Source organism: Balaenoptera musculus, chromosome 19 (genome assembly GCF_009873245.2).
Source record: "Balaenoptera musculus isolate JJ_BM4_2016_0621 chromosome 19, mBalMus1.pri.v3, whole genome shotgun sequence".
Lineage (NCBI taxonomy): Eukaryota > Metazoa > Chordata > Mammalia > Artiodactyla > Balaenopteridae > Balaenoptera > Balaenoptera musculus.
In genome coordinates, this window is record NC_045803.1 from 10318467 (window position 1) to 10454427 (window position 135961).

General features: G+C 53.5%; 8 protein-coding genes, 1 long non-coding RNA gene, 1 other non-coding gene and 1 pseudogene across 25 annotated transcripts in view; 7 read left to right on the top strand and 4 right to left on the bottom strand.

The window, feature by feature from the left end:
* Positions 1–400: 400 nt before the first annotated feature.
* ERCC1 (ERCC excision repair 1, endonuclease non-catalytic subunit) lies at positions 401–16003 on the top strand. Of its 2 annotated transcripts, none has more exons than XM_036835036.1 (10): positions 401–930; positions 1390–1501; positions 2506–2721; positions 6178–6281; positions 7136–7235; positions 8228–8304; positions 13711–13810; positions 15203–15274; positions 15505–15573; positions 15895–16003. In XM_036835036.1, exons 2-10 carry the CDS (start codon positions 1409–1411, stop codon positions 15946–15948), a joined length of 885 nt encoding a protein of 294 aa, XP_036690931.1. In that variant the 5' UTR covers positions 401–930; positions 1390–1408; the 3' UTR covers positions 15949–16003. The 2 variants fall into 2 exon arrangements, with proteins under 2 accessions (XP_036690931.1, XP_036690930.1); XM_036835035.1 differs by lacking the exon at positions 401–930 and adding an exon at positions 1111–1200.
* POLR1G (RNA polymerase I subunit G) lies at positions 15831–18738 on the bottom strand. The gene is made up of 3 exons (XM_036835034.1): positions 18234–18738; positions 17703–17844; positions 15831–17532 (listed from the first exon to the last, which is right to left on the bottom strand). The coding sequence occupies exons 1-3, from the start codon at positions 18265–18267 to the stop codon at positions 16119–16121; spliced, it is 1590 nt and encodes a 529-aa protein (XP_036690929.1). The 5' UTR covers positions 18268–18738; the 3' UTR covers positions 15831–16118.
* Positions 18739–19265: 527 nt separating this feature from the next.
* On the top strand, positions 19266–34604 carry PPP1R13L (protein phosphatase 1 regulatory subunit 13 like). 6 transcript variants are annotated; one of them, XM_036835029.1, is made up of 15 exons: positions 19266–19743; positions 20011–20062; positions 23297–23474; positions 24393–24473; positions 24583–24728; positions 24945–25449; positions 25556–25654; positions 25729–25820; positions 26122–26542; positions 27981–28435; positions 30668–30799; positions 30896–31029; positions 31118–31284; positions 32955–33154; positions 34009–34604. In XM_036835029.1, exons 4-15 carry the CDS (start codon positions 24419–24421, stop codon positions 34045–34047), a joined length of 2445 nt encoding a protein of 814 aa, XP_036690924.1. In that variant the 5' UTR covers positions 19266–19743; positions 20011–20062; positions 23297–23474; positions 24393–24418; the 3' UTR covers positions 34048–34604. The 6 variants fall into 6 exon arrangements, with proteins under 6 accessions (XP_036690924.1, XP_036690922.1, XP_036690927.1 ...); XM_036835027.1 differs by lacking the exon at positions 23297–23474; XM_036835032.1 differs by lacking the exon at positions 20011–20062.
* Positions 30686–32839, bottom strand: LOC118885871. The gene is made up of 3 exons (XR_005017572.1): positions 32259–32839; positions 31278–31601; positions 30686–30806 (listed from the first exon to the last, which is right to left on the bottom strand). It is a non-coding gene; the product is annotated as an uncharacterized LOC118885871 (long non-coding RNA).
* Positions 34605–41882: 7278 nt separating the features above from the next.
* ERCC2 (ERCC excision repair 2, TFIIH core complex helicase subunit) lies at positions 41883–59645 on the top strand. Its single transcript, XM_036833660.1, has 23 exons — positions 41883–41921; positions 42249–42348; positions 43344–43421; positions 43505–43567; positions 43729–43842; positions 47917–48033; positions 48122–48238; positions 48593–48716; positions 48813–48909; positions 48995–49128; positions 49213–49381; positions 51729–51847; positions 54014–54083; positions 54174–54243; positions 54335–54436; positions 55623–55686; positions 56208–56329; positions 57751–57843; positions 57943–58015; positions 58238–58308; positions 58414–58557; positions 58686–58829; positions 59262–59645. Exons 1-23 carry the CDS (start codon positions 41917–41919, stop codon positions 59352–59354), a joined length of 2283 nt encoding a protein of 760 aa, XP_036689555.1. The 5' UTR covers positions 41883–41916; the 3' UTR covers positions 59355–59645.
* On the top strand, positions 45494–45632 carry LOC118886025. Its single transcript, XR_005017653.1, has one exon. It is a non-coding gene; the product is annotated as a small nucleolar RNA SNORA46 (small nucleolar RNA).
* On the bottom strand, positions 59483–68018 carry KLC3 (kinesin light chain 3). 8 transcript variants are annotated; one of them, XM_036833669.1, is made up of 13 exons: positions 67901–68018; positions 64477–64742; positions 63759–63989; positions 63364–63430; positions 62736–62955; positions 62238–62325; positions 62063–62164; positions 61348–61521; positions 60611–60701; positions 60496–60536; positions 60298–60404; positions 60042–60105; positions 59483–59736 (listed from the first exon to the last, which is right to left on the bottom strand). In XM_036833669.1, the coding sequence occupies exons 2-13, from the start codon at positions 64732–64734 to the stop codon at positions 59665–59667; spliced, it is 1515 nt and encodes a 504-aa protein (XP_036689564.1). In that variant the 5' UTR covers positions 64735–64742; positions 67901–68018; the 3' UTR covers positions 59483–59664. The 8 variants fall into 8 exon arrangements, with proteins under 8 accessions (XP_036689564.1, XP_036689562.1, XP_036689563.1 ...); XM_036833667.1 differs by having other exon boundaries at positions 63364–63433; XM_036833668.1 differs by lacking the exon at positions 67901–68018 and adding an exon at positions 67581–67596 and having other exon boundaries at positions 59487–59736; positions 63364–63433.
* A 2881-nt stretch (positions 68019–70899) lies between these two features.
* Positions 70900–71291, top strand: LOC118885666 (annotated as a pseudogene).
* A 7094-nt stretch (positions 71292–78385) lies between these two features.
* Positions 78386–87525, top strand: CKM (creatine kinase, M-type). The gene is made up of 8 exons (XM_036834279.1): positions 78386–78483; positions 80538–80746; positions 81640–81794; positions 82309–82441; positions 84617–84788; positions 85736–85859; positions 86276–86465; positions 86987–87525. Exons 2-8 carry the CDS (start codon positions 80554–80556, stop codon positions 87163–87165), a joined length of 1146 nt encoding a protein of 381 aa, XP_036690174.1. The 5' UTR covers positions 78386–78483; positions 80538–80553; the 3' UTR covers positions 87166–87525.
* A 3352-nt stretch (positions 87526–90877) lies between these two features.
* Positions 90878–119893, bottom strand: MARK4 (microtubule affinity regulating kinase 4). Of its 3 annotated transcripts, none has more exons than XM_036834501.1 (18): positions 119563–119887; positions 114816–115016; positions 112811–112864; positions 112665–112713; positions 111880–111945; positions 111728–111798; positions 110552–110608; positions 108010–108246; positions 104275–104394; positions 103707–103806; positions 102222–102331; positions 101956–102115; positions 98885–99102; positions 96372–96475; positions 93903–94181; positions 93680–93759; positions 92660–92704; positions 91677–91873 (listed from the first exon to the last, which is right to left on the bottom strand). In XM_036834501.1, exons 1-18 carry the CDS (start codon positions 119611–119613, stop codon positions 91809–91811), a joined length of 2067 nt encoding a protein of 688 aa, XP_036690396.1. In that variant the 5' UTR covers positions 119614–119887; the 3' UTR covers positions 91677–91808. The 3 variants fall into 3 exon arrangements, 2 of the variants coding, with proteins under 2 accessions (XP_036690394.1, XP_036690396.1); XR_005017526.1 differs by lacking the exon at positions 93680–93759 and adding an exon at positions 96031–96074 and having other exon boundaries at positions 91779–91873; XM_036834499.1 differs by lacking the exon at positions 93680–93759 and having other exon boundaries at positions 90878–91873; positions 119563–119893.
* A 4237-nt stretch (positions 119894–124130) lies between these two features.
* Positions 124131–135961, top strand: part of EXOC3L2 (exocyst complex component 3 like 2) — a 21406-nt gene continuing 9575 nt past the window's right edge. The window contains exons 1-7 of the mRNA XM_036832178.1: positions 124131–124191; positions 128045–128583; positions 131117–131750; positions 132988–133099; positions 134107–134208; positions 134309–134409; positions 134629–134739. Coding sequence (XP_036688073.1) covers positions 128061–128583; positions 131117–131750; positions 132988–133099; positions 134107–134208; positions 134309–134409; positions 134629–134739 — 1583 coding nt within the window. The 5' untranslated portion in view covers positions 124131–124191; positions 128045–128060. The remainder of the gene's footprint in view (positions 124192–128044; positions 128584–131116; positions 131751–132987; positions 133100–134106; positions 134209–134308; positions 134410–134628; positions 134740–135961) is intronic.

A 135961-nucleotide genomic window follows, 5' to 3' on the forward strand; every position in this document is an offset into this window, starting at 1 on the left:
AGTACTCTGACACATTAACAGTAATAAAAAAGGCATACAACCCCATTGAAAAAATGGGCAAAGGATATGGGCAAGCAACTCACAGAAAACAAACTATTAAAGACCAATAAACTCACAGAAAGACGTTCTCTCCTTAGTAATCAGAGAGTTGCAAGTTAGAACAGTGTGATACTATCCTTTCAGGAAATGACTAATACTTACTCATCAACCAGGTCTCTGCTCCGATGTCCCTTCCTCTAGGAAGCTCTTTCCTGGCCCTCGGGCTGGATTAGGTGTCCCCTGCCCCACCCCACCTCCCGGGCTCTCTGGGGTCTCCTAGCCAGCCCTGTCCACTCTGGATCGTCAACTGTTTGGGAAAGGGTTTGTCTCTCCCAATGCGATGTGAGCTCCAGAAGGGCGGAGCGGGGCTATCGTTATCCTTGGTCATCGCTGTGTCACTAGCAGTGCCTGGCACAGAGCCGGGAACAGAGGAGGCGCTGGGGGAATGTATGTGGAATAAGAGAATGAGTGAATGGGGAAACTGAGGCCAAGTCAATGGCAGAGCTGGAATTCAAACTCAAGTCTGTACTGAGAGAAGGAACCTAGTTTGATTATCCGCCATCTCTTCTCCACTAAGCCCTGCCCAGAGCCCAGGCACACAAGAGGCGCTCAATAAGGGCACTGAAATCAAACTACTTGGCAACCGGAGACGCTCAGGACCAGAGGCGGACAGCTGTCTCCAAACCCAAACCTCCGCAGTCCTCCAGAACCATAGAGAGCTGCGTGAGGAACCGCCCCTCTCGATGCTCTACGCCTTTGGGGAACGTCGGGAGCGGGCTGGAGGGCTAGAGAGGCCGGAAGTGCGACCAGCCTGGGGCTCCGCTGGCCGCGCCGGCGGTGGGACGCCTCGATCTCTCTCCTGTCTTTCCTTCGCGGCCCGGGGGCGAGGAGGTGAGTTCTCGGGGCTGGGTTGAGAGGGGCGTGGGGTTGAGACCGCCGGTGGCGATTGGCAGATGCAGAAGCCAATCAATCGTTACAATGTCTGAGCGTTTGAGAAGGTGGAGCGAGGGGAAGGCATACAGGTGCGAGCCTTGGGGGCGGGGTGGACGGAGGGTTGGGGACAGTGGTCTGGCCTGGCAAACGGAAGGCGGGGAACAGTGAGGGCGGGGAGAATAGAAAGTTGGGACCCTGAAGGGCGTGGCGAATGGAAAGTGTGTCCCGGTAAGGGGCGGGGCGAGCCGCAGGTGGAGGCTCGATGGGGCGGGGCCTTATAGAACCTGGGGCCATGGGTGTCTGGACCTGGACGCGATGGAGCCCTGGAATTTTTGGGGGGGTACGGCTGTGTCTGGGGGTTCCTTCTGGGGAATGTCGATGCTTCGCTCGCTCCCGACGCCACGGCTTCATTTTCAGGCCCCAGAAGGACCTTGCGATGGACGAAGAGGGAGTGCAGAAGCACGCTGGCCCACCCACAAGGAAGAAATTCCTCATTCCAGTGGACGAGGATGAGGTCCCTCCTCCCGCGGTAGGACTAAGAGATGGGGGGACTGCTGGGAGGCTTGGGGGGTGGTTGGGAGGAAGGGGGACAAGAAGGGGCCTGTGGGACCACAGTGTGGGTTAGGAAATGTTGGGGCCTGGGTCACTTTGAGAAGACAGCCTTTTGCCTTCTGCAAGTCTCAGTTTCCTGTAAAAAGTAAAATGTCATGGGCAGGAGGGCTAAGGCAGAGGCTGCAAACTGGCAGCCAGGAAGTAGTCCTGAGATACGTTTTATGTGGCCAGAACCCTGGTTCTGCAAGGAATGAATTTATTGCTGATAGTTGAGAATTGGAAGGTTTGGCAATTTTTTAAAAATCTGCACTTTTGACATCTTTTGGTAAATAAAGGATCTGACAACACAGAGATCTCAATCCTACAGGAACATAATTGCCTGGTGCTAAGTAGTGGCTGCCACCTGTGTGCTATGAAGAAAAAGAAAGTAGGCTAAGGATAGAGGGTGTGATGGGGAGAAGAGCTACCTTAGATAGAACAGTCAAGGGAGGGCCTCTTGGAGGAGATGATGCCTTTGCCAAAATGTGAAAGAAGTGAGTGAGCGAGCTGTGCAACATCAGGGGGGAAGGGAACAGCCAGTGCAAAGGCCCTGAGGTCAGAGAGAATCTGATAAGTTTTAGGGCAGCAGGAAGGCCAGTGGGGCTGGAGTAGAGAAAGCCAGGCGGAAGATGTAGAAGGTGAGGTCCTTGAGGCAAGGGGGCAGGGGCAGATCTTTATGAGGCTCGAGGACTGAGGTGACAGCTTTGGCTTTTACTCTGAGTAGGAACCACCTAAGGGCTCTGAGCAGAAGAGGAGCATGATATGACTCAGTGTGGGGAGCAGACTGTGGAAGGTAAGGGCAGAGGCAGGGAACTGGTGAGGAGGTGACTGCAGTGGCCCAAGGGAGAGAAGATGGTGGTTGGGACCAGGGTAGAGGCCGAGGAGGTGGGGAGAAGTGGCTAGATTCAGATTTTGTATACCCTCTCACATCTGTCCCCACAGGCCAAGCCCTTATTCAAATCCACACGGAGCCTGCCGACTGTGGAGACCTCACCCCAGCCGGCTCCTCAGACCTATGGCGAGTACGCCATCTCAGGACCTCCAGGAGGGTCTGGAGCCACACGCCCCATAGGGCCAGAACCCCTGGCAGGAGAGACCCCCAACCAGGCCCCCAAACCGGGAGCAAAATCCAACAGCATCATTGTGAGCCCCCGGCAGGTGAGGAGGGGGCTGGAGAAGTGGGGCTTTGGGGTTTCTGGTGGGAAACGTGGTTACAGGGAGGGCTTTCTAGTGGACAAGGAAGGAGGTCTGAGTTCTAGCCATTATGCCCTCAACAGCACCATTCATCCATTCAACTAGCGTGTGTGGGTTGAGGATGCCCCATGTCTTAGTCTGTTCAGGCTTCTATAACAAAAATACCATAGACTGGTGGTCTGAACAACAAACATTTATTTCTCACAGTTCTGGAGGCTGAGAAGTCCAAGATCAAGGCGCTGGCAGATTCGGTGTCTAGTGAGGACCTGCTTCCTGATTCATAGACAGCCATCTTCTCACTGTGTCCTCACAGCGTAGGAAAGGGTGAGGGAGCTCTCTGGGGTCTCTTTTATAAGAGCGCTAATCCCATTCATGAGGGTTCCACCTTCATGACCTGATCACCTCCCTTCACCTCCTAATATCATCACATTGGGGGGTAGTATTTCAACCTATGAATTTTGGGGAGACACAGACATTCAGTCCATAGCACCCCAACTCTTATGGTTGGGGGCATGATTGTGTTCATGAAGCTACATTTCCTGTCCCCAGGTTTGTCCATTTATTCAAAAACAGTTGAACACAGGCCCAAGTTTGAATTCCGCTCTGCCACACAGTAGCTTTGTCATCTTGGGCATCATCTTGGGTGACTTAACCCCTCTGAGCCTTTAAAATGGGGGTTCACCCACTTATAATCCATAAATATCTTCAGAGGTTACCTGGTGCAGTTCTAAGCTCTGGAGATAGCAGATAAAGTCTCTGCCATTGACGGGGCTGGCATTCTGGAAGGAGAGAGCAGCAGTATACAAAGATAATAATGGGACTCAAGAACATGAAATATGCTCAAAATTGTTAGCCATCAGGGAAATGCAAACCAAAACCACAATGAGATACCACTTCACACCCTAGAATCAAAAGGATAGACAATAACAAGGGTGGGGAGAGTGTGGAGGAGTTGGAACCCTCATACACTGCTGGTGGGAATGTAAAATGGTGCAGCCAGTTTGGAAAACCGCCTGGCAGTTCCTCAGACATTTAAACATAGAGTTATCATATGACCTTGCAGTTCCACCTCTAGGTATATATGCAAGAGAAATGAAAATACGGTCAACCTTCTGCAACCACGGATACAAAACCCGCAGACACGGAGGGCCAACTGTACTACGTCATCTGTGGATTTTGATATCCAGGGGGTCCTGGGACCAATCCTCTGTGGATACTGAGCGACCACTGTCTTCTGTCCACACAAAAATCTAGTACACAAATGTTCACAACAGCGTTATTCACAATAGCCAAAAAGTGGAAACAACCCAAATATCTAGCAAATGATGACTAGTTTTTTTCACTTAGCATAATGCTCTCAGGGTTCATCCATGTTGTAGCATGAATTACTACTTCATTCCCTTTTGTTGCTAAATAGTATTCCATTGTATGGATATGCCACTTTTTGTTTGTCCATCCATCATCCATTGATGGACATTTGGGTTGTTCATATTTTTCAATTATTATGAAAATGCTGCTGTGAACATTTGTGTACTGCTGTTAACATATGTTTCCATTTCTCTTGGGTATTTATCTAGGAGTGGATTTGCTGGGTCGTATGGTAACTGTATGTTTAACTTTCTCAGGCACCTCCAAACTGTCTTCTAAAAGGCTGCATCATTTTACATTCCCACCAGCAGTAGATGAAGGTTCCATTCTCACCATATCCTCACCACTTGTCATTGTCTGTCTTTTGGATTTCGGCCATTCTAATGGGTGTGAAGTGGACAAAATACTTCTTTAAAAATTAAAATTGGGATAAACAACAAGGTCCTACTGTATAGCACAGGAAATTATATACAATATCCTGTGATAAACTGTGATGGAAAAGAATATTTAAAAATGTATATATATATATATATGTATAACTGAATCACTTTGCTGTACAGCAGAAATTAACATGACATTGTAAATCAACTGTGCTTCAGTTTAAAAAAATAAATTAAATAAAATTAGATCCCACCCCTCCCTTGCCCAAAGCCCTTCCATGGCTCCCAGTGCCTCAGGTCCAGATGGCCCAGAGCCTGTGGGACTTGGGACCCCTGTAGACCCTTCCCACCCCAGCTGCTCTGACCACTCCACAGTCCACCCCGAGAGCAGATACCACACCCTTATTAGAGCTGAATTCCACCTCACTTGGTAATTACATGTTCGTCCCTGAGATGCTTTTGTTTAATGTCTGTGTCCCCCACAAGGGCAGGGATCTCTGTCCTCTTGGTCACGGCTGTATCCCCAGCACTTAGACACACAGTAGGCACTCAGATACCTGAATAGATTAGAGCTTGACTTGCTCAAAGTATTTTGGTCTTGGGCTACAGGGTAGAGCTTGAGGCGGGGGTTTATTTATTTCTTTTGGCTGTGTTGGGTCTTCATTGCTGCGCGTGGGCTTTTCTCTAGTTGTGGCAAGCGGGGGCTACTCTTCGTCATGGTGTGCGGGCTTCTCATTGCGGTGGCATCTCTTGTTGCAGAGCACGGGCTCTAGGCGCATGGGCTTCAGTAGTTGTGGCACATGGGCTTCAGTAGTTGTGGCACATGGGCTCAGTAGTTGTGGCTCACGGGCTTAGTTGCACCGCGGCATGTGGGATCTTCCCGGACCAGGGATCCAGCCCGTGTCCCCTGTACTGGTAGGTGGATTCTTAACCACCGCACCACCAGGAAAGTCTGTGAGGGGTGTTTAGAGAGAGGAGTCTGCTGGGCACATGCCAGGCTTTCGGGGCTCTGACCCTGTGGAGGGTCACAGGCCACGGTGAGGAGCTTCCTCCTGAGGGCACTGGGAAGCCGTGGCAGGGCTTAGAGCTGGAGAGGGGCAGCTTTGTGCTTTAGGAAGAGCCGTCTGGCTCCTGTTTGGAGGGTGGCCAGGAGGGGACACCACTGGGGCAGGAGACCAGGAGGAGGTGGGGTGGGGGCATGGCAGTGGAGGGGGAGGAATTCATGGGGAATGCTTAGAAGGTAGATGTCCCACCTGGTGGGTGAGGGGGAGAGGGAAGCGTGTAGGACAAGGCCTGGGATGGTGGGGCCGTCCCTGAGTTGGGGCTGGGAGGGGGAGCAGGTGTGGAGGCCAGTGCTGAGTGCAGTGAGGTAGATACCCGGGGACACGTGTCCTGTGGACCACAGGACACACGGGCTGGGGCTGGGGGGAGGGCTGGGCTGAGAGAGACCTGGGGACCCTTTAGTTAAGGCCTAGGGCCAGGGAGGAGGGGCCTAGGTCAGAGCCCCAGTACCAAGAACATTCCAGGCTGAGGAGGAGGAAGAGTCTGGGGAGAGGAGGAGAGCAGAGCTGGAGAAGCCCCAGGTGCAAAGCAGGAGGTGGGGGGAGGGGCCCTGGGGTGGCGGTGGTCCCAGGGTCACTCTGCTAATGGCTTCGGTTCTCCCTCCCCCCAGAGGGGCAACCCTGTGCTGAGGTTTGTGCGCAACGTGCCCTGGGAGTTTGGCGATGTGCTTCCCGATTACGTGCTGGGCCAGAGCACCTGTGCCCTCTTCCTCAGGTGAGCTCTGGGGGCCACCCACCCTCAAGGTGGCCTGGGAGGGGTGTGCTCTGGGTGTTCTGGGCCGTTGTATGGGAGACCTCTGGGCACGGCCCGGGCCTAGGTGTGACCCTGGGTGGGAGGCAGAGATCTTGGCTTAGAGGTGTCCGAAGCAAGAGCTGGGCCCCGGACTCTGGGTCTGAGGGACGAGGGGCCGGGGCCTGGATCCTGGGGCTGAGGGGGGAGGGCCTGGGGGCCTGGATCCTGGGTCTGAGGGAGGAGGGGTCGGGGGCCTGGACTCTGGGGTGAGGGAGGAGGGGGCCTCATGTCCTGGACACCAGGACTGGAGCCAGGATTTCTGTAACCCTCACCACAGTTAGATAAGTTTCCCTCCACTCCTGGGGGCCCCTCCCTCCCTGCAGGGTATGAGAGCTAGTGGCTGCTGAGCAGAGATGTCCCTTTGTTCCTGGGTGGCAAAGCCACCCCACCGCATCCGTGCCAGCGCCCTCTGAGGTCAAAGCAGGCAGTCCCGGGGATGGGCCCTGCTTCCCAAGACCAGCTGTACAGCACCACCCCCTGACCCCGGTACACACTCTCTAGGGTTTCCTGGTCTCTGCCTGAAACCTAAAGTCCTTCTCTTCCTCGGTGAAGAATCCGGGGGTCCACCCTTCCAGGGAGTCAGAGCCGGGCACCCCTCACTGCCAGTCCCCCTGTGCCCCTTTCTTGAAGGGTGACCTTGGGCAAGTCACTTAACCTCTCTGAGCCTCAGATCTGCCTGTGCTCCCCAAGCCCTCTGCCTTCCAGCAAGAGGGGAGAAGGGCTTCTGGGGTCTCTTAGCCGGAGACCTCCCAACCCCTCCCTCTCCTGCCCCCCAGCCTCCGTTACCACAGCCTCCACCCAGACTACATCCATCAGCGGCTGCAGAGCCTGGGGAAGAGCTTCGCCCTGCGGGTCCTGCTCGTCCAGGTGGATGTGGTAAGCAGGGGTCACTCCTCCATGGGCCTCACTGTCCCCATCTGTGAAATGGGGAGCCTTGGGCCTCCCGGTTGCCTGGCGGACTGTTGAATCTCTTCCAAGGAGAAATGCAAGTTGGAACCCCAGTGGGGACTTTCTCACATCTGAGATGGACAGCCGTGTTGGCGAGGAGGTGGAGGGTCAGATTACCCGTCTCCTCCTTCCCCACACCCCCTTCAACCAGGCCCTGCCCTCTGCCACTTCAATACTTCTTGAACCTGTTTCATTCTATCCTCACAGCCGGGCCCTGATCCAGGCCCTTTCCTCTCTCGCCTGGGTCCCTGCCCCAGCCTCTTCTCTTGTCTTGTGGCCTCCAACTTCGACCCTGCAGTAGTCAGAGGGGTCTTCTGACACACAGATCTGATGTCCCAACCCCTCTGTGGTCCCCCAGTGCCCTCCATGGCCCGTGAGGCCCAGTGTCACCCGATCCCTGCCCAGCTCTCCCGGTTCATCTCTAAGCCTCCACGTGATCACCCTTTCATTTCACAGCCTCCGTCCCATAGTGGTGAATTGTATTTCCTCAAGCCTTCCTTCCCCTCCCTTCCTTTGCACACGCTGTTCCCTATGCCTGGAATTCCCTTTTCTGCTCTTTGTTGCCCTCACTCCTCATCCTCCTTCAGGTCCCAGCTCAGATATCCCCTCCTCTAGGAAGCTCTCCCTAATCCCCCAGGTAGGACAGACGCTCCTCTGGCTCTCCCACCCCAGCCCTGGCCACTCTTGAGTCATCACTGACTGGGGACTGTCTGTCCCCTTCATCAGACTGTGAGTCCCAGGAAGGCACAGCCAGGGCTGTCCCGGTCACTGCTGGGTCCTGCACAGGCTGGGCACCCAGTTGGAGATTAGGGAGTGTCAGTTGAGTGAAAGGCTCTTGGCATCCTAAGCTGCTCTGCTTCCAAGACTATAATTCTTTGCTTTCTGCCAGATCCCTCATTCTAATTTCCTTCTCCACTCAGAAAGATCCTCAGCAGGCCCTCAAGGAACTGGCTAAGATGTGCATCCTGGCCGACTGCACCCTGATCCTTGCCTGGAGGTGAGATGGAGGCTCCCCTCCCAGGTCAGGCTCTATCCTGAGAGTTATTGCCCCTTCTGCCCCCAGATCTTCCCAGCCCTTCTTCCTCCCATAAACTCCCTGTGTGAGTCTGGTCCAGGCACTGCCTCTCTGGGCTTCAATTTCTTTATCTGTAAAGTAGGGTCTTAATATCTTTCTTATAGGGTTGTAGGCACAAAAGCAGGTGACGTACATCAAATCCCAGGACCACACTAGGCGCTTATGAGTTAGACATAAAATCTGGCTGAATAATTAATTTCAAGTCTAGGTTTCTAAAGACCATTTTGATTGGCTCTCCATAGGGAAAAGAAGACTTCCCTTCCTCACACCATAATCAGAACAAAATCTTGATAATTATAGACACAAAAAGCAAAACTACAGTAAAAGTATTCAAAGAAATCTTATAAAATATATATATATTTATTATGATCCTGTGGTAGGGAAAGTCTTCCAAAACAAGACCCAAAACCTAGACACCATAAAGGAAAAGGTTACTCAATTTGAGTAAATTAAAATTTAAAAACTTCCAGATGGTAAGAGATACTGTAAACAAAGGTAAAAGACAAGTGACAAACTAAGAGAAAATACTTGTTATATATAAAACAAACACTTACAATCCCTAATTTATATATGTATATATAAATTTTATATTTATACAGTTCAAATATATATAAATGTTTATATTCATAGGAATGTATTTAAACATTTATTATATATTTACGTGTTATGTGTATATATATATACATATATATGTGTGTGTATATATATATATATACACACATATATATATATAAAGAGCCTCTTGCAATTCAGTAAGAAAAAGATAGCCCGATTTTTAAAAGTCTAACACAGGTTGCCAAGAACACATGAAAAAACTATCAACCACACAGCTTATCAGGAAAAGTAAATTTTCAAAAAATGAGGTGTTATTTTTCACCCATTAATTTGGTGAAAACGTCAGGTGGATAATATGAAAGGGGCACCTGCATGTTTGGTTGGCAGGAGACTTGATTGGCTATTAAAACAGAAAGTAGACATACTCTTCAACGCAGAAATTCCCCCACTAGGAATATCTCCCCTTCGATCATCCCTCCTTGGGTGTGCAAATCCACAGTGGCGTGGGCCTTCCTGGCACCATCCGTGCAGTAAGCTGCAGGACCAAACAGCATGATATTTTAATTTACTTATAAAAGGAAGGAAAATGAGCCATGCTTATGAACAGATACAGATGTGAATAAACTGAAGGGGCTCCAAGGGGTCCAAGCTGTGAACAGTGTTGAACCTTGGGAATGGCACAAGGGGAGGTCCTGAGGGGAGGGAGACTTCTATCCTCTGCCCTTCTCTTTTCTTCTGAATATGTAATGGTTAGTTTCTTTTGTTAAAGAATAGGTAGCATATTCATGTAGTTCAAAACTCAGAGGTGATTATATATATACTATATATATAAGTATTTGTAAGTATTGTAAAATGTAAATATATAAATATTGTAAGTGGATATAAGTATATATGAGCATATAAGTAATATATAAGTATAATATATACATTTATATAAGTATATATATTTTATAAGTATATATAATATATACCTATATCATATGTGTATATATTAAGATATACAATCACTTGATTTTTGAACTACATATGTAATATATATATATATACCGTTTTTATATTGCTTTCAGATACTGTATATGTGTATACAGTATATATATAAATGGTAGTATATGCCCTTAAAAGTCTCTCTCTTCTGCCCCTTCCCTCCCACTCTACTCCCCTCACCTTTACAGGTCACCATTATTGTTGGTTTCTTTATTTCCTTCCAACGTTTCTATAAAACGCAAACACGTGTGAAAACATCTTAATTTTCTTTCTTAGACAGAAGTAAGCCTAGTATATATACAGTTCTGTGCCCTGTGTGGTCATGTCATTATCTGGAGGTCTTTTCTATATCAGTGTAGAGAGCAGCCTCATTATTTTTTACAGCCGTGTAGTATTCTAATATAGTGTCCACATAAAAAAATTAATAGACTTTTTTTAGAGAAATTTTAAGTTTATAGAAAAATTGATTGGAAAGTACAGAGAGTTCCCACATACCCCCCCTCCCCCTGCACACAGTTTCTGCAATTATTTATATCTTGTATTAATTAGTGCGGTACATTTGTTACAACTGATGAACTAATATTGCGATACCATTATTATTAACTAAAGTCCACAGTTTACATTAGGGTTCTCTCTTTGTGTTTACATGCTATGGGTCTTGACACAGGTGTGATGTGTCCATAATTACTGTATTTTACAGAATAATTTCACTGCCCTGAAAGGTCCTCTGTGCTCCCCCTTTTCATCCCTTTCTTCCCCCAGCCCCTGGCAACCTCTGACCTTTTTACTGTCTCCGTAGTTTTGCCTTTTCTAGAATGTCATATAGTTGGAATCATACTGTATGTAGCAGAAATAGAAAAATCCACAGTTCTCCTCGTGTGTTTGGAAAACCCATTTCTTCATCCTGTGCGTCTCCTTTACTCCTCACACAAAGCCCTTCACTGCTGGCCACCAAATATGTGGAGGATTTCCCCCACACCAAGCAGTTCTCTGCCAGCTGGGTGTCCTACAGTTTAGCTCAGTTCTGACACTGTCTACCTGGAGATAACGTCAGATCCCACAGGTTAAGGGCTCGCAGCGCTGCCCCATCACACACACACTGCAGGCGCCAGCCGCAAGCCCAGGTAATCCCCTGTGCTCTGACCAGCCGGCTATAGGTCAGGACCTCCAATGACCCCTTCCTCAGGTTTGATTATTTTGCTAGCGCAGCTCACAGAACTCAGGGAAACACTTACTTCTGCTTACCAGTTCATCAAAGGATATGATAAAGGACACGGATGAAGAGGTACATAGGGCGAGGTCTGGGAGGGTCCCGAGCGCAGGAGCTTCTGTCCCTGTGGAGCCGGGGTGCGTCACCCTCCCGGCGTGGATGTGTTCGCCAGCCTGGAAGCTCCCCAAACCCCGGTACTAGTGTTGGGATTTTATGGAGGCTTCTCACGTAGGCATGATCACTTATTAACTCCATTTCCAGCCCCTCTCCCCTCTGGAGGATCGGGGGTGGGGCTGAAAATTCCAAGCTTCTAATCCTGGCTTGGACTTTCTGGCTACCAGCCCCCGTCCAGGAGCCATCCAGGGTCACCTCGGTGGAACAAAAGATGTTCCTGGTGCTCTTATCGCTTAGGAATTTACAAGGGTTCGGAGCTCTGTGCCAGGAACAGAGGCCAACATACATTTTCTGTTAGCTCACAGTAGCCTTTTCAGATCGGCTTCTTTCACTTAGCAACAGGCTTTTTTTTTTTTTTTTTTTTTCTGGCTTCGTTGGGTCTTCGTTGCTGTGCGCGGGCTTTCTCTAGTTGCGGCGAGTGGGGGCTACTCTTTGTTGCGGTGCGTGGGCTTCTCATTGCAGTGGCTTCTCTTGTTGCGGAGCATGGGCTTCAGTAGTTGTGGCACGTGGGCTCAGTAGTTGTGGCTTGCGGGCTCTAGAGCGCAGGCTCAGTAGTTGTGGCGCACGGGCTTAGTTGCTCCGAGGCATGTGGGATCTTCCCGGACCAGGGCTCAAACCCGCGTCCCCTGCATTGGCAGGCGGGTTCTTAACCACTGTGCCACCAGGGAAGTCCTAGCAATAGGCTTTTAAGGTTCCTCCGTGTCTTTTCATATCTTGGTAATTCATTTGCTGTTTCACCTATATAGTATTTTCATTTTCAGCTGTATAGTATTCTACCGTGTAGATGGACCAGCTCTGTAGCCCCCTAACGGTGGACGCTTGGGTGGATTTCCAAGCTTTTGCTGGTACCAGCAACACTCCCACTACTGCCCTGAACCCCAGGAATGGGTATTTAGGCCAAAGGGTAAATGGATTTGTAATTCTGTGCCCTCCCTGGGGGTGTGTTACCTCTATACTGTTTGACTATTTGGAAAAATGTATTTATGTATTAATTGTATATTAAAACAAAAGCAAGTATAAAAATTGTTCTTTTTGCTGTGGGAAGTAGCACAGTGGAGTATAGAGAGCCCAGCCAGGTGAGACAGACCCACTGAAGGAGCTGTCTCTCCTCCTTGCCAGCCGTGTGATCTTGGGCAACGCTGGTCTCAGTTTCCCGCTCTGTGTAATGGATTGAAAATAACTGCCTTACAGGATCTCTCAGGAGAGCTTCTGAACATAAAGGGCTTTGGACAGTGCCTGGAATGCAGCTGGGACCCCACACAGGGAATATTTCCCATGTCTTTACATCCAAACTGGGGAATGTTTTGGACCCATTAAGTAAATGAGATCGGCTCCGTCTGCGGATGTGGAAGGACGTCCTGATTGTACTGTGGAGCAAAAGTGAAAGCAAGGAAGCGGATACAGCATGCTAACTTGTGTGTCCTGAACAAATGATTAATAACAATAACAATAATAATCCCCGCTGCAGTGAGAGGAAAGCAACAAAGCCCATGGAAAAAACACAGAATTAGAAAAATGAGTGTTTCTTTCAAAAATATAAATCAACGTTTAATCAACAAACATTGCTCACTAGCTAGACTTTGAAGGCTAAGAAAATGCCTCAAGACAAATACTTTATTTCCACTCAACTCAATATCCTCAAGTTCCAAAGAGAAAAAAGACTAGCTTTTTCCTGTTCCTTTATTCCACACACAGTCCCTTTTAGTGATTTAGTTGTTTCAACTACCTTTGAAACAGTTAATTACGTGTCAAAAAAACCCCAGTGCCTAATAGGAAAATGAATGGCGATTGTGAAGTCGGGTTAGTTGTGGTAAAAGATTCAGCAGTCAGGGTCCGGAGCTTTTTCCTTTTGAAGGTGCGCTACATGAAAAACCTTCAAAGCTCCATTTTTCTTGGTAGTGGGAGCTGACTGCTTCGTGAGGTTGTCTTCCTGTGGTTGGGAAAAGAAATGGTATTTTTGGTTTTTCTCTCTCTCAAACCTGGCCAAACTCTCTGTGTCCCGACCTCCCTCCCAGAAGAGCTAACATTTCTTAAATAGACTTCTAAGCGCCACGCATGGCACTTAGCGTGGACTTGTTTAATTGTCAGCTTAATTGTCAATTGTCCCCCACTTTACAGATGAGGAAACCGAGGCCCAGAGAGATGAAAACCATTGGCCCAGGGTAACTCAGGTGGGAAGCGGGGCCTGAACCTAACTGGTCAGGCTCCCAACCTCTGGCCCTTAGCCAGAAAAGATGTGTTAAGATGCACCCACCAAGCAAGGGTTACCGCCAGGGGACATTTTGGGGGAGGTTGAGAACATTCATTTCTCTATACATTAGAGTTTGGAATTCTTGGAGTCAGCAAATGAAATTAATCTAAAACATGACCCTCCCTTCCCCTGACCCGAATGTCTCTCACCCCAGCCCCGAGGAGGCCGGGCGGTACCTGGAGACATACAAGGCTTACGAGCAGAAGCCGGCGGACCTCCTGATGGAAAAGCTGGAGCAGGACTTCGTCTCCCGGGTGAGGCCACCTCACCTCCCTGCCTGGGCCTCCCCCCAGCCTCTCCTTGGGGGTCTGAGCTGCAGTTCTGATCTCGAGTCATACCTCTCCCTCCCCGACCCCACCCTCAGCTTCCAGTCCCTTCTCCTGCCCAGACAGCAGCTAGAGGGGTCTTCCTAAGCACAAACCTGATCCTGCCCTCTCCTGCTCAAAACACCCCCGTGGCTCCCCAGTGCCTTCACCATGCTCTCCAAGGCCTTGCCTATTTGACCCGGCAGCCCCGTCTGCCCCCTGCCCCCGCATTCTGTCGCTTCTCTGTGCCTGTTCCCTCTGCCTTGATTAGCTGCCTAATCCCATCTTTGCCCCATCTCAGCTCCAATGCTTCCTTCTCCAGGAAGTCCTCCCGGATCCCCAGGCCAGGTCAAGGGCCCCCCGCTGGGCTCCCTCAGTCCCAGCCCTATCTGGGTCACCATGTCTGGAATTGATTTGTCTCCCGAACTGGACTGGGAGCCCCAGGAGGGCAGGGCTGGGCTGTCTCGATCCCTGCTGTGTCCCCAGCACCACTGAACACTCAGTGAGTGCTCAGGGAATATTTGCTGAATGAATTGTTGAATCTGGGCTCCAATGATAGAGTAATGGAGGATGTCCACAGCCACCCCTGAGGTGGGTACTATGAGGACCCCCATTTGCCTGCAAACAAGAGGCCCAGAGAGGTCAGTTCCCTTGCCCACGGTGTCACAGGGAGTAAGCAGCGGGGCCTGGTTTTGAACTGGGGTCCAACTTCAGAGCCTACGGTCTGCCCCCGGGGCAGAACCAACTCAAGATAAATGGCGTTTACCTTCGAATCACATGGCCAACACCCTCTCAGCTAGTTGGGAATCACTCTGAGATGACCTTTATTTTTTTTTTTTTTTAATTAATTAATTATTTATTTTTGGCTGTGTTGAGTCTTTGTTGCTGCGCACGGGCTTTCTCTAGTTGCGGCGAGCAGGGGCTACTCTTTGTTGTGGTGTGTGGGCTTCTCATTGCGGTGGCTTCTCTTATTGCAGAGCACGGGCTCTAGGTGAGCAGGCTCAGTAGTTGTGGCTCGCAGGCTCTAGAGCACAGGCTCAGTAGTTGTGGCGCACGGGCTTAGTTGCTCCATGGCATGTGGGATCTTCCCGGACCAGGGCTCAAACCCATGTCCCCTGCCTTGGCAGGCAGATTCTTAACCTCTGTGCCACCAGGGAAGTCCCTGAGATGACCTTTTAATCATCAGAACACATAATCAAAGAACATGCCCCAAAAGCATTTACTGAGCTCCTCCCGCATGCAGGGCAGTCTGGGGACACAGCAGTGACCCAGTGCCGCCCTCACAGACTCAGTCTTGTTCTCCTTTCTTCCAATCCACCTCTGCCCCCTCTTCCCTTCCAGGTGACTGAATGTCTGACCACTGTGAAGTCAGTCAACAAAACGGACAGTCAGACCCTCCTGACTACTTTTGGGGTAAGGAACAATTCCCTTGTGCCGACTGGCATTTCTATCCCCTTTGCTTTTTGAGGAAGCCCCCTGCGTACTCCCTTCTACCTCCCTGTCCCCTCCCCCATCCTTCCTGCCTCCCCTGCCCTCCTGCAGGATATCAGTTCCTTCCAGGAATATTTTACACCTCTGATCAGCTGGGGCAGGGGAGAGTTTTGTGTTCACCTCCCCTGATCATTCGCTCCTACCTTCCTCAGTCTCTGGAACAGCTTATAGCTGCATCGCGGGAAGATCTGGCCTTGTGCCCAGGCCTGGGGCCCCAGAAGGTAAGAGCCCTGGGAATGGGCTTGAGGGGTTGGGGGCAGGAGGGAGCCCCAAATAAATGGGACCTCAGACCCCAAAGTTCTGAGGTTTCAGAAGGCCCATAGTGCCTCTCCTACAGATGGGGAAAACCGAGGCCCAGAGAGGGTGTGGACCAGCCCAACCTCACACAGCCAGTCTGCAATAGAATCCAGATCAGGCTACTTCTCTCCTAGCCCCCCGAGTCCCCTCCAAGCTAGGAGAAAAAGAACCAAAATCCCACTCTGATGTATCAAACAAATGGCTCATTTAATGACCGCTTCCTTTTCTTTTTCCCTCCCCTTCAGGCTCGAAGGTTGTTTGATGTCTTACACGAGCCCTTCTTGAAAGTGCCCCGATGACCTCTGCTGCCAAGGAGGCCCTTGGTGTAACAATAAAGCACTTTCCTGGTCCAGGCTCAGGCTGGTGTGGTCAGTGGGAGTGGGGGTCTTCTCTGCTCTCGCCTTCTGATGGCCCAGGTGGCCACCTTCAGCTTGTCTGAGTTGCAGTCATCAGTTTCCCTGGCGGAGACTTACACGGGATCCTGCTGAGGCTTCTTCTTCCTCTTCCTCTCCTGTCTCGTGGGAGCCACCTCCCCAGACTCGGGATTCAGCAGCAGCTCTGGCATCTCCTCCTGGGATGCTGTCTCTGGCACCTGGCTTTCCTGGCCCCGCTTTTTCTTCTTCTTGGTGGATGCCGGATCGGCCCCGGCCTCAGACTGCCCCTCATCTGGCAGCTCGGGCTCCGTCATCTCACCTTGTGGGTTAATCATTTCAGTCCCTGGCTCTGTCGCTTTGTGCCCTCTTTCTTTCTTCTTCTTCTTCTTGGTGGATGCTAGAGCTGCCTGAGGCTCGGGCTCCATCACCTCTTCCTGTGGCTCCACCACCTCTGTCCCTGGCTCCATCATCGCATTTTGTCGTTTTTCTTTCTTCCTTCTCTTTTTGGGGGATGCCAGAACTGCCTCAGCCTGCGGCTCCACTTCATGTGGCAGCTCAGGCTCCATCATCTCCCCTGGGAGCTCCAGAGGTTTCATCTCTGGCTCTATAACCTCAGTCCCTGGCTCCGTCATCACTTTGTACCCCTTTTCTTTTTTCTTCTTCTTCGAGGACAGCAGTGGGATGGCTTCCTCCTGTGGCTCCATCTTCACCTGCAGCTGAGGCTCAACTATCGTCCCCTCTACCAGCTCCATCCCATCTGTCCCCTTCTGCTTCTTCCTCTTCTTGCTGGGGGATAGGACTGTCTCTTCCAGAGGCTCACTTTTAACCATGAGTTCCAGCTCCACTGTCTTTTCTTCTGACTCCAGCACCCCCATTTCTGGCTTGACCATTTCTACCTCTTTGGGCTTCTTTTTCCTCTTCTTGGTGGTGGCTGGGGACAGCGCTCCCAGAGGCTCCAACATCTCAGCAGCAGGCTCTGTTGCCAGTGGCTCTGTCACCTCCAGGTCTTTCAGCTGCTGCTTTTTTTTCTTCTTCCCCACATCCACCTCTGAGGACCCCAAAGCTGTGCCCACCTCCGGGGCCCCAGGCTCATTCACTGCCTCCTGAGGAACTGAGGCCTCTGGCACATGCCTCTTCTTTTTCCTCTTCCCGGAGGCCAGTGACTTCAACGCCAAGACTGACCCAGGCCCTGTGACTGGTGGGCTGCCTCCAAAGGCACAGAACCGAGGCTTCAGGCCAGGGGGGATCTGTGGCGGGGGATTTGCTGGAATGGGCTGCAGCAGGGTCCCTGTTAGGGATTCCTGGGGACCCTCCAAGATCCTCAGGCTGCCCTGTAGCGCTGGGGCACAGGTGAGTCCCCCTCCCGCCTCCGCTGAGGGGGCCAGCAGGGTTGCTCCTCCTCCAGCCTGAGGGCCACTGCTGCTGAGGACCCGGTAGCGGTGCCGCTTGCCTGCCAACTTGCCCTTCAAGATCTGGGAGCCAGAAAGAGGCACGAGTCGCCCATTGAGGCTGAATGGAGAAAGGGGGAGGGCAGAAACTTGGTCAGATTCTTTTGGTGAGACGGGACAGCAGCTGAGAAGCAGCATTTCTGGGTTCCCCAGGAAAGCCCCTCCAAATTTCCCCCAGGTTCAGCCACGGGGGTGAGGAGTATTCCTGCTAAGTGGCATGGGACCACTCACCAGTCTGGGGCGAAGTCTACAGGGGCCTGGATAAGCCACAGTTCTGTGTCTGGGCCGGTCAACGCCTCCAAAGAGAAACGAGTGTGCTCTGAGGCTGGGGGAGTCGCAGTAAAGTTGGGGGGACAAGAAAACCGAGCAGCACCTGCAGAAGGGGAAACGGGAGTCTGCTGACACTTAACTGCTGGTCCAATCCTCCAGGGAGCCTATTGGTCCATTGGTCCCAACTTCCTGAGGGTCCCAATCCTCTTACCGCGACTTTCCTCTCTCCCCGTCTGTCCACCAGAGGCGCACCTATATCCGCCGACCCAACCCTTGTTCTCTCCACGGCTGTTCCCGCCACCCCCCACCAAGATATCCTCTCTCTATCTTAATTCCCCGCCCCCCCGCCCGCCATCCCCCGGGGGATACACTCTAGGCTGATCCTGCCTCCGAGGATGTCCCTTTTTCCGTCCGAACGCTCCAGGGTACCCCTTTTTCTCCTCCCGCCAGACAACTCTCTGCACCCTGTCGGCCCGCCGTGAAGCAACTCACCGCCGGACTGGGTCCCCGCCATCCCGGGACCCATGCCTCAGACCTAGCAGCCAGAGCCACTCAGGCCCCGCCGCCGACCACGTGGAACCAAAGGGGTGGGGCCTCATCTGGGAGCGTCCATGTGGCACCAGGGCGCGGGAGGTGTCGCTCGGAGCCCCCTCGCTGTGTGAGCACAAGTGGGGGAAATTTCCACTTGTGCACAGCAGACAACCGAGAAAGCCATCTTTTACGCAAAGTCTACTCCCAAAAGAAGCCGACTCGCCTGTTTGGCGGGAGTTAGAGCCTCACCAGGTTCCGGCGGGTATCCCCACAGTCTCAGACATGATTTGCTCCAACGTTGCCTTAAAGGGGCAGCCACATTCACAGGACCTACCCTTAAAGAGACAGGAAGATCGATTGGACTGAAATTCTTAAAGAGGCAGGTAAGAGTCTAGGTCGGCAGGACTGTGCTTTCAGTGTTACAATCCCTTCTAGGGAGGCCCAGATGCCTCAGAAGTTCAGAACTTGAGTGAGAGAGGTGGGAAAATGGAGGAATGGGGGTAATTCCTCCCGAGGGCGTTAACTACCAGCCAGGGGCGGGGCTCTGGGCTCCAGGGGAGCGGGAAATATAGGGGGAGGAGCCTGTGGATCCCGAGGCGGAGCCTCTGGACTCCCGAGCTGGACACGCGTGGGACGGTGCGGACTAAGGGGCGGGGCTGTGGCCCAAAAGACGGGTAGATGCCCTCGAGGATTTAGTCTCGTGCGTTAGGGGGACATTTCCAAAGGCTCTGAGGAAAGGAGAGAGAGTAGAAGTCCTGACCAGCGCCCCTTCCCTGCCCCGGGGTGCGTGTAAGCAGCGGCACGTGAACGCAGATTTGGGGGACACGCCCACGCCCCTTCGCACGGGGACCGCACAGCGTAGGGCGACGGGCGGAGCCGCGGGATGGTGGCTAGACAGGGTGATCCGACTGCATTCCTGACCGGTGTGTCAGCGCTGATTCCCGCCCCCTTGCCGAGATTTCGGATCCTACTTTAGAACTGGGGCGCCCACCTTCTCAGTGAGCCAGCGGCTGCTCAGAGAGGAGGAGGGTCAGGGGAAGAGGACGTGTTGCCTCCTCCGGGGATCGCCAGACAGTTCCCGCGCGTGGGCGAGACACCCGGGCCCTGCCCCTGCGGGCTCCGGGACTACAATTCCCAGAGGACGCGAGGCTGGGAGGTGCCCGACGTCGGTCGTGGAAGCTGCTGGGAATCGTAGTCCCAGCCTCCAACTTTGGGAGCCGTTGGTGGGAAATTCTGTAAAGATCCCAACCACCCTTTTTAACCGACGGAGAGATTGAGGCTCAGAGACCCGAGGGGATACTGATTTTAGCGAGGCCCTCTTCTCGCCTTGGGGGCGGGATTTGTGAGTCTCCCCCAGCCTCTATATCCTTCTACCTCTTTGGTGGCGTCCAAATCTTCTTTCAAGAAGGGGGAAACAGCCTGGAGGAGTGGGGCAGGGACCCAGGAGTTCGTCTCCTGCACCCACAGCGAGGTAAGAGTCTGGATTCTATTTTCGGTTTACGTAGCCAGGTCACCCTTGGCCTTTCGACCTCGCCCTTCCTGTCTGTGAAATGGACTTTGGGTCAATCCAAATGGGAACATACCCGTCTACGTCCTGCCCCTCCGGGACTACAAGTCCCAAGGTGCTCGAGGCGACCCCGGCTCCCCCTCCCCTCCGGGACCCGCCTCCCTCCGGTACGAGTCACGTCGTCTAACCTGTTCCCGGCGCCTGCCCCGCCCCGTCCTCCGCTCCCCGCAGCCGGAGCCGGAGCCGGAGGAGGACCCCCGGTGCCAAGATCTGCCCCGGATCCGTGAGTTACAACCCCCGCCCCGGGGTTCAGCGGCCCCGGTGGAGCCCGACACTCGCGTTCCTCGGAGGGTCGGGAGGAGACTCGGACGCCAGGTCCCAGGGTGGAATTGGGGGACTCCAGGAACGTTAGAAAGCTAGAACTTGGATGCCTGATTTACTGGGCAGAAGGAAAAGGGGCTCGGATGCCTGAGTTCTTGGAATGGAGGGCTCGGACGCCTTGGTCCTGGGGAGACGTTCGGAGACGTTCGGAAACGTCGGGACGTTTCAGTCACTAGAAATGGGGGCTCTCGGAAGCCTGAGTCCTTGAGTAGAACTCTTGGGGAGAAATGGGAGACTCGGACTGCTGGGGCTCTGGAATGGGCGGCCATCCCTACCACCCTTCAACTGCCTTCTCGACCGAGCCTTTAGGTCTCCGAGCAGAATTAGGGGTGGGGTGGGGATAGTGGAACCCGGGTTCCTGAAATGAAGCAGAACAAACACCCAGGGTCCCTCTGGAGGCTGTGTCCCGCCGTTCCCCCCACTTTCTGGCTCTGGGGTGGGGGCCAACGTGGCAGGAGGGAAGTAGGACAGGTCTCCAACCTTGCCTGTGCCGCTGCGCAATCCCCAACATGTCATTAACCGGGGCGTCAGACCTGCCTAAGCAGAGGAGGGACCTCCGCCCCAGGGCGCCCCCTGGCGGGGGCGGGGAACCTCCTATTGTCCCATAAAGGTGGGAGATATCTGGGATTTGCAAAGGGCATTCTAGAATCCAGGGCAGAATTCCAGAAGGTGTGGTTGGATTCTGGGGGGCTTGCATGGCGGGCACAATACAGCCATTACACAGAGAGGACGGAGGTAAACTGAGGCTTAGAGGTCACACTGGCAAAAGAGTTGGGGGTCAGGATTTGCCCTCCCCCTTCCTCAGCCGCTCTCTGGGCGTCGGGATACCATCCACTCCCACCGGATTTTCTGACTCACTTCTCTCCTAGGGCTCCTGGCCCTGATCCTGAGGTGAAAAATGTCACCTCCACTCCCATCTGTCTGACCTGAGGTAGTGTGGGAGATAAGGGAGGATAGAGGCTAATTCTGGAGGTGTGTGTCTGCCCTTGAAGCTGGGGGAGGGCAGGGCTTGGCACCTCCCTCCGCCCGACTCCCCCTTCTCTCCATCCCCATGAGTCACGTGAATGGATTAAACAAGGGGTGGGGCAGGGGGTTCTGATGAAAGAGGGAAGAACTTCCTAATGTCTGGGCTTGAAGGGCATTTGGTGATAGCCTGAGATGAAATAAAAAATAATAACCGTGGCTGCCAAGACAGAGCTCACAGAGTGCCAGGCTCAGGGCTGGCAGGTAATGGATGGTTCCCATTGTCTACAGAAGTCTCCGGCAACTGCCCAAAGGTCTCACTTCCATTGAGGTTTGCTGAGCCCAGCCCAGGGAATGACTTCTTTCTATGGGAAAACTGAGGCTGGAGTGCGGGCACAACGCACACCCTAGGCTTTTGCCACCTTCTGTCTGGAATCTTCCAGGGATTCCTATGCCCTGGAATGGGCCAGAACTGGAGATGGCTAGAACTCAGGAAAGCAGGGGAGAATTTAGCATTCTGAGATCCAAGGGCTGAAGTCAAGATTCCAGGGGTTAAAGCTCGGGGCTTTTAGAATCTCAGAAAGATTTGAAAGGGCTGTTTTGGAGGAAAAAAATTACTTTGGTTTTGAGCCCTCAGTCTGTTCCAGGCCTGGGAATTAGGAATCTTATACTTGTGAACTTTATTTTGTACCCTTCCCTGTTCTAAACTCTATACATAAATTATGTCGTTCAAACCTCACACTTCTTTGAGGTGAAGGTATTAATTCCCCCATTATACACACAAGGAAACTGAGGCACAGAGACGCTAAATAACTAGCCGAAGGTAGAGATTTAAAGAGGGGGAAGGCCCTAGCTCATTCCACAGACGTCCACAGAGGGGGGAAACCAAGTCCCAGACAGGGTGGGGCCTCTCCCAACGTCTGTCTATGCGGACGGAGCTGGAGGATTCCAATCTGGGTATTCCCAAACCAGCCTGGCGCTCTGACCCGGTTCCTAGTCAGGATGATTCCTCCAGGAACCCCCCACCCCTGATTTTTAACCCCAAAGAACCGGGCTGGGGTGCAGAAGATGCCGGGGAAGGAGACCTAAGGGCGGAGGAGAGGGGAGCCCGGCGGAGAGGACGTGGAGGTGGAGGACAGGGGCCTGGAGGAGAGGCGGGGCCCTCGCCACCCTTGCCCCCCGCCGGGCCCCCGCTCCCCTGCCGCGGGAGATGCGGCACCTGCCCGGGCCCGCCGCGCATTCCCCTGCTCTGAGCTCAGGAGCTGTCTGTCCGCCCGGCTGCGGTCGGGCCGTGACCTGGAGCGTCCCCTGGCGGCCCTGACGCCCTTTTCGCCCGCCTCAGACCCGGGACGGGCCCACGCCCAGCCTTGGCATTTCCTTAGACCCAGAGGTTGTAAGGGTCTTAGAATTTGGGGATCATGAAATCCCCCAAAGAACCATTCGCTACCAGAATGCTGGCCCTGGCGGTAGCATAGATTGTTCATTTTTATATTTTAATGAACACAGAGGGTTTCCTGTGTATCTCTGAGATTCTAAAAGGCGCAAGTTTTGATTCCTATAGTCTCTCCTTCCCCTGCCCCGCGCCCGGCATGCGGGGTCTTACCTGGACCAGGGATCGAACCCTGTGCCCCCTGCAGTGAGAGCTCAGAGTCTTAACCACTGCACCACCAGGGAAGTCCCCTATAGTCTCTACTTTTTGAGGCCTCAATTCTCAGAGCCTTAATTCCTCTTGCACCTTCTGGCCAGTTGGAGCCTCACAACTGTCCTCTGAGGTAGACTGCTATTTATCCTCATTTTACAGATCAGGAAACTGAGGCAGTCTTGTCAGGTGGGACAATGGTGCCACCAGATTTGAACCCTCCTTAATTGTACTTTTAGCAACTCCGCTCTACCAGACATTCACCTAGACTTTTAGGACTTCGGAATCCTGGGATAGATAGAACTCAGTGCAGGAAGACAGAGAAATCTAGGCTAGCCAAAGTGGAGAATTCTAGAATGTTCCAAAGATAGAATCTTGGACTGAGAACTTTCAAACAATAGACTCTCAAGCTGAGGGTTTTAGCCTCTATAGAAATTTAATTACAACCTCAAGGTCCTTATAATTTCAGAATCTAGGCCTCTGAGAGATTGAGGAGGCCTCTCAGAATAGCTGATTTGCCTCCTCCTTTCACAGTTGGGGAAACTGAGGCTCAAGGAGTGGAGGGGACTCTTAGCCCACACAATCCTACCACACCCAAATGAGCCACCAGCCCCAACAGGTTCTGTTCCGAGGCTTCCCAGACTGAGGCCAGAATCAGCATGCCCCAGCCTGCCCTGCTGCCCACGCCTGCACCCCAAGTCAAAGCTAAGTGGTCGGTTGGTGTAGTGGGGAGGTGGCAGAGCTGGCGGGCGTGGCGGCTACCATGGAGATGGGGATGGTGCTGGCCTGACTAGTTCCTGGTGGCCTGGCTCCTTCCCACTGGGTTGGCGACCACAGTGGCCCAGCCACCCCTGGCCAACTCCCTGTTCTTCCTGTTGACGCTGGGTTCGTGTGAACATGCTGAGTCTCCTCTGGGTGGGGACTCTGGGGAGAGAGAGCTGAGTGGTTCCCGTCCTCTGGAGCCCCTCCAGACTGACGGAGATGCCCCAGAATAATAAGTTAGGTCCAGGTGTGAAATCTAGTATGCTGACTTCTTGCAGGGTGACCTGGAACAAATGTTTCTGAGCCCCACTTTCTTTTTTGCTATGGATGTTTTGATCATGGGATAAGGTATTAGCTGTAAAGCACTTGGCACAATTCTAGGGGGCAGTGTTCTCTCAATAAATGGTTGTTTTATTTCATTATACCCTCGAGTAACTAGCAAAGGTCCTGGCACATAGTAGGCAGCACCATCATTATTTTTAAAAAGATCCCCAGCATCTAGCACAGTGTCTCTTGGTCCCTAGTAGGCATTCAGTAATTGATAGTTATTATTATTGCATCCTCTGTTCACTATAATGTCTGTCACATAGTAGGTGGTTAATGGATAATTGTTGAAGGAATGATCACGTCTTATTAGGGCTGAGGTAGAGAGATGGACCAGGAGCCACGGAAAGAGAGTGAATTATCCTGAGCCTTCCTGGAGGGCTTTGCAGGAGTTGGCATTTCCCAGCAGGGAAAGTGGTGGGTCATAGCGCTTCCAGTGGAAGGAAGTAGGAGAGTAAAGGCACCGTCCCGCTCCTCAAGGCCCCAGGTTCCCTGTGGGTGGGCTCTGAGCAGGCTCTCCCCCGCCCCGCCTCCCCAAACGCAGGCGCCCCGCTGCGGCCAGCCGGCACCATGGACAGCGAGGCGTTCCAGAGCTCGCAGAACCTTCTGGACCTGAACTTACAGTGTGAGCTGGGGTAGGGGGCGGGGCGGGGCGGGGCCCTCGGGGCGGGGCGGGGATAAGGCGGGGCCCTGCCCAGAAATCCGGGTCCTCACTACTACTCCCGGCCGCCCAGCTCTAGCCACGAAGCACATGGACCTGAAGCAGGTGGAGCTGGACATGGCGGCGGCCAAGGTGGACGAACTGACCAAGCAGTTGGAGTCGCTGTGGTCAGACTCGCCGGCGGCGCCTCTTGGCTCGCAGGCTAGAGCGCCGGCTAGGGTGAGCCTGCTTGCCCTGGTCCCCACCCGGGCCCCCAAAGTCAGGTTCTTTCCTCCAGTAGTTCAGGCAAGCCTGTCCCATGGGGCTGTGCAGGCTGTGGGCTATTTAAAGGCACTTGTGGGATTAGTGGAAGTGGGGATCAGTGAAAGTGGACGTGACCTACCAACCCTCTACTATTGTCTCCTTTGACCCCTCAATGTCCCGACCTCCCTACAGCTGTCCCGGTACAGCCTCAGCCCTGTCCCCGAGCCCTTGGGCAGCCGCGGGTCCCCCTGGAAGGCAACCACCGACGGCGCAGACACCTCGTTCAAACGCTCCGAGAGCGCCCCGGCTCAGCTCCCCTACAGCTCGCTGTCCCCTAAGGGCCGGCCGTCGTCACCGCGCACCCAGCTCTACCTGCAGCCGGATGCCTACGGCAGCCCGGACCGCGCGCCCTCGCCCCGGCCCCGCGCCTTCGATGGAGCAGGCAGCCCCCTCGGCCGTGCGCCTTCCCCTCGCCCCGGCCCGCTCCGACAGCAGGGTCCCCCCACGCCCTTTGACTTCTTGGGCCGTGTCCGCTCTCCCCGTGTCAGCCCCCTGGCCGAAGGGCCCCAGGCCTTCTTTCCCGAGCGCGGGCCCTCGCCTCGCGCCCCGACCGCAGCCTACGATGCGCCGACTGCCTTTGGGAGCCCCCTGCTGGGCCCTGGCGTCAGCGCCTTCGCCCCACCTCTGCGCGCGCAAGGTGAACCAGGGGGCCGAACTTGGCGGGTGGGAGTGGCGCAAGGTCCGGGACCAGCTTCGGCCCCCCCGCCCCCCCCGCCACATCCTCATGGGCAACCTCTCTCCAGAAGACCTAACGCTTCGGCGGCGGTCCCCCAAAGCCTGGAACGAGTCTGACCTGGACGTGGCGTACGAGAAGAAGTCCTCGCAGACAGCGAGCTATGAACGTGAGTGGTGCGAGGCCAAAGGAGTGGGGCACCCGGAGAGGCCTCCCCAGACCCTAATGATTCCCGCCTCACAGGACCCGATGTCTTCGCGCGGCCTGCTTCACCAGGCCTGCAGCTGTTACCCTGGAGAGAGAGCAGCCTGGATGGGCTGGGGGCCACCAGGAAGGTGAGGGGCCGGAGGGGGCTGGTGGGCAAAGGTGGAGTCAGGGCTAGTCTTCCCCTCCTGGCTGCTCCCGCAGTTTCCGTAACCTTCCCCAGGGTCTTCCTTTATCCTGGATTTCCATCCCCTCCCTGACCCTCTTTCCTTTCCCTTCCTCTGTCTTCCCTCCCCTCCTTCTCTCCCTTCTCACCTTTTGCCTTTACCTCCCTCCTCCTTTCCTCCACTCCCTTATCATTCACTCCCTTATGCCTATCTTCCTCCCACCTGAGCCCCTTCTATCTTCCTTCCTTCCCTCTTTCTCCCCCAGGACAACTTCACCAGCGCCACTCTGCCCCGCAATTACAAGGTCTTCCCTCTGGCCAACGACAGGCGTTCTGATGTGGACAGCTACCGCCGATCGCTGGGCTCCGCGGGGTCATCAGGCACTTTGCCCCGAAGCTGGCAGCCTGTCAGCCGCATCCCCATGCCTCCTTCCAGCCCCCAGCCCCGAAGTGCCCCCCGCCAGCGCCCCATCCCCCTCAGCATGATATTCAAGCTGCAGAATGCCTTTTGGGAGCACGGAGCCAGCAGGGCCATGCTCCCTGGCTCCCCCATCTTCTCTCGAGCTCCCCCGCCTAAGCTGCTTCTCCAGCCCCAGCTGCCTCCACAGTCCCAGCCACAACTACAGCTTCAAGCCCTTGCCCCAGTCCCCCAACCCCCTCAAGAGACTTGGTCCCCTGTGAGTGAAGGTGAGTCAGCAATGGGGGTTCTGGAGGGATGGGTGAAGGGAGGACAGATGGCTGGGACCAAACCAGCTTGGGGTCCCATCACAACCAAACACCTGTTTCCAGACATTGTCCCTGCAGAGAGCAAGGCCAGATGAGCTTGGGGATTTGCTCAGGAACTAAGGATAGCACAGTGCTTAAGCATGGACCCTGGAGTCAGACTGGCTGGCTCCACGCTGTGTGACCTTTGGCAAGTCAGTTAACCTCTCTGGACCTCAGTTTCCTTGAGTGTAAAAGGTGAATAGTGATAGAACCTACCTTATTGGGGTATGGTACTAGATTATTTAATCCATATAAAGTCCTTAAAATAGGGCCTGATGTATAGTAAGCCCTCAGTAGCTATCATATTAATTTTATAATTATTAGTAGTTTTTGGTGTGAGACCAGCGCAGGGCCTGGATTTAAGCAGAGTGGGTTTTGATCCCCTCTCTACCATTGACATGCTGTGTAACTGAGGATAAATTAATTAACCCATCTGAGCTTACATTTTCTCATCTGTGAAGAGAGATTAATAACATTTACTTCATAGATTACGATGGACAGTCAATGAAATCATGTATAAAATGATCATTGTATATTTCTACCTGCTTTAGAAGCTCTGATAGAGAGCCAAGAAACAGAGAGAAGAGACCAACAAGTACCAAGATTCTAGTCCCAGCAATTTTCTTTCTTTCTTTCTATATTTATTTTTGGCTGCCTCGGGTCTTCCTTGCTGCACGCGGGCTTTCTCTAATGACAGCAAGCAGGGGCGATGTGCGGGCTTCTCATTGCGGTGGCTTCTCTTATTCTGAGCCCGGGCTCCAGTAGTTGTGGCGCATGGGCTCAGTAGTTGCGGCGGACAGGCTTAGTTGCTCCGCGGCATGTGGGATCTTCTCGGACCAGGGATTGAACCCGTGTCCCCTGCATTGGCAGGCATATTCTTAACCACTGTGCCACCAGGGACGTCCTCAGCAACTTTCTGCCTGAGATGTTAGGAGAGGAAATTCTTACAATCTTAGAAAGTCAAGTTTATCATAATGGTAGGAGCAGAGATTCTGGAGTCAGATAGGACTGAGTTCAAATCCCAGCTGTGTGGCTTTAGGCAACTGACTTGCCTTCTCTGAGACTCAGTTTCCCTTTCTGTAATAATGAGATGTTAGCCATATCAACGTCACAAGGTAGTGGTGAGAATTCAACGATAGGCATGTAAAGCACGAGGCACATGCTAAGTGCTTGTTAAATGGGGGATGTCATAATTGTCTATTATTCACAACCCAGGGAAAGTGTAGCCCAGAGAAAGCAAGGAACTGCCCTGAGGTCACACAGCAAATCAGGCATTTGTTGCAAGTCCTGGAAGTTGTGGGGAGGGAGTCTCTCGGGTCTCTTGGGACCACTCCTTTGATGGGGCTCTTGCTCCTTGTAGGCCTCCCCAAACCTCCCACTGAGCTGGAGCCTGAGCCGGAGCTGGAGGGGCTGCTGACGTCAGGGCTGGAGGCTGGTGATGCAGATGAAGACGCTGTAACTCGGCCCCTTAGTCCCACACGGCTGCAGCCAGCGCTGCCACCCGAGGCACAGTCAGTGCCCGAGCTGGAGGAGGTGGCACGGGTGCTGGCAGAAATTCCACGGCCCCTCAAACGCAGGGGCTCCATGGAGCAGAGCCCTATTGTAGCCCTGCCCCCCACCCACAAGAAGCAGTACCAGCAGATCATCAACCGCCTCTTCCATCGTCACGGTGGGCCTGGGGGGCCCGAGCCTGAGCTGTGTCCCATCGCTGAGGGACCTGAGGCCAGGGCAGGGCCCCCTGCTCCAGCCCCACCAGCTCCCATACCACCCCTAGCCCTTCTCCAGAGCAGCCCACCAGAGCAGCCACAGAGCATGGTAAGTAATATAGGAGAAAACTGGGGTATATTACTTAGCATATGGAAGCATCCCTTCCCTTTTAGGACAGAACCTGGAAATTGTACACATCACATCTGGCACATTCCACTGGGCAGGAATCCAGCTGCAAGGGAAGCTGGGAAATGTAGTTTTAAATCTAAGTGTACCTGTGCTCAGAAGAAAGGGAGAACATATATGGAGGGGCATTCAGAAGTCTTGGCCACATAGAGATTTTTCTCTGCTCTTCTCCAGTAACCTGTCCCCCCAGGGCTTCCCTTCAGGAATCTTAGAGTCTTCCAACCTGGAACTGACTTCGTCTTGGCATGACAGAGGGTTTATTCTGGGGTCTGAAAAGCCTGCCTGAATCAAGGCAGTCACCATTTCTCTCCCTAGTTGCCACAGCCTCTCATGTCCGCCTTCTCTGGGGAGCTGCTCTCTCCTCTTACACCTCAGCAAGCCTGTGCCATGGCTAGAAATGGCCCACCCAGCCCTGACTCAAAATGACCTCTCAGTTCAAGTCTATGGTGTCCTCTGACTCTAGTCAGAGCTTCTTCCATTCAGATTTTCAAGAACAAGTCTCTGATCTCTGAGGCTGTGGGTGTCGTGGTTAAGTGCACCAGCGGCAGAGCTAGGCTGCCTGGGTTCAAATCCCAGCTCCACAGCACTTATCGGCTGTGCAACCTTGGGCCAGACACATAGTCTCTCTGTGCCTCAGTTTCCTCATCTGTAGAATGGGGATGAAAATAAGCATAGGGTTGCTGTGAGGATTTAATACATTAATATAGTGCTTAGAATAGTGCCTGGCACTTAACTATTAACTATTATTATTGTTATCATTTGACCAGGGGCTGGTCTCCTGCTGATCTTGGTCTGGTTTCTGCATCGTGGCTTGGAGGGCTCGGGGTGTAGTCACATGGAACAATCCTGATTGCTCAATGTGGGTAGACAGATGGAGGAGAACAATTCCCAGAGAAGACGTGGGGGCCAGGTGGACCCCAAATGCCTATTCCCAGGCCCTTCTGAGGGTGGAGCCAAGAAATGTTGAGGCTCAGGATCTTGAAATCAAGAATGGAAGAATGACAATGTCTTGAAATGGTCGAGTTGCCTCATTGTAGAATCACAAAGTTCCGGCCACAGAGAAACCTGAACACTCACAGAATTCAATAATTAAATCCTGGCATCACAAACTCAGAAGAGTGAAATTTCAGAATTCCTGAACACTGAAGGTTTGCACAGGATCTTAGAATTAAAAAGTTAGTAACACAAACCCTGGTTATTACTGATTCTTGAAGTCCCCAGAACTGAAAATTAAAGACTCGTCCTTTGAATCTTAAATCATAGATTAGTGCACTAATATGTTATAATACAGAATTTTATTTACGTGAACATTTTCCACTAGAAAGAAACACACAAACATAGTAACTAGGAAGAAATAGATAAAAGTAGAATAAAGAGGCCCAAATAACAGCATTCAGAGAGAACCACGATTAACATTTTGAGTATTTCCTTCCAATCTTTTGGAATGAAATTCTCACCATGAAATATTCAAGTTCTCAATCATAGAATCTTGGGAATGCAACGTCCTGGGTCCTCAGCAATTTGAAATGGCACAACTTAGCATTTCTGGACTCACACATATTGGAAACTTAGCATCAGAGAATTTTTAAATGAGTGGCTTGTGGGATCTTCAAATTCCAGAATCTTGAAATCATTGACATCGAAGACCAGAATCACAAATGCTATATGCAGAATAAATGAATTTTGTAGGATACTTGAGAATCAAAAATAAGAAGGCACAAGGAATAATATGATAAATATTCTAATTCCAAACATCTGAAATTAACACTTGGTAACATCTTGTCATGTGTGCTTCCTAGCATTTTTTTTTTTTTTAATATATAAAAGAGAGGAAACTATGGATTGAATATCTGGCTTCCACAATCATCAACCTCATGGTCTCCCAGCTTCCTCTCAGGTCTCAGGGCCCAAGATTCCAAAATCACCAGATTCCCTGAATGTTGCAGGCAACCAGAGGCTGTAGAACTGAGGGACCCTCCTTCCCATGGCCCTCTGGACTCAGGCTATGTACGTTCCTGGGTTCCAGTCTCAGCCCTGTCTAGTTGGATGAACTGGAGTGGCCGCCTGGTCCCTGAGCCTCTGTTTCCCCGCTCTGAGGAATGGGTATATTAGCAATCCCCGCCAAGCCGCTGAAGCCCCGGTCCTGTCCCCCAGGAGATGCGCTCCGTGCTGCGGAAGGCCGGCTCCCCGCGCAAGGTCCGTCGCGCGCGCCTCAGCCCGCTCGTGCTGCTGCTGGACGCCGCGCTGACCGGGGAGCTGGACGTGGTGCAGCAGGCGGTGAAGGAGGTGAGTACTGCCGGACAGAAGGGCGGGTGGGGTGGGGGCGGCAGACGCTGGATAGCAGCCGCGGGACTGAGCCTCCCCGTCCCCCGGCCCGTCCAGATGAACGACCCGAGCCAGCCCAACGAGGAGGGCATCACCGCCCTGCATAACGCCATCTGCGGCGCCAACTACCCCATCGTGGACTTCCTCATCGCGGCGGGTGCCAACGTCAACTCCCCCGACAGCCACGGCTGGTGAGTCCTGACCTCGCGCGGCCGGCGTGGGGCGGGGAAGGCGCTGCGGGCCCCAGCGCGGCCTCTCACGCCTGCATCCCACGCCTAGGACACCGTTGCACTGCGCGGCGTCGTGCAACGACACGGCCATCTGCATGGCGCTGGTGCAGCACGGTGCGGCAATCTTCGCCACCACGCTCAGTGACGGCGCCACCGCCATCGAGAAGTGCGACCCCTACCGCGAGGGTTACACCGACTGTGCCACTTACCTGGCAGGTGCGAGGCAGGGCTGGGGCCCCTCGGTGGGCGGGCTGGGCCACCTCTGGGGGAGGGCGTCGCGGGGACTGGGACGCCCAGCTGGTAGATGTTGGGCGGGGGAAGGCGGCAGACTGCGGCTCCTGAGAGAGGACGCGGGGGGCTGTACCAACCCTGTGGCAGCATCACCGAGGAGGGGCCGGCGGGATGGACCACCTGCAGGGGTGGGGCACTGGGCCTCCCACCTGGCAGGTGCAAGAAGGGTGTGTGGGCGCAGCAGACTGTGCCACCTTCGAGGGAGAGGGGGACAGGGGAACTGTGCCACGCAAGCTGGACACCTGTAGGGAGAAGAGAAGGTGTGGAGACTGCGCCGCTTTATCTGCTTTCTCGTCCACGGGGGTGGGGAGTTGGACGTTCCAACCATACCATCTACCTGGCCTAGGGCTGGGCACATGGGCTGTGCTACCTGTGGGAAATACAGCACCACACAGGTGAGAGGTGAGCAGGCCATGGCTTCTGGGGAGGAGCTTGGGGACTCTTCCACTCCTAGTGAGACACGAGGCTGTACCATATATCTCCGGGGCGGGGGGGGGTGGGGCACATCACTTAAACAGGTGATGGGAGGAACTAGGTAGGCCATATCCTGGGGAAGTGCCTAGGGTCTGTAGCGCTCACCTGGAGGGGCCAACTCTATCATAAAGCGGGGTTGGGGACCTCAGAGAGTTGGGGTAAGGCAGGCTGTAGGACCTGGGGGTGGGACAATGTATTTGAGAGGTGAGCCTGGAGGGACTACACGACAGCCTGCTGTGCTGTGGCGGAAAGTGGGTGGGAGCCATGGGGCTGTAACACCTGCCTTAGTGGTGAGCAGCGGCAGGCCAGGACTGGACCGCTGGGGCGGGAAGTAGACCGTCCACTGAAGCTTTGGGAAGGGGGATTGTGACCACCTTTGTCACAGGTAGATGAAGCCTATGAGATAAGAAGATTGTACCTCCTACCTGCCTGGACTTGGAGAGTTCTCTGAGGATGAAGTAGAGATTGAACAGCACACTTGCGGGCGGAGGGGTGGTGGAGAGGAGGGGAAACTGGAACACGGTGGACTGAACCATTAAAGAGGGGGGAGCATGGTGGACTGTACCATCTGGAAAGGGGGCTAAATCCTTGATGGGATTAAAGGGGGGTTCGGGTGGCCTATACTATCTGGAAAATTATTACATCCTCTTTGAGACTTTATCTTTTGGGGAGGGGCGCAGTGTGCACTGCACCATCTGGAAAGGGGGAGTTGGGACCACTTTGTGGGGAGGAGTAGGGCTGAACCATCTGAAGGAGGGGTTGAGTCATCTATGGAGACTGTACCACTTAAGGGGGGTGGGGTGCAGACGACTCTACTTCTAGGAGTGATACAGGGACTTAACCAGATATAAGTGGAAATGGGGACCACTGACCCTGCCTCGGGGGTTGGTGGCCCGGCTTGATGCACGCCAGTGTTTTAGAGACTGTCAGTCCTGGCAGCTGACTCCAGCTCAGGCCCCCCTCTCCAGACAGGGGTACACAACTTTTCAAGTGGCTCATTCCCCAAGGTGAGGCTGGCGCCAAATCTCAGGGTCTGTCCCTGTCCCCAGCGTGTCGTATCCCTGAGTGTTCCCGGCCCCCCTGAACCGGGCGCTGACGATCCCTGCGGTTTCATGTTTCAGACGCGGAGCAGAGCATGGGGCTGATGTACAACGGGGTGGTGTACGCTCTCTGGGATTACAGCGCTGAGTTTGGAGACGAGCTGTCCTTCCGCGATGGCGAGTCGGTCACCGTGCTGCGGAGGGATGGGCCAGAGGAGACGGACTGGTGGTGGGCCGCGCTGCACGGCCGGGAGGGCTACGTGCCCCGTAACTACTTCGGGGTGAGCGCAGAAGCGATATTGTGAGGAAAGGGGTGATCCCACGGGAAAAAGGGCAAGAGAGACAGTGCATGACATTGGGGAGGAGGGGAGGTTAGAAGAGTCCATTATCGGTTGTGGGGAGGTGAGGATGAGCCCATTATAATAACGGGGGAGGTAAGGGAGAGCCCCTTTTAGTTAGGGGAGGAAGAGCCGCTTACTGGTGGTACTTCGTGGGGTACTCACCAGTACTGCCTTCCTAGTTATTTGATTGGTTCGTGCTCAATCAAATATTTTTATTATTCCTAACTATATTCATGGGGAGGTAAAGAAGAATGTATTCTAGCCAAGGGGAGTCATGAAGAATCCCATCTTGGTGATGGGGGCAGTTAAAGAATTGGGTATTACAGGCATGGAAGCTTTTGTTACACTGCATTGGGCAGGGTGAGGAAGAATCCATTAATAAAATCGCGGTAGAACTGAGGGAGATACTACTAGGTTAGCGGAGGAGACCAGGAAAATCCCATTATATTCCTGGGAGAGAAGACGATTCCTTTAATTGGGGAATAGGTGGAGGTGGGTCCCAACCAGACAGCCATGGTGGTAGGGAGAGGCGGGCGTCTTTTTTATGGCCGTATGGGAGACTCGGAAATACTCCATTTCATCAAGCCTGCTGCTGATCGGAAGGCTCCAGCTGGTGCTTGCAGCTGACAGGGGATTCTGGTGTGGTTTGGGAGATACTGAGAGAGTCGATTAGGAAGGGATGGGAGGATGGAGACAGTCCACGTGTTTGGGGGTGGATCAGGTGACTGTATTAAGTTTGGGGTGGAATGAAGGGGTGGGAGCTCCTGGTGTCTGAAGAGCCTGTCTTCCCCCAGCTCTTCCCCAGGGTGAAGCCTCAGAAGAATAAGGTCTAGCTGGAGAGAAGGACTTTTCGAAGGGATACAGGAGAAAGCAGCAGCTGCCTTCATTCCAGAACTACTCCTCCCTTACTGCTGCATCTCTCTGCGCCCCCAAATCCTTGCAGGGGCGAGGTCCTTGCCAACACCTCTCTGCTTCCCTGGAAGCCCTGGGGAGAAGGAGAACCCCAGCTTTAAATTTAGAAAACTGCCTTAGCTGTGGGAGGTCGTGGTGGGGCTGGGAATCATTGGGAGCAAGAGAGACCCCCCCCAATTGCCAAGTCACATCCTGTCCAAAGTGCCTCGTGCTCCTACTGCCCACCCCCCCCCGCCCCCCAAAAGCAAGGCAACCCACCATCCCAGCGGAGCCTGGAGTGGGTCACCGCCACTGGATTTTCCCAGGAGTCACCTCTGCCACTATCTCTACCAACAGCCTTCAGGGGCCAGGTGAGGCATATTAGTCTCTATCAGCATCCCTGCCCCCTCTCTCCCCAGTCAAGTGCCTTTACACAGTGCCAGTTTTATAACAAAATGGGGACGTTCTTCATTATAAATAAAGGTAGTTTGCACAGAAATTGACTTCCTTCTCTTTGAACTCCGTTCTGACTTAATTATTCTCCTCATTGTTACTATTTTTGGTAAACCAGTCTTAAAGTAGCCCTTTTGGACGGGATTTCCCTCATGTGAATCCAATCCTTCCTCTTTCAATTATGCCTGCTTCCTTTTTTTTTTTTTGTAGCGTCTTGACCTTTTTTTCATGTTTTGGATTCTTCTTTTTAAGTGTCCTTAAGCTTAAAGACATAAAATGTTATAATTCTGTCATCTGAAGTTTGGTGCCATCTCCTCCTGTAATTTGGTGTGTCTGCTGGTTCTCACTCATGGTGGCTTGTTTCCTCATGTGTATTGAAATTATGGATTGTGAGATCATCTTCAACAGGGCTTTATCTGCTGGAAATCCATGTGGACTTTTTGAGAGTCTGACCCTGAAGAGTGATTTTGGAAGAGTGATTTTCCCCACTTTTTTATTTCATAAACTGCCCCTTGAAGATTTTTGACAAATCAGAAGCCTTTCTCTCTTCTGATTTGTATTTCTTTACAAATCATAAAACTTCAACATTGTCATTGTCTGCAATGTCCAAAACAACTCACGTGGGAATTTTAATTATTTTTAGTTAATTTAAATTAAATAAAAATTAAGGATTCAATTCCTCAGTCACACTAGCCACTTTTCAAGTGCTCAGTAGCCACATGTGGCTAGTGGCTACCATTTTGGACAGTGCAGATAGAGAACATTTTCATCATCCCAGAAAGTTCTATTGAGTAAAGCTGATATACATTTCCATCATCCAGAAGTTCCATCGTGCCTCTTCCCAGTCAATATATGCATGCCTCCTCCCCATAAGGGGTAGCCGCTTCTATCACTGCCGATTAATTTTCATGAATATACTTTAAAAATCAAATGGTACTGGTACTAAGATATTTGTAACGAAGAAAAACAGTCCTCCTGCTACCTCTCCCTACTCCCATCTGCTTTCCAGAGGCTACTACTTTCAACTGCTATAGCTGTTTCCTCTGGTATTTTCTTGTATGTTTCTAAATATGCTGGCATTGCTATTTCTTGATTTGTCAATTTTAGACATTCTCTACTGATTTCCTGGTATAGTAGATGAGGTTTGAGGTCTATTAATCTGACTCTACTTTCCCTCTCCTCAATGAAATCATAATTTTTACATCAATCAATAGTTTTTTAAATGTTGTGATATGTAAATATGTTTTCACTGCAGAGCCATGCAGTATATTAGAATTTTCTCTCCACAAACTACTAAATTTTTGAGAATTAAATTTACCTCTGTCACTTGCTTAATTTTATTTGCACCTATACTTAATATTTTTCAAATGTTCCATGGAATCTTCCATATTACTAACAGCTCACTCAAGTTTTTTTTCCTCCCTCCTAAAGTCCTCTCTCCTACTTGAATGTGGGCTTGATGCTTTCTAGGCCTACACTAAGCTATCCTGGACTTCCCTGTGTTGGATATTGTTTCCTGGATTCCATGTCTATCTTTCTTTGTTGACTCTTCATTTTGCTGGAGCACATGCTCCAGTCGTTCCCTTAAAAGGGAGAGGAAGAGATAAAGATTTTTGAGTTCTTGCATGGCTTAATATATCTTCACTTTATCCTCCAACTTTATTATGGTTTGTCTGGGTATAAAACTCTAGGTTGGAAACATATGTATCCCTTGAAACTCAAATCTGTTTTCTTCCTAAGTTGGAATGCAAGTTTAGATAACAAAGGAAACCTGTTTGGTTTTTTGTTTTCCCCTCAGATTTGTTTTCATTCTCCCTCTGCTTTGAACTTGTATTTGACTTGCTTTATTCTGGAAGCTTTTGGGATCTTCTCTCTTTCTCTTGTTCTGAAATTTCATGAGGATATGCCTCACTGTAGCTTTTATTCATTAATCATTCTGACCCTAAGTCTGTCCTTTCAATCTGGAGACTCATAGCCTTTGGTTCTGGGAAATTTTCTTGTATATTTATGTGTTGGTTTCTTTGTGTGTGTGTGTGTGTGTGTGTGTGTGTGTGTGTGTTGGTTTCTTCTTCGTTTTCTTGCTCTCTTTTTCTGGAATTTTTATTATTTGGATGTTGAAGCTTCTGGTTTGAGCTTTCAGTTTTCTTATCTTTTCACCACTATTTTCCATCTCTTTGTTAATTTTCCCCTTACTTTCTAGGAAATTTCCTTGACTTTATCTTCTAATCCTTTTATTAAAATTTATGTTTCATCTATTATTTTGAATTCCCAAGAACTCTTTCTTGTTATTTAATTATTCATTTTTCATAGCCTCCAGTTCCTATTTTATAAATGTGATATCATCTATTATCTTGCTAGGTATTTTTTATAGTATTTTAGTTACAGGTGTTTTTGTGTTTGTTTTGTAGCTTTCTTTTTTTTCCTGTGTAATCTTTGTTTCTTCTGGGCTTCTTTATTTTGTATGTGTTTACACTAGTCGGATCTCTCTTTTGCATAACAGAGATATGTTAGTTTCCCATTACTGCTATAACAAATTATCACAAACTTAGTAGGTTAAATAACACAAACTTATTGTCTTTTAATTCCGGGAGTCAGAAGTCTGAAACAGGTCTCAGTGGGCTAAAATCAAGGTGTTGTCAGGCCATGTTCTTCTGGGGGGAATCTGTTTCCTTGCCTTTTCCAGTTTCTAGAGGTTGCCTATATTTCTACCAACAGTCTGTTTATGATGATTTAGTGTTCTCTAAGATTATAGAGATTTACTCTACCTTACTCCTCACTTCCTTCTGAGTCCTCACTAGCAGAATAGCTAACACCCATATTTCTACAAATGGTCTGCAAGGCTATCTAGGCTTTTCCCATCATCTTCTCAACATTCTTCCAGCCTCTGCCCATTGTCCAATTCCAAATCCACTTCCACATTTTTAGGTATTTGTTACAGCAGCACCCCACTTCCAGTACCAAAATCTGCACTAGCTTCCCATCGCTGCTTGTAACAAATTGTCACAAACTTGGAGGCTTAAACAATGCAAATTTATTATCTTACCATCTGGAGGTCAGACATCTGAAATGGGTCTCACTGAACTAAAATCCAGGTGTCAGCAGGGCTGAGTTCCTTTCTGGAGACTATGGGAAAGAAGCCCTTGCCTTGCCTTTTCTAGTTTCTAGAAGCTGGCTGTATTCCTTGGTTCATGGCCCCCTTCTGTCTTCAAAGCCAGCTCTTGCATCTCTTCCATCTCATACTTCCATTGTCACATCTCTATCTCTTGACTCTGACCCTCCTGGCTCCCTCTTTCACTTATGGCTACACTGGACCCATCCAGATAATCCAGGATAATCTCCCCATCTCAGAATCTTTAACTTAGTCACATTTGCAAAGTCCTTTTTGCCACATAAGGTAGCAAAGGAGAACAAGTAAACAAGGAGACAGGACTTCCCTGGTGGCGCAGTAGTTAAGAATCCACCTGCCAACGCAGGGCACACGGTTTCGATCCCTAGTCCGGGAAGAGCCCACATGCTGCGGAGCAACTAAACCCGTGCACCACAACTACTGAGCCTGCGCTCTAGAGCCCGCGAGCCACAACTACTGAAGCCTGCGCGCCTAGAGCCCATGCTCCACAACAAGAGAAGCCACCGCAATGAGAAGCCCATGCACTGCAACAAAGAGTAGCTCCTGCTCGCCGCAACTAGAGAAAGCCCACGTGCAGCAACAAAGACGCAAAGCAGCCAAATAAATAAATAAAATTTAAAAACAAAACAAACAAACAAACAACAAAAAAAAACCCAAGCAGACAAAAGTCCCTGCTCTCAAATTGAAACAGTATCTGGAACTTTGATTATATTTAGCAATTATTATTCCTTTTTTTTGAGATGTGCTATGATATTATGGTTATGTTTTTACAAAGAGTCTTTACTTTTAGAGCTACATTCTGAAATACTGATGGATGAAATGATATGATGTCTGGGATTTGCGTCAAAATAATCAACTGGTGGGAGGGGAAGTGGTTGGGGTGTAGATGAAGCAAGATCAGCCCTGAGTTGAAGATTGATAAAGCTTCATGTATGTGGGGCTTCGTTAGACTATTCTCTCAACTTTTGTATCCATTTGAAATTGTCCTTAATAACCGGTGATAAAATGCCCCTGGTTTTGTAGAGCTGACATTCTAATGGAAGAGACATACAACAAACAAAATGATAAGCAAAAAATATATTCTATCAGATGCTGATCGCTGCTATGGAAAAAACTAAAGCAGAAGTGGATATATTGTGCCTGATTGGAGGTGTATTCATTCATTTCCTGTGGCTACTGTCACAAGTGACCCCAAACTCAGTGGCTTAAAACAACACACATTTATTTTCTTACAATTCATAAAATCAGAAGTCTGAAGTTAGTTTCACTGGGCTGAAACCAAGGTGCTGGCAGGGCTGCACTCCCTGCAGAGGCTGTAGAGAAGAATCAATTGCCTTGTCTTTTCCAGCTTCTAGAGCTGCATTCTTGACATTCCTCGGCTCTGCCCTCTTCCTCCAACTTCAAAGCCCACAGCATGGCATCCGGCTTCAGTGTAGCAGTGCCTCTGTTTCTGTCCTGCTGTCAAATCTCCCTCTTATGAGGACACGTGATTACATTTAGGACGCACCTGGATATCTCTCAAGATCCTTAACCATCACACCTGCAAATTCCCTTTTGCCATATGCGGAAGGAAAATAAAAATGGAGTCAGTATCGCTAAGAGAACTCTCTAAAGTGGAGCTGAGAGGCCATCGACGAAGTGTGACTTACGCACATCCCAGCCTGGATGGAATCTGACCTTTTGACCACTTATTGTCTTAACATAGGCATCAAGAACATCTGCCAAGGGACTTCCCTGGTGGCACAGTGGTTAAGAATCCGCCTGCCAACGCAGGGGACACGGGTTCGAGCCCTGGTCCGGGAAGATCAAGCAACTAAGCCCGTGTGCCACAACTACTGAGCCTGCGCTCTAGAGCCCGCAAGCCACAACTACTGAAGCCCGCACGCCTAGAGCCCGTGCTCCGCAACACGAGACGCCACCGCAATGAGAAGCTCGTGCACCTGCTCGCTGCAACTAGAGAAAGCCTGCACGCGGCAGCGGAGACCTAACGCAGCCAAAAATAAATAAATAAATAAATAAATTTATAAAATTAAAAAAAAAAAGAACATCTGCCAAAAATGCAAGATACTTATCGGACCCTAACCCTAAAATAACTCATGACAGCCTATCTACTTGTGGGACCCTTACCCTAAAATAACTCTTGATTCCTTAAGGACAAGTATTCCCTGGCTTGTGTCAGAGCCAATCACGATTCTCACCAGACAACTTTAACAACCTTGTGGCTTTTGTTTTATAAGCCCCTGATGCTTTCTCTTCCTCAGAACACTCCTTCAGTTTTACCCAAATCTGTGTCTCCTGAATTGCAATTCTTTTTTTTCTTTTTTAATTTTTATCAGAGTATAGTTGATTTACAATGTTGTGTTAGTTTCAGGTGTACAGCCTGAATTGCAATTCTTAAGACCCCATATAAACTCTTGTTTGCAACCTTCTGTGTTTTGTTTTGTTTTGTTTTTGGTTGACCCATGTAACCTATGAACATTCATAGGTTCCAGGGCCTGGAGATCTTTGGGGACCATTATTCAGCCTATCCAGGGTGTATTGCAATTTAAACAGGGTAGTCAGGGAAGGCCTCGCTGAGGAAAGGACGCTTGAGGAAGACTCTAGGAAGGCTTGAGGGAGGTGAGGAAAGAAGCCATGCAGAGATCTGAGAGAAGAGCCTTTCAGACACAGAGAATAGTGACTACAAAGGCCAGGAGGAGGCAGGAGGCAGTCATTCTAATTGACTGCTGTCAACCACCCCTGTTTCCAGGTATTCATGCCCTTCAGTAGCCCCTCCCCCTGACTGTGGGCTTGTTGTAGTGATGTATCCTAAGGAATGCAATACACTAGGTCCTCACTATCCATGGGTTCCGCTCAACCAACAGCAGATTGAAAATACAGTCGTCCCTTGGTATAAGCGGGGGGGATTGGTTCCAGACCCCCACGGATACCAAAAATCTGTGAATACTGAAGCCTGTCATATAAAATGTCCTAGTACGGTTCGTCTTCTGTATCTGCGAGTTCTGAATTCGTGGATACGGAGGGCAGACTGTAAGGAACTTGAGCATATATTCACTGAGCCCCTGCTCTGTGCATGTCCTGTACTGGGTGGCAAAAGGCACACACAGTGGTGACCAAGACAGTCTCAGCCCTACCCTCCTGAGGCTCACAGTCCGGTGGGGGAGACAGAAACGTCCCCAGGGAGTGACGACCCAGAGTGGGCAGGGCTGGGATGAAGGTGGGACGGGGAACAGCACCTGGCCTAGCTGTAAAGCCTTGGGCAAGTTTTTCTCTGAGACTCAGTTTCCTTGCCTCTAAAGTGGCGATGATGACCCTTACATCAACAAATGACATTTATCACAGTCATACAAATGAAAATATACTTCCAAAGTTAGGCAAAGGCTCTGAGAATAGGTCCTAGGGAGCTAGTAGAACTCATGATCGTGGTGGCGGTAGGGGCGGGTGTTGAGCCAGTTAGTGAGGTTGACATGACCTTGAGCCTTACGAGATACCACAGAGATGCTCCTTGCAGTACCATGTACGAGGAGAACAAACTGGGAAGAGCAAACACACGTGACATCAGATAGTTGGGAATAAATCATGGTGATGTCTTCCACTTCAGAGAAGTTTGTGCTCCTCAAGCCACATTCCAGCCCCATCTTGCTGCTTAGTTCCCTGCTTTCCACTTTCCTTTTTGCCTGCAGTGTCGTCTGCCCCACATTACCCTGCCTCATCCCTACTCCTCACCTTAGTTCTCAGAGATGACTCCTTCGGGAAGCCCTCTCTGATCCCCCAGGCTGGGTCAGGAACCTTGTCTGGGTTCCCCCATTCCAGCGCTGGTTACTTTGTTAAAGTGTGGGGAAAGGAGGGAGGACATCTTAAAACCAAGAATATAATAGAATGAAACTGAGTATGTATTCGCTACTCAGGTGATCTGGACAGATGCCGGTAGACCGAAACCCAGTGAATAGGATCGATTCTCTCGGTCCTCTTCCTTCCATGTTTTGTTCTTGGTACTCGGCGATCCTCAGCGATGCCTCCGGCACCGCCTCCCCCGGTGCCCGCCCCCCGCATTGCCGTGCGCACGCGCATTATCGCGATTGACCTCTCCCCAGTGGAGTGACGGGCGGGATCAGCCAATGGAGTCGTGACGAAGGTGGAGCAGCACCTCGAGGACGCCCTGCGGATCCTGCCTCTACTGAATATTCATGAGGGAGGCGGGCCGACGCCGCTTCAAGCCGCGACCTGCGCCATGAAGTGAGAGGGGGGCCCTGGGTTCGCGGCTCGCGAGCGGGCGTGGGGGTCTGGGAGACGCAGGGGCCAGTGGGCAGGCCTCGGGTCCCGGTGGGGCGAGGGGAGGCTGAAGGGGAGGGGTAGGGATAGCCGCGGGGACCCACGGGGCGGTAACGGGGATGGTCAGAGACGAGATGCCGAAGGGACCCGGAGACTTCTGGAGAACTGGGGGATATCCGGGGGGTGGGGGGCAGCGGGCCGGTAACCCCTCTCGGTTCGACGGCAGGGGAGTGTGGAGGCTGGGGAGGGGCTGAGGGGACGGGGGACTGACCCGGCAGCTCCCGCCGCCAGGCTCAACGTGGACGGGCTGCTGGTCTACTTCCCATACGACTACATCTACCCGGAGCAGTTCTCCTACATGCTGGAGCTCAAACGCACGCTGGATGCCAAGGTGGGTGGGCCGGCCCCCCTGCTGCCCATCTGACAGCGGGGGCTGCCGCACGTGCGTCTAAGACTGAGATTGCAGGACGTCTGGAGTTTAGAAATCTGAGGTCCTTGGGAAGCCAGCGCTGCCAAATTTCCTGTTATCTCAAATAATAATAGTTAATAATAGCAGCAGCTGACACTTGTCAAAGGCTAAGCTGCTCAGTGGTTGGCTTAGGAATATAGAGACTTTGGAATCGACTACCCACAGCTGTGTGTCCTCGGGTAAATCACTTAATCTCCCAGTTCCACAGTTTTCACCTTTGTAAAATGGGCATAGTAGTAGTACCTACCTCAGCTTAATATGAGGGCAGTAGGGGTTAATTCACTAAGTAAGGCAGAGGTTCTCAACTGGGGACCATTTTGACCCCCAGAGGACATTCGGCAATGTCTGGAGACATTCCTCATTGTCAGTACTAGTGGAGTGGTGGTGCTACTGGCATCTAGTACGTAGAGGCCACAGATGTTGCTAAATATCATACAGTGCACAGGACAGCCCCCTCACAAATATTATCCGGCCGCAAAATGTCAAGAGAGTCGAGGTTGAGAAACCCTGATGTAAGACACTTCGTAATAGTTCCAGGCACAGAGTAAGTGCTGTGGAGGTGCTTGCCAAATTAAAACAAAAAAGGCTCACTACATATCAGACACTGTACTAAATATTTAACCCCCAGTTTCTCACTAATCCTCATAGTCATGCTATGAAGAAGAGCTTTTTAGGCCCCTTTTTAGAGATGAGGATCCTGAGGCCCCAGAGAGGTTGAGAGGTCTTGCCTAAGACCACTCAACAAAAGTGGCAGAAGTGGGGTTCAAATCCACTGCCCCTAGGGCCCAGACTCTTAACTGCTGTGTTGTCCTGCTATTCCAAGATGGTGGCATTTCGGGGCGGGGGTGGTTTCCCAGAGTTTGTGTCCCTGAAGTTCTGAGAGCCTGTGTCTTGTCCCTCCTGCCCGGATCACGCAGGGTCATGGAGTCCTGGAGATGCCCTCAGGCACTGGGAAGACAGTGTCCCTGTTGGCCCTGATCATGGCGTACCAGCGGGTAAGTGACCCCCTGGGCCCGTGGAGGGGGGAAGAGGGAGGAGGCTGGACAGGGGCCGAGGCTGAACCCATTGTCGTCGGCAGGCGTATCCACTGGAGGTGACTAAACTCATCTACTGCTCGAGGACTGTGCCTGAGATTGAGAAGGTGAGCCTGGGACCAGTCCCAGTGCCCCTCACCGTCCCCTAACCCAGCGGTCCCCCTGGCGGTTGCCGTCATAGCTTTGGGGGCCTGTGGGAAGCTGGGGAAGGGGCTGGGGCTTTCAGTGAGGCCAAGTCCCCCCCCCACCCCCTTATCAACTGGAACAGGTGATTGAAGAGCTTCGAAAGTTACTCAACTTCTATGAGAAACAGGAGGGCGAGAAGCTGTCGTTTTTGGGGCTGGCTCTGAGCTCCCGAAAGAACCTGTGCATTCATCCCGAGGTGAGTGCCCATTCCTCCCCTTGCCCTAAGCCTCAGGGTGGAGGAAACTCTTCCATCCAACCAGGAGTCCTAGATCCCCACCCAGACCAGACATCTCAGGGAGATGTGCAGGTGCCATGCACAGAATTCTCTTCTCACTCATCCAATGCCGACTCATCGTTCATGGCCCAGGCACACCTCCTCTGGGGAGCCTTCCCACTTTCCCCAGCCTGAGAGAAGTTAAAAAGGCAGCTCCTGGAGGCTGGCAGGCCTGGTTTCCTGATTCTGAAATGTACTAGCTATATACTCTTGCATAGGTGGTTTCTGCTCTCTGGGCCTCAGTCCTCCTTTCTGTAAAATGGGGATAATTAATCACCTGCTTCATACAGTTGTTGATAAGATTGGGCAAGGGGGTGGGGTTGGGCGAAATGGGTGAAGGGGTCAAAAAGTACAGACTTCTAGTTATAAGATAAATAAGTTACATAACGTACAGTTGACCCTTCGTATCTGTGGATGCAGAACCTGCAGATAGGGAGGGCCAACTGTGCTACGCCACTTTATATAAGGGACTTGAGCATCTGTTAATTTTGGTATCCACGGGGCGGACCTGGAACCAATTCCCCCTTGGATATTGAGGGACAGCTGTACAGCATGGTGACTGTAAGTCATATACTGTATTGTATATTTGAAAGTTTCTAAAAGAGTAGATCTTAAAAGTTCTCATCATAAGAAAAAAAATTGTAACTATGTATGGTGATGGATGTTAACTAGACTTATGGTGGTAGTCGTTTCCCTACATATACAAGTATCGAATCATGTTGTTTACCTGAAACTGATCTATAATGTCATATATCAATTATATTTCAATAATAAAAAAAAGATTGGGCAAGATAATGCATGTATAGCCCTTCACATGTATGAAGAGCTAAAAGAATGTTAGGAATTATGGGGAATTCCCTGGCGGTCCAGTGGTTAGGATTCTGCGCTTCCACCGAAGGGGACACGGGTTCGATCCCTGGTCAGGGAACTAAGATCCCACAAGCCACACGGCACAGCCAAAAAAAAAAAAAATTAGAAATTATAGTGCTATTAATAAATATTAATATATGATACATAGAAAAATAGTTGTTATCATTAAGTTACAAAACCATTGGGGTCACTGAGCTCCAGGCACGGTTTTAAGTGCTTTAGTATGGTAATTCTTTAGTGTGGTATAATATATTCCAAGAATGTATTCTTTATTTTTATATATATATATATGTGTGTGTGTATGTGTGTGTATGGGTATATATATATATATATATATATATTTATTTATTTATTTATTTATTTATTTTTTGGTTACATAATTTATTTGACTGTGCCAGGTCTTGGTTGTGGCATGTGGGTTCCTTACTTGTGGCTCACCAGCTCTTTAGTTGTGGCATGTGGGCTCCCCAGTTGTGGCTCGTGGGCTCCTTAGTTGTGGCATGTGAACTCTCAGCTGCGGCATGCATGTGGGATCCAGTTCCCTGACCCGGGATCGAATCCGGGCCCCCTGCATTGGGAGTGTGGAGTCTTAACCACGGCGCCGCCAGGGAAGTCCTGGAATATACATTATGTAATGCTATTTGTAAGAATGTATGAGAAATAATACAGACGGTGGATGATGGCTGAAGAGCAGTGGCACCCCAGCACTGTGTTTAAACCTGTGGATGGGAATCTTTCCCATTCTTGGTGATGCTGTAGTGCAAAAATATCCCTGCCTCTTTCTTTTTGGACAGCCGACTTTGTGCCATCCTGCTGTTACTACGTGGAATTAAGGAATGTAACTCTATTCAGCCTTTGTTACCTGATAGCAAGGAGGATTGGGGTATATGAAAGCTTCCACAGACTCTGGAGCAAAATTTCAAGATGCTTTCTTTTAAACAGAAGTTTAAATTATGATTTTAAGTTTAGAGGCATAAATGAAGAGGAACCATGTAGTAAATGGATGTATGCGTGTGCCCAGAACACGCTCAGGTGGTGGTTCTGTCCCCCTTAGGAAAGTGAGAAGTTGAGAATTAATTAACTGGATTAGATTTTCTGGAAATGTGATACGTGTATAAGTAGTATTCTGCTGTATGTCAGGATGGTATCTTAGTTGTCTCCAGAGATATATAGTGACCTCGATAATGCTAAAGATTGTGACAGATAATTCCATCTTGGTTTTGTCGCTCCACATACCTGCTGCCTTGGAAGGATTTAAAAGCATAGCTGTAGTTTTCATTTGGATTGAATTTAGTTCTTCAAAATAGATTTGCCATTGGGTCTCTGCTTCAATCCTAGATAAAGTTTTCATAGTTTTAAAATACTTTTCTGTGGGAGCATATATGACACTTAACATTGTATACCTTGTACAATGTATTTTTTCTTAATAAATTTATTTATTATTTATTTTTGGCTGAGTTGGGTCTTTGTTGCTGGACGCAGGCTTTCTCTAGTTGCGGCGAGTGGGAGCTACTCTTTGTTGCAGTGCACGGGCTTCTCATTGCAGTGGCTTCCCTTGTTGTGGAGCACGGACTCTCGGCGCGCGGGCTTCAGTAGTTGTGGCTCATGGGCTCTAGAGCGCAGGCTCAGTAGTTGTGGCTCACGGGCTTAGTTGCTCTGTGGCATGTGGGATCTTCCCGGACCAGGGCTCGAACCTGTGTCCCCTGCATTGACAGGCGGATTCTTAACCACTGCGCCACCAGGGAAGCCCAATGTATTTGTTTTTTTATGTGATTTGTTTTTGGTATTTATTGTTTATTTATTTGTTTGTTTATTTTTGGCTGCGCCGGGTCTTAGTTGCAGCACGTGGGATCTTCGTTGCGGCATGTGGGATCTTTAGTCGCGGCATGTGGGATCTTTGTTGCGGCATGTGGGATCTTTAGTCGCAGCATGCCAACTTCTTAGTTGAGGCATGCGAACTCTTAGTTGTAGCATGAGGACTTACTAGTTGTGGCGTGCGGAATCTTAGTTGTGGCGTGTGGGCTTCTTAGTTGAGGTATGTGGACTCTTAGGGCTTGCCGGCTCCTTAGTTGTGGCATGCAAACTCTTAGTGTGGCATGCAGGATCTTGTTCCCGGACCCGGATTAGAACCCCGGGCTCCCTGCATCGGGAGCACGGAGTCTTACCCACTGGACCACCAGGGAAGTCCCATATGATGTATTTGTATTACCTAATTAAAAAAAAATAAAATGTAAAGGCATTTAAGAAAGAGAAAGAAGTAGTATAAGCCTTGGCAACTAGGGACTTCCCTGGTGGTCCAGTGGTTGAGACTTCGCCTTCCAATGCAGGGGTACGGGTTCGATCCCTGGTCGGGGGGCTAAGATCCCACATGCCTGGCAGACAAAAAACCAAAAAACATAAAAGAGAAGCAATATTGTAACAAATTCAGTAAAGACTTTAAAAAAAAAAAAAAAAAAAGCCTTGGCAACTGATGGAAAGGGAGAGGGAGGGGTCAGCAGCCTCAGAGCCTTCCCTTTGGTGAGGGAAAGGTTTTGTTCTGAGGAGAAGGAGCCCTGGACTGTGACGGTGCCACCAGTGGAGCCTCAGAGGGTTCAGAGCAGGGCAAACGTAAGGCAGGTTCTCAAACTGCGATCACAGCCTCCTCTGATTCTTGGACCTTGCCAAAGTTCTGGCTGTTTTAGCATTTTAAAAGATACAGCAGGACTCCCCTCCCAATGCAGGTCGATCCCTAGTTGGAGAATTAAGATCCCACATGCCGTGCGGCACGGCCACAAAAAAAAGATAAAGCAGTTATCCTTCATCTACATGCTAAAGAATCTTCAAGCCTTAATATTTTGAAAAATTGAGATGTAATTGGCATTATATAGGGGTTAACATTTTAAAAAGAATAAGAGCCTAACAACTGTACCACTCTTGCATCCCTGCAGTAAGTTCTCAGGTGTCTTAACTGTATAATAACAAAGCAGATTGAGGTTCGAGTTTTCCACAAATGCCCGAGTCTCACCCCGGTTGGAACAGGATGGCCTCCTATCCCGCCTAGCCGTTAGGTGTTGTTGAGCCCCGGATTCGAGGAGTGGTTGGGCCGCTCAGCCTGTCTCGGTGCTAAGATGCTCCCTGGCCCCTCAGGTGACGCCCCTGCGCTTTGGGAAGGACGTCGACGGAAAATGCCACAGCCTCACGGCCTCCTACATAAGGGCACAGTACCAGCGGGACCCCAGCCTGCCCCACTGCCGCTTCTACGAGGTGCCTGCGGGGCAGCGGTGAGAGAGGGAGGGCGGGACTGCTAGCAACGGCCAACCTCCCTGACCCCTAGGTACCCTCTCACCCATAGGAATTTGATGTCCATGGGCGCCAGGTGCCCCTCCCCGCTGGCATCTACAACCTGGACGACCTGAAGGCCGTGGGGCAGCGCCAGGGCTGGTGCCCATACTTCCTTGCCCGATACTCAGTGAGGAGGCCAGCAGGAGTCGGGCAGAGGGGCGTGTGTGAGGGTTACAGGCTGCCTGCCCATCTGTCTGTCTGCCTGCCCGCCTAGATCTCCCTACTGGTCTGTGCCTGTATCTGTTTGTCAGTCTCTATCCGTTTGCTTATATGTATTTGTGCCTTGCCTGTGTCTGTCTTGCCTCGCCTCTGCCTGCCCGTCTGTGTCTGTCTGTCCATCTGCCTGTGTCTCTTGCCTCACCTCGCCTCTGTGGGCCTGCGGGGCAGTGATGTGGCATCGTGCTGTGGACGGCGGTGGCAGGCCCCCAGGGCTGGGTGCTGGCAGATGGCCCCGGGTGACCCTGCCCGCCTTGGCCCCCAGATCCTGCACGCCAACGTGGTGGTCTACAGCTACCACTACCTCCTGGACCCCAAGATTGCCGACCTGGTGTCCAAGGAGCTGGCCCGCAAGGCTGTCGTCGTCTTCGACGAGGCCCACAACATTGGTGAGGAGGGGGCCAGGGCAGGGAGGCGATGCCAGCCCCTCAGGCGGCCGCTCCGTCCACCTGCCTGAGCCCAGCCCGCTGCCCACTCTCCTCCAGACAATGTCTGCATCGACTCCATGAGTGTCAACCTCACCCGCCGGACCCTGGATCGGTGCCAGGGCAACCTGGAGACCCTGCAGAAGACGGTGCTCAGGTGGGGATGCTGCGGCCGGTAGGCCCTGGCACCTGACCTGCCCTGCAAGTGTCCCCAGATCTGCCCACACCTGGTCTCCCCGCAGGATCAAGGAGACGGATGAGCAGCGTCTCCGGGACGAGTACCGGCGCCTGGTGGAGGGGCTGCGGGAGGCCAGCGCCGCCCGGGAGACCGACGCCCACCTGGCCAACCCCGTGCTGCCCGACGAGGTGCTGCAGGGTGAGCCGCCGCCCGCCCCCGCGCCCCCCGCACCCCTGCCGCTTGGACCCCCGGGGGCGCCTGGCTGAGCCCCTCTTCCCGCAGAGGCGGTGCCAGGCTCCATCCGCACGGCCGAGCACTTCCTGGGCTTCCTGCGGCGGCTGCTGGAGTACGTCAAGTGGCGGCTGCGCGTGCAGCACGTGGTGCAGGAGAGCCCACCCGCCTTCCTGAGCGGCCTGGCCCAGCGCGTGTGCATCCAGCGCAAGCCCCTCAGGTGCGGCCCCCGAGGCTGGGTGGGTGGGTCCCTGCGAGGGGCAGAGGGGGGGTGAGGCCAGCCCTGGGCACTCGCTGAGCCTTGTCCTCCCAGCCTGTGGCCTGGGGTCACCGTGTCACCAGTATCAGGAGTAAGGGAAGAGTGTGGGGGGGTGCGTGTGTACACTCGTGGGTCAGAGCGGGCAGGTCCGTGAGCTGGTCCTGGGACCCTGGTGGGACAGGGGCCCGGCAGGCGACACATGGCTCGATCAGAGAATTTACCTGAGGAGAGTTGGATGGAGGGGCTGTGTACAGGGGGGCGGGCAGGGTGGAGGAGCTGACGGGTGGGGAGGCCCCTGGGCCCTTGCTAGAGGTCAGAGGTATTCCCGCCCCAGGCCATAGGGGAAGGGGAGGGAGCGGCCCTGGAGAGGGGCTCCTGATGAGGCTCAGCAGAGTGGGAGCTGGGAGAAAATGGGACCCTCCGCCCAGACCCCTGTCTCCTCCCTTCAGTGCCTCTCATTGTCCCCCCCGCAACCCCGGCCCCCAGCCTGTGGGCCGGAGCAGCCCCTCAGTGCGATCTGGGGGGCAGGGTCAGTCTCCCCATAACAGGGCAGGCAGTGAATGGACCTGGGAGTGGGGATGGAGTTTCCTGTGCTTTTCCTTTGCTGTTTTGCATAAGTCATTGGTTTTCTCTGAACCTCAGTTTCTTCCTTTTTGGAGGAGTGGGGGCTACTCTTCGTTGTGGTGCACGGGCTTCTCATTGCAGTGGCTTCTCTTGTTGCGGAGCACGGGCTCTAGGCCCACGGGCTTCAGTAGTTGTGGCACGCGGGCTCAGTAGTTGTGGCTTGTGGGCTCTAGAGCGCAGGCTCAGTAGTTGTGGCGCACGGACTTAGTTGCTCTGCAGCATATGGGATCTTCCTGGCCCAGGGCTTGAACCCGTGTCCCCTGCATTGGCAGGCGGATTCTTAAGCACTGCACCACCAGGGAGGTCCCTCCGGGGGTGGTTAAATGACAGAGCAGTGACGCCAGGAACCTACCCGGTCTAGAGCACTGATGATGAGCTAAGTGCTTTACGGTCCACATCCCATGGAATCTCAGTACAGTGTCCTCCTTCCCTCGCGGTCCAGTGCAGTGGTTAAGACTCTGCCCTTCCACTGCAGGGGGCACAGGTTTGATCCCTGGTTGGGGAACTAAGATCCCACATGCCACGCGGCCAAGAAAAAAAAAAACTGTCAATACAGTGTCCTTGCCTTGTGCTGCAGATGAGGACGCTGTGTCCCGCGGAGGAGAAGCCATTGCCCAGGGCCACACAGCACTGCATATGGCAATTGTGACTCGAAGCCCGGCCTGTAGGGCTCCAAAGCTCCTGGCTGCTCTGCCTCTGAGGGGGTGGGGAGCCCTCGGTGTGGCTTCAACTTTCTCCCCCAGCCGAGAGGCTTGTGAGGACAGAGGGGATCTTAGTTAGCCACGTGGTACGCGTTCTGAGTGCCTGCGCTGTGCTGGGGACACAGTGATGACTGAGACAGCCCTGGCCCTGCCCTCCTGGGGCTCACAGTTCAGTTGGGGAGACAGACCCATCCCAGATAGGGCCAACCCAGGGCTGGTACGGGGGAGTCCTGGGGGCTGAGGGAACACAGAGGGGGGGCACCTGATCGAGCCTGGGGGTAGAGAAGACAGGCTTGAAGGAAGGAGGCTCAGGAGGCCGGTTTTCAGTGTGACCACCTGCCTGGCTCCAAAGCCAGGTTCTGCTGCTCCGCCGCCCGTCCCGTCCCGGAGGGGTGGGAGCCTCCAGGTTCTGCTGCTCCGCCGCCCGTCCCCGAGGGGTGGGAGCCTCCAGGTTCTGCTGCTCCGCCGCCCGTCCCCGAGGGGTGGGAGCCTCCAGGTTCTGCTGCTCCGCCGCCCGTCCCTGAGGGGTGGGAGCCTCCAGCTGGGTGGCCTTGCGTGTACGGCTCTGTGAGGGGGTGTCAGGTTGTCCTCTGTGAGCGTGTGGGACTCCGACGCTGTGAGTGTCACTGAGGGTGGCGAGTGTGACTGAGACGTTGCGAGAGGTTCTGGGCGTGAGGGTATGACGGTGTGGTCGTGCGGGATTCGCGTTGTGACCGTGGGATGCTGGGTCGCCCCTTTTGACCGAGAACCTGCGTGTGAGAGTGTGACCTCACGTGACATGACCGCGCGACTCTGTGGGCTGTGGCCCCGTGGGACATGCAGTTGTACAAGGTGGGGACACAGAGGTGACTGACACAGACCCAGGCCCTGCCCTCACGGAACTGCCAGGCGGCTGGGGAGACGGCGCGTGACCACGTCCTCTGAGGGCGAGGAGGGGACTCGGGCCCGCTGCCTTCCCTCAGCCCATCCTGCCACCCCGCCAGGTTCTGCGCCGAGCGCCTGCGCTCCCTCCTGCACACCTTGGAGATCGCGGACCTCGCTGACTTCTCCCCTCTCACCCTCCTGGCGAACTTCGCCACGCTCGTCAGCACCTACGCCAAGGGTGAGCTCACCTCTCCCTGCCTCTGCCGGCCCCCGGCAGCCGGAATCGGGATCTGGCAGAGCCTAGAGGGTTGCCCCTGGGACTTGGACAGGCGGGACCTCGTAGGGTTGGGCTCGGGAGTTTGGGCTTTAGTTTGAGGGCAGCGGGGAGCCACGAAGAGCTCTCGAGTGAGCGAGCCTCGCGCTCAGATTTGCGTGTTCGAAGGTTCCCTCTGGCTGCAGAGTGGAGAAGTATGGGGTTGGGCAGCGGCATGAGATGAGGCCGGAGAAGTTCTGTGGGGTCTGCTCACACTGGGGGGTGGGGTAAGGGGTTGGTCATGCTGCTCCCAGTGGCACTGGGGAGCCATGGCAGGTTCTGGGCAAGGGAGAGGCAGGGTCAGATTTGTGCTTTAGAATGATTCTTCTGGCAGGGGCTGGGCCAGTGCGGGAGGAGAGAAAAGGAGGGGCTGGAGAGAGATGTGGAGCTAAAGAGGCCGGGACTTGGTGCCTGGCCGTGCGGGGCCTGGGGGAGAGGAGTCGAGGAGGATGGTCAGATTTCCAGCCTGCCGGGGAGAGGGGAGCATTCCCTCCGCTTCCTCAGCTTTAAGCTGGCCAAGGGCTCAGTCTGATCCCCGGGGATTACTCCTCTATCCAGGAAACTAGGTCAGGCCTGCCTGATGTCCTGCGGCCTGGTGTGGCCTTGGCAGGAGGATAGAGAGTCCGTCTCCCCCACCCCAGGGCTGATCAGAAGCAAGTCTCACTGGAAGCTTCCTTCTGCGTCCATCCCTCCGTCCACCCCGTCTTGCCTCTCGGTCTTTCTCCTCTGTTCCCCACTTCGCCGTCTCCCAGCACCTGACGTTCTTTACTTGGAACGTCCTTCCCCACCTTCCTCAGCCCCCAGCTGTCTCCCCCTCATCCTTCAGTTCTCGGCTCGGGAGAAATGCCGCCGCCTCCTCCAGGAAGCCACTTCTGGCTCCCAGGCTGGCCCCTCCTCTAGGCTCCCCTGTCCCAGACTTGCCCACTCAGAGTGGTCGCTCTGTGGGGACAGGTCCGTGTCCCCATCACTGGACTGTGAGTCCTGAGAGGGCAGGACCAGGGCTGTCTCAGTCACTGCTGCATTCCCAGCACAGGGCTAGGCACAGAGGACTTGATTTTTTCAAAAATTTTTACTAAGTGAAAATGAATACGTGGATTCATTCATTCATTTATTGGTTCAACAAATGGGCCAGGCCCAGCACTGGGGAAGTGGCAGGAACCAAGAAAGACCTCATTCCTGACCTCTCAGAACTTATGTTCTAGCTGGGAAGACAGGGAGCCTAGATGCAGACACAGGTAAGGAAGATGATTCCAGAAAGTGATAGTTTTCATGAGAAACAAACATGTCACCATGTTGGAGAACATCTACATGGCCGGCGTGGCTTTTCTGAGGAGCTGACATTTGAGCTGAGTTCCGAATGACCAAATGGAGCCAGCTGCCTTGGGAAGCTTTCCAGGCAGTGGGACAAGTGCAAAGGCCCCGGGGTGGAATGAACCTGGTGGTTTTGAAAGTGAGGCAGGAGGCCCGTGAGCAAGGAGGAAAGGGGGTCATCGTGGCAGGATCCCACAGACAATTCTGGACCCTGGGAGGAGTGTGGGGGGCTTCTGAGCAGGGGAGAGTTGTGAACTGACTCAGGATTTCACAGAGTCCCTCTGGCTGCTGTGAAGGGAGCAGGGGTGGGGGCGGGGAGCCCAGTGAGGAGGCGACTGCAGTGGTCCAGGTGGGAGGTGATGGCGGCTGGACTGGGCCGGGGCTGGGGGAAGTGGGCAGCTAGACTTTGGAGGCAGAGCTGACCAGCCTCCTGATGGCTTAGACAGGTGGTAGGAGAAGGTTCGAGACTTTGGCTTGAGTTGGTGGGTGGGCCCCTGCAGCCCCGGGAGAGTGAGGGGTGAGCCTTCGGTACTCTTGGCTCAGGGTCCTCTGAACGTTTGCACAGGTGTCGGCCCTGGGGAGAGGTGGGCAGGTTGGGGTATATTTTGGACTCAGATGCCTGGGTTTTAGGTTTGGGCTGCTGGTGGCTGGTCCCATTCACTGAGGAAGGCGAGGGGAGGAGGACTGGGGTGGAGGGAGAAAGTGGGGGGCAGGGGTAGGGGGTGGCCTAGTGGGCATGGTCATGACTGGCGCCCAGGGAATCTCACCGGCCCCCTGTAGGTTTCACCATCATCATTGAGCCTTTTGACGACAGGACCCCAACCATCGCCAACCCCATCCTGCACTTCAGGTGAGACCTGACCCCAGAGGGGGTGTGAATGGACCACAGGGGCCTGGGCCCCCCAGCCTGGCACTCACCACCCTTGTCCACTCCTCACAGCTGCATGGACGCCTCGCTGGCCATCAAACCCGTGTTCGAGCGCTTCCAGTCCGTCATCATCACATCTGGGGTGAGGGCCCTTCTGGCCCCCAGCCCTCCACTGGGGGACTCCTGATTCCTGCCCAGTCCTGCTAAGATCCCTCCTGCTGTCCCTGGTACAGACGCTGTCCCCGCTGGACATCTACCCCAAGATCCTGGACTTCCACCCCGTCACCATGGCAACCTTCACCATGACATTGGCTCGGGTCTGCCTCTGCCCCATGGTGCGTGGGAGAGGGTGAGGTGATGGGGGAGGGGAGATGGGCATGAGGGCTGCCTTTCCTCCCTCCGCTCCCCGCCACTTCTCAGGCAGCTGAGGGATTCTGGGTTCAGACAGACCTGGGCTTGAGTTCGACGCCCCAAGCCTTAGTTTTCTCATGTGTGAAATGGGAACACCCCCTCCGTGATCTCCCAGGGTGGTTGAGGGGACTGAGTGAGATAGCGGGTGTGAAAGGCTTTTGTGGCCCAGGGCCTGGTACTTGGTTAGCTTGGCTTTGCCCGGTTCATCGTCTGGCTGTGACCTTGCTAAGTGACCCTTCCACTCTGCCTTGGTCCCCTTCTTTGTAAAATGAACATCGTAACACGGGCCCTCAGTTCCATATCTGAAGTTCCTGGGCCAGATGTGGGTTTTTTTGTTTGTTTTTTGTTTTGCCGCGCCACGCGGCTTGTGGGCTCTTAGTTCCCTGATCGCGGATTGAACCCGGGCTCTCGGCAGTGAAAGCATGGAGTCCTAACTACTGGACCACCAGGGAATTCCCCAGATGTGTTTTAGAATTGAGAATTTTCCAGACTGGAAACACCGCCAGTGGGGTCTGGGCAAGTCCCTCCAGTGAGAGTCATATTTCAGCAAACGTTTCGAAGAGTCAGACTAAGGGAGATATGTCAGGACTCGGAATAGGCTCGGGGCAGGTTTTGCTGCTGTAGGAGTTCGTGCCAAACTTAAACATCTGGAGTTTCCAGAGCGTTTTTGCTTTTGGAATTGCCCTTCAGGGGTTGTGGACTGGTGCTGACCATGGGCCATGTACCGCCTCGTGCTTCTATGAGGTTGCTGGCGGCGTTGCACAGTGGCTGTCGAGCTGGGGGTGAGAGGCAACTTCCTGAACCGACTGGCGGGAGGCCGGTGCGGGCTAAGAGGGTACTTGCTGCTGAGACACATGGGTAGACTTCGGTTCAGTTCCCTCTCTGCCGTTTATTTGCCGTTTATTTGCCGTGTGACCTTGGGCGGGCGACACGCCTTCTGTGAGCCTTAGGTTACTCATCTGCGCCATGCAGATAACAGCATAGCTGAGGGTTCATTCGATGACACTGTGTCTATAAAAAGCTTAGAACAGCGCTAGCAGGCCACCTGCACTCACACGTTGGAGTGGTTGCTGCTGTTTCCCTTATCATGACCTCTCTTGCTCTCTCCAGATCATTGGCCGTGGCAACGACCAGGTGGCCATCAGCTCCAAATTTGAGACCCGGGAAGATATTGGTATGGTACCCACAGGGGATGGTTTATATGGGTCCCAGGAGGGGAGGTGGAGCAGTCAGCGTGGGCTGGGTCATGATGCAGTAACAAATACCCCCAAATCGAAGTGGCTTTAGGCAGAGGTACTTCTTGCCCACAGTACATGCCATCATGGGTTGGTGGGGGCCTGCCCCATGTCTCCTCATGCTGGGAACTTCCACCATTGGACACGTCACTGTGGTGGTGAGCTGTGACAGGAGGGATCATGGTGAATTGTGAACTGGCTCGTAAAGGTTCTCACCTGGAAGTGACACGTGGCCCTTTCTGTATTCGGCTATGGCAAGTCACATGGCCACGCCTAGCTTCAGGGCTTTGGGAGTGCCATCCTCCCAAGGAAAAGCGGAATGTTTGAACAGTCCTACAGAGGCCTCAGTGGGGTTTTTAGGAACCCAAGTTCAAGACAAGCCATTAGACAGGAATGCTCTGATAGGGAGTGGGGAGGAGGAACCAAGCCGGGAGAGAGTCCAACCTCTGACCCCTCACAGCGGTGATCCGGAACTACGGAAACCTCCTGCTGGAGATGTCAGCTGTGGTGCCCGATGGCATCGTGGCCTTCTTTACCAGCTACCAGTACATGGAGAGCACCGTGGCCTCCTGGTACGAGCAGGTACGCCCAGCCACTCACTCCACAGAAGGCCCCTGTCTCAGCTCTTGGCTCTGTTCCCCTGTGTGTTGGCTTCGTTCCTCTTGTGTTTTAAATGGTGACATGTATCATAGGTGATAGGACAACGTATAAAACACAGATGGACAGTTTAAAGAATAAATAGCGTTCACTCCTCTCCCAACATCCAGGTTAAGAACTAAGACGTGAGCAGCCTCGCTGGGCCCCTTCCTCAGAGGCGTGGCCCTCAGGAGAGGTGACAACACCCCACCTTATGGGTTTTTGGGGTTACTTCATGACTGTCTCTCCAGCACACATGGCTTGGTTTGGAGACACTGGGTAGCAGGTGTGACTCTAGCTGGGTGCTGTGCCGCTAGAGGAAGGTTCTGGAGAATTAAGGCTGGATACAGGCTCGGGGCAAAGAACCTGCAGGAGCCCCTTCTGGGGAGCATGTGGGTGAGGTCATGGGGCAATGGGGCTCACCACAGCTGGGCACTGGCAACCCAACAGGATGTGGATGGGGGAAGGGCACCCTGTCCTTTCTGATTCTGAATGCACCACGGGCCCAGCTCTCGGGTAAGTTAGGGCAAGCGCTTTGGGCTGAGACGAGTGAACTTGTCTAATGCGAGCACCAGGCAATGTGTGGGAACCTCATTCACGCACAGCCAAGACCTTGGTCTTGTCCTCAGGCTCTTTTCACACAGTGGGAAAGGTGGCTGTCAGCACCTGAGCACCACATCCTGTGTGCCTTTCGTGTCTTATTTAAGAAAACTTTGCCTACCCCAGGGTCACGAAGATGGTCTCCTGTGTGTCCGTCTAGACGCTTTGTAGTTTTAGCTTTCATATCCAAGGGCTGTGATGTACCTCAGATTTATCTTTGTGTATGATGTAAGGCAGGGGTCAAGATTCATTTTTTTCCCATATGGAAATCTAGTTGCTCCAGCCCCACTTACTGAAAAGAGCTCCCTGCACTGAGTGGCACAAGTGACCATCTGTGCAGGGGGTGGGGGGTGTGTGTGTGTGTGTTTCTGGACCCTCTGTTTTGTCTCACTGGTCCATCTGTGTATCTGTCCTTGATTAGTACCACACATCTATTTCAGTGTCAAATATGAAATCTCAAGGCAGCCTCTGATTGGCTCTGCCTGGCCTCTCCACCTATCACCTGCATCCCGATGGGCCATCTTGAGCCACATGCCTGTTCCATTTGTCCAAAGGATGAGGATTGGTTCCCTCCCCGGGTCACAGGGTTTTCCAAAGGAGTGACAGTACCACCACCCTCCCCAAGTCTCCAGTGGGCAAGCTGAGGCCTGGGGAGAGAGGTGGTCTGTTGCATGGGAATCTGGCAGAGTTGAGTTTAACCAGGACTCCCCTGTCCTTTAATCCTTCTGCCAACCCACAGCCTGACCTCCCTGCTGTCTTTCCCTAAGGGCATCCTCGAGAACATCCAGAGGAACAAGCTGCTCTTTATTGAGACCCAAGATGGGGCTGAGACCAGTGTGGCCCTGGAGAAGTACCAGGAGGTGGGTATTACCGGGGGAAGAGGAAAGTCCAGGGTGGAGAGGGGCCAGAGGAGGCAGCTCCGAGGTGACGCATCTCGTGTCCTGGCCTCCCCTCCCCAGGCCTGCGAGAACGGCCGTGGGGCCATCCTGCTCTCGGTGGCCCGAGGCAAAGTGTCTGAGGGAATTGACTTTGGTGAGTGGACCAGGCTCTCCCCTCCCCAAGCGCCTGCGTGGATGTCTGGCCATTTCTGCTCCCCCAGGGGACCGGCGGCCCACAGCCTGGGCACGCACGGGGCCTCCCCTTCCTTCCATCCCTGGGTGCTCTGCAGGGCCCTTGGGGCGCAGCCACTCAAACAGCATGAGCTCCCGGGCCACGCGAGGTCAGCCCTCTCACTCCCCCTCCTCTGCCCCGCAGTTCACCACTATGGCCGGGCCGTCATCATGTTCGGGGTGCCCTATGTCTACACCCAGAGCCGCATTCTCAAGGTGAGCAGCGCCTGGGGGCGGTAGGACGTGAAGGCCTCTGTCGGGCCCTCTCCTTAGGACTTGTGTGAGGAAGGGACGTTGCCCCCCCCCTCTCCGCACCCGCAGGCGCGACTGGAATATCTTCGGGACCAGTTCCAGATTCGAGAGAACGACTTTCTGACCTTCGATGCCATGCGCCACGCGGCCCAGTGTGTGGGTCGGGCCATCAGGGGCAAGACTGACTACGGCCTCATGGTCTTCGCCGACAAGGTGCGGGTTCTGGGGCCCCCGCCAACCAGGCTGTTCCCCCAGTCGTCTCCCAGAGGGGGTGGGCCAGGCCGAGGGTGCCCGGGCTCCCCCTGCCAGGGTCCTGACATCCTCCCTCTCGCCACTCACAGCGGTTTGCCCGGGCCGACAAGCGGGGGAAACTGCCCCGCTGGATCCAGGAGCACCTCACCGACGCCAACCTCAACCTGACCGTTGACGAGGGGGTCCAGGTCGCCAAGTACTTCCTGAGGCAGATGGCACAGCCATTCCACCGGGTGAGCCCGCCGCGCCTAAGCTCCTCTTCCAGGAAGGGCCCTTGGCTTTCTCCCCGAGCCCCAAGCCCAGCCTGCTCCCTGCCCCCGACAGAGAGGGGTTTGTGTGCACCCGCGTGCCAGGCCTGGGAGCTGGAACTGCGGGGAGAGTTGAGGGCTACAGACGGAGCGTGTGTCTCCAGTGGGAGCCCCGAGCAGGCTGTGGGCCTCTGGAAAGCCAGTCCTTCTCTAGCTTGGACACAGCTCTCTGGCTGCCGCCTCCCTCCCTCGGCCCATCTTCTGGTTCCAGGGACGGGATGCCCTGGGTTATACGGGTGTTTTGAAATTCAAGCATCCTGTCCTGTACCCCCCGGGCGGGCCACCTGTCCCTACTGAGTCGTGGACCCCTGTGTTAGGAAGCGCAGCAGCTGACACCCCCCCCCTGCCCCTCACCAGGAGGATCAGCTGGGCCTGTCCCTGCTCAGCCTGGAGCAGCTGGAGTCGGAGGAGACGCTGCGGAGGATAGAGCAGATCGCTCAGCAGCTGTAGCGGGGTGGGGGCGGGGCCGTAAAAGGAGTTGGCCCTGACTCCTGAGCCTTACCTGGCCCTGGGTCCCAGCAGCTTGGAGGGCGCCTCCGGGGGAGGCGCTTAAAGGTCCCTGCAGGACACCTCAGGCAGACGTTCTGGCTGCCAAGTCTACAGCCTTTAATCACAGGAGGAGAGGACAGCGGGGAAGCCCAAGACACTGGGTGCCCCCGAGGGGTGGGAGCGAGTCAGGGAGATGAAAGGACTCCCGTCCCCTCCTCCCATCCCACTCCCGCTCCTCCTGAGAAGCCGCAGCCACGTGGTTCTGTCGCCTTCAGCGGGGGCCCAGGTCCTGGGTGCTGGCGCTGAGGGTCCGAGAGGCCTCGCTCAGGTGCCGGCTGGGGAACTGGGGACAGGCACGGAGTGGGTGAGGGGCAGGACACAGCTCTGCTGCAGCTGCCCCTAGGGCTCCTCCCCAGCAGCCTGGCTGCCAGCTTGTCTGTCCTGATGGCCGTGTTGCTCGTCCTCCTGTCCCCACGTCCACCCTGACTCCATCCATCCGTTCCCCCGCCTCTACCCAAGTAAAAGCCATCCGTGCTCCCTGTCCTGGTGTCCACTCCACCGCCAGCCTGACCACTCCCACCCTTCCCTTGCCTCTGGGCCTGTCAGTGTGTCCCCTCACTCCACCCTTGACCCGGCTGTCCCCCTCACCTGGTTCCCAGCAGCCCTGGTACCATCCATGTTCAGCATGTTGAGTGACACGGCTCTCTTCATCCTACAGAGGAAAGTCGGGGGGTGGGGCACAAGTGAGCCCAGGAGTGTCTGGCTCCCACCCTGGGAGGGACCTCTCCAGCGCCAGGTTTGATTGTATGTGTGGCAGGGGAGGTGGGAGCCATGGAAGGTTCTTGAGCAGGGCAGGGAGAGGGGCGGGCTACAGATTCGGCCACCAACCTGACCCAACACTCACTCAGCTGCCCCCACCGCCCCCTCGCCTCGGAGCCGGGAGACCAGCTTCTCGCTTCCCCGCCGGATGGACTCTCGGAGCTTGGAGAATGAGCTGCTCCGACGAAGGGTCTGGGGAGGGCGCCAGGGACACGGGTCAGTCCCCCCCATTCCATCCAGCCCCCACCTCCACCCTGGGAGCTGAGGCAAAGCCTGTCCTCACCTGCTGTTCTGCGTCACCAGCTGTGCCTGTGTTGGGGGTTCCTGGGGAACAGATGGGGCCATTGTGGTGGGGATGCTGAGCCCCCTTGGGGAGAGGGGAGGGGCTGGGGGCTCACCGAGAGGGGCGGGCAGGGCCTCCCTGCTGAGGATTTCTTTGTACAGTTCCTCCGCCTGCTGGTACTTGTTCTGTTTCAGGTAGGCTGAGGCCTGCAGGGAGGGCATAGCCTGGGTGACCTTGCCTCAAATCTGGGAGCTTCCCAGGCCCCAGCACTGCACCCAGGCACATCCTTCCAGCCCCCGCAGGAAGAAGCCCAGGTTTACCCCACACTCCAGGCCTCGGCCGACAGCAGGGTGGGCTTGGAGCCCAACCCCACCACTTCCCATAGCGTAGGTGACTGACTTCCTGACTCAGAGCAGGAACCTGTTCCCCACTCTACCTTGAGCCAGTGACACACCTCTCTGCCTCAGTTTCCTCATCTGCAAAATGGGGCAACGGGAGCACCTACCTCATAGGGCCCTTGAAGAAACGGACAGTACAGGCAAAGTCCTAAGAAGGGGGTTTAGCTCAATAAATGCTCTCATCTGCTCCCGGCCCGTCTCTCTGGCTTCCTCTTTGACTGGAGCTGTTCTCGGGCTGCCACCAACTTGCCTGTTTCCTGATGCTTCCGTGTCCTCTGTGCTGAGCAACCTCACCTGTCAGGGCCCAGCTTGGAAGACGCATCTCATGGGACAGCTCGAGGGCTGGGCAGAGGTGGGGCCCCTGGCCTCCGTGGTATCCCACCCTTGAGCCGATGGGTGCTCCCCAGTGCTGCGGCCCCAGGACCAGGACACCCGTGCCCCAAGGCGCCCTCACCAGGTTGTTCTTGGTCTTGGCCACGTTGGGGTCGTGAGGCCCACCGAGGGCCGTGTAAATGCTCAGGGCCCGGGCGTAGTGCCGCTCCACCTCCTCGAACTTGCCCTGGTTCTGGCACAGCAGGGCCAGGTTGTTGAGCTGCTTGGCCACGTCCGGGTGGCTAGCCCCCAGGACCTAGGAGTCAAGTCATGGGATCACAAGTCACTGGGGTCAGCCGGGGTGGGCGGGCCACATGATGCCAACAGCCGTAATGAGGGTCATGGGTTGGTTATAGGATTGAAGTGGATGGAGAATTACAGGAGGTTGGGGGTGGAGGGCAGGAACTGCACGGTCAAACTGGGGAGTAGCTGGGTCAGAGGTCATAGTGGTGCAAAACCTTGTGATTATGGGTCAAGCAGGTAGATCAAGGATGGGGTTGTACTGGTCACGTGGGGCTGGAAGGTCAGGACCGGGTGGGGGCATGAGCTGACCTATGAGAGTCAGAAGTCAAGACCAAACAGAAGTCATTGGTATGTCAAGGGTGGTGGGTCATGGGATTGGGTGCTCTAGGTTCAAATTGGAGGCACACGATGTCAAATGGGAGGGGCACAGAAGGTCAGAGGCCGCAGGAGCAAATCAGGGTTATGCAAGGGCCACAGAATTGAGCGCTGAATTCAGGATCAAAGGGTGAGAGCCACTCAGGACGGGCTCCGTGGGAGCCGGGTGGGGGCGGGACCTTCTCACGGATCTCCAGGGCGCGCTGGCACAGGGGCTCCGCCTCCTGGTAACGCCCACGCTTCCCGTAGAGGACGGCCAGGTTGTTGAGGGTGGCGGCCACCTGCAGGGCGGGAGAGGCGGGTCAGGGGTGGGAAGGCACAGCCTGCAGCCCTCCCTCCTGGGCCCCCGCTCACCGCGGGGTGCTCCCGGCCCAGCGTCTGCTCCCGGATCTGCAGGGCGTCATAGAGAAGGTCTGTGGCCTCTTTGTACTTGTTCTGGTCCCTGTGGGGCGGCCCAAGGGTGTAGGGCGTTTGGCCAGGCTGGGGTAGCAGGGGCCATTGGCTGGGCTGAATCCCGCAGGCCCAGGGACTTGACGACCAAGCATGGGTGGCACCCTCTGGGGGTCCCTTCTGGGGGGTCCCCACTCCTCCCAAGTCTAGCACAGGGTCCCCACACTCCCAGATGGCTGCCAAGCCTCTGCCACCCCAGGTCTCTTCCCCGCTCCGCTGTGGTCTCTCTTGCCCATGCTAACTCCTCTTTGCCTGGGTCTCAGTGAGTGGCCTCCCCAGATCTCTGTCCCTTCCCTCCACCACCACCCCTGGTGCCCTGTGCTGGCAGAGCCGGACACCAGGGTCCCCACCTCTTCTGCCCAACGACAGGTCCCCGCCCTTCCCGCCCCCTCCAGCCCTCACCGGTACACCAGCGCCAGGATGTTGAGCATGGTGGCCACGTCAGGGTGGCAGTGGCCTGAGCTCCGCTCCAGATCCTCTAAGGCCTGGCGGCACAGGGGTGCCGCCACCTCGTAGCGGCCCTGCCCCGCGTACTGGAGCACGAGGTTGTGCAGGGTCCGAAGGCGGGCCGGGATCTCGTAGCCACCCTGCTGAGCAGAGATGGCCCCCGCTGCCTCGGGACCTGGGGGTGCCGGGCGCCCAGTCACTGCAGGCCGCCTACTTCTGCGGCCCCGCACGAGGGGACACATGCACCCCAAAGCTGCAGCTGCCTCGCTGGCCCCTGGGACCACGGGCCCCTGCTCTGACGTCTGAGATTGGAATCACAGGCATCTTACTGGCCCGTGGGATGTGTCCTCGCCTGCGGGACAGAAACATGGGAGCCACCTGGCTCCTGGGGCCGTGGCAGGCCTGCTTTTGCAGCTTCCAGCGTCACCTGCCCGCTGTGACCCCCACAGCCCCCTGCTTCATCCTCCTGACACCCCGCCCTGACCTTCCCCATCCTCCCTCAGAGGCCTTGGGGGTCCAGCAAATCAGAGATCCCCCCCCAGCCTGGGCCATTCATCCTCCTGGCTGAGCTCCCCACACCCACCTTTCCTCTCCTCCTCCTCACTGGGGAACAGGGAGGCCAGGCTGTCCTGCCGATGGGGGGACTCGGGCTGCTGCAGAGAGGACAGGAAAGTGGGTGTCATGAGGCTTGGGAGTCTGAGTCAGAGACTGGGGTCCTGGATCCCAGGGTTTGAGGGAGGTGGTGGTCAGGGGTCTCCTGAGGGCTTGGGGAGGATCCTCGGGCTTTGTGGAGCAGCTGGGGGGCTTCTGTGGAAGTTCTAGTGGGTCTGGGATTTGTGGGGCTCTGCAGAGGGTCGGGGGGTTCTTCGGAGGGTCTGGGGCACTGGGGGGCACCACGGAGGGATGGGGGCTGTGGGGTAGCTAAGGAGTGCGGGGTCCCCAGCACATCACGGCCCCCGCCTCACGGTCCCGCAGCACCTGGCTCTCCGCAGGCGGGTCATACTGCCGCAGCTGCCCCAGGAACTCCAGGTGGCTCTTCTCCTCCTCCAGCTGGGCCACAGCCTCCTCGCTGGCCCGCAGCCGCTGCTGCGTCTCCCCCAGCTCTTCCCGCAGCCACGCGTTCTCCTGGGCCAGCCGCCGGGCCTGCGCTCGCAGCCGCTGCTTCTCAGCCTCGAGCGCGCCCACGTGTGCCGACAGGGCCAGCAGCACCTGCCGGGGAGGCGGGGGTGGCGAGTCAGAGGCCTGGTCCCTCCCGCCCCCGACCCAGCCCAGGGCCTCGGATCAAGCCGGAGCACCCCATTCTCTCCAGGGTACCCCGGATTATACAGAGACCCCTCCATTGTGGCTCCAGGGATGCTCAGAGGCTCTCGGGGACATACCCCAATCCTGCCCCGGGACCCCTCTGATTTCACCCAGGCACACAAATTACCCTCAGGATACTTCACATTCCACCCGTGCAACCCCAAAGTCTCCCCGGGACCCACAGTTCCACGGAAGGACCCCACCTGGTTCAGGGGTCCCTGTCGCACATAAGGACCCCCATCCCCAACGCAGCCCAGGGATCCCATCTCAGGACTGGGGCCTCCCCCTCCCGGGCCTGGCTCCCCTAGTCCTCCCTCTACCCAGGCTGCCCCCTCATCCCTGGGCAACCCCCAGGCCTGAGCCACATCCCCCATAGTTGAGTTGCCCCTCGTACCTGGGCCTCACCCAGCCCCAGCTCGATGGCCTCCAGTGAGTGGCTCACCACCTCCTGCTTTTCTTCCAGCAGTTCCAGGCCAGCCACCGGGCCCTGTCCTGCCACGGCCTCCGCCAGGTGCCCGGCCAGGCCCCGGTGCTCTGCCCGCAGGGCCTCCAGCCCCTGTACCACTTGTCGCGTCTGTCGCACCAGCTCCTCAGGGCTCAGGTGCTCCGGGCCCAGCCCCATGTTTCCCGGGGCCGCCACCTTCACGGACATTGCTGCTCCTGGGGGTGACCGGGATCAGGGGATCACTGCCAGGGCCGGGCAAGTCAGCCCCTCTGCCTCCGCGCCATCTGCGCCACAGGTCCCCTCAGCCCTCTCCCTGTCCGCCCATCCCGGCCAGCCCTCTGCCTCCGTGCTCTCCTCACTCCGGCCAGCACCCTGTCCCACGCCCATCCTGGCCAGCGGGCAACTGGAAACCTAGTCTCCTTGCCTGTCCTCGGCCCAGGGCCCTGCCCTGAGGGCAACTCCAAAACCTCGTTACGTATGATTAACCAGAGGAGGGCGAACAGCCATCTCGAGGCCTCCCACCCACCTCAGCTCACCCGGCCAGCCCAGCCCACCCCAAGGAGCCTGGGTACCCTGGCCCAGCACTCCCGGCTGTGTGACCTTGGCACCAGAGGTGCCCTCTCCTGCTGGGCGTGTGGGGCAGGACGTGTGGAGGCGGCAGCCTCTCTGTGAGCTCATTCTTAGGGTGTTTTTGTTGGGAACCAGTCAGACCACTGGGGGCGGGTGGGGCAGGAGGAGAGGGCCAAGGGGCTGGGGTGCTGGAAGCAGAGGCCTCTAGACTGGGGAGGTCAGGAAGGGGGGCCCCAGGTGGTGGCTCCCGGAGCCCGAGGACCCGACAGACCCAGAGGAAACGGGCTCCACCCCACCACTGCAGACATGCTCAGCCAGCCCAAGGTGTGTTGGGACACACGTGTGGCAGGCGTGGCCCATGGATGTCACATTGGCCATGTGACAGCTGAGGGTCTGAGGCCCAGATGGTAATGGATGGGGGGGGTTCACATGTGGGACTTCATGGGGTTGTATATGGGTGACAAGGTCAATGACACATCTGGTGACAATGCCTCTGGGGCCCTCACATACATACATACATACACACACACACCTCTCAGAAATACAGCGTAATACACATTGTCCTCTCAGAAATGACACACACACACACTTTCTCTTAAAAATACAACTCAGCACACCCTCACACACATCCACATTTTCCTTTCAAAATATTCATACAACCTAATGCAACACACTAAGGCACGCACACAAATACGTTCTTCTCTCAGAAATAACACATACACACTCCCCTCTGAGAAATACAACTCAACACACAGGTATATTTTCCTTTCAGAAATAAAAGCCAGACATAGAAAACAAATTTATGGTTACCAAAGGGGAAAAGGGGTGGGGAGGGATAAATTAGGGGTTTGGGATTAACATATACGTATATAAAATCGATAACCAACAAGGACCTACTGTGTAGTTCAGGGAACTATACTCCATACACTGTAATAACTTATAATGGAAAAGATTGTGAAAAAAAAATATATATAATACTTACAACTGAATCACTTTGCTGTATACCTGAAACTAACACCAAGTATAGTTGTAAACCAACTATACTTCAATAAAAATTTAAAAACAAAATAAAAGCCAACACACAAAGAAACTGTCTCCTCCCTCAGCCCCCCTCACCTGCAAAAAAGATAACCAAATCCCGAATCACTTCCACTGGGACTGTCTCCTTGAACTTTTATGCCCATGACACATGCCCTCTCCTACACTCCCACAGTCCTGCCAGCACCTAGCGCTCCATCCTATGCCCAGCGCCTCCTCCATGCTCCCAGGATTCACGGTGGACCCGTCACCATCCTCCCCATTTCCTTCCTTCCTCCCCACCTGGCCAGCCAGGGATTCGCACACACAGACACACTATAGAGCTTCACACGCGGACGTGCGAATGACCCCTGAGGCCAGGCTCTTCCACCGTCACACGCGGGTGCCCATGACACAGACAGCTGTGGAGACACAGGTAGTTCCATGCGTTCCGCACACAGTCTCTCAGGCTTACTTCACTCAAGCCACTGTGTTCTCCGAAACAGCCCAGCGCTTTTAGCACCTGTGCACATGCTCCCAATCACATCCACTCAGACACTGAGTAAGGGCAGGTGTGTAATCCTGCGGATTTTATATACTGCAGCCTCTCCATCGCCATCAATCTCTCTCTCTATGTATATACGTATTCGTGCATATATCAATCTCTCTGTGTACGTAGTATATAAGTGTGTGTAGGTATATCACACCATACGTAGTCTCACACTCCACACGCAAGTCACACTCACAACCACACCCGTTCTTTGAGTCATCCCGACAACCATGACTATCATTCACGAAAGTTTGCGGACGCATACAACCTCCCACAACATCACGCACAATCTCAGACAGCTGAGCCGAATGTTCCAGACGCAACCTCTGCACAGTAACAGAGCGACACGCACAGCCACACATCACTCGGGCTGTTTCCTTGACACACACTGGCTCCCACACTCATGCCGGCCTCCAAACAGCAAACTCCCCTTCACTAGCTGAGCCCCGTGCGCACAACCGCGCAGCTGACAACGATAATCACAGTGACACCCCACGTATCCATCCTGAACCCACAGTGCCCACCTCCTTGTCACCCCCCCCAGTCTTACAGGCAGAGAGACAACCACGGTCACACAATTTCTTGGTGACACACCTAACCCTATAAACAGTTCAACTCCCTGCCAAACACACACACACACACACACACAGCATTACAGACACACAATCAGAGGTCGCCCACATTTTCACATCACTGAAACAGTTTCACATCATTCAAGCAGTCCCTCTGTGCCCTCGCAGGCTTACACGGACAGGCCATCTCCTGTATCCACCTGTACCCACAGCCTGACACCATCACACACACCTGAGCTTCGTACACCATCTCTCATGCACATGCACACACCATCTCCACACACACATACACTCGCAGGCGGGAGGCCCCCATCATGGCCAGCCCCCCAAACCACACAACTTACCCCTGGCCGGCCGGCCCAGCCCCGCTCACCGCGGTTTCACCGCCCGCCGCCAGGCCGTCACAAGGGCCCCCTCCCGCCCCCAGGCCCCGCCCCGTCCTCGCTTCTGTTTACCTGAGCCCGGGGGAGGGGGCGCGGCCCCAGCTGGGCCTCCAGACCCCGGGGAGCCCCAGGGGGGGACAGGGGGCGTCCAGGGGCCCCAAAACCCGTCCCCGTCTCCGGGCCAGAGGGCCCAGGGGTGCGCCAGGCCCAGCCCACACCCTCCGCCCTCGCCTCCATCCTCGCAGCTCCTGGGACTCCCACCCCGCATTCCCGGCGCCCACCTGAACGCAGACAGCTCCCGGTCCTGCTTCGCCGCGCTGCGCCCGCCCGCCGCGCACGCCCCGCCGCTTCCAGCTGCGCAGCGAGTCTCGGGCCGCGGGCGGGTCCTCCGGGGGGCGGGGTGGCCGGGAGCCCCGCCCCCGCAGGTGAGACCGGCCCCGCCCACCGCCCGGGGAAAGTTAAGACCTGCGGCCCCGGCCCTGCGGCAACCGTAGAACTTCGCGCGCGCGTAGTCCGTAGCCTCTAGGGCACGTCGAATCTGAGATGATTCCAGTGCGCAGGAGGCCTGGAAAGCAGAGTCTCAGCGAAACTAGAATCTTGGAAACTTTGGATCCCAGACGGATGGCCTTCTTGCAGTGCCAGCCGCCGGCTCTTTGCTTTGGCTGTGCGCCCTGCTTGGACATCTCTCCACACAGATCTCGACGTTTGTCTGGTCCCTTTTCAAAGGCCGCTTTCTCCGAGAGGCCTCCCTTGCCTGTCTCTTCTAAATTACACCTTCCCGCCAAAAGACAACCTCATTTCTCTGCTTGATTTTGTTCACAAAACTTTTCAGGACCTAAAATTATTTCATGTAACATTATAATTACTAGGTTGTGTTACATCACATTATTGGTGAGGCTAAAAATTGAGCTCTGAGTTCACATCCGATTTCAGCACTTACTAGCTGCGCAGGCCTTGGACAAGTAACTTAACCTGTCTCCGTTTCCCTAATCTGTAAAATGGGAGTAGTCAAAGGCTGTGAGAATTTTTTTTCTGGCTGTGTTCCGTCTTCGTTGCTGCACGCGGGCTTTCTCTAGTTGCGGCGAGCGGGGTCTACCAGTGCGCGGGCTTCTCATTGCAGTGGCTTCTCTTGTTGCGGAGCACGGGCTCTAGGCGCGCGAGCTTCAGTAGTTGTGGCGCAAGGGCTTAGTTGCTCCGCGGCTTGTGGGACCTTTGCGGAACAGGGCTCGAACCGGTGTCCCCTGCATTGGCAGGCGGATTTTTAACCACTGCGCCACGAGGGAAGCCGAGGCTGTAAACATTGAATGCATTAATATATGGATCGGAAGCATCTAGCAAATATTAGCTACTGGTTTTATGGTGTTACATTATTGGTTCTCCCCCACTAGAATGCCAGTTCCCTGAGGGCAGGGCTCTGTACTGTCAGCACGGTATCTTTAGCATTAAAACAACCTGGCGCAAATTAGGTGCTCAAGAAATATTTGTTGAGTGACTGACTCAATGAATCAAGTCCTAGAAATATAAATTGGCCAAAGCTGGGCGCACAGGATTCTAGCATCATCGAATTCGGTTCAAGGCGAGCTTTGCCAAACCCTGGCAGTACACCGGTCGCTGCACTACAGCATACTTCCAGCAGAGGGCGCTGTTGGTCCGTAGACCAGGCACCAGATTCCCGCGCGGCTCTCTACTCCCGTGTTCTCCGAGCCTCAGGGCAGATGCTCCCTCCTGCCGGAAGCTCTCTCTGACCACCGCAAGGCTGGAGGAAACGCCCTTCCTGGGCTCCTGCAACCTCCTGGGCTCCCATGTTCCAGCCATGCCCATCCTGGGTCATCACTTGTCTGTCTCCCATGCAGGACTGTAAGACCCAGGAGGGAAGATAGAGCCAAGGCAGTCTCAGTCCCTGCTGTGTGCCCAGTGCTACCCAGCACAGCCCGAACACAGAGAAGACACTCGGGGCAATGGTTGTTGACTGACTGATGGAAAATAAAACTCAAACTCATGCTCTAACTTCTCCAGGTATTTCTAGGGAGCAGGGTAGAAGGGGGCAGCTGAGTCCTTGTCTCCCATTGTTCTGGCCTCAGGACACTGGACATTGGTTCTGGAACTGCCACACGCTTACTACGAAGCAGTGCAGGGACTGGAGCCAGATGACCTAGGTGCAAATCCCTGCTCTGTCATTTGTTGGCTGTGTGACCCCTGAGCCAGGAACTAACCTCTCTGGTCCTCACGTTCCTGATCTGTAGAAATGGACTCACATGTGTAACCTACTTTGTGAGGCTGATGTGGGGATTAATGAGTAATCCCTGTAAAAGGCTTAGAACAGAGTGGCACATGGTAAACACTGTGTGTGTATGTGGGGTGGGGGGAGGGAGGGAATTGGAGCCAGGTAGATCTGCATTCAAATCCTGGTCTTGACATTTCCTTTCCATGTCACCTGGGGCAAGCCATGATTTTCTGAGCACCTATTTCCTCATCTATAAAACAGGGATGGGAACTTCCCTCGTGGTGCAGTGGTTAAGAATCCGCCTGCCAATGCAGGGGACATGGGTTCGAGCCCTGGTCCGGGAAGATCCCACATGCCATGGAGCAACTAACCCGTGCGCCACAACTACCGAGCCTGCGCTCTAGAGTCCGCGAGCCACAACTACTGAGCCCACGTGCCACAACTACTGAAGCCCACGCGCCTAGAACCCGTGCTCCGCAACAAGAGAAGCCACCGCAATAAGCCCGGGCACCGCAGTGAAGTTAGCCCCCGCTCGCTGCAACTAGAGAAAACCCACGCGCATCAACGAAGACCCAAGGCAGCCAATAAATAAATAAATAAATATAAAACAGGGATGATTGCACTCATCACATAGCATAGTGGTGAGGAGTAAATGAGATAAAGGCTGAAAGAAGGTGTTAACCAAGGTGACCATTTGGGCTGGCCCTGTGCCAAGCACTTTTGCACAGCGTCAGCTGGGGCTGGCATTCCTGAGTTCTTACCCAAGACAGGCCCTATGTCAGGTCTTGTCTTGTAGGTTAATTCTGTTCACCTTCACACCAACCTGCTATGATTGTCCTCATTCCACAGGTGAAGAAGATGAGGCACAGAGAGGTTAAGTGACTTGTCCAAGATCACACAGCCAAGGAGTAGCAGAGCCCCTGAATCCATAGAGCCACCCTCTGAGGTAGGCACTCTTACTTGCCATATCTAAAAAGGAGGAAATGGGCCAGGCTGCACTTCAGAGGACGCGGGGCTAGCCGGTGGAATTGGTGGGGTCTCTGGACTGGCTCTGCCATGTCAAAGGTTTTCTTTAAGATCACTCTGACGTCAGACTCTCAGCTGCCCCACAAAGTACTCTGTGTTCCCAAAAGTACACCTGTCACAGCAGTCTTAAAGTTTGCAACAGAAGAACTTAAAGTTCCTGCAACATCTAATAACTGCAATTATTACCCATAATGGAATAGGCATAAATCCTGCACAGACTGCTGGAAATGTTTTTCCAAAGCATAGTTCAGAACTGCAAATTAGGGACTTCCCTGGCAGGCCAGTGGTTATGACTCTGTGCTTCCATTGCAGGGGGCACGGGTTCGATCACTGGTCGGGGAAATAATATCTTGCAAGTTGTGTGGCCAAAAAAAAAAAACAAACTGCAAATTGTTCCTAGAGATCATGTTGGAAGTTGTTAATATCTGCTACTTGGAACATAAGATTATCTTTCAGAATGACTATTGGTATTGTTGTAAAATTGAAATCAGGCATTTAAAATCCTATGAAAACACCAATAGTTGAGGAAATAATGCAGGTGACTCTGTCCCTTCCTGTTATTCACACGCTTCATGTGAAGAGGGAAGGCTTCCGCATTGAAGGCATCACTACCGCAGAGGATCATAGTCTTTCACTGCTACCTTACAACACACACAGGTAGTTCCTGTGGGGTAAATGGATTTACCCAACTGTGTTTGAAAACTGGAGGGTGCTTCAGATGTAGAGAACAAACGTATGGATACCAACAGGGGAAAGTGGCAGGGGTGGGGGGGGGGTGGGATGAACTGGGAGATTGGGATTGACATATATACACTAATATGTATAAAATGGATAACTACTAAGAAACTGCTGTATAAAAAATAAATAAAATAAAATTCTAAAATTCAAAAAAAAAAACAACTGGAGGATGCTTCTGATCATTCTTTCTGAGAACATTTGGGAAATTAAAATGTACTGAATCTTCCTATTTGTCTTTGAGTTAAAAATGTAAGAGGATTATGGATGGTACAAGGCAGTTGGCTTGATAGCATCTGACTTGCAGATGTAAAAATAGTTGAATTCTTACTTACGTATCATTTATGATAGAGAATATAAATGTATTGATGAGTTCTTGTTATCATTTAGGTTGTTTTTGAGTTTCAAATTCATGTATTCATATAAAATTTAATTTAATATCAGAGCCCAAAATTGGCTTTTTGGATCCAGCTGTTATGTGTAAAATTGATATCCTACACCAAAGTGTTTTAACTATGATCTTGCAGAATCCAACACTTGTAATGGTGAGAATTGAAAATAAAGTAGAAGCATCTTTGGCTGAAAAAAAAAATTAAGAAAGAGGAAGAAACTGAAGCTCAGAAGGAGAAATCCCTCACCCAAGATCACAGTCAACAAGGCAGTCAGCATTTGAGCTTGATTCTAGCTGGGGGAAGGCAGCTCTAGTTCAGTCAAAGCATAACCAATTCCCTGGTCGCCTTCTCTGTTGGACTCAATTTTTTAGCATTTCCACCTTTTTCCTCCACTTGCAAGAATGCTGTGGAAATTATTCCTAATGGTCCATGAAAAGATCAAGGACCAACCAAACTCAGATGTCTTCAGTTGCCATGTTCTAATTTATTGGCAATAGGGTGAGTAATGCTTTCCTGAATATTTCCTGGTTAGGTTGCTTTACCAGATGAAAAATGGCCAAGACATTTATTAATTAAATAAAAATGCAGCAACCAAATGTGAAGATCTCAAACTGTTTCCTTTTGAAGTATCCATTAAGAAACACTGGGTGGGGACCTCCCTGGTGGCGCAGTGGTTAAGAATCTGCCTGCCTGTGCAGGGGGCACAGGTTCGAGCCCTGGTTGGGGAAGATCCCGCGTGCCTAGAGCCTGTGCTCCACAACAAGAGAATCCACCGTACTGAGAAGGCCCATGCACAGCAACGAAGACCGAACACAGGCAAAAATAAATAAAATAAATTTATTTTAAAAAAAGATAAAGCACAGCTAATTTTAAAAAAAAGAGCCTATGTCAAAAAAAAAAAGAAAACAAACAATGAAACACTGGGTGGAATGGATTGGGAGTTTGGGATTAGCAGATGCAAACTATTATATATAGGGTGGATAAACAACAAGGTCTTACTGTATAGCACAGGGATATATTCAATATCCTATGATAAACCGTAATGGAAAAGAATATGAAAAAGAATGTATACATAGATATATATGTATAACTGAATCACTGTGCTGTATAGCGGAAATTAACACGACATTGTAAATCAACTATACTTCAATAAAATAAATTAGAAAACAAAACAAAAGAGACACTGGGTAGAAGAGAAATTTGTCATACATTTTAGCTTATAAATGTATTTTCAACATCCATCCATATACAACTAACTCCTGGTTTCATTTTCTATGAAACGATTCTTTGAACTTGTCTTCCTTCTAAAATCAGAATCATCCCAAATGAACTCATATTAACTAGTGACAAAAAAAAAAAAGAAGGCACTCAACAAAATCCCCATCCAATCACTTAAGGCCTCAGTTTGCCATGTCAGGAAAATGGGTGGATGTGATGGGGGCTTTTCTATTTTCATCTCTTGGCCATAGTTTTTAAAAAGCCTCCCCCCTTTTAAATTTTTATTTATTTATTTATTTTTACTCTCTTAACTTTCATATAACATACAGCAGTGTGAATTATATTTACCCCCTTTTTTAATTTAAGAAGTAAAGTGCTGTCAGAAAGGATGTTCACAGAGAACAAAAGACTACAGAGTGAAAAGTAGGTCTTTGTCACTCCGTGATCCCCACTCTTCCCAGAAGCAAACATGATTACCAGTTTCTAGTATCCTTCCTGAGATATTCCAGGGATATGAATTGTGTGTGGATGTCTGAGCATGAGTGACCATTTAAGAAAAACACAAATGAGAAAAACCTTACCCATGGAGGTAGACTGAACAATGGCCTTGACTTTGAGTGTGGTCATGTGACTTATTTTAGTCAATAGCAGAGTGGCACAAGTGCCAGTCATGCCAGTTCTGAGCTTCGACCTAAGGGGCCTTGAACGTTGCCTTTTGCGCCCAGGCACAGGCATGAGAAAAGCTTCCCCTGAGTGACTGTTCCCCTTTAGCCCACACACCACAACGTCTCTGTAGTGTTAAAAGATAGACTGAGGTATATTAAAATTGTATTGAGTTTGAGCAAAAATCGATTCGAATCAGGCAGCATCCAATCTAGCAGATAGAAAGGAGCTTCGAGGAACTAAACAAAATGAAAGACTTTTATAGGTGGAAGGGAGCAGAAACAAGAAAGTTGTACCAGGCAAAAAAAAGCAGGCTGGTTATTGCAAGGTCACTTTCCTTTAGGGACGGCAGGGGTCTATCAGGCAGATTACCTAACTAGTGCTGATCTGAGTGGGTGGTTTAAGATTCCATCTCTGGGAGAGCCGAAACTGTCATTAAGTCTTGATTTGGTGACATGGGGCTTAGCATTTTGAGCCTGTTGTCTTGTTTTTAACATAAGCGTATGGAGCAAAGCTTCCCAGTTGTGCCCATCCCAAATCAGCCAACTCTCAGTCAACCCCACATCCATTTCAAAGCTCCTGCATTTTGGGATGGTATGTTTCACAGCATTTTTGTGGCAACAGGTATATATATATTTTTTTCTTTTTTTCTTTTTTTTCCCCCCCACTTAGCAATATATCTTGGTGCTATGATCTAAATGTTTGTGTTTTCCCAAAATTCATATGTTGAAATCCTAACCTTCCAAGGTGATAGCATTAATAGCTGGGGCCTTTGGTATTAGTAGGAGGAGAAGCCCTCATGAATGGGATCGGTGTTCTTATAAGAGAGATCCCACAAAGCTCTCTTGTACCTTCTGCCACCTGAGGATACCAGAAATCTGCGATTTGCCCTTTTCCAGCCTCAGCATCCATCCGCTGTAAAATGAGGCTTTAGCATGAACAGGTGGAATTAGGAAGGGAATGACTACCCGGTCCAGTCTGGTTCTGCTACTTCCCAGCTGTGTGATTTTGGGAAAGTGACTCAACTTCTCTGGGCTTCACTTTCTTGACTTGTAAAATTTGCATATCTACCTCACAGGACTGTTGGAGAATTAAATTGGTTAATACACATACAGTGATTGAATCCTGAAACCAGACTGCTAGGGTGATGAAGGGGGCAAGGGGATGTGGGTACAAATTGTCAGGGCCTAAAGACCCAGAAAGAGACTCTGGGCTGACAATATTGTCTGACCTTGCTGAGAGGTCTGAAAATTATCTTTACCAAAGCCTGAACCCACTCTCAGTAGCCCTGTGCCAGTTTGATTCCCAGCTCTGCCCCTTCCCAGCTGTGTGACCTTGAGCAAGTCACTTAACCTCTCTGACCCTTATTGTTGGGAATGTTAAATGAGCTAATATATGTAAAGCAGTTAGCCTAGTACTTGACATATAGGAGTGCTCCATGAGAGTTAACTGTTAGGGTGGAGACTGTGGAGTGGCCACTCAATATCCATGCTAACTTCCTTCTAGCACGTCCAGTTTTGCAGAGGAAGCATGATTCTGGGGGCAGGAGGTGTTTCTGGAGGCCCAGCCTAGAGCCTGCTCCTTCAGCCCTTCCAACAATTTTGTGAGCACCTAATATCTGGTAGGAAAGCCCTTTCTACTTAAGCTGGGTGAAGGGGTTTCCAAATGACTGATAAAGCTACTATTATTTACTTAGTCAACAAATACTCATTTATCCTGAGGGCACTGGGGAGCCATGGCAGGTTCTGAGCAGGAGAGGTCAGCAAGTAGGGAGTAGGTGGGACAGGGCAACACTGGGGCAGGAGACTAGCGAGGCTGCTAGGGCAGGAGTGAATGTGGAGGTCTTGAGCTAGGGTAGGAGGGATGGACAGGCCTTGGAGACTGATGGGCTCAGGGGCTGGGAGTGGGAGGAAGATATATGATGGGGATTACAGTGCTCCCCAAGGCCAACTGTTTCTGTGAGACTCAGAGAAGATAAAGGAGGGCTTCCCTGGTGGCGCAGTGGTTGGGAGTCTGCCTGCTAATGCAGGGGACACGGGTTCGAGCCCTGGTCTGGGAGGATCCCACATGCCGCGGAGCGACTAGGCCCGTGAGCCACAACTACTGAGCCTGCGCGTCTGGAGCCTGTGCTCCGCAGCAAGAGAGGCCGCGACGGTGAGAGGCCCGCGCACCGCGATGAAGAGTGGCCCCCGCTTGCCGCAACGGGAGAAAGCCCTCGCACAGAAACGAAGACCCAACACAGCCAAAAGTAAATATAAAAATAAATAAATAAATAAATAAAATATTAAAAAAAAAAAAAAAGAAGATAAAGGAGGTAGAGCTTATGATACAAGGTCTGCTGGAGTGTTTAACTGGCTCAGCCCTGGTCACATGACTGAACCATTGCTGCAAAGGATTATGGGAAACCGAGTTTCTGACATTTTTGGCTTCTCCAAAGGAGGTGGTCAGAGGGTGGGGGGCTCCCCAGACACAGAAAGGGCTTCGGATGCTGTGTGGCCAAAAGGAATGTCAAATGTCCACACAAGGGGTTATTAGGGATCCAGGGGGCTGAGCTGTGTGTGATGTGGCTGGATCCTGTCTCTTCCTTGCTCATAGCTCTCAGGGGCTCCTATCCCACTCACAGTGGGATGGAGACTCCTCCACGGCCCCTAGGACCCTACAGCTCTGCTCCTGTCTTCTCTCCAACCTCATCTTCTCCCTCCCACTCTCCCCTCTGCCCCATCTGCTCCAGCCCTCCAGCCGTCTCCCTGTCTCTCAGATATGCCAAGCCACTCCCACCTCAGGGCCTTTGCACCTGCTGTCCCTCTTCCAGATCCCCACATGGCTGGCTCCCTCCAGTCTCTGCTCGGATGTCACCTCCCTAGAGAGGTCTGACCTGATCTCCTCTGCTGTGCCATCACTCTCATCCCTTACCCTCTGTCACTTTCCTTCAAAGCCCCATTGTCCCTGACATTAGAGCATATATTGACTTGTTTACTCTCACTAAAATGTCACCTCCGCGAGGGCAGGGGTTTTTCTTATTTTCTGCTGTGTTCCCATTAAGTGCTTAATAAATAATTGTTGAAATGATAAATGCATAATAATTCTAGACCAGTTCCTTTTAGTTCTCTGAGCCTCAGTTTCCCTAACTGTGAAGGAGAACTTTGCCACTCTGACCTTACAGGGAAGGGGAAGTTGGTGGAGAGATCAGGGGCTGGGCCCCAAGGAAAAGTTTTCTAAGCAGCTCCACCTCCCAATAGTAACCTAGGGAGAGGTAGAGAAGGTCCCCTTTCCCTAGATCAGTGCCCCCATGCCTGGGAAGAAGTGGGGAAGACCGGGCAGGAGGGAGGAACCTCAGAGGGAAAGGAACGTTCTCTTCTTTGTTTCAATCCGGGCGCTCCCTGAACTCCTCCTGCTCCCTGGACTTGCCCCCGCTTGCCCAAGTCTTGGCGCCTTCCAGGCGGAGGAAGCAATTTCCTCTGTGCCGTCCCATTTCCGAAGAATCTCATCCTCGGCCCTTGAGGTTCCCCGTCACGGTCAAGGTGCTGAAAGCCCGGATCCCAGCGAGTCCTGCGCTCTGACCTGAGCCGCCACCCAGCCCCCTTCCCCTGCGGGTGGGGCTGGCCTCCCGGGCTCACGGCTGCCCTTGTAAGGAGGCGAGGCCTGGGGACACCCGAGAAGCCTGGTTATAATTAACCCGGACACGTGGCGACCCCACCTCCTCACACCTGCCCCCCCACACCCCCATCCCCAGCACCTCGGGTCTCCCAGAGGACACAGAGAGCTAGCTCTAAAAATAACCTCCCTTCCCGGCAGGACACGTCCCTCCCTATCCCCTCCACAGCGGAAATCTCCCAGTGTCACCAGGCGGGCGGACTGGAGTGGGAAAGGTGACCACCGCCTCCAACCTGGCTTTGAGTTAGAACAGCCCCAACTCAGCCCAGCCTGTTTCCCTCCCACCCGCTCCCAAGGAGGAAAGTACATCCAAGCACAGGCTTCTGGGGTCAGGCCACCCCTGTTCCCACCTCGGCTTTGGTCAGATGCTCCCTGTAGCTGGGTGACAGCAGGCAAATCACACAGCCTCTCTCGATCTCTGTTTCCTCTGCTGGAAAACCAGATACCTGACCTTCAGGGGCCATTGCAAGGTTTCCCCAGGGCTAGGGCTCAGGACCTGCTGTTTGCTGGGGTCAAGGCCACTGGGGGCTGAGGAGAGGCTGGTGGCCCAGCGGAGAGCCAGGGGAGGGTGGCTTCTACGTGCCTGGGACATTCCCTGACACTATCCCGTGGCCCCGGCGGGGGGCCAGCTGTCCCCGCCAGCCCGACTCAGCACTTGGTCAGGGGACCAGCTTGGTCGGGTGTGGGGGGGGTCTGGGCCCAGACCCTGGGGCAGCCCATAGAAGGCCATGGGGATGGGCGTGAGGCATGCCTGGGTTCAGGGTGGGCACGATGCCTGGGCGGTGAGGTGAGAGGCTCAGCTGCCTTCCAGCCCCCTCCCGGGGGGCAGCCCCTCCCAGCCAATAGCACAGCTCGGGCTCCCCCCTATATAAGGCCCGGGCTGCGGGCCTTTCCCTCGGGTCAGTGTTGCCTCCGGGATACAGACAGCCCCTTCCAGCACAGTCCAGCCAGGTACTGCCTGGGGTGGGATTTGGGGTGGGGTCCAGAGTGGGGTCCTCCTCTGGAATCAGAGGCCGAGCTGGCTCTGGAAGGGGTCTTACGTGTCCTCCCCCGCGTCCTCCTGCACACAGGTGGGTCAGTGTGTGGCAAGGTGGACCTCGTGTCAGAGAGTCCCCTCTACCTGTGAGCCCCTGACTCCCGACTGTGACTTGTGATCTCTGCGGCACAGGGTCCTGGGGAGGGTTCCCAGCATGGGAGGGAGTCTTGACAGATGCCAGCTGTCACCCCCTGCAAGGGGCTTCGGGCCAGGCCTTGTTCATGATGCTTTGCCAACAGAACTGGGTGCCATATACTGTGGGAGGGGTCTGTGTGTCACCTGTCAGGGTCTCTGCGAGGGCAGGGACTGCGGGGTCTTTGCGTTGGTGACCTTGTGGGTCCCTATGGTGTTCCACACACTGTGACCTTGTGGCTAACTTTCCGTGGCTCCTGCATGAGTACCTGTATCCTGGGTGTGTCTCTGAGCTTGGAGGTGTGCGAGTGTGGGTCTGTTTACGGTGTGATCTGGGGGTCCATGGTGACGTGTGTGTGGGGGGCTCTGGGGCTATGATTCCTGGTGTCTCTTGGGCTCACCAACCTTGCTTCCGTGCCTTCTCCTGGCCTCTCCCCAGCAGGGATGGGGGTGGGGACATGCTCTGAAGGGGGCTTTCTGGGTTGAAAGCCCTTGAGCCCCACGGCCTGAATGCATATCCTCCCGGCCACCCTGGTCCACCTGTCTCTGGCCTGCTGACTTGGTGCAAGCCGAGACCCTGGAATGTGGGGGGTGGCGGCGGGGGAGGAGGAGTTTGCCAGACTCTAAAAATAAATCCCCAGCCCTGGACATCAACTCCAAAGGCTTTCGTGGGTTTTCATCCCCCTTGGCCTGACGCCTCGGCCTTCCTCTCACCCTGGTCCCCATCTCCTTCCCACCATCCTACCTGCTTCCCATTCCTGGAGCTGGGAATGAGTATCCCATCCCTACCACCACCACTAAGGGGTCCCTTCTCCTGGGTCTTGTGGATAAAAGTAATAATAACAATAATAGCAGCCACCCCTCTAGGTATCAGGCCCCAACTCCATGATGGGGCCTGTCCTCAACCGGCCACATGCTTGAGCTCAAAGAATCCTCCCGGCAACCCCATGGGGAACGTTCAGTTCACAGAGGACAGAGGCTCAGAGAGGCTGAGTAACTGGCCTGGGGTCACACAGCCCGGAAATGGCATAGATGGGATTTGAACCCAGTTCTGTCAAACTCAGAGGCTGAGCTGTTCTTCTGTGCCCTGCAGGAGAGGTGTCAGCAAACAGAGGTGGGGGCAGGGAACCAGCCATCACTCCCACCCTGCCCCTCTTCCCTCGACTGAGCACCCAAGAACATTTATGGAGAGAATGTCCCTTTTCTGCTCACACACTCATTGCCAGAAACACCCTCCATCTTCTCACCAGCTCCTCACAGTTTAAAATAACAACAATAATAATAATAGCTGAGCAAAATAATGATCATTGTGTTCCAGGCACTATTCCAAGTGCTTTACATAATTAACTCACTTCATCCTTCCAACACCTCCATGAGGTGAATGCTATTATACCTGCATTTTACAGGTGAGTACTTTGAGGCACAGAGAGGTTAAGCAACTCACCCAAGGTCACACAGCTTGTTGTAAGTGGCAGGGCTGGCATTCAAAGCCAGGCTGTCTGATTCTAGAACCTACACTCTTACCATGCCATGATTACTACTCTGGCTTGAGGGGTTCCCCCCTCCATTTTCCAGCTGGAGAAACGGAGTCTCTAGCAAGGTTACTAGTCTAGGGTCACCTGCCAGGATGCGGTGGAGCTAAGATCCTAACACAAAACTCTTGATACATCCTGTCGAGATGCAGGGGCTCAGAGAGGGGATCCCTCTGGCTCCAAGTCACACAGCACAGGAGTCAGGACTGACCCTCAGGCCTGCCTGACCCCAGAGACTGGCTCTGTTCTTTGGCTGGTCTCTACTGGATGTGAACTAATCTTCCCCTCCGCCCCTGCCCACCAGGCCCCCCACGCCGCCACCATGCCGTTCAGTAACACCCACAACAAGTACAAGCTGAACTTCAAGGCTGAGGAGGAATACCCAGACCTCAGCAAGCACAACAACTACATGGCCAAGGCACTGACCCCTGAGATCTACAAGAAGCTGCGGGACAAGGAGACGCCATCTGGTTTCACTGTGGACGATGTCATCCAGACAGGTGTGGACAACCCAGGTAAGCCTCCTTGGTGGAGCATCACAGGGACCAGAAGGCTGGGGGGGCTCTGGAGGCTGCCTGCCAGGCCTCGATCCCACCTCCCTGGGTCTCAGTTTTCCCATCTGTAAAATGGGGACCATACCCATGGGGCTGTTGTGAGAAACAGATGAGCTGAGATGGGTGAAGTGCTTGGGACAGGGTCCGGCACGTGGTAAACCACTCGCTAAATGTGCAGGAGTATAATGTGAGACTCCCCTGAGGAAGCTAATGCACCTCCCAGGCCTCAGTTTCCTCACCTGCAAAATGGGCACCCATGTTGGGAAAACATAGGCATCAGTACACATGGAGCGGCGCCTGGCACAAAGTGAGCGCTCAGACTCTGACAGGGGGGTATCATGAGTGCTGCGCTTCCTTCTCCAAGGACACCCCGCCAGGGCGAGTGGAACTGGGCAGGAGCCCAGCTTCTAGCCTTAGCCCCCAACTCATGGTGTGATTGAGGGGAGAGGCCCTTTCTCTCCAGGCCTCTGTTTCCCCACTTGGGAAATAAGAGGGTCTTTCAAGTCTCTTATTATCTGTGGCTGATAGTCTAAGGTTCTGAAATTTTTTAGGGGAAGAGTCCATGATTTGGGGACTCTGACATGGTAATATTTTTAGTAACTGGCCCCCCAGACTCCTTCTCCTCTGTCCTGCCCGCAGCCTTCCTCCCACCCCCCCAGATGCCACCTTGACCTTTCCCAGCCTTCCCTCCCCATTCTTACCAAGCCTCAGCCTTCTCAGTTCTGACCCAGAGGTGTCGAGTGAACTCCCTTGCACGCGCACGCACATACACACACAGTCTACACTGGACCCAGGAGCCCAGGCCTTTCTTGCTGGGGACGAGCGCCTCTGACCTCCCCCCCCGACCCCCCCAGGTCACCCCTTCATCATGACCGTGGGCTGTGTGGCTGGTGACGAGGAGTCCTACACGGTTTTCAAGGACCTCTTTGACCCCATCATCCAGAACCGGCACGGGGGCTACAAACCCACCGACAAGCACAAGACTGACCTCAACCACGAGAACCTCAAGGTCGGCTGCCCCCAGGGGAGGGGAGGGGTGGGAGAGAGAGGGTAGAGGGATGAGGAGAAGAGGAGGAGAAGGGAGGAGGTGGGGGAGACACCCAGAGAGACAGGGAGACGAACAGAGATGGAGAGAAACACAGAGGGAGATGGGAAGAGAGAGGGACAGAGAAACACGAAGTCAGGCAAGGAGATGGGGCTGGGGGCAGTGGGGGTGGGGAGGGAGAGAGAGAGAGAGAGAGGGAGGGAGGGAGGGAGGAAGGCAGGTACAAAACAGACACGTAGAAGAGGGAGAAACAGAGACACAGAGATGGAGAGAGAAAAATGGAGAGAGAGAGAGAGAGAGAGAGGGAGAAGGGGGGGTGGTGGTGAGGGAGGCCAGTGGGGAGGGAGGAGCCAAAGGAAGCAGCAGAGAGCCTGAGAGAGCTGGGAGGGCCTGGCGGGAGACTTGACCTCGCTGGGGAGGGGGGGCAGGGCTCACAGGATGGCCCGCCCTGCCCTGACCCCCCCCACCCATTCTCTAGGGTGGAGACGACCTGGACCCCAACTACGTGCTCAGCAGCCGCGTCCGCACGGGCCGCAGCATCAAGGGCTTCTCGCTGCCCCCCCACTGCTCCCGCGGTGAGCGCCGGGCCGTGGAGAAACTCGCCGTGGAAGGTGAGAGCTCCCACCCCGCACACTACCGGGGTCCCCCAGCTGTGGCTCTGCTCCTCCGTGGGCAGGTCTCTGGACTCCCCTGGGCCCCCATTTTCCAAAACACTGAAGGAACTTGGTAAGTCATGAGTACTTGGTGAGTGACAGCTGGCAGCATTACCCCTGGTGGAAGCCTGGGGGTGCTGTCGAGACTTGACACCCAATTGCGCCAGGGTCCTGACCTTCGTCCATCTATTCATCCATCCACCCATCCATTAAGCAAACATTTACGGTTGTTCTCGCTCTGTGTGGGGAGCTGGGGCTCCCGTGATGAATAAGATGGACAAGGTCACTGCTCTCACAGAGCTGTCAGCCTGGTGGGGAGATAAGAGGAAACACAGAAACCAACAAAAGAACAAGATAATTCCAAAATGCCATGAAGCCAAGAAACAAGGGTTGTGGCACAGAATGACAGGCGAGAGCTACGTTAGAAAGGAGTTGAGACCTGACTGACAAGAAGAAGCCAAGCTTGGGAAGAATTCCAAGCAGGTGGAACAGCAAGTGCAAAGGCCCTGGGATGGGAAGGTGTGTTGGAGGCATAGCAAGGAGACCAGTGTGCCTGGAGCCGAGTGGCTGATGGCGGGAGGGGAGGAGATGAGGTCAGAGGGGTGTGGGTGGCCAGGTCGTGCAGAGCCTTGTGGGCTGTTGCGAGGACTATGGCTTTGACCCTGTGGGAGAAGGAAAGCTTGGGAGGGTGGTGAGCAGAGGAGGGACAGGTTCAGACTAATAGGGATCCCTCTGGCTGCTGTGCAGGGAGCAGACTGTGGGCAAAGGTAGGAGAGAGGCTGAGAGGGGGCAACTGCAGCTGTCCAGGTTGGGGGTGAGGGGTAGCAATGGAATGGGGAGAAAGAGTGGGTATGTTTGGGAGGTAGAACTGTTAGGGCTGGCAGGCAGTGTTGTTCTGCTAAATGTTTAACAATTGGCTCTCAAAAAAAAAACAAACAACAAACAAAAAACCCAAACAAACAAAAAAACAAGCCCTGATTTGCAGCCAGCAACTACCAATTTCTCTGGTGTAAACTCTCCTACTGTGGCCAATTTTAAGCTAATCACGTGACATCATACAGAGCTGGGCAATGGGAGGAAACGTGCAGTAGCACATCGTTATGTAGCATTTCCACCATACAGATACAATAGATGAAAATAACTTCAAGAACATAGAAAATAGTAAGTGTAGTAAAATAATTAGAAAGTGATAGTTCTGAGTATTTATTCCCTATGTTTTAAATATAATTTATTTAATTGTAAGGTTTTTAATTAATTAATTAATTTTATTTATTTTTGGCTGCGTTGGCTCTTCCTTGCTGCGTGCGTGCTTTCCCTAGTTGCGGTGCGCGGGCTTCTCATTGCTGTGGCCTCTCCCGCTGCGGAGCACGGGCTCTAGGCACGCGGGCTTCCGTAGTTGTGGCTTGCGGGCTCCAGAGCGCAGGCTCAGTAGTTGTGGTGCACGGGCTTAGTTGCTCCGCGGCATGTGGGATCTTCCCGGACCAGGGCTTGAACTCTTGTCCCCTGCCTTGGCAGGCGGATTCCTAACCACTGCGCCACCAGGGAAGCCCTAATTGTAAGTTTTTATAATTTACTTTTAACAACATAATATAGTATATAGTATATGATATAGACTATATTATGTGGTATATTATACAAATAATGTATAAAATATATAAAATACGTATATGTATTATATAAATAAATTTATTATACACATAATACATATGTATTATGTATTATGAATACATATGAATACATACAAATACTATAAATACTATAATATAATAATGTTTACTGATGGCTCCCGGATTCCTGAGACTTTGACTCTCTGTCCTGGCAGCCAGCAGGAGCAGGCACCAGCACACTACGGCTCGCAGGTGAATTGGATGTGAGGCTTGGTGGCGGGAAGGGGAGAATCCACGTTTTTTGTCTTGAGCACTTGGTGTGGGTTTTCCCAGGGCAGACAGGGGAGGAGCACGCTTTGGGGAGGGGTCATGGATCTGGGTTTAGACACAGTGTTTAGGCGCCTTTGGGACCTCCACAGGGCCAAGGTCCAGGCCCGTTAGGGGTAGCAGTGTGGGGTCCCCAGGGCCTCTGTGCCCCACTCGAGGTGGGGCAGGCTTTTGACCACTCCCTCCTGCGGCCCCTCAGCCCTCAACAGCCTGACGGGAGAGTTCAAGGGGAAATACTATCCTCTGAAGAGCATGACAGAGAAGGAACAGCAGCAACTCATCGATGACCACTTCCTGTTTGACAAGCCCGTGTCCCCGCTGCTGCTGGCTTCAGGCATGGCCCGAGACTGGCCCGATGCCCGTGGCATCTGGTGAGGCCCCCCTGCCCTATGGCCCCCTTCGCCCCTGCCTCCTCCAGCCTTCCCGTGACTTTCCACCAAAGTCAAGACCATAACAGTAATTATCCAGAATCATCTTGCCCTCCACCCCTGCCCACCCTGTGGTCTGCATGTCACATTTTGGGAAACTTGAAACTTAAGACTTGAACCAGACTCCCTGGATTCAAATCCCAGCGCTGCCACTTACTAGCTGTGTGACCTTTGGCACATGATTTAACATGTCTCTGCCCCAGTTTCCCCATCTATAAAATGGCGATCATGATAATTCATAGCTTTTGGGGTTCTTGTGAGGATTAATTGAGTTAATTTATGTAAAGTATTGGAAAAAGTGTCTGGTATATAGTAAGTGCTCATATTGGCCATTAGTATGATTTTTATTACCAGCTGTTGTTGCTAGCTGGGCTTTCCATGAATCTTTGAATCCCTGATTCTGATAGTCAAAGATTTTAAAAGGTTTTGAGGACCTAGGTTTCAAAAGATTTGGAGAGTGTAGGTTGTAAGATTTCAAGACTTTAAATATTTTTAGATTCCACTAATTTCCGATTCTGTGATTCAGTGGTTTCAAACATTTCCAGATCCTGGAGTTTTACAGTTCTAAAACTCTTTCTAAGATGCTACAATGTGATGGGAAGATTTATCAATTCTGATTCCTGGCTTCCGTTTTTCAAAGATTCTGAGATTCTAAGAGTCTATAATGTTCAAAGAATTAAGACCCTAAAAGTCACTGATCCCAGGATTCGAGATTCCACCGGTCCAGTGACATTAGAGTCTACAGGTGTTAGCTTCTGAGACTTTGAGGTGCTCCCACCTCTTGCCCTTCAGGCCCGCTGCCCCCTAGCGGCGGGTATGTGTTTGCAAGACGCAGGGGAATGGGGTTCCCGCGGAGCTGATTCCTCGGCCTTTTGCTGCGCCCGACCTAGGCACAATGACAACAAGAGCTTCCTGGTGTGGGTGAACGAGGAGGACCACCTCCGAGTCATCTCCATGGAGAAGGGGGGCAACATGAAGGAGGTTTTCCGCCGCTTCTGCGTGGGGTTGCACAAGGTAGGTGCCTGCCTCTCGCGTGACTCCACGTGACCTCCACAGCTGCTTTCCGAGGCCCCTCCCCTCGGAACCCGGCTCCTCCCTATACCCAAGCCACGCCCCTCAGCACCCGCCCCACTCGCTTTCCAAGGCCCCGCCCTTTGAGAAACCGGCCCCACCCCTATGTTCAAGCCCCGCCCCTACGAACCCGCCTTCCCGGCGTCCTCAAGCCCAGCCCCCTCAGAATCCTGCCACCACCTGTGCGGTCGGGCCCCTCCCCTCAGAATCTCGTGCCTCCAGGTCTTCCAGACCCGCCCCCTCGGAATCCTACCCCTACTGACATTCTCACACCCTGTCCCTCCGAACCCTGTCCGGGTTGTGGGTGTATTTGGGGGCGCCCGCCGGCGCTGATCCCAGGTCCTCTCCCCCTACCTCAGATTGAGGAGATCTTCAAGAAAGCCGGCCACCCCTTCATGTGGACCGAGCACCTGGGCTACGTGCTCACCTGCCCATCAAACCTGGGCACCGGGCTGCGTGGAGGCGTGCATGTGAAACTAGAGCACCTGAGCAAGCATCCCAAATTCGAGGAAATCCTCACTCGTCTGCGCCTGCAGAAGCGGGGCACAGGTGCGGCCCACATCCCCTCCTGTGGCTTCTGCGGCTGGCCCTTTGCGGCGGCTGAAGGGGAGGTGGGGCATCCCCACGAGTTCTGGGGGTCGGCAAGGGCTGCCCTTCTGTGAGCTTCAGGTCCTTCCTCTGCAAATAGGCATCAGCACGCCTTATCTCAGATGAGTCAATATACCATCATGGTTATATAATTAATATACACTGTGTATGTCCCTGGCCGCCTAGGGACCTCACTTTCCCATCTGTAAAGGGGAGGATGGTCAGGATTCGACCCCAGGCAGCCCGGCTCCAGAGCTCAACTCTGTTACCCACCATGTTGGATGGTCGAGGGGTGAGGTACCTAAAGCCGGAGATGTGGGCCCGTGAATACACAGACGCTTAGGAAACTGCGTGCACTTAACCTTTACACAGTAGGCACTCACTCAGTACGTGCGGCAGTCGCCGTTGGCACGGGGGTTGCGTCCCGGGCCCCGCTCCTGCACCTCTGCTCGCTCCTTAGCCCCTGCCTCCTATTCCCACAGGTGGCGTGGACACGGCCGCCGTGGGCTCAGTGTTCGACGTGTCCAACGCCGATAGGCTGGGCTCGTCGGAGGTAGAACAGGTGCAGCTGGTGGTGGATGGTGTGAAGCTCATAGTGGAGATGGAGAAGAAGCTGGAAAAGGGCCAATCCATCGACAACATGATCCCCGCCCAGAAGTAGGCGCACTGCCCGCCCGCCGCCGACTGCTGGAGCCCCAGCCAAAGGGAGGACCCGGCCCACCGGAGGCCCGCCCTTCATCCTTTGCCCCGCCCCTTTATCCCGGAGTCCCGCCGATAAAGGTTTAGTCTACCCGGGGCTCTAGCCACCCTCCTTCGAGTTCCAGTTCCAACCAGAGTTCCAACCAATGGGCTCCATTCTCTGGGTTCTGGCCAATGAATAACCTCCCTTATGCTCTCCTCTCCTTTTCCCTGAGCTCCGCCCACCATCAGGAGCTCTGGCTAATGGAGAGCACCCTAGCTCACCTGGGGCTCATGCTTTTTCTCCGCTCAAAGCAACAAATAAAAGCAATGGTGGCCTTAGCGTTGTGTGCGATAGTTATGGGGGGGGGAGGGAGGAGGAAAAGGAGGAGGAAAGACTTTTGTAATTGGCTACTGTGTGACCTCGAAGTGGTTTGCCGTCTCTAGACATGTCCTAGGGCTAGCCATGCTTTATCTCATCTCTAAAATGAGGCAAAGTTAGGGTACAGAGTCTAATCCAAACATTACAAAGCTCTATGGGGAATCTGAGACCCGGAGAGGTATGGTCCAGTGTCACACCGCCGAGCTTGGGCCCTTCCCAACCTCGGCTCCCAATCACTCACGCTCAGATCTCAAACACAGGGTCCTCGCGAGGGAGAAACGGAGGCCAAAGAAAGTGTCTGAGACTTGAATTTGGCCCCCCGGCCTCCGGTTTGAGACCTCCCATGCATCTCATCACTGTCTACTTCATTATGCTTTTCACTGGCCTCCTTCTGTGCGATCTGACTTCAGCCCTCTACAGCTGCTAGCAGTCTTTCCAACTTTCCTTACTTTGCTCGAGAACCTGCCATGGCTCCCCACATCGCCTAGAACGCTCTCGTATTAAGTGCGATTCTTCAAGGCCAAACAAATTCATACCATTTGCTGAAGGCTCATCCTTCTAGTTCTTTTCCCATGATTCACCTATATACTCTTTTGTTCCTTACACCCTGCAATTCCCACCTTAATGTCTGCCCAAGCTGTTTCCTCCTCCAGACTGGGGCTTGGGTCAGAGCATACCTGTGAAGTCTTTAAGGATAGGACTTTCGGAGAGCTCGGTCCCAGGAAAGAGCAGGAAGGGGCCTTGGGGTCGCGTGTGGGAGAAGCAGGTAATAGACGTCAAGAAACATCTGAACATGTATTGGGTGTTGGCCACGTCAATCACTTCTACTTGACCCAATAGGCTGAGGCCTCCGTTTGCTAGGGCATAGCACGTGGGCCCCTAAAGAGACAAAGGCCTCAGAAGAAAAGGTGAGGCAGAGTTAAGAAGACAGAGCCCCCAGGGACCTGGAGGAGGCACTTTTTCAAACCTTGTCACATAGGTAAAGGGCCCTTATAGATCAAGAACTCTCTCCATTTTCCAGAGGGGAAACTGAGGCCCGGGGATGTCAGAGTTCCCAGAGAGATTACCAAAACAGAAAGGTTAGAAGAGACCCCAAAGATCAAAGCACGCAGGGCCGGTTAGACATGGGGATGCCCTTTACAATACTGTCCCCAAATGAAGATCCCATCACTAGTCCCAGCTCCAGCCCTGAGGCCACACAGACCACACACACTCCAGCCAGTAAGGTCTGAGCCAGCCGAATCCAGAGTCCAGGCACTTGTCAGCTACCATGCCTGTCCCGCCCATTTTGCCTCATAAGGCTGAAGTCCACCCCTTCTCTCCTCACCTTCTGTCCGGTCCTGACCTCCTCGCTACTCTTCTGACCTGATTCCTTCCCTCCATTCACAGCACAAAACTGCCCCTGCCTCTCCCTTACTCACAGCCTTGCCATGGCTCCCCAGTACCCTTGGTACAAAGCCCAGGTGCCTCTCCGCAACCCTCAAGGCCCTGCCAGCATCTCCAGCCTCATCTCTCACAGTGACTCTATACTCACTCAAGTCATGTGTCATTTGCTGAAGGACCTGTACGCTCTCTGGCTTCCCAGCCATTGTACACGCTGTTCCCTCTGCCTAGAACACGTGACCCACACCCCGCCATGTCTGGTTAGCTGCTCATCGTTTTCTCCATCACAGCCAAGCTGTTCCTCCCAGGAAGCCCTCCCTGGCTAGGGCAGTTTCCCCCTTTGCACTCCTGCGGGCTCTGGACTCCCCCATACCAGCCCTACCCACTCTGGATCACTGAGGACACGGCTGTCTCCTCCACTGGACCGTGAGCCCCACGAGGGCAGGGCTGGGGCTGTTCTGGTCACCACTGTGTCCCCAGCACAGGGCTGGGCACAAAGGAAGCCCTCCGGGATTGAGGTTTCGTGACAGGGTTGGTTCCCCCGACACACACCTCATTTTTCTACCCTCTCAACTGTAAACACTTCTCTTTCAGCAGAGTCCTATTCTGGCCTCACTCATGACAGGAGTTTGGCTCTGCCCCAGACCCTGAATTTTTCAACACTGGCCACTCTTTAATCTTTACCACCCTTCATTTCTCATTTGACTTTCCTGTCAGCTCCGTGAAGAATACAACAGTTGACCCTACTATGCTCTAAATGGGCAATTGAGGCAGTTTGACTAAGCCTCTTCCCTGCATGCAACCCTCCACGGCTCCCCAGTGTCCTCGGATGAAAGCCCAGCCTGCTCACTTTGGCCCACAAGGCCCTGGGTGAAGCAGCCCCGCCCTCCAGCACTGGACAGCCCTCTACTGCTTAAGTCTATCGTGCTTCCACTTCCCTTCTCCTGCTCCTGACACCTTGACTTTCTTTTGGGGAGCCCCTTCTAAGTCCAGTTGTAGGCACAGGCCACTCCAGAGTCACAGCGACTGGTCCAGGGACGATCACACGACTTAAGCTCGGCAGACTTTCTGCTGCAGCAACTAAGCTGGAAGGATAAAAGCTTGGAACTGCTGGCATCATCATTGCCATCAGGGAGTGCCTACTGGATGAAACTACTAGAATGAAACTCACACTGAAAAAAGCAGAGGTGAGCTGGCCTGCTGCCTAGATCCAGATGTACCTGAAGTCAGGCACCCCCTGGCCTATGATATGAGCAAACACCTTTTTGCTTAAGTGTAGATGGATTATGAGTCCTAATACAGCATTTCTCTTGCCAATTCTCCACCCACCCCCAACACAGCAGCCACCCTGAAATTACCCACAGTTCTCTGAGCTATACCATGCACTTCCACTTCCAGGCTTGTGCCCAGGGCATACCGAATACCTGGTCAACTCCTACTCATCCTTCAAAGCCCAACTCCGGCACCAGTTCCTCCGGAGTGCCTTCCCCACACCCCCTCACTTTCTCTTCTGTGGCCCCCAAAGCAATGGTTTCTCTAGTGTCTATCAGAACCCCCCCACAATAGACAGGGGCTCCCTGTGTCTCCGTGTCCACACTGGGCCTGGCATGGAGTAGGCACCGGTCAATGACTGTTTATTGAATAAATGTACTGCTGGAGTAAGAAGTGGCTTAGAGTCCAGTATAACATGTGGGTGGGTATGTGAATGGATGAACGGGGGTCCGATATAGGAACTGGGGCCTCGTGGATGAGGCCGAGTCCTGTCCTGCCCTCTTCCACAATCATCCTTGACCCTCACACCCCCACTACTCCCATTCTGCAGATGAGAAAACCGAGGCTCAGAAAGGAGAAACCACTGGCCCAGTCACACACCTCCTCTTCATCTCACTTGCAGGTGAGGGCAGGGAAGGAAGACCCCAGGGTCAGCGTGGGGGAGGGGGGACTTCCTAAGTTTATTGGGCAACAGGCTGCAGGTGAGGGGCTGACAGGAGGAGGGTGGGGCTGTAATAACTTAAAAACCGGAGGTGAGAGCGGCAGCTCCTCGGGAGACCTCTGCAGAGGGGAGGGTCCGGGGGTATTTACAAGGATTTGTACAAAGTGCCCCGCGCCAGCCTGGGGCAGGAAGGGGGGGTTCGAGCAGGAGGGGATGGGGAGGGGAAGGAATCTGCCTCTCTGACCCCCACTCCCGACCCCACCCACCCCAGTTCTCCAGCCTTTAGGCTCAGCAACTCTTCTTGCCCCTGCCCAAGGCCTAATTCTTGAGCTGTTGGGGGGGAATGGAAGTTTCCTGTTTCCCTTTCTGCCCCCGCCCTGCCCCCAAAGTTTCCTCAGGTGCCCCGAGGCAGGGTGAGGGGGGACAGGACAAGCTGGAGGCTCCAGGAATGTGCCAGCTTTCCCTGCTAAGCCCCTTTGCTCTTCTCTCCTGCCCAGCGGCCCCAGAGAACAGCAGAGGGGACAGTCTCTGTCCCCAGATCGATTTCAGGGAAACTGAAGTGATGACAAAGGGAGAATCCCCTCCTTGATGCCCTTTCTCTCCTGCCGAAGCGAAGTAGGAGAGGAAAAGAGGAGGGGACCCAGGGCCGTGACGGCTCAGAGCTCGAGGTCATTGGAGATGCGGGTGACGAGGGTGCGGAAGGCCAGGGCAGTGCCCGCCACGCGGCGGAAGAGAACTCCTCGCAGGCCCGGCCGGGGCAGCTGGCAGACCTCCACTTCAAAGTGGGACAGGGGCTCGGGCCCGCCCGCACCCCCGTGCAGGCAGGCCAGCAGGAACGGCTGGGGCTGGCGGCAGCGGCAGCGGGCGGCCGCCGTGGCCTGGCGCAGAGCTGCCATCAGGGCCTCGGGCGGGCGCGAGCTGGTCAGCTTCACACTCCAGGGGAATCGGAGCAGCCGGGGGGCGGTTTCCGTTTGATCCCAAGGTAGATGGCAACTGAGGTGGGAAGATATTAGGGGTTAAAGATGGGGGAGAAGAGGAAGGTAACCCACTGTTCCCACTTTGGGACAGACTCCAAGGACAGACTCCCTGCCTAACAAAGAAATGTCTCGCCTCAAATACCAAGAGTGTTCCCCTTGAGAAGCACTGCAGATCTAGTCTTTCTGGTTTAGGTGGGGCATGAACACAAGGGTGAACACATGACTCACTTCCGGTCAATGAGAGCATGCAACCAATCAGTGTTTGGTTCAAAGATGAGCATACCACTAAGTCTGACCAATCAGAATACTCCACCCTTCTGGTCCCAGGCATTGGTTTAGGGATGGACATGTGACCTATTTCCAGCCAATGAGATTCGGTCCTGGGACTGTTGGAACTGCCGGGAGGCTCTTTATTTCCACTTGGGTTTCTACAATGGCCCAGAGCTGTTGGCAACCCTTGTGCCTCATTGGATGAGAGGGGAAAGGAGGTGTGGTGTCAACAGGGGGAGGAGTGGGTTAGAGATGGGAGAGGCTGAAGTTAAAGATGGTCAAGGAATAATGCTCAGGGATGGAGGTGGAAATGAGAGGAAATCAAGGGGGCGGGGGTGGGTAAGAGGAGCCAGCAGAGAAGGGAGGGTCATAGGGACATTTCAGGAAGTTGGCCTTGGAGGATGAGGATGAGGCTTGGGCCCCATCTAAGGGTCTGGTGGGGGGGTGAGGAGAGGTACTTACACAAGTGGGGTCTGAGACAGGCAAAAGGGGAGGGGCTGGTGTGGCACTCAGGGGAGGCACATGCACTCACCTTGTGACCTCAGGTCCCCCGATTCTCTCAGGTTCGTCTGTGACCCTAGGGGAGGGGAGGGGGGAAGAGTGTCTAATCTGGACATAGGGGCCTCTCCCTCAACCCACTGGCTCCAGGACTCTGGGCAGGCCCTGCCTCAGCCCTGGTCCCTCCCTGCTGTATGGAGCTGGGCTGGGGAGGGCTGGGAGTCAGGATTTGATCTCCCTCTCCATGCCCAGAAGCAGAGCCCCGTTTGAAATGGTTAGTGCAGGCTGGAGGAAAGATACTGAAGGATTTGGAAGACAAAAGAGGGGGGGGTGGGCAGAGACACATACCTACATATAGAAGGACACACACACATACACACACACACACACACATACACACACCCCTCCTTCAGGCTGTACTCAAAGGAAACCTCTTTAGTGAGGCCTGCCCCATTTAAAACTGCACCCTCCCTTCTCCACACCCCTGACCCCCCCTTCCTTGCTTCCTTTTTCTCCTTAGTACTTGTCACTACCTGACAGTATATATATTTTACTTATTTATTGTTTACTGTCTGGGTCCCCTAGTAGAATGTCCTGGGCAGGGATTTTATCCCTTTTGTTCACTTTACTCTGGGCCCACGATGGTGCCAGGCACACAGTAGACACTCACAGAATAGTAATAGTAAATATTTATAAAGCATTTTCCAAGGCAAGATTTTAAGCTCAGTCCATGCATCACCTCACTTAGTGATACACCTCACCGCACAACAACCCTATGAGGAAGGTACGGTTATCACTATCCCCATTTTAGGGAAGGGGAAAGTAAGGCCCAGAGAAGTTGAGTCATTTGCTTAAGGGTACTCAGAAGAGCTCGGGTCTGAACCCCAAGAGTCTGGCTCCAGAGGCCAGACTATTGTTTATTAACTGAGTGAGGAAATGAACAACCAGAGCCCCTACCCGACTCACAGCGCCCCCTCCCGCCAGGCCCGCACACAGGTCAGACATGCAGATAGAGAGGCAGAGCCAGTGAAAGCAGAGGGTGGAGGGGACTTACTGATCTTGGATCCCTGGGGCAGAGAGGCGCCCGAAACGCAGCGGTTAGAGTTCTGCCGTTTAGAGGGATCGAGGGTAACCCTGCAGCGTGAGGAGGGAGGTGAAGGGTGAAGGAGGAAGAGGAGGAGACGTGGGGATACAGAGGCAGAGTAGAGCAGAAGACAGGTTAGGCCCCGTCAGCCCCCCCATCCCGCTCCCCAGACCCCACATCCCGTGGGGCTCACCTTCGGGTCAGTTTGGAGGTCAGCTTGGTGAAGAGGTTGGTGGTGGGGCGGGGCCGCCCAGGGGGCAGGGGTGTGGCCTCATGGGCCAGTGTGGGAGAGGCGGGGGGCCCATTCTGCACGCCCCCACCTGCCCCGCCCCCTGCCCGCCTGTCCCGGACCTGGCCACCGTGGAACGTGCTGCGGATGGTGGAGCCGCGTGCCAGGCGGCTCCGCTCCCCTGACGGGGGAGCCAGGCTGTGACTGGAGGGGGAGGCGGGGGGCACCCGTGGGGTCCCCGAGCTGTGGGCAGAGAGGTACAAGTCAGGGTGGGGCCTTGAGGCAGGCCAAGTCCCCAGCCCCCTGCTTCTCCACTGGTCTTTCCTGAGATCAGAAACCTCTAGCAACCTGGGGCTCAGAGACAGGGCTGCTGTGTACGTCGTGCAGGCGGTGCACTGTGCAACCCTAGTATTGTCTTACCTCCTCGTCTCAACTCCTAAGTCGTCCCTCCTTCAAACTACCCTTTCTTTAAACTCTGCCCCCTCCAATCTGTCCCCTATCCCAATTCTCCTCTCTCCAAACTCGGCAATTGAATAGATTCAGATACATTTTTGGATGAATCCCTTGCTATTTGCCATCCAAACCTCAGGAACCAAACCAAGTGTGCAAACACTTTGCTATTATTCAATCGTGGGAAAGGAATAGATGTGAACATCAAGGGGACCTACATTCATTATGAAAACGTTTCAACAGGTGAAAAGAAAGAGGAAGGCACCCTCTCCCTAACTCTCTCAAGACGCTGTGTGGGCAGAGGTGGCTCCACGAGCCCAGGACCCTCCTCTAGGCCCTCTGAGGCTCCCAGTCCTGACAGCAGGAGCCAGACCTCCAATTTCTATCCTAGGGAGCCGGGACCAGCCTGGATCTCAAAGAGGGAGCCCTGATTGGCAGATACCACTACCTCTCTCCCAGAATCCATACACCTTGTTTTACTCTTAGTGACCAAACCCCTTAGAGTATGAACATTGCACATGGCTGCCCAGCCAGATACTACATTTCCCAGCCTCCCTTGCAGCTAGGGGTGGTCATGTGACCATGCTCTGGCCAACAGAATATAAAGAGAAGTGCTCTGTACCATTTCTGGGTCACGCCTCTAAAAAGAAAGCAGTTTGCACTCCACTTTCTTTCCACCCTACTTGCTGGTTGGGAAATAGTGGCAATTGGTGCAGTGGCCTCAGATCCAGAGCTGGAGCTTCATGTTGAGATTGGTCCTGAATCCTTGGAGGACCCTGCCTGCTACCTCTGGATGGTTGCATCACAGAGGACTAAACCTCCATCTCATCCACTGCACTCTGGGGTCTTTTCATTCCTGAATCTATAATCTAACTATACACTTATCTCTCGGCCAGAACTGGGAGGCTATATATTATAGTGGTTACAAGTACAGATTCTGGAATCAGTCTGGAATCTTTGCTCCTTGACTTACCAGCTGTGTGGCCTTGGACAAGTTACTTAACCCATCTATGCCTCATTTCCTCAGCTGTAAAATGGAGATAGCAGCATCGACCTCATAGAATTGTTAGGGGCATTCAACTAGCTAATGTGCAGAGGCCTGGCACATGGTTACTGCTTGAAAACTGTTGGCTGTTATTATTTTTATTTAACAACCACAAAAAAGCTCGTATTCATCAAATGCCTTCTGTGTCTCAGGCCCTGTGCCAGGTACAAGGACACACCTGATCTCCACTGGATCCCTCTAATAGGGTCTGGAGGCAGAGAACAGCAGCCCCATCTTACACAGGAGGAAATGGAGGCTCAGATACCTGCCAAAGGGCTAAGAGGCAAGATTCAAACTCGGAGCTGAGTAGCCACAGAATCAATGCCCTCAGCCACTCCATTACCTCGCCCCCACCAAAGAGTAACACCCGCATCTGTTTATCAGGTGCTTCCCAGAGTGCACCTCGGCGTCACGCCTGCCAGTCCCGGTGGGCGGCAGTGTCATTATCCTGAAGCCTGCCCCACTCCCAGACTTGAACTGGGATGTGAACCAATTCATTCCCTTTTTATGCTCCAGCCAGTCTGTACTGGTTTCCCTCACATGCCAGCTGAAAGAGACCGAACAGACTCAGGCAAAGAAGTTTGAAACCCAGCCAACCAGAGGATGTTGAAGCTGTGACAATCTGGGGCTTCTCTCCAGCTCTAAAAATGGATCATTCAAAAAAAAAAAAAAAAGAATCAACTCAGGTTCCCAAGGCTCGTAGGCAGAGAATGGGTCAGACTGCTTTCCTGGTGCTGACGGCTAATTAATTAAGGGTGGAGGATTTTCAGGGGAGTCTGGGAGAGGGAGGACATGGGTAGATTCTGCCAAGGGAAGGGCAGACACAGACTCCCCAGTCCCCACGGCACCCCTTCCCCGCATCTATCATCTGAGATCAAGGGGGTCCCTGCTCACCTACACCCCACCGCCCCCTCCCTGTTGCTGCCCTCCCTCCATACCTGTTTTCTTTGCCATTTGGCAACAGGGATGGGCGCTCAGCCCCCGGGCGTTCTGTGCAAACGTAGGTGTTTCTGCGGGTCATCATGCTGGGGGGGAGGTTGTTCTGCAGGAGACAAGGCCAGGAGGAGAGTGAGGGAGCAAAGGGATACCCCTTAATCCCCCCTTTTACCCTCTCTGGCCTCCCTCATTAGGAACGAGGCGGGGAGGACTTCCCTGGCGGTCCAGTGGTTAAGACTCCGTGCTCCCAATGCAGGGGGCCCGGGTTCGATCCCTGGTCGGGGAACTAAGATCGCGCATGCTGCAAGGCGCAGCCAAAAAATAATAATAATAAAAAAATAAATAAAAATAAAAGGAACGAGGCAGGGGCCTGTGTGTGAACTGAAAGTGAGTAGGTGGTTTATTGTACTTTGGCTAAAGACATGAAGGGTTAGTGGGCCATCCCAGAATGTAGGCTGAGAGTCATAGAAGGCCTTGGAGCTGGGAGGAGAGAAGGTCAGGGAAGGTTCCCAGGGGGCAGCCTTGCCCCCCTCTCCTCTCCCAGCTCTCCCCCACCTCCAGCCACATCAAACTTTGAAAAACATACTTATTCATGCCATGCTGTCTCTCCTCATAAAGGCCTTTGCACATGCTGTCTTATCTGCTTGGATATTCCTCCTACCTTTCCCTCTGACTCACTCTTAGCTATCTTTCAGGTGTCAGTTCATAATATATCCGTGCCCTGGCCCCAGGCTGAGTCAACTACCTTCTTTGCACTCCCTGCTACAGCCTTGATCACTTTGAGTGACCACATCTGTTCACACAAACATCCCCACCCGCTACTGCACGGAGCTCTCCGAGGACAGGAATGGCATATCAGGATTCTGTTGCCTCACAAAATGTGTTGGAAAGCGATCCCTCTTTCTTTCCTCTGGAAGTCTGCCTAAGTTGGGTATTATTCCTTCTTTCAGTGCGTGGAAGACTTCCACCAGCTTAAAGCCATCTGGGTCTGGAGTTTTCTTTATGGGAAGATGTTGATACTGTTCAGGTTTTCTATTTCTTCTCGTGTCAGTTTTGGTTAACTGTGTTTTTAAAGACATTTGTCAATTTTGTCTAAGTTGTCAAATTTATTGGCATAGAGTAGTTCCTAATACCATCTTACTACCTTTTTATGTTAGAACAAAGTTCTCTTTTTCACTTCTGATAGTGGTAATTTTGTGTTTGCTGTAGTTTTTCTTTCTTTTTTTTTTTAAATTGAAGTATAGTTGATTTACAATGTTATGTACTGTCTTTTTTATTAATTAGTCTTTCTAGGGGTCCATTGATTTTATTAATCTTTTCAAAGAATCAGACTTTGGCTTGTTGATTTTCTCTAGGGTACATCTGTTTTCTCCTTTATTGATTTCCTTTCTTCTCTTTATTATTTCCTTCATTCTACTGCTTTTCTGGGCGGGGTGGGTGGTGGTGTAGTTTGCTGTTCCTTTTCTACTTTCTTAAAGTGTGGGTTTATTTCAACAATTACAACAGCTCTCATTCATTGAGTGCTTACTGAGCCAGACACTGTGTGAAGACTGTACAAGATCCTCCCAACAACCCAAGTTCTTTGATGAGCTCATTTTCACAGGGTGGAATAATGAAGCTCAGAGAAGGGAAGTTACTTGCTCAGGGTCACACAGCTCATCAATGAAATTCAAACTCCGGTCTATGTAGCTTCAGCATCCTGACCACCTTCCTGTAACTTGTCTCCACCCTTGTCCCTGATGATGAGGATATTTTGGTTCCCTTAGCTTGTATTATATTATTCTAAGGAGCTGTAGAAGCAAGAAAGCCAAATGCTACATTCCCCAGAAACTCCTCTGCAGCCCAGGTTCTGGATATGAATGGGTTCTGCCAATCTTTGCACTCATGAAGATCTGGAAGGTGGAAAAGGGGTGGCAGCCACTTTCTTGCCCCCCTTTGACTTGGGCTCACACAGGCAAATCCGTGAGATGAGGGTCTTTGCTTCAGCAGGGCACCAGTGCCGGTTCTCCAGACTTCTGGGCAGCAGAGGCTCTTCTTCTGGAGAATGAAGTTTCTGAGTCTTGCACTGCAGCCATGACCGTATGTTCTTGAATTCAACAGAGCTAGAGGTGGCCTCAGAGGTGGCAGCTCCCTTGGTGGGTCAATTCTGCTGTGGCAATATGTCATTCTTGTAGGTCTTGTCTATTGCCTGCCCCTCCAGCCCTTCCTACAATTGTGTAAACACCACACCTAATTCCCCGTATTAAATCCTTCCCGTCCAAAGCACAGAGTACTTCTTTCTGACACTGAATCCTAATTTATACACTAGACTCAAGCACACGCTTAGGCAGAGAGAGCACTCAATAAATGTCTGTTGAGTGAAATGACTGAATGGATAAAACAAAGAGTCCCGTGTGGTGGTCTGGGGAACAGGATAGGAAACGGCAGAGTCTGAAAAATGTGACCCAGGTGGCATCGATAGGCTGGGCCACAGGTGGTGGCACCCCTGGTCCCATCCCCCAGCCCCTCCACTCACAGGGGTGCTCGTACTGTCCTTCCGCCGCTCTGGGATCTCTGCCTTGTTGGGGTTGTGGGCGCTGCTGACCATGGGGCTGGAGGGGGGCAGCCCTCGGCTCCCGCTCCCCGCGGCACTGCAGCTCGCCTTCCGGCCTGGCAGGCGCTCCTCCTTCAGCTCCGCCTCCCCTGTGCTGGTCGGGCTGCGCTTGGGGTGCAGGGGTGCAGGGGATGGGCCACCTGGTAGAGGGAGGGGACAGTTTAGGGTTGGCGTCACCTGGAAAAGCCAGAACCGACTCCAGATGATCCTTAGGACCTCAGAATTCCTCACATAGGTTACAACCTTTGCATGGGCCATTCTGATGACATCTAAGTGACAACATATATACTGACCCAGAAGCTCCACATAAATGACATGACACACATACAGGTTATTCACTGCATCCTTTTTTTTTTTTTTTTTCAGGCCAAAAGACTGGGAACAGGCTAAATGCCCCTTAATATGGGAATAACTAAGTAAGTCAAGATATTGTCACACAATGGAGTACTATGCAACTATAAAAAATGTTCCAATACAGAAAGATTTTCAAGATAGACTGTGAGGTAGAAAAGGCAAGGCAAGGTATGAGGTCTACAGTGGGCTATCATGTGTATAAGAAGGGGGAAGGACTTCCGTGGTGGCGCAGTGGTTAAGAATCCGCCTGCCAATGCAGGGGACACGGGTTCGAGCCCTGCTCCAGGAAGATACCACATGCCGTGGAGCAACTAAGCCCGTGAGCCAAAACTACTGAGCCTGCGCTCCACAACTACTGAAGCCTGCGTGCCTAGAGCCCGTGCTCCGCAACAAGAGAAGCCACCGCAATGAGAAGCCCGCGCACCGCAATGAAGAGTAGCCCCTGCTTGCCACAACTAGAGAAAAGCCCATGCGCAGCAGCGAAGACCCAACGCAGCCAAATAAATAATAAAATATTAAAAAAAAAAGGGGGAAAAGTGTTTAACTATATCTATTTATCTATACTTGTTTATAAATGAACGTTGCCCAAAGGCTATCATTTCTATTAAAAGGAGAGAATATATCTTTATAGTATATTAATATATTAATATTGTATTTATCCATCTTTATGCATTTAAAAATTTTTCTCTTTCTCCTTCTTTTCATATCTGTCTCTTTATATATTTATATATGAATGAAACTTCTCCGAAAGAATTGATATAAAACCGGTAACAGCGGCTGCCTCCAAGGAAGACTGGGGGCTGCGAGATACGTGTAGGACAAAGACTTTTTTACCATCTACCCTTCCTGTGCTATCAAGTTTTGAAGGATGTGAGTGTGATAGTTTCAAAAACAAAACAAAACAAATTTTGTTCTTTAGAACATCTTGGGAATTTACAGTTTTAGAACCTGGGGGTTAAACGTGTTCTAGAACTTCAGAGAGTCAGAACTTCTGCATGTTAAATCCTCAGGAAACTTAATGTGCAAAAGTCCCAGAACCATAACAAGCTCTACAATGACGGACACAGGGCACTCATAAACCATCTTTTATCCCGAGAACCCCAGAACCCTGAAGGTCTCCGTGTGGGTTATTCTTAAAGGCTACCGTGTTCTAACCATAGGATGTTGGAGTCACAAGCTTCTTAGGGACTCTCTGGGCCAATCTCGCTATTTTATAGGTGGGGAAAAGGAGATCCAGGGGAGGGGAATGGCTTGACCATCCAGAACAAAGCAGGTTCTGCTCAGGACTGATGCTAAGCTTCCCTGACTCCCCTCTTCCTGTACTAGTGCCCGTCCCAGAGTAAAGAATTTCACCCCTAGAGAGAAATAGGGCTGCAAAAATAACAGAAAGTTGTAAATCACCTTGGCAGTTCCTTAACTGTTAAACGTAGAGTTACCATATGACCCAGCAATTCCACTCCTAGGTACATGCCCAAGAGAAATGAAAACATAGATCTACACAAAAACTTGTACATGAATGTACACAGCAATGCTATTCACAGTAACCAGAGGCGGAAACAACCCAAGTGACCCTCAGCTGATGAATGGATAAACAAAATACGGTATATCCATGCAATGGAATATTATTCGCCCATAAAAAGAAATGAAACACTGATACTGCTATGATACGGATGAGCCTTGAAAACATGATGTTAAGTGAAAGAATCCAGTCACAAAAGGTCACATACTGTATGATTCCATTTATATGAAATGTCCAGGCTAGGAAAATCTACAGAGATAGTAAATAGATTAGTAGTTGTCAGGGGCTAGAGGTTGGGGTGGATGGGAGATTTGAAGTGGATGACTAAGGGTTATGGAGTTTCTTTATGGGGTATTGACAATGTTCTAAAGTTGACTGTGGTGAAGGATACACAAATCTGTGACTATGCTAACGCCACTGAACTGCACACTTTAAATGTATGTGAATTATATCTCAATAAAGCTGTTAAAAAATAGTGGGGATGATTAACATTTGTTGAGGGTATAGGTAAGAGACCTCCTGGAAGTTCCCATGTCTCATTTGTGGTGGTAGTGGTGGTGGGTCTATTTTCTGCAGGGGATGAGATATGTTAGTTGCAGAATGTGGGATACAATCAGGTGTCTGCCCACTCCCTTCCCACTAGTAAGTAAGGAGGAGAGGCCAGGGGGCAGGCTCTCAGCAGCCATTTTGTACAATGTGTCATCCTGTGTCCTAGTCAAGTGGATTAATCCCAACTGGACCCTGATATCAAGTGAACCAAAGAGATTCCAGCTATTATTTGAGCTGGCCTCTAAAACCGAGTTGTAAGGAGTTAAGAGACTGGGAAAAAGATAAGGCAAGATATGTAAGAAAGAAAGGAAAACCCAGACGAGCAGAGAAGAAGCAAGACACAGAGTGTCTGCTCTGGGTCTGGCTGCTTTTCCAGTTTCTAATCCCTTACTGAGTCTGGCTGCCTCCAAATTTCATGCAATGTCCCTGCACCTTTATAAGACATTCCTCCCTTCGTTGCAGTTGGCTCGAGCAGGTTTCTGCTGCTTGCCAGCCAGAGAGCCCTGATGTAATGCAGGTCCGAGGCCCTGGGACCAGGGATGGCATGTGAGGGTGCGGGGCCGATACTTACAGAAGTCGCTATGCCTGCGCTGGCGGTGGTAGGTGGAGGAGGAACTCCGCTGCCCTTTGCTGTGGCTGGTGCCTTTGCTGGAGCTTGTTCCATTGGTGGTGTCGCTGGGCGCCCGCACCCGTGCCAGGGCCAGCCCCGGGGTGCCCCGGTCCCCACCCTCCTGCAGGAAGATGACAGACGAGGAACCTCAGACCCTGTCCCCTGTGCCCCAGATGTCCCACCACCCCGGGCATCGCGCATCCCAAATGTCCCTGACGCCTTCTGACCTCAGTCTTCCTGCCCAGCAGGAGGTAGGTGGCAGTCACTTCGTTGTACTTCTGGCTGGTCAAGGCCTCTTTGATTTCTTCCCGCGTGTAGCCCATACCCACCATCACCTCTGGGAGAGGGGGATGGAGAGGAGGTTCAGTCTCCCCAGATCCTTCCCTTCCACTCGTTTCTGCATCACATAATGCCTGCTCTTTGGCTTGTCCAGTATCCATTCCTCCTTCTGCCAGCAGCACCCTGATTTTCCTTGGAACAACATTTCTTCCCAGCTCAGATCACCTGGCTGACTCCTGCCTGCTCCAAGCCCCAAGGGCAGGCATATAACTCAGGTCTGGACCATCAGAGTGTTCCATCCCCAAGGCCATACTGATTGGTTCAGGGTGGACAGATGACCCAGGTATGGCCAATCAGAATGCGCCATACCCAAAGCCACAGTGACTGGTTAGGGTGGACATATGACCCAGTTCTGGCCAATAAAAGTGTTCCATCCCCAAGGTCAAATTGACTGGTTCAGGGGTAGTCAATGGGCACCGCCCTAGGGCTTCTATTGGAACATTAGCAAAGTGGCTTCTCTTCCTGATGGGGTGTCCAGGCCACTAGGATATGCTGTTGTCAGCTTGCTCCTGGCAGGGAGAGCTGCCTGGGAAAGAAGCCACCACTGAGAAGATCCCTAACGACTGTCTCTGAGTACCTGGATCCAGCTGTGCCTGAAGGCTGATATACCCTGGCCTTTTCAGTTATGTGAATGAATAACATCACTATTAGGTTAAAACACATGAAATTGCTGGTATTAAAATTTTTTGAGCTATTACAATGGCAATTTCACATGGTTCAACCTATTATTATTATCTGGTTTAAGCCAGAATGGCTTGGGTTTTCTGTTACTTGCAACCAGGAAGTCCTGATTAATACAGTCAGATCTGATGGTGGCCTTGGTTTCCTCAGCTGTAGAATGAAGGTTACTGGATAGTTCCTAAGGGGCTCTTCCAGGGCTAATGCTTTTGGGGTCAAATGTTCAAGGGCTCCAGGCTGAAGGGACTGGGACCAAACGGGTGGAGGGTGAGGCATGTGCCAAGGTGGGAGTTTTTCTCAAACATGCAGATTACTGATGGCTTTGACCAAACTCTTCTGGAAGTGACTGTGATTTCTTGTGTCATAATAGTCAAAGTTAACACAAAAGCACTTATTACATGCCTGATATAAGTGCCTTTATATAAATTCATTCACTGACTATTCATAACAAACTTATGAGATAGGTTCTCTGATTATCCCGTTTTACAGATGAGGAAACAGAAGCACAGAGAGGGGAAGCCACTGGCCCTGGGTCACACAGCTAGAAAGTAGCGGCGCAGGGACGGGAGGCCAGACTTCTCTGCTCTCCCCAATTGCCTTGCAAACTTCTGTGATGCACTGACCAAAGGGGTAGGTGCTGGGAAGCTCCCACCCCTGGCTCTGCGGCCTATGGCTCTGCTCCCCCTGACCCTCACCGATTCGCTTGGTGTCCCCGAAGTCCTCCTCGGGCTCTGCGTATGGCTTCAACTCCTCACCCTCATAGCCGATGTTGATCCATTTGTCTTTCATGATTTGCTACAGGAATCGGGAGCAGGACAGGGAAGGGGAAAGAGAGCTGTCAGAAGGAACTGGGAAAAATATAGCTTCCCACCTCCCACGTAGGCCCCCAGATGGGGTTCCTGCCCTGCCCCGCCCCCACCTCCAAGGCCTAGCACCCCAGAAATCAAGAGCTTCCTGAGAGCTAGCACCTCCTCGCCCCATCCCTCACCCACCCAGCTGAAGCCTCCTGATGCCACCCTCCCTCCTCCGCATCATCTGGGTCCCTGGCACCCTGTAATCACTCTAGGAGCTCATTAGCTAATTACTGGCATGTCGGGGAGTGGGCGAGGCTGTTTGGGGGGTGGTGTCAGGACGGGCCTGGGAGCCTTTTCCTGGGCTGTCTGTCTCCCCTCACCTTCCAGCAGCAGGTTGGGCACGGGAGAGGAATAGTGCCAGCCAAGAAGGCTTCAGTGGGAGGGGTGTGGGGCTGGAGGCTTAGCTTACCTCGAGGGTACAGCGTTTCGCTGGGTTCAGCACCAAAAATCTCCGCAGGATGCTCTCACAGTCTGTTGACATGTAGAAAGGGACCCGGTACTTCCCTCTGAGGACTCGCTCTCGCAGCTCCTGGGGGGACGGGGTTACTGGGGGAGGGGTCCGCCCCGCCTCCCCACCCGTTTTCATTACACACACACACACATCTTTTTCCCAATCCCCCGACAAAAGTGATAGGAGCTCCAAGTCCCAGCCCTGATGCAGTGGGAAAAACCCCACCACTTTTTCTCGACCTCAGTTCCCATCTGTAAAATGGGAACGTTGTCATAGATGCAGCAGTTTTCAAAAAAGTTTTTTTAAAAAGCGATATAACTTTTCACTCTGAGTTAATCTTACAGAAAGGGTGAGTTCTATAAGCCAGATAAGAGGGGAGGTGGGTCGATGAGTCAGCCTCTGGGGCCTTAGTTTCCGTATCTGTGAACAGGGATCACAGCACTCATTTCCCAGGCTAGGGTAGGAGTGAGTTTGTAGAAGTAAATGCCTAGCACGAGTCATGCCCAGAGCAAGTACCTTTTTTTTTTTGACCGTGCCACGTGGATTGTGGGATCTTAAGTTCCAGGACCAGGGATCGAACCTGGGCCCTCGGCAGTGAAAGCGCGGAGTCCTAACCACTGGACCGCCAGGGATTCCATAAGTGTTTTTTTTTTAATTAATTAATTAATTAATTAAGTTTTGGCTGCACTGGGTCTTCGTTGCTGCGGGCGGACTTTCTCTGGTTGTGGCGAGCGGGGGCTACTCCTCGTTGCAGTGCGTGGGCTTCTCATTGCGGTGGCCTCTCTTTCTTGCAGAGCACGGGCTCTAGGCGCGCGGGCCTCAGCAGTTGTGGCACGTGGGCTCAGTAGTTGTGGCTCACAGGCTCTAGAGCGCAGGCTCAGTAGTTGTGGCGCACGGGCTTAGTTGCTCCGTGGCATGTGGGATCCTCCCGGACCAGGGCATGAACCCGCGTCCCCTGCACTGGCAGGCGGAGTCCCAACCACTGCGCCACCGGGGAAGTTCCCGCAAGTGCTTTTTTAATACTAGGTTTACAAGAGGGGAGGAGAGAGGGGTATCCTGACCCCCATCCCCCATTTGTCTTTCCAAAAAGCTATGAGGCCCTGGCAGTTTCAAAGAATGAGCACTGATTTATATGCTGACTTTTTTTTTTTTTTAAGGGCCTTTTAGGAGGGCCCTGCCAAGGTTATGAAAGAAAAAATAAATTCCACGCTCCATGGCATGGCAGACTAGGGAGAGCCCCTTCCATCCTGAAATAAGAACCCAGGTAGACAGAAAATGGAGGGCAGGGTGAATGGGGGAAGGGGTCTCTTGGGGAGGAGCCCTCTGCCAGGGCCTGGGCTGGGAGCTCCCTCCGGGGCCTTCTCCTGAAAGGGCTGGATGAGGCCTGTGCCTGGGGAGCCTGCAGATCATCACAGCCTGAAGGGTCGTGAATATTTCATAGCAACGAGGATCGCTTTCAGAGCGCTCACCCGGTGCTGGGCCGCGTTCTCAGTGCTTTACACACATGACATCTGTGTTCACAAGGATGCTGTGAAGCAGGGTTATGACGCCCCGTTTTCCAGACGAGGAAACTGAGGCCCAGAGAGGTTAAGTCACTTGCTCTGGGACTGTGCAGCCACAAAGTGGCAGGGCCAGGGTTCAAAGCCAGGCCGTCAAGCCCCGGAGCCTGTGCTGCGTAACCACCACTCCACGCCGCCTCTGTCACGTGATGGTGAGAAGTAGCCACCAGGCCACGGACACCACCACCAGGGCAGCTCCCGAGCGTGACACCCTGGGCAGATGCCAGGTCCCTGTGAAGGGCTTCACACACCCAGTCTGGCTGTAAGTGTCCCCATCTTACAGGTGGGGAAACGGAGGTTCAGGAAGGGACTTGTTCAATGTCACTCAGCAAGGAAATGACAAAGCAGGGATCTGCCCCCAGCTGCACGTCTCCTTCACCCAGCAAGGCTTGGGGTGCCTGGTGGGGAAACTGGGACAACAGGAGGTGACAAGGGCCTGGGGCAGGTGAGAAGCTGGTCTGGCCCTTTGGAAAGTTCTCTTGGCTTCATGCTTGGGGCTCAGAAAGATTATTCTGTGATCTCAGCAAGTCCTCGAATCGCTGCTGTGAGGTTGGTACCTTAGGGTCCTCACTGAACACAGGTGGAGACTGAGGTTCGGCGGAGTTGGCTGCTTGGCCGATGCCACTGTGACGCAGGGGTCCCCTTCCTCATCACTCAGGGCTCTGCTGGCCTGTCCTCGGCAGTGACCTCCCTGAGCCCCTGATGGCTCCTCACGGCCACATCAAGCAGGCCTGAGCACTCCCGCTGAGGAATTCCCACCCGAAATGCACCACCTGGATCCAAGCGTGAGGACACACTGTGCAGCCCAGGCTGAGGGAGGTTCTTTCTGCAAGATGACTGGCCTGAACTCATCACTGCCGTACCATGGAAGACAAAGAACGGCGGAGGGACTGTTCCAGATGAAAGGAGACTAGAGACAGGACAACAGAACGCCATGAGGGCGCCTGAGCGGATGTTGGAGCAGAAGACATGGCTGCCAAGGATATTCTCGGGATGACTGATGCAACCCGAGCATGGGCCGCGGGTTAGAGGCCGGGAACACGTCAGCGCTGGATTGCCTGAGCGTGATCGTGGATGGGGAAAGGCCGCGTCTCATGAGATCCCTGCTGTATGCAGCCTTTAGGGATGAAGGGACCTTGTGTCTGCAACTGACTCCCATGTGTTCCATCAGTAACGGTGATGACAGCGGTACCACAAGCATATATAGACACTCACATGGCACACGTGGCCGCAGGCAATCGGAGCATCTCCTGAAAGGTACACACCTGCCCCTGTTCTAGGCTGACAACTTCTCTGTTGACCGGCAGTGTTTCAGAATAAAAAGTTCAAAGGAAAAAAAAAAATCCACCCCAACACTACAACTCACCCCACGCTTCCCACCCCCTTCCACAGAACTGGCCAGCATCTAGCGTGCTACATATTTTGCTTATTATTTTATTTTCTGCCTGGCTCTGTTGCAAGAATGTCGGTCCATGAGAGCAGGATTTTTTGTTTGTTTGTTTAAGTGCACCATTCAACGGCTTTCAGTATATTCACCGAGTTGTTGCAACCATCACCAGAATCCGTTTTAGAACATGGCCATCACCCCCAGAAGAAACCCTGTAGCCCAACCCCCACCTCCTCCCTAGTCTTAGGCAACCACTGATCTGCCTTCCGTCTCTGTGGATTTGCCTATTCTGGACATTTCACAGAGAGGGAACCCACAGCGGGTGGTCTTTTGTGACCAGCTTTTCCCACTTAGAGTGTTTTCAAGGATCGCCTGGGGAGCAGCACGTATGATGGCAGGGATTTCTGTCTCTTTTGTTCACCCCGTGTCAGCAAACCTTCAAACGGAGCCTGACCCGTGGACGGTAAGCAGTAACTATGTCCTGAATGGATGAGTGAGTGAGCGGGATTTGAACCCAAGCCTGCTGGCGGCCAAGCCCACACCCTGAACCCCGACACAGCCTGGTCCACTTGCACTGGCCGTGTGGCTGGGGGGGACCTGGGTCCTACCTGACCCCCGTCATGCCCTGTGAGCTCGGCCCCACCCCTCCAGCCCTCTGCAGAAGAGGTGTTTGGGGGCCCGACTGTGAGGGCCAGAGAGACCCTCCCCGGGCGGAGTCACAGCCCCCGTGCCAGCCGCGCCCAGCACCTTGAGGTTGTGCCCGTCGAAGGGCAGGGAGCCGCTGACGAGGGTGTACAGGATGACGCCGAGGCTCCAGATATCCACCTCCGGCCCGTCGTACTTCTTGCCCTGGAACAGCTCCGGGGCGGCGTACGGGGGGCTCCCGCAGAACGTGTCCAGCTTCGAGCCCAGCGTGAACTCATTGCTGAAGCCGAAGTCGGCGATCTTGATGTTGGCCTCGGCGTCCAGCAAGAGGTTCTCGGCCTGCGAGGCAAGGAGAGGGCAGAGGGTGGACGTGTGCGGCGCCAGAGCCAGCTGACCTGGTCCGACTGTGGCCCTGTCCCTTATTCCCTGTGTGACCTTGGGCAGTGACTTTACCTCTCTGGGCCTAGTTTCCTCATCCATAAGATAGGGATCATCATAGCCCCCACCTCACAGGGACGTTTGAGAATTAAGTGAATTATTCCGTGCAAAGTCCTCGAACAGTACTTCACGCCCAGTAAGTGCTATGTGACGTTAGCTCTGTTACCCCGTGTGGTCTGCAGAGCTGGGAGTCCTCAGGCAACCTCCTGCGCTTCGCAGAGCCTCAATTCACCCAGCAGGGAAAAAATGAGGACGGATCGCTCAAGACTTACAAAAATGAAAACAATCATTTTATATAGTATTTATTGTGCACCTACTATGCGCCGGGCTTTTAGACTATCGTTTATAAGAGTGGCTACATACAGTGGGGTTAAAGTACAGATTCTGGAAGAATCCTAGCTTCAAATCCCAGCTCCACCACTCACTCACTGCGTGACTTTGGGTGGATTACCGGCTCTCTCTGTGCCTCAGTTTCCGATGTGTAAACTGAAGGGTCATTATAGCACCTGCCTCATGGGCGGATGCAGGGTTAAGTGGAAAGTGCTTACCACAGCACATGGGACAGAGTCAGCACTCAAGAGATACTTTGTACTGTTATGAGGTTTTGTCTGTTTTTGGTGGCACGTGCTTGTTATTTGTCATTTCGTGGGGGGAGGGAACTGAGGCTCAGGGAGGCCACCTCATGCCCACAGCATGAAAGTGGCAGAGCTGGAATCCAAAAGAGGCCTGCCATCTCCACAGCCCGAGCGTGGAAGGAGCCTCCGGCATCCCGCCTCTTCCAGCTTGTTGACTACGAATTCATGCATGAATCCACCCTTCAGACTGCTGCCCGTGCCTTGCCCCTCCCAACCACCGCCCTTCCCTAGCCCAGCATCTCTGGCTTCCTCCCGGTCTCCCTACTTCCTGCTGCATTTCAGCACCACCCTTCCCCACCTCTGGCCCAACGAAGGGATAGAACCCACACAGACACACACTTCAGAGGGATCTCCCCCAAACCTCAATCTACTGGCATCTCCGTCTTGCTCACTGGTGACACTCCCCCTCGTGGCATTTGAGGCTCCGCAGTTCAGCCCCAACCTCACTTCCGGGTTGGTCCCCGTGGTTGGTCCCCCTGGAGACTGTATCCCCAAATCCCCTTTCAGCCACTTCCAGGACCTTCCACCAGGGGGGGTGCCTCCTCCAGGTTGTTCACCATGGATGGCTCCCCGCTGGCAGGGCAAACTCAGAAGCCTCCAAGGTGCCTCCTCAGGGGGTTGTGTGGGGACATCAGGGCAGTACAGAGAGAGGGAGTGCTTCAAAACGTCTACAGCAATTTGACAGTGGAATTTTATGTTTTTTGAATCTATGAATAATCATCTTAAAAATCGGGCTTGTATTTTGCACATCTTTCTTTTCCTTTCATTTTTATTATACTTTACCAAAGTACCTGTCCACAGTGGATTGGGCATTGAAAATACTCAAACAAACCTGGTCCTTTGCTACAGAAACCTTGAGAAGCACTTCCTTAAGTACTTAGACCAGGGCCTGGGACACAGTAGATGCTCAAGAAATCACGGTGAAGACAACAGACAACTTGATGCGCACCAGACAAATGTTTCTCTCGCTGGTCTAGGACGAGAAGTCCTGAGACAGGAGGTTCTCTCTGGGTGGGGCTGTGGAGCGGGGGCCCTGGGACAAGGAGTTGCCCCTGCTCAGCTCGGCCAGGCAGTGGGGGAAGGGTGGGGGGAGGCCCTGCTCAGTCCCTTCCCCGAGGGGCACTAGCCCTCCCAAAGGTCCTTCTCAAGTTCAAAGATGCCTGTGATTCTAAGACCCTGGAGGCTGTGTGACTCTGGGGCTCTAAGATCTCAATTCTTGAAGTTTCCTGAATGTTCTGAAGTCTCCGGAGGCTCCGGGAGTGACTAAGTTTTTATTGCATTCCAGTGACCTTGTCCGGGAGGCACATAACCGTCTGAGGCTGGTCGGGGGACACTTTGTTTCTTTTCCCTTTGTTCACTCCTCCTGCCCCCACCCCCCACCTGCTCCCCCATCAGCTGGCCTTGTTTTTGCCACAAAAGCTTGGGAAACAGTCAAGGGGCTCTGGATGCTGAGGGAGGAACACGAAGACAAAAGGGAGGGGAATATGGTGGAGGGTACAGGGCACCCCAGGGGATGGGGGGGGCGGTGCTGGGGACAAGCAGGGGTCTGTGGGCTGAGCTGGGAGGCTCACCTTCAGGTCCCTGTGTACAATGTTTTTCTGGTGACAGTAGTGCACAGCCGATACAATCTGGAGGGGAGGGGAGAGGAGGGGAGGTCAGTTACTTATGGCTCCCAAACCCCTCAGCCTCCCTCAGAGACCCCATGAACCCACCCCTCAACTGAGCTCTGGACTCCAGGCCTCCCCAAGCACAGGTTGTGAGGCTGGTGCCCTTCCCCACCCCCCAATTCGGCCACAGCAGGAAATGATGTGGGACCTGCACAGACACACACCTCCACCCGGACACCTGGACATCCTTGTACCCAGACATCGGGACACCCTCCCAGCAAGGACATCAGCACCAAGACAACAGGGCTGGCCCCTCCTGACCTTCACGTCAAGAAACACGCATGAGAACATCGCACAGCTATAGACAGACAAGCGGCCCAACATACCAGGGCTTAAGCCCCGCGCACCCAGTACAGCTGCGTGCAGCAGCTGGACAGCACGGACCAACACCCTCGCTCAGATCTCGTCACCCACCAAACCCTCACACCTGAACGCCCTCTTACCCATCTGGGCACCCTCACTGCCACACACTTGGACATTCACACACCTTCTTATCCACCTGGACATCCTCGCACCGTACACTCTCCTGCTCACCAACCTCTGTGCCCAGACCTGGGCATCCTCTCTGCCACACATCTGAAACCACAGGCCCTCTTACCCACACACCTGGGCACCCACATATCTGCGTGCCCTCTTACCCACAAACTTAAGATACCCACACTTGGGCCCCCCTCTCCCATACACCCCGGCTGCCATATGCACTTTTACCCACACAGCTACACACCTCTATACCTGGGCACTCACACACCTCAGCACCCTGGCACCTGTGTGCCCTCTTAGGCACACTCTTATATACGGGGCACACCTTCAAACCCACACATCTGACACTGGCACACCTGGGCACTTTCATGCCTGACCCTCTTGCCCATCCACCTGGGTACCTGCATCCCTCCATCTAGGTATCCTCACACCTGGGCATCTGCACGCCCACAGCCACCCAGCTCTCCACCTTCACCCCCACCCTGCCTTAAGCCACGCCCCCAGGTCCTTGGACAGCCCAGACCCACGCCCAGCAATCAGACCCTCATCCCCAGGGACTGGGGCTCCCCTCCCAGCCCCACCGGCAGCTGTGACCCCAACCTGTCGGAACTTGGCTCGAGCTTCCTTCTCCTTCATGCGGCCGTGTGACACGAGGTAGTCAAACACTTCTCCTGCAGGGCAGAGGTCGAGCGGGGTCAGGGCGGGGCATGGGGGGTGCGCAGAGAGCAGGGCGGGGAGGGGGGGAGCCTCACCAGCACTTGCATATTCCATCACCAGGTACAGCGTCTTCTCCGTCTCGATCACCTCGAAGAGCTTCACTGCAATGGCCGGGGGATGGGGGTGGGGAGTTACAAGAGAAGAGACCCCTCACCCTCCGCCAGCACTTGGTACCTGCGCATGTGCTGACCATAACACCCCTTACTCAAGAACACTCGATGGCTCCCTACTGGTGGCAAGATTTCCCAAACTCCCTGGCCCCACTTTACCACCTTCTCCACTTCCGCACAAGAATGTCAGCTCTATGAGGCCAGGGGTCTGTACCTGTTTTCTTTACCGCTGTGCCCCACAGTCTGGCACATAAGCAGCCACTCAATAGATATTCACTGAGTATATATAAACAAATGGATGTATAAATGCTACGGCCACATTCAGGCCAGGCTAAATCCTGCTTCTTTTGTAAAGACCCCACTTTCTCCACTCTGCCTAACGATAATGGCAATGACAATGGATGCTGCCGATAACAGTAATCAGACCAGCTCCCACAGCTTAGCTCCGAACTAAGTGTTCTGCATGCATGACCTTACCCAGCCCTCGCAATGACCTTGAAGTAAGCCCTCTTATCACCCCCCCAGGAGGAAACTGAGGCTCAGAGAGGTTGAGTGACTCACCCAAGGTCACACAGCCAGGAAGCAGGGATACTGCTACAAAAAAACAGGTCTTTCTAATTACTATAACAGCCAGTTCTCTCCTCCCCCGACTCTCTTTTCCCAACTGCCCTGGTTGGTATCCACCGAGCCCACTCCCTTCCCCTCCTCACCGATGTTGGGGTGGTTTAGGCCCTTCATGATACGGACTTCTCGGAACAGCTGGAAGAAAGGAAGAAAGAGAAAGATGAGGGTGGGCCGTTTCGAGGACCCTCTTCCCAACCTTGCCCCTGCCCTGTTCCCTCGCCCTGGCCCTCACCTTCTGCAGGCTGCTGGGGTTCAGCTGGGTTTTATCGATGATCTTGATGGCGACCTAGAGACGGAAGAAAGGGGGGAAAGGTCAAGGTACCACAGGCCCTCGAGCTGGGAAAGGTTCCCCCAACCCAGATCAGCCTAGGATATCCTTCCTTTGTCCCTTTTCAGAGACAGCTCTCAACCTGGGCCATTCTTAGTGGATGTGGGCTCTGAGCCTCATGACCTTTGCACATGCTGTTCTTACCATGTCCAGTGCTACCCTTACTTCTGCAGGGAAGTATATCCCCTATACCACCATGGGGCCTGGGTGGGGCAGCTCCAAGGGCCTGTATGAGTGAGTGTGAGGATGACTGAGACCTTGAGGGGGCCCCTCTGGGAGGGCATCTCAGACCATTCACCCATCACATCTTTGTTTTGAAGGCACAAACTGTGGAACAAGAAATAATAACCAGAGCTCACATCTACCGAGCAGTCACATGGGCCAGGCCCTGGTCTATGCTCTTTACAAATGAGAACTCTTTTAATCCTCACAACAACCGTATGAGATTATCCTCATTTTACAAATGGGGAAACCGAGGCACAGAGCTGTTCAGTCACTTGGCCAAGGTTACTTGGCTGGTAAGTTTGTGGGCTGGGATTTGAACTTATGCAGCCTGACAGAGTCAACCTCCTAAACACTTAAAATCTATAGATAGCTTTGAAAGAGCTTTGAGGTAGTCATCATGGGGGAAAAATCAGAACGTTACTGAATCCTCTTTGTACTTATCCTGAAGTTTAGTTAAGTTTTTATTTTGAATTTCACACTGGGGTACAGCACTTCAAAAGCCGTAATCCAGCTTAGGTCTTTAGTTTTCCCAAAGGGTTTTGGGGTCACCCCCCCAATCACCCCAGATCCACTGGATTACAGAACTCTTCCCTCGGGAGGCTCTGTTCCCTTAGAAAACCCTGGAATCACGTTCAAGACCACATGAGAGGAACAATGTGCTCTTTGTGGGGGAAGAGGGTCCCTTAGCTTTCTTCATATTTTCACAAACGAGTTCTTAATCTTGTCAAGCACTTTTTATGCCAGTATTGAGATGATCATATGGTTTCTGCCCTTGAATCTGTGAATGTGGTGAAGTACATGAATAAATTGTCAATTTGAAAAGAACTGTGCATTCCTTGGATAAACCCAGCTTTGCCACCACACAGCTTTCTTTAATTGATCTGTCAGATTCTTTTCGCTAACATTTTGTTTAAGATTTTTGTACCTATATTCACATGTAAGACGGGCCCACAATTTTATGCCTTATCTGGTTTTGTTGTCACCAAAGAGCACATAAAATCTGTCTGGCAGTGGAACCTCTTTTTTTAGTCTCTGGAGATATTAGCATAAAAATGAAATGTTTGATACAATTTGCTCATAAAACCACTGGGGCCTGGTGACTTTTGTATGTATGGCACAGATAGTGTGAAGGCAGGATGAATTGCTCCAGTTACTTTCTCTAAAATTGAAAGAGGTGCAGAGGGGTCATAAACCCACCCACCATCTTTTTTTTCCCATTAAGTGTGAGTTAGATGCATCCTCTCCCTTTCTGCAATAATGTTGCCATACTCAGTACATATACCCAGCCTGGAAGGCGAAGTGGGGAGAGTGAGACTGTGTAGATATGAATAAACCTCTTGTGTTCTCAATCAAGATCACTGGAAGATTTGGTGGAACCAAAGTCCACCATGAAAACAGGGAGGTGGCCTAGGTTTAGATACAAAAACCATATGACTTCTTAGAAACACTACACATGGCTTGCCTGTGATCTGAGACAGCCCAACAATTTCAGGGATACCTGAAATTGGCTCCCTTTTCCTACTTGAGCTGTTCTGGGAAAATGTGAGATGTTCTACTGTGAGAGTGAGGGAGTTATATGTGGTCACAAAGCAAAGTGAGGGCCAAGCCTGACCTCTCCCTACCTCCCACCAAGTGCGAGGGCTGCAGGATTCTGCCCCGAGCCCCGCCCTCTCCCCTCACTCACCTCCCGGCCGGTAAGGATGTGCCGGGCCAGCTTGACTTTGGCAAAGTTGCCCTTCCCGATGGTCCTCAGCAGGCGGTAGTTGCCTACATGGGGCTGCTCCTCGGGACAGGAGGCGATGGAGTTCCGGCAGCGGGCACCCAGGGAGCGGCTGGACCAGGACGGTCCCTTGTCCGAGGAGCGGCCAATGCCCAGGGTGCCATGCTGGGCGGGGGAGACGGAGCATGAGAGGTGGGCAGCGCCCATCCAATCCACCTGTGTGCTGGGGCGGTTAACTCCAGCCACAGCCACTGGTCCCCTTGTGGCACTTTTCAAACCCACGCTAGAGAGAAGGCTTTGGGTCCCCCATCTTTCTCTGCGAAAAGACACCTCCAAGAACAAAGATGCTGGGGCTCCCCCAACTCTGCAGCACCTGGGACCCCAGATATCAGGTCTCTTCTTCACCCCTCCCTGCAATCAGTCTACCCACTCCCCCAACTTCCTTTTCTAATTACTAGGACCTCCATCAGCTCCAAGATATTGTATCCTAATGCTGCAGCCCTCAACCCCCAATCAACGCCGACTCAGTGTGGACTCAACCCTCTACCCCAACCCTCACTGCCTCCAACATTCCATTTCATCCATCACCGTCCCCATCCAGCCCCCCAATTCTATGGCAAGCCCATATTTCAACACCTGACTTCCAGTTTACTGCCTGCAATGCTTTCTTCTGATCCTTACTGCCCCAAATTCTACTCCAAACACTGTAACCAACCGTCTTTCATTTCGCCCTGACATTGTAGCCCCACATTGTTAACCTTCCTTCTGTGGGAAACTTTGTTGCTTCCTCACTGCGGTGGGCGTGCCTGTGAAACGCTCCTGCTCCATCGGCGCCCTCACCCGCTGACTCCCACGCTACACCGCGATCTGTCCCCGACGTTGTGTTCCTGCCATCCTGTCCCTCCTGGGCCTCTCTCCCCCGCAGGTCACCTGCCTGCTCCTGGCTATCCTATCCTGATTGTGAGCCCCAGGGACTGTGCCTCCCTTTTAGCGCTGGGGCCCAAGGTGTGGGTGACAGAGGCCCCAGCCAAGACGGCTCTGCTCAGACGCTGGGCTGTCCCTGCGCCCTTCCCAAAGCTGGGGGTGGGACGCAGGAGGACACAGGGAGCTGAGGAAGACAGAAGGCCAGGTAGGCAACGAAGAGGAGGACCCGGGCTGCTCCTTGCAGGGATCTGCCGGGCCACTTAACAGTGATGAGGATCACCATTTAATGAGCGCTGGCCATTAAGGCACTATCATTCCCATTTTACAGGTAGGGAAACTGAGGCTCAGAGATGGGACCTGAACCCAGACAGTTTACCCCCGAGTTGATGTCTTCACCACTGCCGTGCCACACTGTCTCACACTCCTGTCATTTTTATTAAATAGGCTTTACTATTGGCCAAATCCTGGGCATTAAAGCACCTCATCTGCATTTAATTCCTACAGTAGCCCAATGAGGGCGGCACCTGTATCCCCATATTCCAGAGGTGAAACTGAGGCTTGCAGCGAGACGGTGCCTTGTCAAGGTCACACAGTTCATTCATAAGAAGCAGAAAGGTAATGCTCCCAAGGGGCAGAAAGACAGCCGCCACTGCCGGAGCCCTAACCACATGCCTGCTGCCTCCTGTGCCTTCACCTGACTTCCAAGGTGGGTCCAATTATGATCCGCACTCTCCACATGGGGACCCTAAGGCTGAGGGCAGGGTTAAGTACCTTGCCCAAGGTCACAGGGCAGATGGAGCAGAGCGCCTAGGATTCGAACCCGGGTCTGCTGACTCCTGAGCCCCCAGCTCTTTCCCACCTCCCCCACCGGGCTGCTCACAACCCCAGGCCTCCTTCCCGGGGAGGGCAGGAAGGGAGTTGGAGATCCTGGCAGATAAGACCTCTGATTCTCACCCAGATAAGGGCTTGGAGAAGAATCCCCAGCAGGTGGTACGAGGGGAGCCAACTGGGGCTGGGCTGGCACCCCACTGAAGGCAGCCTGGCTGAGGGACCCCTGCAAGGGGCAGCTGGGGCAGTGGGTGACAAGGCCCTCAGGGGCCGGGGGCGGGAGCTAAAACTGGCCGGCACCACCAGCTGGCCTGACTCCCTCCCGCCGGCTGGTGCCCCAAGACCGGGTCTGTTGCTAGGGAACCTCCAGAGAGGCTGGGTGGTGGGGGGCCTGGAACTTGGGGTCGGGGAGCATGACCCCACATGGCTGTCATCGTGGTAACCAAGTGGCAGAGGAGGGGGCTATGACCTCAGATTCCAGACGGAGAGAGGTGACCCTCTGCCAGGACTGACAAGCAGGTCTTACAGACTGGAGCTGGGAGGAGAGGGGAGAATTAGCCATCCCCAAGTCCCCATGATGCACAAATCTGAACAATAAGAGGAGGAGGAAGTGCTCATACAAGCCCTGTTTTACGGATGAGGAAACTGAGGCTCAGAGAGGTGAGGTCACCTGCCTGAGGTCACACAGCTAGGGAGGGACAGACACTAGATTTGAACTTACACGTCTTTGAAAAATCAAAGTCATAACAACAACAACAATAATAATAGCAGCTACAATAGGCCTGGCCCTGTGCATCTCACTCACATAATCTCTTTGGCTCCTTATAACGTCCCTAACAGGGAGGTGCTACCATCAACCCCATTTAGAGGTGAAGAAACTGAGGCTCCGAGCAGGGAGTGGGTCTGCAAGCTCAAATAACAACTAATGACAGCCCTGGGTTGAGGATCCATGGCCGTCTGACTCATATCCACAGTCACGATAGCAGCGAACATGTGTGGAGTGCATCCTATGTGTCAGGCTTTGCCCCTATCATCTCAACTAACCCTCTGAGGGACTCAAGCCATCACCCCATTTTGCAGGGCAGGAAACAGGCTCAGAAGGCGAGAGCCAGTTGCCTGAGGTCACAGTGCAAAGTGGCTGGCAGAAGCAGCACTTGAACCCAGGCCTGTGGGCTCCTTGTCACTCTCTGGAGTGACTGGGGTGGGGTGGGGGAGAGGTGGGTTTCTCATCGAAGACTCCAAATCAGAGTCTGGCCTACAGCATGATGGGTCGTGATGGCAGTGGTGGTGGTGATGGGGGATCTCTATGAGGCAGGGTCCTACAAAGTGAAGGGACAGAGACAAATCTCTCTGGTGGGGATCTGGGGTGAGGGTGGCTGAGGATTGGCAGGGACCTGGCAGAAGGCCTGGGGGAAAGGGACGAAGACCCCAGCTGGGGAGGAGTCTGGCCATGGTTGGTGGGAGGGTCTTTTGAAGCAGTGAGAGTAACCAGAAATCAGGGAAATGGGGGGGGGGTCTCTCTGGGATTGTTCCTGGCTGTGGTGTAGGGACAGGGGGGCCTGGGAATAGTGGGAAGGGTCCAAGCCATGGGACAATGGAAGTCAGGAGCCAAGGATACCTGAGCCAGGGGCCTGGGTCTTGAGGAAACTCCTAGAAGTCAAAGAAAGGGGTTTCTAGGAGCACTCCTTGGAACCAGAGAAAAGTCCAGGGGCCTGAAATCCTGAGGAAGGGGCTTCCCAGGCAAGGGGCAGATCCAAGGAATAAAGGCTGAGCCTGGTGGGGGTCAAGAGGCCTAGGAACTTGGGGAGAAAGCTCCCAGTGGACAGACTCCAAGAGAAGAGGGCTTAGAGCCAGGGCAAGACCAGAGGCTTCAAATCCAGGAGTTTTCTGGAAGAAGAATCTGGGGCCAGGCCTTGTGAGCTGGGGAAGGACTCTGAAGCTGAGGAGGGGGTTTCCCTGGGAGGCCAGACCCCTGGCAAGGAAGGGGGAGGCCCTGGGGCAGCGGAAGGGATGCGGGCCTGGAGATCTAAGGGATGCGGGCCTGGAGATCTAAGGGATGAGGTAGTATCCTGTGAGAAGGGGCCTGGCCTAGGAGTGGGGTCAAGGGGCTGGGGGCTTGGGGAGGGGGCTTGCCTGAAGTGGAGAAGTTGATACAGGGAGGATGAGGCCTGGAGTCAGACTGGTTCAGGGCCTAGAAATCCGAGACTGAGCTGGGGGCCTGGAAGCTGGAGGCCAAGGCTTCCTGGGAGAGGAAGAGACCAGAGAGGGTCTGGGGGGATCTGGGGGGACTGGAGATGCTGGGAATCCAGGGACAGCGCTGCTTGGAAGATGGGGACCAGGCCTAGAAGTGGAGAGACCTTGAACAAGCTAGAAAGGACCCTCGGCACAGGAAAGGTGGAACCGGCTTCCTGTGAGGGGGTGCCCACAGGAGCCGGGAAGATCCCGGAGGGCCAGAAAGCTGGGAATGAGAGGACGGGGGATCCTGGGGAGCCCGGCACCCAGATCCAGACAGGGAAGGCCAGAGGCAGGACTGGGCCAGGCCTTCCTGGGAGAGGGCCGGGGCTGGGCCTGAGGGTCAAGAGCCCGGCAAATCCGGGAGGGGGCCAGTTGTCGGATACGGGAGGCCTGGAGGGGAAGGGGCTTAAGAACCCGCTGGAGAAGGGAGGGGCTCCTGCAAGGCAGGGGAGGGGGCTTCCTGGAGGGAAGAGACCCGAGCGGAAGCGGTCTGCAGAGGGACAAGACAGGGGTCCCGCGAGAGGGGCGCCCCCAGGGGTCGGGCTGGGCTGAGGAGTGGGGGAGGGTCGAGAGGCCTGGAAGTCCAGGCGAGGGTCGGTGGGTGGCGAGCAAGGCCGGGCCGGGGAAATGAGGGTAGGGGCTCGCGCGGCGAGGGACACAGCAGGGCGAGGGGTCCAGCGGCCGGCCCCAGCCGGGGCTCCCCAAGGGGCCGGCCCCCACTCACCGTGTCCGAGTTCCGATCGTTGCCCGGGGCCAGAGCCGTCCGCGAAGACATTTTCTCCGGGTCTCGGGGGACTGGGCGGCCGGGTCGGGGGGGGGGCGGGGGTCCCGGGGTCCCCTCTCTTCCCCTCCCCCCCCGCCGGCCTGGGGACGCGAGCTCAAAAGCTGGGCGCCGTGTACAGCCGGGTTCGCGCCGTGGGAGAGGGGGCAGGGCGGGGCAGGGAAGGGGATGCTGAGGGTCCTAGTGGTCCCGCACAGCGGGGGCCCGGGGCGCCATGGGGGCGGCGGGCAGGCGGGGGCCGGGGAGGGGGCGCGGAGCCGGCCCGGGCGGCGGCGGAGGGAGGCGGTGGAGGGGCCGGGGAGGAAGGGACGTCAGGGGGAGGGGCGGGCAGGGCGGGGCCGCCAAGACCCCGCCCCCTGCCGCCGGCACTTAAAGGCGCAGGCCAGGGCCAGCCGGGGGCTCTGGGGGCAGAGGCAGGTCTGGGCGCGTTGAGGGGGAGCGTGTTCTCATTGGAGAGTAGAGACTCACCGGAAGAGAAGAGAGAGAAACGCCAAGGCACAGCACCAGCGACGCAGAGAAAGATACTGAGAGACGCAGAGATAGAGAAGCTCAAAAAGAGAGAGACAAAGAGACACAGAGATAGAGAGACAGAGGTGGGGAGAAACACAGAGACACAGAGATGAAAAGACAGCCAAAGGACGGAGAGACCAAAAGACAGAGAAAGGCAGAAAGAGGGAGAAACGTAGGGAAAGAGAGACACATACAAAGAGAGTGAGAGACACAGAGACACAGAGAGCGACAGAGACTGACAGACCCACGCACGGAGACAGAGGCAGAGACAGAGATGCAGAGACCCGTGAAGAGAATGGAGACAGGACTGACAGAGAAGCCCTCAGAGGCAAGAACCACGCAGGCAGCGCTGTCCACATTCTCTCTCCCAGCCCCCCTCTCCCCAGTTCAGGAAGCTCTGGGGACCGAGGGCTAAGGATGCTGGGGGGATGGTGTATGGGCGGAGCCACTGAGGAAGGGTGACCTACCTCTCTAGCAATGCTGCCTCCCACCTCCCAGAAAACTCCAGACCCCAAGGTTGTAGGTTGCAGTCTCCTCTCTTCTGCACCCCAGCTGGGGTCCCAGGACTCACACTCTGTCCAGCTCTGTGACTCAGGGCAGGCACTTGCTCTTTCTGGGCCTCAGTTTCACAGTCTATAAAGTGAGGGGGAGGATCTGCATGTTGCTTTTGTAGCGGGGCTGAAGTAGGTCCAAAGGAACTCGGTGCAGGTATTCTCCTGATGGGCAAACTGAGACCAGAGAGGTCAAGGGCGTTGCTGAGATCACACAGTGCCCTGGGAACCACGCATTCCCTCTAGATCAGGGTGAGATGAAAGAAAGAGGGGCATTGTCCTGGCCTTGGAGTCACACAGCCCTTGCATGGGACCTATGCCCTGCCCCTGTCTGTTTGAACATCTTCCTGAGCCTCAGTTTCCCTTTCTAAAAAATGGGTGTGAAAATAACAGCAGTGTGCTGGAGCCAGCTCAAGCAAGCTGACTTTTGAAGTCTCAGAGATTTTGGAACTGGTTTTTAAACAGCCATTATTAAAAATTAAATTATGCAAACATACAATTAAATTATATTTAAAACAAAGATAATAAATACTCATCACGTCCTCATTATTTTACATTTTACTCCTATGTGTGATCCTGTGGCTATTTACATCTATTGTATTCACATAGTGAAACTGCTATGTAAGGGGTGACTGCACATCTCTTCCTCCCAAAACGCTTTCAGTGATGTCACCCTGGTAGCTTGAAATTGGCCATGGTGGAATATTTACACCATGGAAATTGGCAAGTGCTACAAAGCAAGACTTTCCACCCTCATTCCCCAGAGAGCTGGTTGTTACACATTTACCAGTATATCACTGGTTGATACTATCAACTACATCGACTCACAGAGGCTTCCTCTGTGCCAGGCTCTGAGCACTTTATCCTTTCTGCCACACCATGAGATTGGACCATCATTTTCACCCCCACTTACAGAGGAAAAACAGCATGCTGAAGGTCACACAGCTGGTGAGCAGCAGGGCTGAGATTTGAACAAAAGTGTCGCCAAACTCCAGAACTTGGGCTCTTAACCACTACGGTCCCCTATCCCTGGATGGTAATAGCAGCAAAGTCTGTCTGCAACAAATTAATGAGACTATGTAAGTAAAGTGCTTCACGTGGGAACAGATTAGAATTTCTTAAATGGGTGATATTATTATGCAGCAAATGGAGCCTGAGGAGTCTCAGGGAGGGTGGGAGGCAGAGAGGGAGGAGTTCAGGATGTTGTTCTAGAAGCTCTGGGATCTCAAGGGTTCTGCGGGATGAGGGGTGGGGTCTTGGGGTTAGGGGGCTGAATCAGCCCAATCCCATCCCAGCTCTAGCGCTGAGAGCTGCAGTTCTCCGACACACCACACGGGGGCAGAAGATCACCTCCTTATACACGTTTGCCCACCACACTGCGGGGTGCACACTGACTCCCCAGTTCCCAGTACTATCCCCACCCTATTTCCCAGATAGGGAGACTGAGGCTTAAAGAGGGGAGGCTATGACACGGATGAGCCTTAAAAAATCATGCTTAGGAAAAGAAGCATACAAAAGACCACTTATTGTATGATTCCGTTTATATGAAATACCCAGAATACGTAAATCCTTAGTGACAGAAAGTAGATTCAGGGTTGCCAAGGGCTGCGGGAGAGAGAGGAGTGGGGAACGACTGCTAACGGGTTACATGGATTTCTTTTTGGTGACAATGTTCTGGAATTAGATACTGGTGATGGTTGTCACAACCTTGTGAATGTACTAAAAACCACTGACGGGCTTCCCTGGTGGCGCAGTGGTTGAGAATCTGCCTGCCAATGCAGGGGACACGGGTTCGAGCCCTGGTCTGGGAAGATCCCACATGCCGCGGAGCAACTAGGCCCATGAGCCACAATTACTGAGTCTGCGTGTCTGGAGCCTGTGCTCCGCAACAAGAGAGGCCGCGATAGTGAGAGGCCCGCGCACCGCGATGAAGAGTGGCCCCCGCTTGCCACAACTGGAGAAAGCCCTGGCTCAGAAACGAAGACCCAACACAGCCATAAATAAATAAATTAAAAAAAAAACAAACAAACCATCACTGCCAAAAAAAAAACAAAAAACCCACTGACTTACACACTTTAACAGGGTGAATTCTATGGCATGTGAATTCTATCTCAATAAAAAAATTAAGTTTAGAAAAAGAGGGAGATATCCAACAGTGGCCACGGCCCATAACAGGTCACTTTGGTTCCAGCTCGGGCTGCCTTCCGATTACCACAGGTCCACACTGATTCGGGGAGGACATAACCTGTTTCTCCCCATCCCCCAGGCCAGCAAACCAGCCCCTTCCCCAGGGCCCATTGTCCAGCAAATCCAATCCTTGAACTGAAGCCTTCAGACCTGGGAATCTTAACCCTTGATCCACTTATCCCAACCTAATGTCTACAGAGACCTCGCTGGGGCTGGGGGATAGCAGTGATCCCTGAGCCCAGCCCCTGACCCCGATGTCAACCCTACCTCATCCCAACCCCAGTTTTGCTGAGGCAAGTGATCATTCTCTCAGGCCAAACACCTGGGATGCTACGCCTGAGCCCCCGAAGGGCCACCTACACCTAAAACCCAGCCTTCAAAGTCACCCTAATCCTGCATCTCACCCCATCCAACCCCCAACCCATTCCCAGTCCCAACAGACCTGCCATCTCTATCCCGGACTTCCGATCCTTAGCTCTGATCTATCCCCATTGGTGCAATCCGTTCACAGATCTTTACTGAGCACCTACTATGTGCCCGGCACGCATCTAGGGATAGCAGATGAACATGGTAAGCAAAATCTGCTTTGAATTTATATTCAATTGGGACAGTCAGAAAATCTACCAGGGAGACAGAGGAATTTGATCATTTCAGATTGTAGAAGGTGCTATAAAGGAACTGGCAAATCAGAGCAATGTCCCCTGGGGAGAGAGAGTACAGGGCTGGCAGAAGTACTTTTGCTGGTCAGGGAATGTCTCCTTTGAGGAAAGGACTCTGGAGCTGAGACCTGGATGATAACGAGGGGGGGGGGGACGTATGGAGACCTGGGGACGGGGGCTTTTAGGCAGAGAGAACCACAATTCCAAAGTCATGCCCAGGGTCACCCCCTTAGGGCTCCAGTCCCAGCCCCTGGGCCCAGCAGAACCTCCCTTCATGTCTTTACCCCAGAGCAGGGAACGCAAGAGAGAGCTTCGGGCTCACATCCAGCATGGGGTGTCTCCGGTGGTACCCAGGATGGTGTTGTCACCTTGGGAGGTGTGAAGAGCAGGCGGGGGGGGCGGTGCCAATTCCGGCCTGGGGTTGGGGGCTGAGGGTGGGGACCTGACTGCGGCCTTGTCCTTCTTCCCAGCCCAACCACAGCCTGGCCTAAAAGGGCAGACAGATAACAAGTCCTTCCCGCCCCTGGCCCCAGAGAGGGAGGGGTTTCCTGACAGGAAATTGACCTCCTCTAACCCCCCCTCCTCAGATCCAAGCTCTCAGCAGTCCTGGCTGAAGTAGCCTCAGGACAGGACAGCAGCACGGACAGAGGGGCACTGACAAGGAGGTGAGTCTGTGGGAGGAGGGGGCAGGATTCACACGCCCCTGGGGCCCTCTGAATTGGGGGCTGGACCAGAATTTGGGAGGACGTGTGCCCTGAAGCCAGGAGAGGCTGGGGGCAAAGAGAAACTCTAGAGCCTGACCTCGGGAGGGTGCCAACCAGCAAGAGGGTGGCGGGAGGAGATGGGGGAGCAGGAGGAGGGTGCAGGGAAGACTTCGGGGACTCGGACGATCTAGGTTGCCAGGGAGCCATGGAGAGCTTGGAACCACCAAGGGAGAAGAGAGACAAGATGTCATCGGGTCGGAAGCTCTGTGAGTTCAGGTGGGAAGGCTGAGGCCAGAGAGGGATGGCCATTCTGCTCCATCCCCGGGAGATGGGGTCTTGCAGATGCAGCCGGAACAAGGGTTGGGATGCAGATGGAGCAGGAGATGGGATGAGGTTGGGAATGAAGATGTGGATGAGCCTGAAACAGGCTGGGCTGGTGACAGAATTGTTTGGGGGCAAGGTCTGGACTGCGGTTGTACTGGACACAATTTGTAAGGGCAGTTCCCTGATGCAGACACAGGACTGGAGGTGCTGACTTCTGCAAACAGGTCGGCTGGCCGGCAGAGGGTTTGGGACTTTGGGGAAAGGCTGGCAGTGAGGAAGAGGAGGAGGAGCCCAAAGAGGGAAGCTCTGGTGGCCAAGACATCCTGCAGGAGCTGGGAGGCTGGGGGCTTGAGGGATGCCTCGGAAGTGAGTCAGGGGCCGGGCACTGGGAGGCAGACGAGGGGGCTGGAGGGGGCAGGATGTCAGTTTGCAGAGGTGGGTATTGGAGCCAGGAAGGGGAAAGACGTCGGGGCCAGTTTTGGGAAAATGTTGCAGCCAGGTCTGAGGATGTTGGAAATGGTTTGAGGGGGGATCCAGTTTAGGGGTGGATATGGGAGCCAGCGTGGGAATGTCAAATCTAGCGTGGGTGAAAAAAAATCCAGTTTGGGTGATGTTGAATTCAATTGGAGGGAAATTGGAGGCCCCTGTTTTGAGGGGGAGGTGGACTTTTTTTGGGGGGTGATGATGGAGCCATTCTGGGGATTAGGCATGTGGAGGCCAGTTTGGAAGATGAAAGACAGAGAAATCAGTGTGTGAATAGTGTTTGTATGGGGAGGGGGGATGGTATCGATTGCCCACAGCCAGGGGGGGGTTCCAGGCAAGGGTTGCCATGGTGACTGCCTCCCTGGGGGATCGGGGACCATGGAGACTGGAGAGAGGCTGGGACAGTGTTTCTAGAAACAGGAGGCTTGAGAAACAATGGCTAAGGTGTAGAGGGTGAAGTCAGGGAGGAAAGAAGGGGCGTCCCCACCAGGAAAGGAGATGCTCTTGCCCATGGCTCAGCCAACTCAGGGCCCCTGCAGCATCAGCCTTCCTCCCAGGCCCCCCGTGCACTCCCACACCCACTGCCCCATCTTGACCCTGTCCCTAACCTGCTCAGAACCTGTCCCAGTTCAAAACAACCTATGTGTCCAGCCATAGGAGGATGTGTGAACATCTGATACTTAACATAGATTGGTTAATCTATTTTACCACACACATCCCCGTACCTACATCCCCATGCAGCACTTGATTAGTACCACAGAGCAGCACTTGATTAGTGTGCAGCACTTGATTAGTACCACAGAGACAGGCATGGAAAATCTCACATGTAAAATGTGAGGGAAAAAAAGCAAGATGCAGGGGATACATGTAGTATGACAGTATTTATGGAGAGTTCGAAACCACGTAAAACAATACATTATTTCTGGATACCAGTCTGGGTAGGCAGGCACGGGGTCAAAGTCCGCTTGGACGGCTCCCCTTGGGAGAGGGCTAGAGTGGGCGGGATCAGGGATGGGCTTGGGGGGGCTTCAGTGCATTTGCAACGCTTGATTCTTAGTTCCCAGACCAGGGATTGAACCCGCACCCTTGGCAGTGAAAGCGCAGAGTCCTAACTACTGGACCGCCAGGGAATTCCTGCAATGCTTGATTCTTAAAAGAAAAAAAAAAAAAAAAGAACCCAAAAGAGCAAACGCTTGCATTAGATGCAGCTAGGATCGTAAGCACAGGGGTGTTTATTAAATTTATTTTCTATACTTTTCTGAACATTTGGAGTATTTCATCATTTTCAAAAGCGCCCTTCTATGGCTCCCAGTGCCCTCAGGAGAAAGCCCAAGCCCTTCCTTACGGTTTTCAAGGCCCTGCGTGGCCTGCTCCTTGCTCACCTCTCCGTTTTGACTTATCATTCCTCCTCTCCCACGAGGAATGAAGTCCTTGTCTCGTTTCCTGTTTAGCACCCACTCATTCCCAGAGTGCCTGCCCTGGGAGCTGGGGACACAGTGGTGGACACAGTGGACACAGGGGCAGCCCCGCCCCTGCCCTCTTGGGGCTCACAGCCCAGTGGGGGACACAGACCCATTCCCAGACAGTGATGACCCAGAGTGGGAGTTTCATGGGGGGTGCACCTGACTCAGCCTGGGCATCTGGGAAGAGGCAACATTGGGGCTGGGTCCTGAAGCCTGAATGGAACATGGAGAACAGGCCTCCATGTATAAACAGATGCTGAAACCCAGAGGAGCCTGAGGTAAGGAGGAGGAGAAGGTGGGATAGTGCTGAAGAGGTGTACAGCTGGCAAGCAGGGGGGCCTGAATTTTATCTCGAGGGCACTGGGGAGCCATGGAGGGTTAAGAGCAGGAGGAGGGGCAGGTCTAGGCCTTAACAAGGTCCTCCAAGGTAGACAGGAGAACTAGAGGCTGGAGATCAGGGAGGAGGCTGCAGCAGGGAAGCAGGAGGGGGCTTGGACTGGGGCAGGGGCCATGAAGAGGTAGGAGACAGGGATTTAGGAGAAGGAATGGGCAGGACTCGGGAAGCTTCGAGCTCCATGAGGGCAGGGACTGGGTCTGCCTTGGCCACGGCTGTGTCCTCAGCGCCTGCTCAGGGCTGGGCCCATGCAAATACCTAATCAGTTTGTGTGTGTGTGTGTGTGTGCACGAGTGTGTGTGTGTGCATGGGGATGTGTGTAAGGGGATGTGTGTGGTAAAATCTACATAACATTTACCATACTAACCATTTTAAGGTGTACAATTCAGTGGCATCTAGTACATTCACAATGTTGTCAACCATCGCCACTAATTCCAGAACGTCTTCATCCCTCTAAAAGGAAACCCCGTACCAGTTAAGTGGTCACAGCCCAGTCCCCCTCTCCCAGTCACTGGAAACAACTAATCTTTCTGTCTCTATGGATTTGTCTGTTCTGGATATTTCCCGGTAAAATGTTTGCTGGAGGAATGAATGCGGTAGGGTAGAGGAGACAGGGGTACTGACTGGACAGGGGAGACGAATCAGGTGCCCAACTGTGTGAACAGGACACATGGGTAGACGGTGGGGTGGGGCCTGGGTCCCCATGCAGTCTCTGCCCTTCGCTGGCTGTGCCACCGTGGGAAAGACCCTTCCCCTCTCTGAGCCTGTTTCCTCATGGAGTAGGAGGGTACACTAAGATGATGAACACCCCTGGGCAGGACTAAGGTAGGGGAAGGGTCTGGACGCCGATGCTCAGGGGAGAGAACCCGGGGTCTGGAATCTGACAGGCCTGGGTTTGAAACCCGACTTTGTCCCCGAATCACTGTGGGACCTTAGGCAAACACTTGTACTCTTCTGAGCCTCAGTTTCCTCATCTGCAAAATGGGCATAGTGACATTACTCTCTTCATGAGATTGTGCAGACTCAAGGGGTAAGTAAGTGCTCAGACCAGTGCTCGGCACACATGCCCCAAAGTGCTGGGTACACAAAGGCACTGTCATCAATGCCACCCATCATCAACACCACCGATGGTCCATTATTTTTTCCCCAGGTCCCCGCCTGTCAAAATGCCCATCCTGAAGGGTCTAGGGGTGGCAGACTCTAAGATGTCCCGGGCGGGGACACTGCCCCTGAGGTCCTCTCGGAACCCCTTTGAGGAAGCTTCAGGGCTGGAAGAAGAGGAGGCTGGGGAACGGGAGACCCTGCCCAACGGAACATCATGTCGCCGCCGTGCCACCCTGGAGAAGCTGGCAGGCCTGGCCCCCTTCCGGCTGGGCAGAACCCCTGGCCGGCGGGCGGGCAGCCCTGGGGACGGGCAGCCTCGCTCTTTCCTGGGCCGTGTGCTGACACCGGGGATCCGCAGGAGCTCAGCAGATTTTGGCTTCCTGGCCAGGCTCCAGGGGGCCCGAGCCCACGGCGACGAGGAGGCGGCTGGGGAGGCTGCGCGGAGACTGGCCTTCCTGAGACTGGGGCGCGGGCCCAAGCCCCGGCGCGCGTCACTGGCTGAGAGGGTGGTGCCCGCAGGCGAGGCGGCTCCCGAGCCCCCGCCCAAGGTCCCGGAGCCCCCAAAGATGAAGGAGCCGTTGTCAGGTGAGTCGCGAGCCCTGGCCCAGACCCGGGAGAATCACAGTGTCTCCACCCGTGACCCCATCGCCATTCGCATCTCCAGCTTCCATGTGCCCACCTCCATGGACACGGCCAGCCCGTCCCCGCTGCGGTCCTAATCTCCATCACCAAGCTCCAGCCTCAGCCCCGTGTCCACCCCCAGCCCAATCTGTCCCTCTCTCCATCTGCCTTCAACCTCGTCCCCTTGTCCAACGACAACCAAATGACCAACTTTGGTCTCATCTCCTCCAATCCCCTCCCTGTCCCCAGTTTCAACCCTCTTTCCGTTACTATCCTCAAATTCAACCTCAATCCCATCTCCTTTCAAACCTGCCTCTTCCAGCTTCTGGTGCTTTGCTGGCAATCTTTGGCGCTCCTTGCCTTGTAACTGCATCCCTCCCACCTTCCACCCACACATGGCCTTCTCTCTGTCTTCACATCATCTTCTCCTCTGTGCATGTCTATCTTGGTGTCCAAGTTTCCCTTCTTAGAAGGACACCAGTCATAATGGATCAGGGCCCACCCTATGACCTCATTTTAACTTGCTTACCTCTGTAAATTACCTATTTCCAAATAAGATCCCATTCTGAGGTACTGGGGGTTAGGACTTCACATATCTCTTCTTCTTGGGGTGGGGGACAAACACAGTTCAACTCATTGAACCCTGTTGTATCCTCAACCCCAATACTACCCCAAACCCCAGTGTCTTCCTCAATGCCTTTTTGGTTTCCAGCCATACTTATTCCAACCCCATCAGCCATCGCCACCTGGGGCACATCCGCATGCTTATTCCCAATCCATCCCTTTCGCCAAATGCCATCTTTAACCTCATTGCTATGCCCAACACCATGACAACCGCCAAATGGTCCAGTCCCATGCCATAGCTCGTTCCTCTACTCCCATCCCATCCTCGATCCCATCCCTGTGTGCAGCTTCAACCCTTTCCCCTCTTCAGTCTCACTCCCGACCCCCAACCCCAGGTCCATCTCAGCGTCCCCCTGCAACCCCATGCACCTCCCCAACTTCCTCATTCAGTCCTAGTCGCACTCCCAGCCCCCACTTTCAACCTTAACCCCAAACTCAACCTCTTAACCCCATCTCCACACCCATCCCGAGTCTCAATCCTAACCCCCCCATTTACAACCTCCAACTTCAACTGTCCACATTCCTAACCCCAACTCACATCCAGACTTCTTCAAACTCACCTCCATCTCTACCTTCTTTCTATCCTTAACTTTCACCTAAACTCATCTCCAAGCCCATCCCTACCCCAAACTCCAGATGACATTCTCAATTCCTTTCCCATCTCCCTCTTCAGATTTCAGCCCCAACCTCACCCTAATCCTAAACTCCCTCATCCCAGCCTCCACCTTCATCCCCATCCTCTTCTCCAGCCCCAGCCCTGCCCAATCCCCGCCTTCCTTCAACCCTATCCCCTACCCTGTCTCTATCCCCCCACCCCATCCCCACTCCTACCCTCCCCCCATGGACAGCTCTTGCTGCCCCATCATTGGAGAGCCCTTCCTTCAACCTGATGCCCTCCACATCCTGTGCCAGAAGCTATTTCAGCCCCTGCTCCCTAGGGACTGGGAGGGCACCACAGGGAGGTGAGAAGGGAGTGATTCAAGCCCCCGCCTTCTGGAAACGGATGGGCAGAAATAGCACTGGCCAGGAAATAGTTTCTCTGCCAGGGAGGAAGTGGAGGGGGCTGGAGGTGTTGGGGGTAACCCTGGGCCACTGGGACCCTCTGCCTTCACTCAGAGGCCTCCCGAGCCCATGACTCCCCTCTCCTGGGGGAGGGTGAAACCATCAGAGAGCCAGGTCACCCCTATAGTTGTCCCCACCCCCGAAAGACCCATCTCTGGTCTTCATACCCTCTTCCCACCTCCATGCCACCACCTTGCCCCCCAGTCCACTGGCTCTCTCCATCCCTCACCCCCTTACCTGGCTCCCACTGTCCTCCCTTGGCCGCCCCACTTTCTCTGATGCCTTTTTTTGACCCTGATGCCCTTTTTCTATCCTATCCGCCCTCAACTCCCCTAACTCCTCCCCACATCCTCACCTACGCCCTGATACTCTCTTCCTAGCCCTGAGCCCTTACCCCAAGCCCTAAGCCTTTCCTTCTTCCTCATTCCCTTAACCCCACTTCCTCTGACTCCTCCTCTCATCTTATCCTCTTCCTAATCGGACACCCTTTAATCTTTTGACCTCCTTCTTATATCCAGACTCCTTCTCCCGTCGCCAAACCCCCTCTTCCCTTCCCCAACCCCCTCCTGTCCCCTCCCCCTTGTCCTGGCTCTCCCCCTTGCTCCCTCCTCCATCTCCTCCCCCTCCCTTCTCCTAGGCCCCTCACCTGACACCCTTCTCTCTTCCCCTTCTCCTGAAATGCCCTCACATCCCTCTCTGCCCCCCACCTCTCCCCCTCCCCGACCCTCTTCCCCTTGCCTCCTACCCGTTTCCCTTCTTCGCCCCCTCCGCCCGGTTTTCCAGCCCCTGATCTCCCGCTTTGCGCCCACAGTGCTGGAGATCCTGAGCTTGATCCAGCAGCGCGAGCTCGCGCGGGCCGACGAGCACATCTTGGAGCTGGAGGCTGAAGAGCTGGCGTCGTCGGGGGGTGGCGCGCCCGGCCCGCCCAAGGCCGAGGGCGCGGGCGGGGGCCGCCGGGCCCGGGACGTGGCTCTGCTGTACGAGGCCCTGCAGCGCGAGATGTGGGCGCTGGTGCGCGAGACGCTGGCGGGCCCCGGGCCGGGCGCAGGCGCCGGGCCGGGCGCCGTGGCGCAGCTGGGACAGGTGCTGGTGCAGGAGGAGGCGGCCGACGGGCGCCGGGGACCCGAGGCGGCCCGCAAGCTGCGCGCCCGCTGGGCGGAGGCGGTGGCGCGTGCGGCCCGGGAGCGCCTGGAGGCGGCGGCGCCAGGGGCGCCCGGGGGCCTGGCCGGGCAGCTGGAGGCGCTGCGGGGGCGGCTGCTGGAGGACATGGGCGTGGTGCGGGGCCGCCTGGCGCCCTCCTACCCCGCCGGCCTGGGCGCCTTCGGCGTCTACCTGCGCGGCTACCACGGCGCGCTGGCCGAGTGGATCGGGACCGCCGCCCGCCGGAGGCTGCAGCTGGCCGACCGCTACGCGCTGCTGCACTGGCACAACCAGGTGTACCCCAGGTGAGCGAGGGCCTAGGGATCGGCTGCCCCAAGGTCGCGTAGAACCCTCGCTCCCCCCCACTCCCTCCAGCCCCGGCCCCTTCAGAACCTAAGGACGCTCGCTCCTGGACCTTCATTCCTAGAACCTTAATATCGTTGACCCTTCCAGCTCAGCACTGGTGACATTTACAATCCGAGAATCTTAGCGCTCTCCACGCTTCCCGCGCTAGAACCTCAGCAACAGGGATACTTCTGATCCTAGAACCTTACCACCCGCCATCCTTCTGGTCCTAGAATCTTAGCATTGTTGACACTTCCGGTCCAAGAATCTTTAGAATCATCAACATTCTCAGAATCTTAGCACTGCCCACCCTTCCAGTCCTAGAAACTTAACACCAATGACCCTTCTCATCCTAAAATCTTGGCACTGTTGGCCCTTGGAATTCTAGAACCCTTACACTGCTTTCGCCTTAGACCCTAGGGCACAAGCGCCGATGACTCTTCCAATCTTAGAACTTTAGAACTGATGACAATTTCAGTCCTAGAACGTTAGCGCCAATGAGCCTTCGAATCCTAAATCTTAGCTTCATCCCCCCTTTGGATCCTAGAACTCTGACACAGTCGGTCCTTCCAGTTTTAGGATGGTAGCACTTTTGGTCCCTTGAACTCTATAATCTTAGCATCTAGAACCTGAGTACCATTGACCCTCCCAGTCCTAGAATCCGATAACCATCGAGCCTTTGGATCTTAAAACATTTCCGTTCTTGTGGCTGGGGGATGGAGTACGGTGATCAAGGATGCCATGAGCAAAGGCCTGGTGTGTGCAGGGGTGGTGGGGAGGTGTGGGGAGAGTGATGGCACGGCACAGGCCGGGGCATGCAAGAGGGTAGAGGCAGGGAGTGAGGGCTGGAGTGGCGAGGCTTCCAAGGCTAGGTGAGGACGTAGGGACTAGGGGCGGAGGTGGAAGGGAGCTTCTGTCTGGTGAAGCTCTTGCGTGCCAGGTCATAGAGCCTGGACTTGACCCCTACGAGTCTTGCCCGGACACCATCCATCAGGGAGCTGACTCAGGGAACTGGAGCCAGGGGAGCAACAATTCCAGAGACTTCCTTTGAGGGATGAGCAAAGCTGGCCCCGAGAGAGGAAGGGAGAGGCCCAGGTCACAAACACACAGGCTGTGAAGGGATGGGGGTGGGGAGGGGTTCAGCTGCCCAGCCCCACCTCTCACAGACCCCCCCCTGTTTCTTACCCACACCCCCAGAGAGGTCCTAGGTCTGGTGGACATGGTCGCCCTGGAAAATGGGGAGCTGGGGCCCCTTCTGTCCCCCGGCACCCTTCGTGGCTTGGAGGATGAATGTGTCACAGACGTTAAGGTACCTGGAACCTGGCTTTGCTGATTAGGGAGCGGGAGGCACTCTGCAGAGAGGGAGGGGTCACACTGAGCTTGGGGGCCTCTCCCTGCCCCCTTTCCCTATTTCCATCTCCCCTTGCCCTTTGTGGACTTCCAAGTTCTGTCCAAAAGACATAGAAATGTAAGTCCATACTGATCACTTCTGTCTTATGTTCAGTGTACCCAAAGCACCCAGCTGGGCGTGGAGACACTCAGTAAAGGTTCAATACATTCAGACACTTCAAATCTTACAGCAAGAGAGAGTCAGTCACAGAACCTCAGCTCGCAGACTCAAAAACTCACAGAAGGAGGGCATCAAAGCATCTCTGCATATAAGCAGGGCTGATAGTAAACACGGTTAATAACTGGCCGGGCACAGGCACCGCTGAGCAGAATGGCCCAAGCTGTAAACAGCCATCCCAGCCACAGGAGTGTTTCTGGTCTAAAAGCCAGTCCTGCCCCAGCCACAGAAATTAGTATCTTTGCAACTTGAGAGCTCTGAATCTCAGGACCAAACAAGTCTACATTCTCAGACTCACTGAATTGAAGACAACATAGGACCAGAGAATCAAGAGATGTATAAACCTTAGAATCCTAGACACTTGGAATTCTTGAATCACAGAATTTGGAAATCGGAAAGAATTGTCTTGCAGACCTGAGAGCAGAGTCTTAGAATCATCAGATAATGAGAGAATAAGCCCTTAAACCCTCTGGCTATTAGATGGAGGAGGCTTAAAACCACAGACTCAATATCAAGTGCCAAATTGTAGACTTAGGAATGGAAGGGGCTGGGGAAGTTTTCTGGTCCAGGCTCTCTCCCCAGGGTTACCTTGATGAGCTCACAGGCAGAATCCAGACCTGCTGGGGGCTAAGGGGCGGGATGGGGGGGGTGGGGGGGCGGGGAAGAGGGGGGAATCACGGTGTGAGAAAGGGAGGGAGAGGCTCTCAGGGACTCTGACTCCTGCCTCTGCCCCCACTTCCCCACTCCAGGCTCAGACACGGGCGGCCCTGCTTCGAGTGCTGCAGGAGGACGAGGAGCACTGGGGAAGTGCGGAGGACCGGTCCAGCAGCCTGGCACAGGATGTGTGTGAGGTAGGGGGCGGGGAAGAGGACGGAGAATCCGCTGGATGGCGACCAGTGGGAAGGTGGGACCTCACCTCCTCATCACTTCTCATCCCCCTGGACCACGCAGCTGCTGGAAGAGCACACAGAGCGAGCGCCCCGCATCAGCCAGGAGTTTGGGGAGCGGATGGCCCACTGCTGCTTGGGGGGGCTGGCAGAATTCCTGCAGAGGTATGGAGGGCTGGCGGGGAAGGGCGCAGGGCTGGGGTGGCGGTGGGGCATCTGGACCCGGGAGCCAGCAGAGAGAGGAGAGATGAAAGTGAATCAAGTCAGAATGGGCAGGGGCGCCTCTGTGGGGATCACAGGCTTTGCTGGGCTGAGTGCCCAGCCAGGGACCCTTATCCAGCGGTGCTCCATCTGTCTACCATCCTCCCTTTCTCCTCCCACCAGCTTCCAGCAGCGCGTAGAACGATTCCATGAGAACCCAGGAGTCCGGGAGCTGCTACCCGACACCTATATCAGCAGGACCATCTCCCTGGTCAACTGTGGGCCCCCCCTGAGGTGAGAGCACCCCCAGTGTGTGGGCGAGAAGGCCAGTCCTGGGTGACAAGCTGAACTGGGGTGCCTGGATCCTGGGTGGGGATCGCAGAGCTAGCCCCGAGCGGCATATACAGGGGACCTTAGAAGCATAAAACCTGGGACTCCTAGAAAGAACCGTAGCATCACAGAGCACTAGAATTATAGAGTAATCAGAACCTGGGAGTGTTACAATTACAGGAACCTAGAAGCCAGACTCTAGGGATTACATATTTTTAAACATTTTTATCTTATAATACTTTCCTTGTATAGTTGATTTAGCATGCTGTGTTGATTTCTGCTGTACAGCAAAGTGATTCAAGTTATATTACTTTACCTTTTTATTAACTTATTTTTTTTTAATTTATTTATTTATTATTATCATTATTTTTTAATTTATTTATTTTATCGATTTTTTTTTTTTTTTGGCTGCATTGGGTCTTCGTTGCTGCACGCGGGCTTTCTCTAGTTGCGGCGAGCGGGGGCTACTCTTCATTGCGGTGGATTCTCTTGTTGCAGAGTACGGGCTCTAGGCACGCGGGCTTCAGTAGTTGCAGCACGCAGGCTCAGTAGTTGTGGCTCACGGGCTCTAGAGCACGGGCTCAGTAGTTGTGGCGCATGGGCTTAGTTGCTCCACGGCATGTGGGATCTTCCCGGACCAGGGTTCGAACCCGTGTCCCCTGCATTGGCAGGCGGATTCTTAACCACTGCGCCACCAGGGAAGCCCTATTAACTTATTTTTAATTGAATTTTTAAAATTGGGAATGCATTCAAGATACAATAAGGCACACAGTGAAAAGCCTCCCTCCCCCACTCCTTCCCTCCGGTTATTGCTAATGTCTCACATATCTTTCCAGGGATATTTGATACATTTACCAGTAAATATGTGTAAATAAGTGTATATATGCATAGACACACTTCATGCATATGCATAGATACCATGCATATGCATATTTCATAATATACAAGTAAATCTATTACTATGTGCATACATATTATTTCTTTTCCTTTAAAAAAAAATACAAATGGTAGAATATTGAACACACTCTGTCCTTTTCCACTTAACACCTTGGAGATCTTTCTGTTAGCGCCTGAAGAGTTCCCACCAGCTTCTTTTTTATCTTTTATAGCTGAACTGTCTTCCACTGTTTGGATGTGCCATCGTTCATTTAATCTGTCCCCAGTGGATGGACAGTTGCCTCCACTC

Excerpts from the sequence above, each read along its gene's own strand:
- CKM (XM_036834279.1), top strand. The coding sequence starts at position 80,554 with ATGCCGTTCAGTAACACCCACAACAAGTACAAGCTGAACTTCAAGGCT. Across the intron at positions 80,747-81,639 it reads GACAGGTGTGGACAACCCAG|GTCACCCCTTCATCATGACC; the intron begins GTAAGCCTCCTT and ends CGACCCCCCCAG. Across the intron at positions 81,795-82,308 it reads TCAACCACGAGAACCTCAAG|GGTGGAGACGACCTGGACCC; the intron begins GTCGGCTGCCCC and ends CCCATTCTCTAG.
- ERCC1 (XM_036835035.1), top strand. Across the intron at positions 7,236-8,227 it reads TGCTCGTCCAGGTGGATGTG|AAAGATCCTCAGCAGGCCCT; the intron begins GTAAGCAGGGGT and ends TTCTCCACTCAG. Across the intron at positions 15,275-15,504 it reads CCCTCCTGACTACTTTTGGG|TCTCTGGAACAGCTTATAGC; the intron begins GTAAGGAACAAT and ends TACCTTCCTCAG.
- PPP1R13L (XM_036835029.1), top strand. The coding sequence starts at position 24,419 with ATGGACAGCGAGGCGTTCCAGAGCTCGCAGAACCTTCTGGACCTGAAC. Across the intron at positions 25,821-26,121 it reads GGCTGGGGGCCACCAGGAAG|GACAACTTCACCAGCGCCAC; the intron begins GTGAGGGGCCGG and ends TTTCTCCCCCAG. Across the intron at positions 30,800-30,895 it reads TGCAGCAGGCGGTGAAGGAG|ATGAACGACCCGAGCCAGCC; the intron begins GTGAGTACTGCC and ends CGGCCCGTCCAG.
- MARK4 (XM_036834499.1), bottom strand. The coding sequence starts at position 119,613 with ATGTCTTCGCGGACGGCTCTGGCCCCGGGCAACGATCGGAACTCGGAC. Across the intron at positions 111,946-112,664 it reads CCTAAACCACCCCAACATCG|TGAAGCTCTTCGAGGTGATC; the intron begins GTGAGGAGGGGA and ends CGGCCATTGCAG. Across the intron at positions 99,103-101,955 it reads GCGCAGGCATAGCGACTTCT|GTGGCCCATCCCCTGCACCC; the intron begins GTAAGTATCGGC and ends TCCCTCTACCAG.
- POLR1G (XM_036835034.1), bottom strand. The coding sequence starts at position 18,267 with ATGGGTCCCGGGATGGCGGGGACCCAGTCCGGCG. Across the intron at positions 17,845-18,233 it reads GGCGGGGACCCAGTCCGGCG|GTGCTGCTCGGTTTTCTTGT; the intron begins GTGAGTTGCTTC and ends CCCCTTCTGCAG. Across the intron at positions 17,533-17,702 it reads GTAGACTTCGCCCCAGACTG|CCTCAATGGGCGACTCGTGC; the intron begins GTGAGTGGTCCC and ends TTCTCCATTCAG.
- ERCC2 (XM_036833660.1), top strand. Across the intron at positions 48,239-48,592 it reads ACTTCCTTGCCCGATACTCA|ATCCTGCACGCCAACGTGGT; the intron begins GTGAGGAGGCCA and ends CTTGGCCCCCAG. Across the intron at positions 58,016-58,237 it reads GTCTGAGGGAATTGACTTTG|TTCACCACTATGGCCGGGCC; the intron begins GTGAGTGGACCA and ends TCTGCCCCGCAG.
- KLC3 (XM_036833661.1), bottom strand. The coding sequence starts at position 64,734 with ATGTCCGTGAAGGTGGCGGCCCCGGGAAACATGGGGCTGGGCCCGGAG. Across the intron at positions 63,990-64,476 it reads TGGGGCTGGGTGAGGCCCAG|GTGCTGCTGGCCCTGTCGGC; the intron begins GTACGAGGGGCA and ends CCTCCCCGGCAG. Across the intron at positions 62,956-63,363 it reads TGAGGAGGAGGAGAGGAAAG|GTCCCGAGGCAGCGGGGGCC; the intron begins GTGGGTGTGGGG and ends CGGCACCCCCAG.